We start from the raw sequence: 121,672 nt of genomic DNA, 5'->3' as shown, positions 1-121,672 counted from the left end.
TATTATAAGATTGTACATTATGGCTTTAACAAACTGTATCACCATTTTTGTATACTGACACAAAAACCGCTGCCCCAGGAGGATATCGGAAGCATCGCATAAATACGCATCAGTGCAATCATTGTGTTGCGAGAATATACAGCGTTCATTAACGGTATTGCAAAAAGTGGAAAAACTACAGTGATTGCAACATTGTATACATTGTATACGAGGGGCGCTCAGTATGTAATGAGAGTTAACTTGTAACCCCATATATGGATTATTTTCATGGCATTTCTCTACTATGATCACATAAACACTGTATACTTTTGTCTTTCAAACAATACATGTAAAAATTATGTCACACACTTGATTATGTAACAGCATTAGCGTAAAATCAATGGTGTATAGTCACTGGCTGAAAATGAGTCGTTTTTGTTAAGGGAAATAAGAGGCTGAAATGAGGTATTGTTGTATATTCTAGATTTTCTCGCGAATTAAAGTAGGCCTACCGTATGTAGAGTGCTGCCGTTTGGAATAGTTGTAGAACACAAATCTCCAGCTTATGAAACCATCTTTGTTGGGCTATATAGGTTTTAGTTTATTTATAATGTGTGGTCAAATGTGTGTTATTTTTGACCAAAAAAACCCATGTTTTTATTTCTAGGCCTATAAACATTTTGATATTGCCAACAATAGCAAACGTGGAAATTTACTTTTTTTCTGCCATCCTGTTCTGTTGACTAATCCCCAAACATTTAAACGGGAGTCTCACTAGAAAATATTTGAAACCGCGATTAAAATATAGCTGTTACTATTGTTTCATTTATACAAAAAGAAGTGACACAGGGAGAGAGAATTTTTTTAAATTTCTGTTCATTTGAAGTTGAAATCATCCATAAAAACTCATATGCATTATTAAATTTCTATTTACATGCGATATCTGCGACATTGAAGTTAAACAACATGAGCAATAAAGCAAAGACTCAAATACTTGCTAGATAAATAATTGCCAGATAACCCAGTGTATGAAGTAAACGCACTAACTGAATAGAGCGATTGTTCACTTCGCATATTGGGTTATAATTAGGCTAATTGCTACGGTTATCAAATTTAACATTGAGTACTATACATAGGTAGCCATATATCACATTTAACATATTTTTAGGGTTTTTTTTTCTGAGGCGAGAAGACTAATATTCCTGTCTTCAAGTGCTAGTGACATTGTACATTATAGATGGATGAGGAAATAGAAAAAGGAGCGGAAAAGGGCGAGCCGAAGGAGGGGGGGGGGGACAAACGATTTTTGGCACACATTCTTGGGGCGCCTTTTAAATAAAACGCTATAAAAATGCTTAGGAAAACCGTACGGAAACGCTTAAGTATGCATATTTTCCTGCTCGCTGTGCTCGCAACATGTATATGATCCTGTGTCATATACTGGGGTACCCAAAATGGTGGTTTTGTTACATTTTGATGTGCAGCTTGGACTTCAAAACAGTGTCGCTTGAGTATTCCTCCACTTAGAGATTCAATTAGGTCTTAAATTGAGGCTAATTTATTCTATATTACTCATGTTTTTATCTTGTTTTAAAATAATTTTTAATTATTTTCTTATGACGTTTGGCATGAAATGTACCAAGGGTGGTTGAGGATTAGGAGGAGGAGGATTAGGAGGAGGGATTCGTATCGTAAATTTGATCTAAAACCCCCATTAAAAATTTGAATCTAGTAAAAAAAATGTGTAAATGAACTCCCAGACATCTAAACCAAGTAAATAAATACAGAAGGTCATTTAAAAGACTAATACTTGCTCAGACTGATTGTAAATGTGGAAAAAAGAGTTGGGGTTAAATCCCACCTACTTTGTGATTGTTTTTGCCCGCACTCTCTCATTTTTTAAACCGATTTCCATAAAAAAAAAAAGGTGTCAAAATGCTCAGGAGGATGAACCACTTCAAATGAGATGTGTAGGTAAAATGTTTGAAACATTTCATTTTTTTACTATGTAACACAAAGGTACCCCAGGTTGTGACACAGGACCATATAGACCATTTAAGGTTTGCAAATTGGGATCCCAAAAATTTGGCATGTGCAAGGGGGGGGGGGGAGATTTTTTGAAGGGCCGAGAGGAGGGGCAAGCGATTTTTGGCGGGGCTCATAATTATTGCACAGCCCTAAGTCTTTTGCTACCAGAAGATTTGAAATTGAACTCGCCCTTATGATCACAGCGTGTCTTTCAATTTTCAACAAGAATCCCTTTTGAATGAATCTTGCTCCTTTAAAGCCATAATGTACGACTTCCGTCAAAATTTGTATTTTCTTATTTTTAATTCAAAATGTTGAAATAATATTAGTAATAACTGCCGGGAAGGGTTGCTGTCCATTGTAAGCTGACAAAACAACATTTTGGAGATAATTGATGTCATTTGTAATAACTGCTTTTTCATTTTCGCCATTTTTGCAGAATAATGTTACTTCCCTTCAAGTCCTAAAAATGTTGAAGTTCAAAGACGTCCCATTTCCACCCAAGCTTAATGGCAATTCTCAGATTTTACCAAAGGCAGGCCCAGAACCTAGTGCTTATTCCCAAAGCTATCCATATGCACCCATGTATACTTTTGCGGTTCTCGGACGTTTTAAACACATGCCTTTGCTATAGACGAATCCAACGAGCCATACATGATGCAGTCATGTCTACAGTAGAATTCACCACGACCTTTGCAGGACTTAAACCCCATTAAAAGCTATTAAACCAAGATAACACTCATTGAAAACAGCTCAACTGATTAAATCAGATCTTCTCTGGTTGTGCACATGTGTCTGTTTTATATGTGCGGTATCGCAATGAGCTGGTATTATTATAGCTTCAGTTGGGTAACCGATTATAAAGGAAACGCAAGGAAACAATGGTATGTGGACCTTTGTTCACGAAATGAGACAATGGTCTGCTTTTTGTTAACCAGCATTCTTGAAAATGAGCAACATAATGATTGTTGACTTAAGGGTAGACGAGGTATTGTTGGTCGAAGCAACCTAAAATCGATTTTCATTATCTAGATCAATATATTATTGAAAAATAACACCTTGATGTTTTGCAAAAGTTCATTCTACAAATCTTATACTTTGCAAACTTGCTTAATTTATTGTTGTTAATGAGTTATGTACGTTTTACAAAAGTGTTGTTGTTTCAGCCCTCTTTACAACGTAACTCAAGAACCGCAGCACGTATAAAAGTATATATGTGATATTTTAATTCTTCTACACACTCGCTATGAATTGAGCAATACAGTTTTTGCCAAAGCTCACTACCATTCGTAAGATGATGTGAACTACCAAATCACAACAGTTTAAAATAATTAATAACCTTAACACGGTTTGGAAATAATTTCTTCGTATTTTTTGATGTTATCTGTCGTTTACATATCCTTCCTAAAACACAAAAGTGCGACTATTTCCAAACACCTAAATTAGCTAAAAATTTAGGACATCCTAGCAAACACAAAAACGTTTTAAAAACGTTTTAAATAAGTTATATTTTGGCTTTTGGTTTAGGTAAAAACGTTTTAATAACATTAAAATGTCGGGTTATATAAAGGTCATGATAACGTTTTAAAACGTTTTGTATGAAAACACACTACAACAATATTTTTAATGTTTTCAAAAATGTTATTGTAAACTATTTTTGCAAACATTTTTGCCAAATATTGTGTCAATACTTAAATAACATTATGTTAAAATGTTTGAACCCAGCAAACACAGACATGTTTTTAAAATGGTTTTTTCAAAATCTTTTAATAACATTTCAATGTCGGGTTATATAAAGGTCATGAAAACGTTTTTAAACGTTATTGAAAACATTTTGGGCAAACATTTTTCGCAAAATATTTTATCAACCTCAAAATAACATTCTGTTTAGAATGTTTTGTATCAAGTTTTCAAGAATGTTTTTGGAATGTTATTAAAACGTTTTTATACCCTTTATATAACCCGACATTTAACGTTTTCTGTTAAACATTTTTGTTTGCTGAGCAGTAGATTATCAAAAAATGTTTTTTAAGTTTATGAAAACGTTTTATACTCTTAATATGCCCTTTATATAACCCGACATTTAAACGTTTTCTGACAACCTTATATAACCTTTTGCGAGTGATGTCGAAAACGTTTTGTGTTTGCTGGGATGTTACAAAACTATATTTTCTAGAATTTCATAGAATACTTTAAATGTAGCTTGTACCGTTTTTTGTGGCATCCTTCAGAGCGGTCCGTTACCAATATTTTCGGTCAAATCTCCATTCAATTAACACGGGGAGTTGGCTAGCTATGAGCTAGCTATGCCTTGCCCTCACTCATATTTTACGAAAGTGCGACTATTTCTGAACATCTAACCTAGCTGTAATTTTAGGTCATGTTAGAGAAATATATTTGCTAGAAGTGTGGAGAATACTTTAAATATTGGCCGGTTATTTTTCACACAGTGATGTTAACTAGGCAAATGCATATACTTCTAACATACACTATTTGTAAAGGTCGCGCGTCAATGGTGAGAGCACTGTGTATTGTGTATAGGAAAACGGACAGTAACTGCAGTATGATGTCATGGTCAGGATTTGGTCGGCCATTTTTGGGTCCCCGTAGCACCTAACTGGTGTTGTGACTGCCCAATTGGGTGGATTAAAGCCGCTTAAAAATCGATATTAGATTCTTTTGTGTTGTAAACTGTCATCTTTCTTACAAGCCGACGTCAAACGTCGGCTTGTGCTGTCTCTTCTCAATTCTTTACACAGCCGTGACGTTAGTCACGGCTGTGTCTTTTTTCTTACAGGTTCTTACACAGCCGTGACGTTAGTCACGGCTGTGTCTTTTTTCTTACAGGTTCTTTCTTCTTTCTTTCTTTCTTCTTTCTTCTTCTGCCGACCACTACATTTGCTCTAGCACTTACATGCTTGTACCGATTTTGACCTAACCTGGTCACAACCATCATTGACCATGCCCCTACATGTCATATGAAACTCGTGGGGTCAAAGGTCAAGCAGGGGTCATAGGGGTCAAAAACGTGATTTCAACTCAAAATGCTTCTTCTCTCACAGATTACGTTGGAGAGTGACACCACTTGCACACATGCATTGTTATTATCCAGTGTCTATGGGGTCCTCACAGATTTGGGGTCAAAGGTCATTAAGGGGGCACTTCCGGTATCAAACGAAAAACCTTCAAAATTTTTTATTTGCTAAGAAAAACATAGGACAGTAACGGTATGTTTACAAATAAATTGTAGTTACTCTGTGCATATGTGGTATTTTTTTATTTAGGGTCAAAGGTCATTAAGGGGCTACTTCTGGTATAAAACGAAATTCCTTTAAAATGCTTCTTCTCCCACAAATTACGTATGACAGTGACGCCACTTGCACACATGCATTGTTATTACCCAGTGTCTATGGGGTCCTCACAAATTTGGAATCAAAGGTCATTAAGGGGTCACTTCCGGTATAAAACGAAAAACCTTCAAAATTTTTTTTTTTGCTAAGAAAAACATTGGAGAGTGATGGTATATTCACACGTGAATTGTGTTTACCTATTGTACATGTGGTATTTTTTCATTTGGGGTCAAAGGTCATTAAGGGGTCACTTCCGGTCTGAGACGAAAAACCTTCAAAATGCCCCTTTCTGCCACAAATAACATAGCAAAGTGGTGCCACTTGCACCCATACATTGACATTAGCTAATGTCTATGGGCGTTTTATATATTTTGAGGTCAAATGTCATTAAGGCGTCAAAACACGGCTGTGTTCGTGGTCTTAGACCACAGCTAAGTCTAGTTTCTTCTTCTTCTTCTTCTTCTTCTTCTTCTTTCTTCTGCCGACCACTACATTTGCTCTAGCACTTACATGCTTGTACCGATTTTGACCTAACTTGGTCACAACCATCATTGACCATGCCCCTACATGTCATATGAAATTCGTGGGGTCAAAGGTCAAGCAGGGGTCATAGGGTCAAAAACGTGATTTCAACTCAAAATGCTTCTTCTCTCACAGATTACGTAGGAGAGTGACACCACTTGCACACATGCATTGTTATTATCCAGTGTCTATGGGGTCCTCACAGATTTGGGGTCAAAAGGTCATTAAGGGGTCACTTCCGGTATAAAACGAAAAACCTTCAAAAATGTTTATTTGCTAAGAAAAACATAGGACAGTAACGGTATGTTCACAAATAAATTGTAGTTACTCTGTGCATATGTGGTATTTTTTTATTTAGGGTCAAATGTCATTAAGGGGCTACTTCCGGTATAAAACGAAATTCCTTTAAAATGCTTCTTCTCCCACAAATTACGTATGACAGTGACGCCACTTGCACACATGCATTGTTATTACCCATTGTCTATGGGGTCCTCACAAATTTGGAATCAAAGGTCATTAATGGGTCACTTCCGGTATAAAACGAAAAACCTTCAAAAATTTTTATTTGCTAAGAAAAACATTGGAGGGTGATGGTATATTCACACGTGAATTGTGTTTACCTATTGTACATGTGGTATTTTTTCATTTGGGGTCAAAGGTCATTAAGGGGACACTTCCGGTCTGAGACGAAAAACCTTCAAAATGCCCCCTTCTGCCACAAATAACATAGCAAAGTGGTGCCACTTGGACCCATACATTGACATTAGCCAATGTCTATGGGCGTTTTATATATTTTGAGGTCAAAGGTCATTAAGGCGTCAAAACACGGCTGTGTTCGTGGTCTTAGACCACAGCTAAGTCTAGTTCTTCTTCTTTCTTTCTTCTGGCAACCGCAATCAACTGCATGTAGCTCCGCAAGGATTGACAGATTTCAACCAAAGTTGACCCAAATGACCACTTGGCTAGGCCAAACCTTCCATTTGACTTTGACCTCGCTGTGACCTTTGACCTAGCTATAATGGTCAAAAATGTGATTTCACAAAAAATGCTACTCCTTCCACAAATTACATGCAATGATCATGTGACTCATGCATATGAATCAACATGTGGCAGTGCTTAACATTCCCAAAAAGAATTGAGGTCAAAGGTCATTAAGGGGTCATTTCCGGTAAAAGTCTGAAAAATTTGTAAAAAATATTCAAAAATTCACTGTCTTTACAAATTACATAGCAGAGAGTCGCCATTAGCACACATGCATTGCTACTAGCCAGGGTCTTTAGGATGCCTACAGTTTTGGGCTCAAAGGTCATTAAGGGTTACTTCCGGTCAAAAACGAAAATTATCAAAAATGTTTAAAAAATTTTATCTCAAAATGTAAACAGACCAGAATAATATAACCAACATACATGAATAAGTGTTCCCTGATGTATGCATGGTATTTTTATTTTGGGGGTCAAAGGTCATTAAGGGGTCACTTCCTGTTTTTAGCTGAATAACTTCAAGAATTTTTATCTCAAGAACTAAACATGTTAGAATTTTTTAATTAAAATTGGAACAATGCATTTTGTCGGTGTACACAAGGTTTTTTTTTTCATTGAGGTCAAAGGTCATTAAAGGGGTCAAAAGGTCAATCAAAATTTTCAAAAATCAAAATCCATGTATAAGTTCCGATTAAGCTGAAATTCACCAGGAATATTTCTTATGACCTCCTAAGCACAATGCAAGAGCAGTTGACCCCATCCGTAACCCAGGGGTCAAGTTATAGGGGTCAAATTGCGGCTTGTATCAGCGTCTGTTGACTCTAGTTTTGTCTGACGTGTAACACAGGTGATAGAATGCAGTTTAAAATACCCTCCAAGGCCGCATCATTTCACATTTTAGGTGAAATGGACCCAGCTAATGGCTGCCATTGAGGTGTAGGAATGCATGAAATTGGATTTCGTCTATAATTTAAAAGACCCGCATTTTTGCATGACTTTGTGAAGTTACGATTTTCATAAATATCATTGAATAAATAACTCGGAACCATTTTGCCAATAATATGATTGAGTAATGTTTCATTGCATGTTTATGTGCTACATGATTTATATTGCTTTGTAAAAGCTATAAATAAATCATGGAATTTGGTGAATCATTTTGTTTTTTGATGTATTAAATGCGATATTGAATATTGTAGACATTAAACTTTAATATGGTAGGTAAGATTTATTTTAAAATGAAGTATGTTCATCCTTTCTATTTCTTGATGCGATTTCCTTGAAATTTTAATTTTGTTATTCTTTACCCAAAATGGTGAAATAAGAGTAGTAATAAGTGCCGGGAAGGGTTTCTGTTCATTTTAAGTTGAAATAATAGGGTAAAGTGAAAGAAATCCCACTGGTTTATTTGGCCATTTAACATGGAGTTCTATGGGAGACTTAAAGTCATAATTATGACTTTATGTCGAAATTGTGGTGTGATCAAGCAAAATCAGTCTGAAGTGGGACATATACAATTGCTAGTTTCTTATATATGATTGTAAACAGCATTTGCGAAGCTAAATTTTATAGAAAACTCCATTGAATTTGGACAACCAGTTCAAAAGATACGAGCAGTTAAAGAGTTTCCAAAACATTAGGAAACAAAAGAAAAATCTTCCTGATTTTGTTTGATCGCATCACAATCGCTCTGTTTACCTACAAACACAACAAATCTGGCTGATTCCATTAGGAGCAAGTTGGTACACGTGTATACATTACAATTATGCCAAAAGATCAGACTTGAAGAAAATTAACCAATTTCATATTATAAGATCGTACATTATGGCTTTAACTTTCGACGTATTGCAAAATTATTTAAAATCCCCATCACTCATTTGCCTATGATATTGTTTACGCAGTTAGTTATCCCTGTCCTCGGAGGGTTTTGAGTTTAGATTGGGTAAGGAAGTGTCGCTGGGATTTCAAAGACATAGACCTACCCCCTAAATATACCAAAAAGATTGTAAGTCAACTGTACGAAAATCTGTGCGAACCAAATCTACACCAAAAACCCGGAAAATGTCCCCCAAATCTGTCGTACATGGCCGTACCCACCTTTCCACTAAAAACCTCAACCCCTTGGGTCCTGACATTGTATTGACTTCTTACATTGTATACTGTATAGGAGCGAAGGCATGAAAAACGTGACGTATCACTCTATTGCTATAGAAGGAACTAGAATTTCGCAGTTCTCGACCTGCGCGGTTCTCGACGCAAAGCGTCGGCCGCAATGCCTCCACCTTGACGCCCATCATTTTAACCGGTGCAATTTCACTTGACCCCAAAATGACCTTCACATTCTTTGTCTCACTAAGGTGGCTGTTCCCACCAAATGTCATGAATCTGCAGCAGTCTATGGCGGTTTGACCCCAGATGACCCCGAATGACCCCAAAATGACCTTGACATTTTTGGCTTGTTTCAGTGGTCATCCCCACAAAATTTCATGAACCTGCGACAATCTATGGCAATTTGACCTTGGATGACCCCAAAATGACCTTGACTTTTTTTCTTCCTACAGTAGTCGTTCCCACCAAATTTCATGAACCTGCAACAATATATGGCCATTTGACCCCGGATTACCCCAAATGACCTCACCATGACCTTGCGATTATGCAAATTTTGCGCTGAAAAGCAAATCAGGCCAAGAACCTCTTGCTGTGCTACTCTCTGCCAAGTTTCATCACTGTAACTGTATCTCCAGATAATCTGTGCACAAGGTTATTTTGCTTGATATGCATAAATTATGCAAATTAGGTACTTAGTTACCATATTTTGCGACAAAAACCTGCTAAAATTTGGAGACCCCAATTGCCACCCCTCCACCAAATTGCATCACTATACGCCTTACCAGTTCCGAGAAATTGCACTCACAAGCTCGGACGGACAGACGGACGGCGGACGGACAAACCAGGAAACATAATACCTCCGGTGGAGGCATAAAAATAACATTGTACTCACCCTGTACAGCGTGTCTTTCAATTTGCAAAACGAATCCCTTTTGTGTGAATCTTGCCCCTGTTACGAACTGTATCACTATTTCTTGTCCTGGCACAAGAACCACTGCCCCAGGAGAAATCAGAAGCAAATCGCTTAAATATGCACCAGTGTCATCTCCGTACCTGTACCACAGGCTAAAGGTATCCTCGTTACCATAGGAAGAATAGATGTTAAAAGAATGAAATGTGATGAGATAACTGCCATTGTCCGAAGCAGAAAATCGCCATGTACAGTTTAAATTGTTTCCATAATATTTCGGAAAGTTTGGTGTGGAGATATTTTCATTATTCCCGATTTTGAAATCTGCGTAATTAATTTGACACTCTGTAATTAAAAGATATTAAACACAACAACGTTATAATGTAATTATACAATAACCAAATTGTAATGCTTTTACGGTCAAATTTAGAAACAGAGACAATTAGATATATGATGGCTGATGGACACTGCATAATAAAATAGTGAATATTCTCAGTCATCCAGTCGTTAAAATCACAAGGTTTTTGAATTAAATCAAATACTGGAACTTACATTTTTTTGCAACTTGCTACGGTGCGTCTGAAACCATCAGACTTCATCAGGCAACTGACCCGCTGGGCTGGTCATGTGACACTTTGACCTTGCCTGATGAAGTCTGATGGTTTCAGACGCAACGTAGCAAGTTGCAAAAAATGTAAGTTCCAGTATTTGATTTAATTCAAAAACCTTGTGACACTGCATAATATTTGACGACGAATATTCCATGCAACAAGTATTCGTTATTCAATCTGTTTCAATGAATTTTTAACTTCTAACAAATGTTTGTTGTAGAAGAATCAATTATACATGAATATTATTTGACGCCATGCATGCAGAGGAAATCCAGTAATCACAAGAGCTACTGCAAAGGGTTGAGTCATTCTGTTGGCCTCAAAATGAATGCTTTAAAAACAAAGTTGATGTCTTTCAACTATTGTCAAAAGATATCTATCCAAACAAACAATGGCATTAAACTACACGAGGTGAGCAACGGAAAACTTGCAAAGCAACTGCATGGAGGGCATGTAACAGCCTCAACAAGGTCAATTCAAGGAATTTTCACAATGTCAATTCAAGGAAATTTTAAGTCCGTATACTAGTATTAATTTTGCTACTACCGTTAAATTTAAACGATTGCATTTGGGATTTACATCAAAATCCTTCGATAAGAAGGCGGTTTATTATAACTTAATCAAGACAATGATTACATTTTGAATGGTCCTCATTCCAACCTGATCTCTCAAATAATCAGTCTATGTAGCGCGCACTGAACCCATATTTGTAATCAATCTATATAAGACTGAATATTGATTCGAAATTACCCCTCTGTTGGTCAGTGCTGGTCCTGTGTCACAACCTGGGGTACCTTTGTGTTACATAGTAAAAAAATGAAATGGTTCATACATTTTACCTACACATCTCATTTGAAGTGGTTCATCCTTCTGAGCATTTTGACACCTTTTTTATGGAAATCGGTTAAAAAATGAGAGAGTGCGGGCAAAAACAATCACAAAGTAGGGAGGATGTAACCCCACCTCTTTTTTCCACATTTACAATCATTCTGAGCACGTATTGGTCTTTTAAATGAACTTTTGTATTTATTCACTTGGTTTAGATGTCTGGGAATTCATTTAGACATTTTTTTACTAGATTCAAATTTTTAAAGGGGTTTTAAATCAAATTTACAATATGAATCCTCCCCTAATCCTCCTCCCCTAATCCTCAGCCACCCTTGGCACATTTCATGCCAAACGTCATAAGAAAATAATTGAAAAATATTTGAAAACAGGATAAAAACATGAGTAATAAAGAATAAATTAGCCTCAATTTAAGACCTAATTGAATCTTCTAAGTGAAGGAATACTCAAGAGACAGTGTTTTGAAATCCAAACTGCACATCAAAATGTAACAAAGCCACCTTTTTGTGTACCCCAGTATATGGCACAGGATCTGCTACATTAAGGACAAGGTTACTCTTGCTTAAACTATCCCCTCTGTTGGTCAATTTTACATTAAGGTTACGCTTGCTTTCTTGCCCTACGGGGCCATTATTATTGGAATTCCATTTGTTTCAAGTCGTCAATATGGGAGTTTCCGGCCTCACCAGGCCCTGCGGGGCTTACGGGTTTCCCTTTTTTGTCGATACTGGGAAAATCAAGGCCACAAGCCCGGTAGGGCTGAGGCCGGAAACTCCTATAGTAAGGACTTACAACTAATTTAGAGTTTACGCTTGATATTGTAAGAAATATTGTAACGAAACATCCTTGATATTGCAAACTATTCTTTACTTTACCGTCGAGATCAAAATATGACCTTGAACTTTTTTGCATGTAACAAATTATACTTTTTTAAATCCTTATAACCAGAGGAGAAGTTTGGTGTGGTTTTCAAATTCAGATTTGGACACCTTTGATAGTGTCATAGATGTGATAACATAGCCTGCTTAGTGGTTAAAGCCGAAAGCCGTATATTTAAAAAGACAAAATAAGACATTTTTCGCGAATCTGTAATTTCTCTACCTAAAGGCCCTTTCAGTGATCCCAGCGAAAGTGCAAAAAAATAAATTGTTTATAAATTGCCTAAAAGTGAAGGACAAATCATTAAAATTGCCATGTCATTAGGTATTTTTGAGGAAAAACAGCAGTATTGTCAGAGTTGAGGACACATTCAAATACATGTAGCTAATTTATATAATGCCAGGGATATAATGTCAGTATATAAATTACAAATTTCATGTAAATGCCTTGTTTTGTCTTAAAACACGGCTTTCGGCTGAATCACTAGCAGGCTATGTTAGCACATCTATGACAATAACAAAGGTACCAAAATCTGAATTTTTACGATTGTCCGAATGAGCAAATTACTAAATGGGCCTTTATGTAGAGAATTCAGCTACATGCTGTGTTCATCTTTTTTTGCTATATTTTTCATTTCTAATATACCCAATGACAATTTTAATGACTTATCCGTCACTTTATATCAATTTATACACAATTTATTTACACATTCGCTAGGATCACGGAAACTACTGAAGTTTCTTAAAGTATCTTTATAGCTAGTTGTAAATGTCAAAAATCTAACTTGACATATTCCTGGTTTGGTGTATGGGAACGTAACGTAAATGGACATCACGCCTCAATGGTGTCACATTTAAGAACATCACTAAGGGACTTTAACGGCCCATTCAGTGATTTGCTCATCCGGGCGATCGTAAAAATCATCAAAATTCAGATTTTGGTACCTTTGTCATTGTCATGGATGTGCTAACATAGCCTGCTAGTAGTGCAGCCGGAAGCCGTGTATGATTGACTTGTTTTGCAAGAGGAACAATTTGATACATTTTTGGTTAAAATCTGAGCATTTTGACCGTGCAGTTCAAAATATGACCTTTGACTTTTTTGCTTGTAACAAGTTGCAGTTGTACTTTTTTAAATCCTTATAACCAGAGAAGTTTGGTGTGGTTTTCAAATTCAGATATGGACACCTTTGATAGTGTTATAGATGTGATAACATAGCCTGCTTAGTGGTTAAGCTGAAAGCCGTATATTTAAAAAGACAAAATAAGACATTTTTCGCGAATCTGTAATTTCTCTACCTAAAGGCCCTTTCAGTGATTCCAGCGAAAGTGCAAAAAAAATAAAATTGTTTATAAATTGCCTAAAAGTGAAGGACAAGTCATTAAAATTGTCATGTCATTAGCTATTTTGAAATGAAACATATTGGCAAAAATGAGGAAAACAGCAGTATTGTCAAAGTTGAGGACACATTCAAATACATGTAGCTAATTTATATACTGTCAGTATATAAATTACAGATTTCATGTAAATGCCTTGTTTTGTCTTAAAACGCGGCTTTCGGCTGAATCACTAGCAGGCTATGTTAGCACATCTATGACAATAACAAAGGTACCAAAATCTGAATTTTGATGATTTTTACGATTGTCCGAATGAGCAAATCACTAAATGGGCCTTTAAGTAGAGAATTCAGCTACATGCTGTTTTCATCATTTTTTGCTACATTTTTCATTTCTAATATACCCAATGACAATTTTAATGACTTATCCGTCACTTTAAAGCAATTTATACACAGTTTAAATTTATTTACACATTCGCTAGGATCACGGAAACTACTGAAAGATTCTTATAATATCTTTGTAGCTCATAGTTATAAATATCAAAAATCTAACTTGACATATTCCTGGATTGGTGTTGCCCATTCAGTGATTTACTCATCAGGACGATCGTAAAAATCACCAACATTCAGATTTTGGTACCTTTGTCATTGTCATGGATGTGCTAACATAGCCTGCTAGTAGTACAGCCGAAAGCCGTATATGAGAGACAAAATATGACATTTTACATGAATCTGTAATTTATATACTGACAGTATATAAATTAGCTACATGTATTTCAATGTGGCTTCAACTTTGTCAATAATGTTTTTTACCCAAAATTTCATTTCAGAAATGCCTTTAATGCAATTTTAACGACTTATCCTTCACTATTAAGGGATTTATACACAATTTTAATTTTTTTTTGATACTTTCGCTTAGATTACTGAATGGGACTTTTATGAAACAAAGAGTAAATCCTTACCTTTGATATTGACTTCTCCTGAGATTACAGCGAGGAGGCAAATTATGATCAAGTCGTTGAACATGGTTCCTTGTCGATTTTATCGACTAGTCTTCTATCTGCTCTCCTATGTAATAATAATAATAAAAACGTTAAAGGCTTTCTGCTTGAAGAAACCAATTTCATGCGTATGGATTATGGCAGTTAATAATAGTATATTTTTAGTGACTCAAAACATGTAACAAATCCGTCAAGGAAAGTTGCTCACGATATTTTTTCTACCTGTTATATTTGATGTCACTATCTCATGTACATGTATTGTTTGCTTAAAGAGGAATCTCGATTCAAATTTAAAGATATTATTTTGACGAGATTTGTTATATTAAGCAATGCTGTAGAATTTTTATATAGATAAATGAAATGAATCGACATTATTCATGCTTTTTGTATCCATTTAAAAATTTTTTAATTGGAACAATAAATTAACCACTTACGAATACGGTAATATATGGAACCCCGAAAGTGGTATGTGAAGAAAAAAATCTCGGGCCGGGATGGTAAGTCAGGGTACCGAGATAGCACCCGCATTCTTTAATGTCATTTCCGGGGCTCCGTAGTATAATACGCTTCATAATCATTGCATTAAGATGGTACTACACCCCCTGATCAATTTTGTGACTAATTTTGCATTTTTCTTACAAAAACAACTACACACTGGTAACAAAAGCTATGTATATTATAGCGGCAATGGATCCAATTACTTCACTGAAATTTCAGTAATTCAAGACAAGTGGTTCATATATATGTTAAGAAATGAGGTACATTCTAGCGGTACCTCTTTTCTTATCATAAATAATGTACCGCTTACCTTGAGTCACGGAAATTCCAGTGTAGTAACTGGATTCCTTACCCCTATAACACACATAACTTTTGTTACCAGTGTGTGAGTGTGTGTTATTATTTTTTGAGAAAAATGCAAAAATAGTCACAAATTTATCAAAGGGTCTAGTACCACCTTAAGTAAACATCGTTTTGCTTTTAAAGGACGATTTCGTGATCCTAGCATCCTCTTTTTATGACATTTTTCAGTAGATATCCACGAAAAAATATTTCCAAAATTTCAGTTGATTCCGATGTTGCGTTTGCGAATTATGCATGATTATGTGTATTACACGGCTCCATAGACAATGTGTTGTAAGTTCGGGCTGGTGCACCAGAACGAAATTCAAATTTGGCGATATTTTTGCTAAACGAATTAATCTGCAAGAAATATTTGGTACATAAACATTATGTAGCCAGAGGTATCCAGTGGTGTAAAAATCTCAACTTTTTGGGGAAAAGTGGGGGATGAGGCTGTGGATCACGAAATGCCCCTTTAAATTGTACGTTATATTGAAAAACAAATTCATCCAGTGCTTTTAAAATAATTATCGAATTATACACTCTAAAAGATCCATTGAAATTAAACATGAATAACATACCTGAAACTTGAAAATGAAGGTGATGGGCAAATCCATTCCACACCTCTGAGCAACGTAGTTCAGAAATAATGTGCACTCTTTCCAGACGCGAGTATGTCAACAATAGCTAACAATATCATATGAACGCGAAAGCTATAATCGAGGCGCTGTTTGCATCTTTTTAAACCAGCAACTGACTGGTTATAAGGCGAAATTTCCTATTAAAGACTAAACATCGTTCCGAATTGAAAATTTGACATTTTAATGCTTAAAAGAGGCCCAAATGGACTTCAATTTCATCTAAAACAGATTTTTTGTTCCAGTATTTCGAACCGGGAGACAATTTAGTTCCCAAGTTTTGTGGCGGCTGGTGGAATGATACAAAATGGCGCCCTCCCAATTTCCGATGAAACAATTGCGCGTTGAGTGTGCAAACATTTTCACAAATAATTTGGTTAATTTATCATGATTATATACCGAGTTGAATTTCAGTCTAACGGTCTTCCAACTGTTATTTTGGTTGAAATGCGCGCGAGCCGTAGTGTGAACAAATGTTGACTCACCGTCATCTCATTCCATCGCATGCAGTGTGACCATTGGCCTCAACTTCACCCTCTCAATCTAACATTTTGGTAGCGTCTCTCATGAGACGTGCAGCCAGCCATTCTTGGGCCGGCCGTTCTATACATCACCATCACCATCATCATCATCCTAAGCCATCGTCGACCCACTGCAGGGTGAAGGCATCTCCAAGGTAACGCCACTCTGATTTATTCCACGTCTTTCTCATCCAGGTTACATCAAGAAATTTTGTAATTTCATCTCTCCGTCTAACTTTCTCCATCTAATCTGTCTTCCTGGGTGCCTAGTACCATTTCTAAGTATCCATTCTGTAACCAGTTTGGTCCATCGTCCATCTGATGTTCTAGCTAGGTGACCAGCCCAAGACCACTTCTTTTGTTTCACAGTCGTCTGGATGACATCGGTGACCTGTGTCATGCTTCTAATCCACTCATTTGTTTTTCTGTCTCTTTTTGTGATCCATAGCATGCTCCTTTCCATATACTGTGTTGAGCCACTCTCAACTTCTGCTCCATTCTCTGAGTCATGGCCCAAATTTCTGAGCCATATACCATGGCCATATGTCATAGCTGGGAGGACACACTGGTTGTAGACTTTCTTTTAAAGACATAATGGCATATTGCTCTGTATCACCTCATTCAAGTTTCCAAAGGCACCCCATCCTCTTACTCTTCTTATAACTTCGTCAAAGTGGTTGTAGCTCATTTTGACAACTTGACTCAAGTACACATATTCTTCTACTTCTTCAGTCAACCAGTGCCTGTAGTACAGCTGGAATTTCAATGCTGTCGAAAGCCTTCTCATAGTCTACGAAAACCAAACGCAATGGTTGCTGATATTTATTTGCTTTCTTTATGATTTGGTTAACTACATGTAAGTGATCTGTGGTAGAGAATCCGCTTCTAAATCCGGCTTGTTCTCGGGGCTGGTTGAAGTTCAAGGTAGTAATGAGCCTATTGGTGATGATTTTGGTGAAAAGCTTATAAACATTGGATAGAAGAGTATTTGGACGATATAGTTTCCTAGATCTGTGATATGTTGCCTTTCTTATGAAGAAGAATGATAATGGCATTACTCCAATTGTCTGGTATTTTGCCTTCTCGGATACACTATGTGAAGAGATCAACTAGCTTACTTTCACCAATCTCATCTTCCTCTGGTGCCTTTCTTTTCTTCATATCCTTAAGGGCAGATATTACTTCATCTGCGTTGATGGGTGGTATATTGGGATCGCTGGTTGAGACTAAATGTGGGCCTTCTACTGGGATCTTGCTGTTGTAGAGGTCCTGGTAACAATTCCATCCCTGTCTTGTTTTGTCTTTTTGTAGCTTCTGCCTGCTTCCAAGGTTTGCTGTATATTTTTGACATTGCGTTCTCTTAGCTCTGCCTTCATTCGTTTCCTGATGGTTTTACATACTTCCGAGTACTCTATTTTCTGAATGATGGTTTGCTGTTTCATTCCCCCCTCTTCTTGAGAAGCTTTAGAGTGGTTTCTGGGAGTTTGTCTTCTTTCCTTTTCACTTCCTTTCCAGCTACTTCCCTGGAACAGCTATTGATTGTTTCTGCTATGGCTTTGGATTTTTTCAGTAAGATCACAATCCTTCATTGTATCTTCCAGTGCATCAAACGTGAATATTGATGTAGCTTGTCTGGGTTCAAATTGGCTGTCTTCTTGCGCATTAGCTTGGCTCTTTCCAGTTTCATGTTAATGCGGATCTTCTTAGTTCTTACTAAGCTGTGGTCACTGCCTGTCTGTGTTGAATTTGTTGAGAACAAATACATCTGTAACAATGTGTTGCTTGTCTGAGAGGATGAATTCAATTTCATTTTTGTTTGTGCCATTTGGACTTGTCAACTTCCGAAAGGGTTTCTTCTTAAAGAATGTGTTCATGATTCTAAATCCTTTGTGACAGCAAAGTCTGCAAATTTGTCTCCTCGGTTATTCCTTTCGCCAATGCCAAATTTGCCAACTACCTGCTCTCCAGCTTCCCACCTTGGCATTAAAATATCCCATTATGATTGTATGGCTTGCTTTTTCTTGGTTGAGAAAGCCATTGATTTCTTCATATACTTCAACAACTGCGTCATCTTTATGGCTTGTGGTTGCATGACATATAATATCTGGATGATTCTCAGTTTCTGTTGATTTGATAACTTGATCATCTGTGCCACTCTATCAGATGTGCTCTTATAGCTTAAAACATTAGCTGTGCGGTCTTTTCTACTACTCCACTAGCGCCACCCTTCTCTGTGCCTCTGTAGTATATTGTATTCCCGCTTTGAAGATCATATAAAGATTCTCCTTTTCGTCTTAATTTCATCCCATTTTATGTTGTCTATTTAAGTTCATTCTCTAGTTCGCACAATCGATCATCGCTCAGAAGGGACCTTCCGTTGTATGTTCCTAAGGTCATTATTCCTTTAGGGAGCCTGTCCTAACCCAGAGATTCTTAGCACCCTCTGCTAGCTCTCTCACCTTTCCAGTGGTTGGAGGCTTGAAAGCTGCTGGGGACTGAGGGCCTTGTCCTTAGTTGTGCCGTCATAAACATGGAGGTTGTGACATACTCACCATGCTTGCCACAGATGCATGTTGGTGAGACTTACATTACTTACCTAGGTTCTACCAGCCGTTGTCATAAAAACATGATCCTCCGCCTGCCAGAATGCAGACAATGCCGGTGACCACTTCTGTAGTTCGTACACCACCTTTGCTACTTCGACCTTGCTGGTCAGTCGAAGGAAATGGATGGCCAATGGCTCCCCTGTGACCTCATACGCCATTTGTAGGTGAATCTTATTTTCAATTTCACCAGGGTGTCCAGCCACCCTCCACACCATTGATTTCCTCCAGGAAAACTGGTGAGTGTGACGGTTTAGTCGCCGACGGCTCGACCCTAAACAGGTAGCACTGCACTGGTTACAGGTTATCAGTGGCAGATAATGAGATCTCCTGACCCACAATTAACTGATGTGTTCTATATACATGCCACGTACCTCAAATGACGGTGTGGCTAGATGCTCCTGTTTCCGTCTTATTTATCTTGCCGAACATCTTGGGACGGATTGTTTGTATTACCAGTACCAATCAGTTCGTTTCATATCAATCGGCCTGACCTCAGCCTCTAAGGGCGTGTTCACATTGCTAAGTTTCCGCATCTCGCAACGCAAACGTCTAATCTCCCGGAGGCTCGCATTGACCGCAGAAGAATCACTCACCATCTTCAGATCCCACTTCTGACACCAATTTGTAGCAGAAGGTGTGTTGGAGTTCGGGGAGGGGATGGTGTTCGCTCAAGAAGTGAGTATGTGTCTCGCATAATTTGCATCCATATTTCGAACGATAGATTTTTTTTTAAATAAGAAGGGTACCAGAATAATCTGATTCAAAAGATTTTTGGTAAGGATACAACTCTATTTGGTGATTATTGAACACATGTTGTAAACTTAAAAGAATTCTTGATTTTTGTTTGTGTTTCGTAGTAGTTTATTATACTTTATTTTCCATCTCAGTCTCGTTACTATTCATACATTTGCACTTCATTTTTTACACCAACTTGGGATTGGGATGCTTTCCATATTTATATTTACAGATACATAGCTTACCAATTATAATAAGTTTGATCAAGTTCAAGTTTATTTGTTTTCATCTCAATTCACATCATATAAAAAATGGAAAAATGTAACGTAAACAATAGATAAACAAAGAGTGAAGAGATGTGGATGCTGCAATCGCGAAATTCGCGATATAATACAAAGTTTATGGCAAATTATTAAAATTTTTGCCAACTGTTAAAACAGTCCTCGAAGTAAACTTCATAAATATAATCATATCTACTTTAATAAAGTATACCAAGTATGTAGAAAAAACACCTGAACATTTTAGGTCTTTTGTGCAACAAAATGTGTATCTTAAATACAAAAAGGTACTATTTTCATATGATGGACGGCTTTTCATCCCAGCTACATATACACTAGATATGTACATAAACACTATGTAGCCAGAGGTTTCCAGTGGTATAGTTTTCGATAAAAGTGGGGGATGTGGATCACGAAATGACCCTTTAAAACAATCAAAACCTTAAAAATGTGCACATAGCATAATTACAAACGGCCAAAAACATGTTAAATGTACAAAGCAATACTTACAATCCTAAAATCAATACCAAAATGAAAACAAAAACTTTCTATAATGCACGGTTGTTAAACAAAACGCTAAAACATAATTTTCTAAAAGTTTAGGCAAATACTCATTCAGGATTATCAACAAGGAGGCGGTATATTAGTTTGATGGGTATAAATAAACCTTGAGATGTTTCGTTTCGAAGAAGAGTGTTTATTTCAGACCGAAGATTAGTTCCGACAGGTGAGTAATATGCGAGAGTATTTGTGAGATATGAAGGGCCGAGTCCATTGGCACTTAAAAGTGAGTAACAACACAACTCGTAAACAACTTCTCAACGAGTAGCCAGTGGAGTCTGTCTATAAAAGAGGTGCTGAAGGATGATATATATCAGTCCTGAAGTTGCTGAAGCTTTTCCCGGTTCTTCGAAGAAATACCGAACATAAGAGAATTATGCTAAATGTTCCAGTTTTATGACAAGACTTTCTGGTACAAGTCACAAGGAAAAAAAAAAATAAATGCAGATATTTATATAGCGCTTTATGCCGTAAACAGCCTCAAAACGCTTTACATTTATTCCGCCGTTATTAGAATATGTCGGAACCACGCTTGCTGCCTACAAATGGCGCAGGGTTCATCAGTACAACGACTGTGACTACCCCTAACAGCTTCCCATTGCACCTGGCTGGGGTGAGGCAAGCGAGGCAAAGCGCCTTGCCCAAGGGCGCAACACGGTAGTGGGACGGGGACTCGAACCCACGCACGTCGAGCAAGCTCTCAGATTATGAGTCCAAGGCCGTAACCACTGAGCCACCGTGTCCCTGAAGGAACAACTTGTTCCACACTTTTAAGGGGTTCAATAAACCACAGATCCTGGAATTTCCAGGATCTGTGAATAAACACAATCAATAATCATTTTTATTTCATTGTACACTTGATTTGGTAAGTTAAACACCATGTATGACAATCTGTAACAATAACAGATTTTTAAATAAGCTCATTACCAGGATGTTATTAACGGTTATCAGAGTTGTGTGAGATTTTTTACAAGGTACCTTTTAAATAAAACGCTCTAAAAAGGCTAAGACAAACAGCACGGAAACGTTAAAATATGCAAATATTCCTGCTCTCTACGCTCGCAGTATTATAGGCCAACATGTATATGGTCGAATCCAACCAAAAGTGTCCACGGGTCAAAAATAAAAGTCCGAAATAAAAATGTCTCCACAATTTTTTCCTTTTGCCCATTGATTGATGACATATTGGCCTTATAGGAACCAAAAGTGCCATTACTAATCTTGAAAAATAAATCCAGGACGTGTGATAGTAAATGTGATATCAAAACCCAATGTTACCTACGAATACCACTAGGATTCTTTCACTATCGCAATACTAATCAGCCTAAAACAAATGGAATATTCCCATTAACGCTTTTTTCGTGTAATGTAGACCACAGGGTGTCAGGAAAATGCTAGCTCAACCAGAAAATATTTGTTGTTTTTTTTATAACGCGATCAATATGATCTTAGTCAATTTATGCTAGTTTATTTTTGAAAATGAAGTTTAGGTCAGTTTCTGTATTTTATTTATCAAATGAGTATGAATCAATTTACACATTGTATAAGAACGAGTATGATATATGTTTTCAAGAATATTAGGAATTATACGCATACACCTAACGCTTTATACAATGAAAAGGTGAAGAAACCCGGGTATTCGTAGGTAACATGAGCGATTTAACAATATCTATATTGAGTTTATAGGTTTAAATTTTGCTATTATGGTAATGAATTAATAACATGGTAGTTTTTAGATCTCTTTTAGATGGTACGTCCAAATGAATAAATGCTATTAGCTTAGATCAAAATTTTTTTGATGCTTTTAGCAAGATTTTGACCACTTCATTTTGATATACAAGTAGTTAATCAGCAATTTTACATAATAAATAATTGTTGAATGAATCCGTATATGGGTAATAATAGTGTCATGGGGTACCGCTTAAAGTTTTTGACAATTAATTTCCATTGGTAGGGACACTTCATTACACAGGTCATGTATTATGCTGTATTCGTAAGTAACATTTCAGTATTTGTAGGTAAGAATTAGACTTTTGGTGGATATCGCAATCAAAACTTCATTTTATAAAGCACTTTGAATGTATTATTTTCTTTATGTGCGTTTATTGATACTTTAGACCCTATCATGTATTCATAATGTCGGTTCACAGCGGTTGAAAGAGGATTGAAGTAAGAAACAAAGGCACTAAAGTGACTTTAATTTGCTTAATTGCACACAAATCGCTTAAAACCAATTATTGCAGACTTGTGAAGTCCATCTTGGAGTCAGTTACGTCTTGTGGCCTTTCGTTTGAGAGCAACTACAATTAGTTTTATACTAGGGTCCATCAATGTGTTGTTTAGATCATGAGACAATGAGAACAGTCGTTTTTCCATGGTATTCGTAGGTAACCTTAGCGAAAACGTCAAAAGTTACCTTCGAATAAATCAATTTGGACACAAATTACTCAGAAGCCAGAAGGTCGGTAAACATTTAAAATGAAGCACACATGACAGCTGACAAATCCAAGTATTTATCCCCTTCTAATCTTCTTTGAATCAGATTTTTCTTTCAAATGAGCAGACCGTCGTCTATTTCAGTACATATTTTTCACCAATTAAGCCGTATTCAGTTTTGCATGGTGGGCATGTATGTGAATTCGCAACTTTCATTGACATATGATTTGATAGCAAACATACAGGCCTTCGTTATGTACCAATATGGGCATTGGCATGAATGGCGGTGTTTCACAATACTGTCATGATAAAAGTGTATTCGTAGGTAACATTCGGTTACCGAAATTTACCTACGAATACTTGCTTTTATTGTTGACATCTCAGAAATATTTAAACGCAGGTTATTGAAACTTGGTAGAAATAAAGAGTGTATTACCCTGCACCTATTGCTTAACTATTGTTTACTATTCTCTCATTTTGTGGAAATGGCACAGCTTTTAACATGTATTCGGAGGTAATGCATATTTTTTACCAAACCTACCTTTGTGCCATTTAGAATTTCTGGCAGCTAAACACAATAATAAAGATGTCCGAATGCAATGCATTTCAGTATTGGACATATCAAAGCTTGTATCAATTGCGCATTTATTAGTGATTTCCATTTTTTATAGATATCTCTAGTGCTATGAAAAACTGTATTCGTAGGTAATGTAAAAAATACCACTCAAAAAATTATCACAAAAATTCATAATTATGTACAAATATGTGAAAAATTGAACAGGCAATCTTTGAATACACACCTTTCAGGAAATCAATTTAGATTCAATCCAATGACTTCTTTTCATAACTGATTTAGATGTTTTTAAAAATACTTTAAGAAATATTTTGACAAAATGGGTAAAAATAGCATGTTTTGGGGTCTCTGTGTCTAAGTTTTTCACAGAAGGGGTCTTATTATATATGGCGCGAAGCGTATGATCAAGGCGAATAAACACAATACAAAAACGAATGCCAATTGATTAATACTTTTAAGTTATGGCCCTGAACATGCCGTGTACACTTTTCGTTGGATTCGACCATATCTAAAACATGAGGTTTGCAAATTGGGTTCACAAAAAATTTGGCATGTGCAAAGCAAATCAAGATTTGTTGGCATGCTGAGAGGGCAAGCCTTTTATGAATAACCTTTTCTGTCCATGTTATTATAGATCCTTGCATTAGACGCCTCATTTCTTTTGCAGTCGGGTATTTCTATACATATCCTCAACAAACAAGAAGAAGATACCTAAACATTCAACGCCTCCAAGTACTAGAAATCCGTAGTCGTAATGACCAGTATAATCATATAGCCAACCTAATTCAAATATAAAGAAAGAAAAGACAACAACGTGGAATTATAAGGAGGAATTGCGTGATATAAGTCCATTCGGCCAAACAAAAAGCAATAATTTTTCTTTCGGTAAATATCAGAAGAAAACCATAATACTTGATACTATATTTTTATTTTAAATCCTGTTGTTAAACTTAGGTGTGAAATTTGTCCAGTGAAAGATTTTTGATTTTGATATGCCTGAATTTTGCCCATGAGCTTTTTTGGAGTCAACCTTTTACCTTTTCAAAGTAATTTACTAATGAAAGACATTTCCGAACTTTAAAGCACAATTAGCACATCATACAGGACTATCCCAGCTACGTTCGCTGACGTTGGCCTTAGGTTGTCATTTACGTTGTAAACACGTAAATCTGTGAACTCGTATTCGTGTAGTGACAACGTTATTTTCGACGTTGATTTTTGGACGTTGATATAACGTCATTATTACGTTGTAATGACGTTGTTTCGACGTTGATGCAATGTTTGACCAGACCTGGTGACAACGTTTGAATAATACGTTCAGAAAACGTTACACAAATACGAAAAATAGTTTGGATGTTGACACCATGGAATGTAAATTCTTCCATTCCAAGGAGATGGTCTCCATCGTGTCGTCTGACTCAAAGTAACGACTTATATTCCTGAAGTTCTAAACTTTGATGAATTTTTTGGGATTGAGCATCATTGTTGCCGGATGTTAATATAATGTCATAATCACGTTGTCTCGACGTATAAAACACGTGGTTGAAACGTCGTTTAAAAGTCATGAACTAACCCAGATACAACGTCATCTACGGACGTCGTTAGTATGCAAATTTTTGACGTTGTTTCGACGTATAAAGCACGTTATTACAACGCCGTATAAATGTCATGGTCTGACCCCGATACAACGTAATCTACGGACGTCGTAATTACATTAATTGTAATTTACGGACGTTGATGTAACGTCATAGTGACGTTGTTTCGACGTTCACAACTTGACGTCGAAACAACGTCATAACGACGTTACATTAACGTTCGGGAATAACGTTGTCACAACACGAATACGAGTTCACAGATTTACGTACTTACAACGTCCATATATTACGTTTATATGACTTTATATAACTTTTAGACGACGTTGTAACAACGAAAAATGGTTAGCTGGGATATATCATAGTTTTGTCAGAATTTCGGTTTTGATTGCACTATTTTTCACTTTCGACTGCCAATTCTTTTCAAACTCAACGCGTGAATATACCTATAATATTTACATGTATGAAACAATTGAAATATCGGTTATTTCTGCTGGTTGTATCGAAATGAAATACTGAGTTGGACATTTTGACAGTTGCAAGTGTAAAATGGTGAAATCAAAACGGATATTCTGATAAAACTATATAATATATAGACCTGAATGATGTGCATTTTAGAGTTGGGAAAACTCTTGCTTTAGCGAACTATATTCAGACATTAGTTTGAAACGCTAAAAAGTTTTTTAAAAAACCAAAAAAGCTCATGGGCGAAGTTCAGGTCTGTACAAATCTTACCGTAAAAGACACAATTTTATGCCTAATTCTAACATCAGGATTTTTTTAAAAGGTTCATCCAAGCAATATGTTTTTATCTGACATTACTAAACATTTTATCTGACATTACTAAACATTCTATTTGACCGAGAAAATTAATTTGAAAGGAAAAAGGTGCATCTCTGAATTGTGTTGATTTCAACATGTATCGATCGACTTTTAGCACGACTATGCATAACAATAGAGGATGGTCAGTAGCGTTCTGAATGTCAATGTCCTTTTAAAAACTTTGTCGAACCCACTACCGGGGTTTTTTTAATCAGCATGTCCATGTGTAGTTTGGGCCTTTTCTTGTCGTGGCAATAAAATGATAAATAAATCATCCCCAACAATGAATGAATGAATGAATGAATCGATCGATCGATCGATCGATCAATCAATCAATCAATCAATCAATCAATCAATCAATCAATCAATCAATCAATCAATCAATTAATCAATCAATCAATCAATCAATCAATCAATCAATCAATCAATCAACCAATCAATCAAATAATAAACAATTAAAGTAAAAAGTATATTCCCAGCAAACACAAAACGTTTTCGACATCATTCGCAAAAAGTTATAAAAGGTTGTCAGAAAACGTTTAAATGTCGGGTTATATAAAGGGTATATTAAGGGTATAAAACGTTTTCATAACATTAAAAACATTTTTTTTTTTCAACTGCTCAGCAAACACAAAATGTTTTACAGAAAACGTTTAAAATGTCGGGTTATATAAAGGGTATAAAACGTTTTTATAACATTCCAAAAACATTTTTGAAAACTTGATACAAAACATTCTAAACAGAATGTATATTTTGGGGTTGAAAAAATATTTTGCGACAAATGTTTGCCCAAAATATTTGCAATAACGTTTTCAAAACGTTTTCATGACCTTTATATAACCCGACATTTAAATGTTATTAAAACGTTTTAAAAAATACATTTTAAGAACATTTGGAAAAAAAATTTGCAAAAATAGTCTACAATAACATTTTGAAAACATTTTTAAAATATTGTTGTAGTGTGTTTTCATACCAAACGTTTTAAAACGTTTTCATGACCTTTATATAACCCGACATTTTAATGTTATTAAAACGTTTTTACCTAAACCAAAAGCCAAAATACAACTTACTTAAAACGTTTTTAAAACGTTTTTGTTTTTGCTTGGATTTTATACTCACCAACGACTCCACCGGCAATAAATCTGAATATTCCCCCAATAGCTACACACCAACCGAATCCACTGGCGAAATGCTCGGCTCCTATGTTACCCTTCAGAATTACAAAGAACAAGGATTTAAATACACCTCTCCCTAAAAAATACGCTGATGATGATATTGTAAGTGACCAAAAAGTCTTCATCCATGGATCTACTAACAACGCTACTGCTGACAGTGCGCTTCCTGCATACATTAAACTTCGAATCTTTACAATGTCACGTTCCACCAATGGAAAATAACTGAGTCTGCCGATGATGGAAACGACTGCAGATACCATACTAATGGCAGCTGCTTCGTACGGTTGAAGGCCTTTACTTATAGCATGTGGTACCAAATAGATAAACCAACCAGAAAGAACAAAGGCACTGCAACAAAATACCAGTAAGTGTAAGATGTAAATAGGATCGGTGAAGATAGTCGTTGGAAACAGGAATTCCAACACTTGCTTTGCCGATATTGTTTTCTTTAAGAATGGTGTCCCTTTCTCAGTGTCCTTTCTCCCAGTAGTATCTGCATCTATATAATTTGGTTCAATAGTTGAGTAAGAGGCGTTGACTTGATTAACAGGACGTAAGAGACTACCAGTCACTATCAGATGAGCATTAAGAGCACCAACGAGGAGCAGAGAACTTCGCCAGCCGTAAGTGTCCAAGAATAACTGTAAGGAGAAAATAGGGACACAATAATGATGATTTCTTATGTACATACATTTTACATATTAGTTTAAACTGACTTTCAGCACAAAAGTTCACTAACCTTGAATTTTCGATGTGTGACACCCCAGCAAACACAAAACGTTTTCGACATAATTCGCAAAAGGTTATAAAAGGTTGTCAGAAAACGTTTAAATGTCGGGTTATATAAAGGGTATATTAAGAGAATAAAACGTTTTCATAACCTTAAAAAACATTTTTTGATAATCTACTGCCCAGCAAACAAAATGTTTTACAGAAAACGTTTAAATGTCGGGTTATATAAAGGGTATAAAAACGTTTTAATAACATTCCAAAAACATTCTTGAAAATCTTGATACAAAACATTCTAAACAGAATGTTATTTTGGGGTTGAAAAAATATTTTGAGAAAAACGTTTGCCCAAAATATTTTCAATAACGTTTTAAAAACGTTTCCATGACCTTTATATAACCCGACATTTAAATGTTATTAAAAGGATCTGAAAAAAACATTTTAAGAAAATTTCTCTTATTGCTGGGTTCAAATCTTTTAACATAATGTTATTTAAGTATTGATACAATATTTGGCAAAAATGTTTGCAAAAATAGTTTATAATAACATTTTTTGAAAACATTAAAAAATATTGTTGTAGTGTGTTTTCATACAAAACGTTTTAAAACGTTATCATGACCTTTATATAACCCGACATTTTAATGTTATTAAAACGTTTTTACCTAAACCAAAAGCCAAAATATAACTTATTCAAAACGTTTTTAAAACGTTTTTGTGTTTGCTGGGACACATCTTCATCAGAAGAAGTCCTAAGATGTTGTGATGGACTTGCCCTTTTGTTGACCGGTCGAGGATATTATCACTGAGACTGAATACGCGATAAAGCGTCTTCAATACAACAAGACCACTCGTATTGGCGGCGGAATTACGGGCTCGCATAACAAGTGCATTGAAACCTGCTAAACCACCTAAGAAACACATCTCTAAAGACAAACGTGATGCATTGTACAGGCTAAGGAAGGACCGCAGCATTACCATCTTGCCTGCAGATAAAGGCAGGGCTAGTACTGTTGTACGTGACCCTGAACAGTATGATCAGAAGATCAATGATTTGTTAGACAGTGGGGACACGTATGGTAAGCTTAAGAAAGATCCTACCACAATAAACTTATCAAAATACTGAAAGACTTTATGTCGGAGGGTAATTTGTCGGAATATAAGTACACCAAGTTCTACCCCTCATCATGCTGTGTGCCATCGTTTTATGGGCTACCAACAGTTCATAAAGAGGGAGCACCGCTTCGACCAATTGTCTTAAAGTGAAAGTCCCACTTTTGGTTCAAGTTCCTTAGGGAATTAGTCAAGGTTAAAATTTGTCCATGTGAATTCTGTTCTGTCTGTCATCAAAGTAACAGGTGTAAGTCAGTTCTTCTGTGGAGAACTGGCCAAGCGGGGCTTCCTCTTTAAGCATCAATTCAGTTACATATGAATCCGCTAAGTATCTTGCAGAGATTTTAAACGTATTGATCGGCAAAAATGAACATCATATTAAGAACACTGAATCTTTTGTTAAGCGCATTAAAACCGTGTGTCTCGAGCCGGGTGAAATTCAGATTTCACACGATTAATCCGCTTTGTTTACAAGTATCCCTGTGGAGAACGCGGCATATGTAGCGAAGGATTTATCAGAGAAGGACACCAGCTGGAAAGAAAAGACTGATCTCACGGCTGACCAAGTGATAAAACTTTTGGAATTTTGCCTTAGCACTACCTACTTTGTTTTTCGAGGACAATTCTACCAACACAATGTGCGGGTTGTGCTATTGGGCAGCCCGGTCAGTACGGTTATCGCAAACCTGTACATGGAACATTTTGCCATCACCTGTCAAACCTTCCGTGTGGCTTCGTTATGTGGATGACACCTACGTTATAATTCGCGAAACTGATGTGAAAATTTTCACTAAACATATCAACAGCCAGAATTCACATATCAAATTCACCAGCGAATCGGAAGTGGACGGTTTCCTCGTATTCTTGGACACCAAAGTTTCGTGAAACGCTGACGGATCCGTGAATATCTCCATCTACAGAAAGCCTACATATACGGATCAATACCTCCATTTTTATTCGCATTCGCATTCAAAAATTAAGTGTCATCAGGACATTATTTCACAGAGCTGAAATAGCGGTGACAGACCCCGATGAAACGGTGAAGGAAGCTGAGCAAATCAAGTCTTTGGACTTTCGGTTTAGCCAAAGCTAAGGACAAACGTCAAGAACATTCCTGACCCTCCTACTAACGCCAACCAAGTAGAGGGCAAGAAATCGTCAACCTACACCACCCTACCCTATATAGAGGGGTTGTCAAAGAAACTACAGCGTATTTTTAAATCCTACGGTGTCGCTACAAGCTTCAGACCGCACAATACGCTGGGAAAACTTTTAGTCTCACCTAAAGATCCTACGCCAACTGAGAAATATTAGGTGTGGTTTACGAGATTCCCTGCGGTGAATACAAAACCATACCATCCCTGTTCATACATCGGCCAGACAGGAAGACAACTCGGAGATAGACTGAAGGAGCACAAGTCAACCGCCCCCAGCCGCAAACCCTCTGCTGTCGCCGAGCACAAAACTGAATCTCAATACAACATTGACTGGGAATCCACAAAAGTACCCCTATTTAGTGCGGGAGGCCATCCAGATCAAGAAGAAATCGCCAGAACTAAATCGCGATCATGGACTGGAATTGCCAACCTTATGCAACGCCTTCATTCGACCAAAAGTTGCCAACGGTCAACAAAAGGGCAAGTCCATGCATCACAACATCTTAGGACTTCTTCTGATGAAGATGTGTGTCACACATCGAAAATTCAAGGTTAGTGAATTTTTGTGCTGAAGGTCAGTTTAAACTTTTGGAAATTACAGTTTACACATCTTGGTTAATTTTCGTAAACAAGGTGGTCAGTTTTTTACAAGCATTGGGCCAAAATTAAGAAAAGTAAAAAGTAGTGTTAACTCGTTTTGGTTCAAAATTGATAATTAAAATCTAGTCAACTGGACTTGCTATTTGTGACTGGCGACGTTTCACATTCTATCCTGGATGCTTCCTCAAGCCGTCTGATTTCTCGGCGTAGCGCACTATAAATCACTGCGCACTCTTTCTTTTCACATAAACAACCTCTTTCACACCTCTTTTAAACCAATGCGATTCTCTGTCCAATTTGACAACGTCTTTGTCATCAAATGTGTGGTTGGTACTGTTTAGATGCCAGGACACAGCAGAGTCTCCACAACCGGAGACTCATTTAAACCCACCAACACATTGAGGCAAAAACCAGTCCACCCCAAGGACAAGGTCCCGAAAGACAAACAGAATAACCTCGTCTATGCCATTCCATGTACAGACAATGGGTGCAAGTACTTGTATATATAGAGGAAACTAAACAACCGCAGACCAAGCGCATGTACCAGCACAGAAGAGCGAGCACATCCGGTTGTGGAGACTCTGCTGTGTACTCGCATCTCAACAGTACCAACCACACATTTGATAACAAAGCCGTTGTCATATTGGACAGAGAATCTCGGTGGTTTAAAAGAGGTGTGAAATAGGCTGGTTATGTGAAGCGGGAGGAGCCATCTCTGAACAGAGGAGGAGGTCTGCGCCACAACTGACCAATCGCCGCCGAGAAATCAGACGGCTTGAGGAAGCATCCAGGATATGATGTGAATTGCGCCAGTCACAAATAGTAAGTCCAGTTGACTAGATTTTAATTATCAATTTTGATATTTGATATACCTGGATAACTGAGAATATACACAAATATATCGTTTTGGTTCTGAAAATCATTTTCGTGGCTAAAGAATCTAAACTTTTTTCTGTCCCATGAACCCTTTAAGGGTTCTTTTTTAATGTTTCCTTATATATTCTTCAATCTTAAGGTTCAACAAAGAACCATTTTCATTGGGTTTCCATGCATGAGGTTCTTTGTAGTAAGAACAAAAAAGGTTCTTTCTGACAAAAGCTTGACAGTAGTTTCATAAGGCAAACCTGTAACCACAATATTCGCCTATTGAGCACTTTGCATAAGTACGTCTTAATGAGGACCCGAGCGTGTTACCGCACTACGACAAACAAATTATTAATAAACCTTCTTCCATTCGTACAAAATTACCTGCGTCAACGGAGCAAAAATAATCATTCCAACAGCGGTACCACACGTTACAATACCAGATGCTCGAGGATATAGTTCATCAAAATAACGAGGGACAAGAGTTGTACTCTGTATGAAGGCTAAACCAAGTCCAATTCCTGATTAAGAACAAGTTTGTAAGACTGTAATCAGAGATTATCTAAAGATGATCTATGATATAATAAGGTTTGTTTATTTGTCTGTCTTAACATGCATAATGCTTTTCATGTCTGTACGGTAAATACATTTTGACAGGGTTCAGTCTCGGTCTCAGTGTAATCAATCCATTTGTCATTTGTTTGTGAGTTATATACCATTAAGATATGTTTCCCCGGTAATTTGCCGACAGAAATGATCTATTATGTTATAATAATTATAACATTACAAGCTATTATAACAAACTTGTTCATAATTATTATGTGACTAAACTAACAGTGCATTAAATTTATTGTTAATTAATATCACTTGATTGGGGGTCGGTGCCCCCCGCCTCATGATGGCGTCGGTTCATGAGAGGCCGTCGGTAGACGGAAGGTGTTGGTGAAAAATAATTCTTAGTCAGTGGGAGTGGTCTAGTTCGTAGACACATTTTTGATTGGACAATCGCAAGATATCGGGTGCCGTTTATCAGGCCGTAGACGACCCCAAGATCGTTTGTGCCCTCTATGCACAAAACATCAAGTGGGTGACGAATTTCACTATCTTTTTGAGTGCCCATCGATGTCTAACGAAAGAGATAAATATTTGACAGCACAATTCAGGCATAGACCAAACGTGTTGACAATTGCATCAATTTTGAACTCTCAAAAAGACAGTGAAATGGTCAATCTGGCCAAATTCTGCAAATACATTATGAAAAAATTTGAGTAACCTATTATTATGCATTGCTATTATTTTGAAGTCGTAAAATTGAAATGGTATTATCTTATATGTATTTTATTTTATCTATTTGGATTTGGATTTTGATTATATATTTGGATTTGGTTGTATGTGTATGTATGTATATATAATGACTGTATGGTTGATTATATTCTCTCATACCTTTTTGAAGGTAGTTATAGAGTTTAATAAAACTTGTAAACTTGTAAAACTTGTTTGTCTGGGCCGTAGACGACCCCACGTCATCATGCGTCTTGATAATCCGTAACACGCGTGTAGAGATGCGCGTATGTATCACGCTGGATGCGTAGACTAGTGCGGAATACGCGAACGCGCTAGCAGTACACGCAACAGAATACTTAAAGTTGTAAACAAGTTTCGTTCATTTTATAATGAGGGAGTTTTTATGACGGTAACTTAGTTTTGCTTTAAAAAATTGTTTACAGTTATTAAAATAATATTTAACTGATTAAGAATGAGAATAAACGATAGGAATTTTTATTTTGCTTTCCTCTATTTATGATAGACGACAGGCAGGTCCATATTTTTATCGTAGTGGATACCGGCTGCGCCGGCATCCACTACTCAAAATATTGGACCTGCCTGTCGTCTATCACACGGTAGAGGATAGGCAAAATAAAAATTCCTATCGTTTATTCTCTAATTTGGGTGATCAATGGACTAATATTTTATTTTGCTTATGCACGGTGATGAAAGAAAGAATGGAAAATTGTATATATCCTTTTTTTTTTTTTTTTTTTTTTTTTTTTTTGCTCTTCACTTTTTCAAACCATTGAAAAAAAAAAATTGGGGCAACATTCACAACTTCCGTCGGCAAAAAATATTTCCGTCGGTATATTTACAAGTTGTGCCCCCTCGGTTCCAAAATCCTGGCTACGCCACTGTTGATATCCATCAGTTTGATTGCCATATAGCACAATGCTCCATTAGAGCTATAAGGCTATAAATTAAGTTTCATATTATAGGTATCCCCCATCCCCAATGATATCCTTCACATGCTTAAAGCCAAAATAATTTGCTCACATCGATGCACTCATTTTTTCTCGAAATTCTACTATTTGTACGATTGTAATAGTAATACCCAATGATGTGCTCAGGTATGAGAATACATTTCCATGAAAAACGGGAACATTCTGCAAAGCAGGACTAAGCGCGTAAAATGTGAGCAAAATGCTTCAAAAACAGGCTGGTTTGCCCGGGCTGGTTTGACAGGTTTGGGCGACAAAAAAGCAGGAATGCCTGCTTAATTTGCAGAAAAGGTATCATACATGCCAATGAACGACTAAGCATGAAATGCTTTAATTACAGTAAAATTAAAAGGTATTTTAATAATAAAACCGGGATTCTGGTTTTATTCGCCAATGTATTGATACAAACAGCGGACGATATTAGGTGATCAATGAAGTATCAATGTTCTCTCTTTTACCTCATTTGTTCGGCTAGAAATAAAAAGAGGACATATCAGATAGTGAAAACCTACAATATTTGGGAGAAAATTTTTTTTTTTTTAAATGCAAATCACACATAACCGATTAGATAACTGCACTTAAACCGACAGCCACCCACTTCATGTGAGTATTACCGAGGTAATTAGTAATATCGCGTATAATCTGAAAATACATGTATTTCCGTTTTTGAGTCAATTGTTTTGATTGATGAACCTCTAAATTTCACACCTGCACCATTTCTTTCCACTTTCAATGATTTTTTTATATGCGACAAGTCATACAAGTATGCATGTGCAAATTGATATGATTAAATGGTGTTTCAATTACAACATACATCACAACATAGGCCTATAGCATTCGCTAATAATACAGGGTGTCCCATAAAAAATTACCAGGCGAATGAATTTGGACGTAAGTCGCGTCGAGAAAAATACATCAGAATCCAAAAATCTAAAAATCAGCGTGTAGCATACTGCAGTTACTGTCCGTTTTCCTATACACAATACACAGTGCTCTTTCCCATTGACGCGTGACCTTTACAAATAGCCCTACGTTAACAGTATGGGGATATGACTAGTTAACGTCGCTGTGTGAAAAATAACCGGCCAATATTAAAAGTACTCTTCTAAAGTTCTAGAAAATATAGTTTTTAACATGTCCTAAATTTTTAGCTAATTTAGATGTTTGAAAATATTCGTACTTTGGTGTTTTAGTTAATGTTATAGGTAATAGTACATTGCCTAGTTAACGTCGCTGTGTGAAAAATAACCGGCCAAAATTAAAAGTACTCTTCTAAAATTCTAGACAATATAGTTTTGTAACATGTCCTAAATTTTTAGCAAATTTAGATGTTTGGAAATACTCGTACTTTGGTGTTTTAGGAAGGATATGTAAACGACAGATAACACCAAAAATATGAAGAAATTATTTCTAAACCGTGTTAAGTCAAAAATCATTATGTTGCTCATTTTCAAGAATGCTGGTTTACAAAAAGCACGACATTGTCTGATTTCGTGAACAAAGCCACACATAACATTGTTTCCTTTCGTTTCCTTTATAATCGGTTACCCAACTGAAGCTATGAATACCAGCTTTATTGCGACATCGCACATGAAAACAGTCACTTGTGCACAACCAGAGAAGATCCGATTTAATCAGTTGAGCTGTTTCAATGAGTGTTATCTTGGTTTAATAGCTTTTAATGGGGTTAAGTCCTGCAAAGGTCGAGATGAATTCTACTGCAGACATGACTGCATCATGGCCCGTCTTATTTTACATCTTATACGCTAGCTTTACTGGAATCGGTTGACTGATTGCGAAGAAATGAGCGATTACGTAACACGTGCATCAATTCACTTCATTCCAAGTTTGAAAAAAAGATCAATCAACACAATGCGTACTAGTGGTTAACTGTCAATGGGTTTCATATTTTGTACCGTGAAATCTTTTTCGTTCTTTTTAAATAATCTGTTTCTTGCAAAACATTTAATCATAGGTCATAGTCGGATTATAAAATAGATAATGTGGACTAAATTTAATGAGATACACAAACTTTAGGAAGCGGTGAGCGAGTATGAAAAATCGCCTGTTGATCAAACTTGGAATGAACTGCATTGATACGTGCATTATGTAATCGTTAATTTCTTCGCAACCAGTCAACCGAATCAAATAAAATTTTCGCACGTGATGCACAATAAAACAGGCATTTTTTTAAATCTGATGTCTAGTTCTCGACTTACGTTCAATTTTATTCACTCGGTAATTTTTTCTGGGACACCCTGTATAAGCAACGAAACAAAAATGATTCGAATTACCTCCAATAACAGAAATGAACAGAAACAGTTGCAAAGTACTCGAAGAGAACGACGCAGCCATGAATGCGAACGATGATAAAACACCTCCGGTGACACCTACGTAGCGTGGATCTATGTTGAAGTTTTCGTTAATTGCCCCTATAATTGGAGCTGCAAGCAGTAATAAAATATTAAAGATGTTAGGAAAATATTTAGTAGATAATTGTATTTATGCTAATGAGACACTTTCTTTCCTGGAAGACATCTTCTTTCATTAGCAAAGTTAAGGAAAACATAAATAACCATTCGACACGATAATTACAAGTTTTTGTGTAACAATGAGTTTAATTGGATTCGTAATAATAAAAAAAAGACACAACAACAACAACAAACCCAGCTCTACAACTGAAAGGGAAGGTGAATACCCAAATGCCAAATGTACTGTGCCATAAAGCAGTCGCCTCTGCAGTGGCTTCAACGCAGATGTGTCCCCTTCCAGATGGTTTTTACCCAGGGCTGTCATCTTTTCGGAATTTTGGGCTAAAAAAGTGCGCAAAATTTACAATTTCCGCAGACTTCGCGATTCGGGGCATCGTTTCATGATTACATACCTGTTAACTCGAGTACTGTGCTAAGACCAGCTATAATAATGCCTATTAACCATGTCTGACTGGTAAATTGTTCCTTTAGTGATGGTAGAAGTACGGCTAAAGCTTTCACGTTGCCATCCCATATCAGCATTGCCGAATGAGCGCTGGCAACAATGATCCAACCCCATCCACCCTCCGCTACAGACGAACTCATCACTTGTAACTGGAAGGATGACTGATTCAAGTTCACATCGGCAGTGCAGCTCCGTAATGTTCATGTGCTTATATCTCCAGAGTGGGCCTACGAAAGATAGGAGGCAAACCGATTACGGTATATTATAATGATATTGATGTATATTCATACGTACTTAATGGCGGTAAATATAGGCAATAAGATCATTTAATTCAATTCAATTAGAGCTTAGAATTTCATCGTGATCATCTGAGACTAGCATATAAACGTCCACAAACTCATGTATCTGATTTCCCTGTGCGATATCAGTTCAAATATTACAAAGCAAACACATAGTAACAATACTGTGTGGGATTTGTTTCCGAAATGAGAACAATAGTCTGCATATTGTTATGCAGCATTGTTATGGTAAATAATAGTACAACTTATTGTTGTATGTCAAACTTGTCACACAAGTTTAAACGAGAGCATGATATAATGTCCGCTTCATTTACCTACGTCATCAGCCAAACGGGAAAAAACACGTACGCTTCAAACGGGAGAAGAACACGTACGAGGCTGAACTTTACCCACACAATTTCTCCTTTTTCAGGAGAAATACGCATAAAAAAATTGCAACGAGTGTCAACATGTAATGTAATAATTATTCTCTTCGAATAGAGATAAACTTGTTTTTGCAATAGACCTGACCTTTAAATAAGCACAATATATTATTTCCAAAATAGAACCAGTCTAAAACGAGTCCTGTACGTACGAATGTACGTTGCGATGTAAATCGCATTTTTTTCCTAATTATTATTTCAATGTTAAACATTTTCTCCAGAAAATTAAAAGGAACAGACAAATATCTGAATTTCACTGCAATCCATCAGAGTCTATGAATCCATTGACCATGGTGACAAATAATATTGCAATTGTCGACATGTATACAATATTTTTTAAAGGTTTCCAATGTATACTTGGTTTATGAGAAGAAATATGAATAATATCTTTTGTATTTTTGCAAAGTGATCTAATGATTCTGAACATGGTGAATAAGTTCTATATAGGCCTAATATAGCTAACAGTTAAGTTCATGCAGGTAGGTAGACTTAGAATTATTAAACTATTAAACTAGAGGACTTTTATAAAACTTCATCGAACTTTTGGGTTGGTCCCTAATGTAATAATTATTTTCTTTCAATGGAGTTAAACTTCATTCGGCAATATAAATGTTTCAAGAGTTAAGAGATCAAATAGCCAGATGTACCAAAATTTGCAGTTTCCCTCCCTTTGAATAATTTATTATAGGAAAAACATGTTAGCCGTTTAACAATCCAAGATGGCCTCCCCTAAATTACAAATATCAATGTTACAAAGAATTAAAAGATCATATACAATCACCAACTTTTGCAGTTAAAAACTTCTTTTGAATCCCTTAGGACACTGACATGAGACACTTAAAATATAAGATGGTCGCCATTAAAGTTAATATTTATCATAATTTCAAGTGGCTAATAATAGTATCCTAATAAGTGGTTCAAAGGGAGGTTCAAAAATGACAAAAAATGGTATGAAATTGAGAAAATTGTAACATGAGTAATGGGAAAGTAGTTCCATGACCTCAGATGACTACATTTATATTGAAAGGTGTTTTTTTTAATTCCGGGGGGGTTCTTCAAACAATTTTGTGTGGGTATGAAGTTGAACCACACAGACCTTTGGATGTTGACTTTCTATACAGCCTGTCTCAAAAAAAATTGTGCAAGTGAAAAGCGCCCTCTTTGGCAATTAGAAAATACCGTTGTGACATGATGCTTACATCAACGTCAAGGGCGTAGTCTTAGCTCTCAAATGCCGTTTGTTCTGTTCAATTTGATGTTTTAATCTTGAGATATGAATAAGTTAACGACGAAAGGGTAAAATCACAATTGTGCCACTTTTACTAGGGAAGAGGGCTTTACATGTAAATCAGTGATAGCATCAAGTTTATCAAGAGTTCCTTCGTGAAATCAAAAGAATGCATCAATTACACAATACAATTTTTTTACTGTTTTTACTATTTTATCATGATGCAGGAATAATGATTCTTTTTTTTCCACAGATTAAAAGATAAAGAAATATTTCACATTCTGCTGTAAAATTAAAATTAAAATTGTGTAATTGATGCATTCTTTTGATTTCGCGAAGGAACTCTTGATACACTTGATGCTATCATTGATTTACATGTAAAGCCCTCTTCCCTAGTAAAAGTGGCACAATTGTGATTTTACCCTTTCGTCGTGAACTTATTCATATCTCAAGATTAAAACAAGCAAATTGAACAGAATAAACGGCATTTAAGAGCTAAGACTGCACCCTTGACGTTGATGTAAGCATCATGTCACAACGGTATTTTCTAGTTGCCACAGAGGGCGCTTTTCACTTGCACAATTTTTTTGAGACAGGCTGTATATCTACTTTTTGCTGTGTTTGCAACCCAAATTTGCCCAAATTCGGTACTTTTAAGGACACCTTTGTCCAATTGGGCGCATTACTCTTGAAACCCATCCGTTGATAAACTAACTTCGCTGAAATGGTACCCCAAAACCGTGGCACATTCCTACACCTTCAACCAGGGAGAACCCTCCGTGTGTTGTTTGTTTATATTGTTTGTGTGTATCACACCGCATCCATCCTGTCGTTCATTGAAGTTTAGGTCTATTCCTTTTGTGGACTAATAAAGGCCTCAAATATAAGTACGGTAATGTATCAAAATTTGACACTTAATTAACGATTTCAATATCATGCCATTTTAAGTACGGGTCATTAGGGATGCACGGACCATGAATTGCAGTACTTCAGTTTGGCCTTGATTTAAAACAAGAATTTGCCTTTAGAAAAGACAAGTTCACGGATCAGGTGTATAGTACTTAGAGCTACTTTGGTCTAACATTTAATATCTAACATACTCTGCACTTACGACAATAAATAAGTGATATGAGGCTTAATAATGATACCTGCGTCTTGACTCTGGAATTTTTTTTAAACCTCATTTTACATTTATGTTTTTAAGCCACCTACAGGATCTCATTTTGCATTTAGTTTTTTAAGCCACCTACAGGAATATACTGGCTATATTAACTACGAAGAAAATTGTATCAAAATGTCCACTATTATTGTATGTTGGCAATATCTTAAATTTGTTGAATACAATTTTCTATACATCTGCAAGATGCCTTATCACTAAAGTAAACAAATTACATAGCCATTATGATCAGTCTTGTTAGCTTTTGTCAGGGATATTTGTCTCATAGCCCTGCTTTTATGAGCACCAATTCTTATTTTGTGACAGAAAATATAGTATACAGGTTTATACACACATTGCTGGGTTATTACAAGAGCCAATAAACATTCAATTAACTATATATAATGGACTTAGTTTTGTGCAATGTAGTTTATGAAGTAAATCGCCCATTGTAGCGTGCTGCATACAGATAGGCCTAATCACAAAGTAAACATTCAATATATGAACATGACCTGCCTACCTAGCTTTGATTAACCAATCAATTATGTGTATTGTCAGCATGTGATGGCTATAAGCCAATTGCAAACATGTTTATAAAAAAAAAGGCTAAAATTTTCCTACACGAAGAGACTCACTAAAGAGTACTTGTCATGTGGGGCAGGATTAGATAAAGGCATACAAACTAGGGTATGAGATATTAGGAATTATTTCCTAGCCTCTGAACCACATGGTTGGTGGGCTACAAATAGCTATTCAAGACACAGGATATGTAAGGAATAAACTGTGCATATGAGATGTGGGGTAAAGTGGCATCATTTCACTACCGTGAAAAAAATCACAACTTCACTGTGCATTCTCAGATATGTATTATACTCTGTGTTTTAGGGTTAGGGTTAAGATTGTGGTTAGTGTTAGATCATGTATTGTTAAGGTTATCAGTGTTAGGGTTAAGATCACGGTTAGCGTTTAAGATCATGATTAGCGTTATGATCATGGTTAGCGTAATAGCGTTATGATCATGGTAATAGCGTTATGATCATGGTTAGTGTTATGTGAAGCGTTTATGATCATGGTTAGCGTTATGATCATGGTTAGTGTTATGACCATGGTTAGCGTTATGAACATGGTTAGCGTTAGCCTATGAGGGGCCTATGATCATGGTAAGCGTTATGAGCATGGTTACAGTAGCGTTGTGATCATAGTATTTATGACCATGGTTATATGTGTTATGATCATGGGTCGAGTTAAGATCGTGGTTATAGTTATAGGTTTAGGATTACATATAGGGTTATAATCAGATCATAGATAGGGTTATGATCAACAACAAAAAGCCGGGAAAAAGCGAAGTGATTTATAGTGCACTACGCACAGGCACAACGCCCAGACGTTGATCCACAAGCCTCAGCACACTTTACAGGTTGTCGCTGACCACTACGGCCCCACATCATTCCATAAACCATTTAACAACAAATCAGGGACTTTGCTGCTACAAGAGCGCACACCCTAGACATTCCACAAATAACCTTCGCAACCAGGATCAGCTCCCCGAGTTTCGTACAGGTTATAACGAGACATTAGCAGTGAAATCCTTGTCCAGGGGAATTTCAAGCTAACTCAATTTTTTCCACGAGAGCGTATAGGCACCGCCATGGTTCGAACCCACAACCTCTCGCACCATAGTCGATTTAGGGTTAGTGTGGTATGAGCATAATGAACACATGGAAAAAATGAATGCTCAACTCCAAACGGTTTTAGAGACATATGGCGTATCAAAATTCTACGCAGACATCCACTTTTTGCTCTCTCGAGTTGCATCGTTGAATTAGTCATGTTTTGGGACACTCATATTTTGACTTTGCGAAAAAGATATTAAGCTGAAAAGTATCACCTAGGGTGACTTTTACCCAGAGAAGTAGAATCTTGACTCAGAAACATTGTATCTTATCTACTGAAGATGTTATGGGTCTCTCAAAACCTCGTTTCGTTTCGTTTTTGACAAATAAAATTTTGACAAAACGAAACAAGGTTTTGAGTGAATTTTTACGATTTTTTTTACATGTCTGATTGAGCAAATGCGGGAGCAAATGACTGAATAGGTATTTCAAAGATTTACAGGTCTTACTGTATAACGGGCCATTTCGCGGGGGCTTAATATTTTGAGTATTTTGACAGAATAATAAATCGTGACAATAACAACATAATCAGAACTAGGCCGTGATCGCATCTATCATATCTGTAGCATGTCACGAAAAAAAATCTCAGGACCCTAACACAAAAACGGTGTGTGGACATGGATGGTACATGAGTAAAGGCTGTACGTATCAATAATGTATTATGCGAATGCAACTTACGAGTAACAAAGCAGGTTTTGCATCCCCTAAACAAAATTATAATCTTTTATTATGTAGACCGTAATAAAATGGTTTGGTCTCATTTTAATTTTGAAAATATGAAATAATATTAGTATTAAGAAGGTTTTCTGGTCATTTAAAGCCGAAATAAACGAATTAAAATGAAATCGACTAATATGTTGGTGATTTGCCATAGTCCTAAGGATCATGCCCACAAAGTCCCGGTTCAAAGTACTAGCCCTACTTAAAATCAAAATTATTATACCGTACATACCTGAAACAACCTGAGTCCAAAAGTTGTAGTCTGGTATCCAAGCTCATACACATTCTACACACCCTGACTGAAAAATTATGATCCATACATTTTCCTCATTTCCGTATCTTCAAATGATCATGTGCAGCTATATCCGACTACAGTTACGCTAAGTACACCAAATCATAGTGCTGCAGAATGGTGGATCTATAGTGCAATTTAACGGAAAAGCACAGAAATTGGCACAGATGACATGATTAACAAATTTGGAGTAACGGCCAAAATTAATTTCTTTCCAAGATGGCGAAAAAAGGTCATCAAAGTCTAGTCTACAGGGGTCACATTCCAAAAACTACTCTAGTTATAAGGATTTAGAAAAAGTATAGTTTGACATATCTGTGACGTACGGTTCTAGAGTAATAAGCAAAAAGGTTAAAAGTCATGTTTTGACCTCCACAGGTTTTGAAGATTTGAACCAAAATGGTTTCAAGTTGGTCCTCTTGCAAAAACAAGTCAAATAAAGAATAGTTTGTATCATTTTGGATGTTTCGTTATATAGGTACCATCACAAAATCGGTCACGGTCAATAGAGATCAATGGGGAATTGATAAATTACCATGTTACCGGGTAATAAAACATATTGAGTATGGGAACATTATTCTTTATGTGAATTATTTTTGCAAGATGAACAATTTGAGACCATTTTGATTAGAAATCGGAGCATTTTAAATGATTTGACTCCTGTGGAGGTCAAAATATTACATTAACCTTTTTGCTTTAACTCGAGAACCGTGCATCACAGATGGGTCAAACTATAGGCCTACTTTGTAGATGTATCATATAGAAGTCCCTTATATTTAACTAAGGTTATACAGAGAGTATAGACATCCTTGAGAGGGCACTCTATTCATGTGGTTTCTTTTATTAAACCTCATTTAAATACTTGGGACTTCTATATGATACAGAAATATAGAAATAATTTTTTAATGCGACCCCTGTTTGATTACCTTTTCCGCCATCTTGGAAAGAAATTATGTTTGGCCCTATAGGCCTACTCCAGATTTGTTCAGCACATCAAAAGCTACCACTGAGCCAAATTTGACGCTTTACCTGAAAATTGCACAATACTTCTGATATTTAACTCAATTCTGCAGCACTATTAGCGGAACTCTCGAGTACGTCCCATTCCACTGTGGTCCCATTCAGTTGAAATTAGCAGATCAGGACAGAGTTTGGAACGTAGGTCATATTACGCAAGATTGAACCCCGGGGATTGAACACGATAACGATTGATTTTCTGACTCCAAAAATTCAGCCAATCCGGGAATAAAATTGTACCCACATTCATATCCAAAAATTGCAATTTTGGATAAATCAAAACGACCCATTAGTATAGTCAAGTTGGCAAAAAACCAAACAAAATTACAACTTAGGACCCAAAAGGACAGCACCCTTATCTACTTTATTTTTCAATCCCCAAATGGTTACTTACTATTTTATAATGATGCATCTAGCGGTTACGTGTATTGTGTCATTCACATATCCTTTCATGCTTAATTTAAGGCGAGTGGGATGGCAGGAGGAGCCATAGGCCCTACTCCCGTTTTTGCCGTTAACCAACTGACAGCTACTGACTGCACGATTTCTAATATAATTACTATATAATTTCCAGTTTCTGTCCGAAGTATAACAACATGAACAAGGTGAAATAAACACATCATGGCCATGGCTATTTCTCCCGGGGGGTCACTCCCATTGTGGCCTGTACACCATCCGCGATAATCAACTTTTGAAAAGCACCCTAAACAAGGATTTAACCCTTGGCTAAAACGACACCCTAAACAGGGATTTCATTCCTAACATCAAATTTCATACCCTAAATTTCATTTCCGCGTATTTAGAAATTGCAATTTTGCTACCCTTTCTTCCAATTTTTCATGTTTTTGACACCCTAAACGCGATACGCGCGTATCGTGCCTACCCACGAAAAACGACCCTTTTACGCGTTTTCATTATCGCGGATGGTGTACAGGCCACAATGGGAGTGACCCCCCGGCTATTTCTCGGGGCTATTTTGGCTGTTTAACGTGGAGTTCTATGGGGGACTTGTGTGGATGACATTATGTTTTATAGATTGCTCTCTTGTAGTGACCTGACAAATCCGGGCTGACAAACACACCCAAGTTGGGACATGTATAAATATAACAAATTGGCCTAGGCCCTATGCCAAAAATCATGTTTGAAAAAAATTCACATTATAAGATCGTAAAGTAAATAGCTTTAATGATAAGAAACGAGTCAAGAAGCCAACAATCGCATTTATATTTCCATACATCTTGCGGTTCTTGAGTTAAGGCCAATAATATATCAAATAATGTATAGCAAGCCTTACAGTACCCATACCATTCCTTTTTATCTTGTGTGTGTCGGTATTTGTCACACGAGTACAAACGCCATTACGTCATGCTCCACGCCGACTCGCCTTAAATGATGCGGTATACACTGACCTCTCTATACTGTCTATGACTGAACACTGCAATCACAGCCATTATCAGGCTTGCCATATATCATGATCTGTACAATGTTACAATGTACTGTTTTGACATTGAACATTTAACAATGACTCTGAAGTCATCAAAAAACTCTCTTTTTATGCTGTCTATGCGCTGGAAGGTTATAAATTGTTTGGTCCAACACTCAGTACGCCACTGACCAGCTTCTATTGTTATGCATAGTCGTGCTAAAAGTCGATCGATACATTTTGAAATCAACACAATTCAGAGATGCAAATATAAAGCAATAACTTTTTTTTCCTTCAGTAAAACATAGCGCTTATGTACCTTTAAGAAATCTTAAGTGTTAAAATTAGGCATGATATAGTGAAGCCCTGTCCTTTTTTTCCAGGAAAGCTGTAGTATTAAAAGTTCGCCTTAATCTCATGATACAGTTCATATGTACGTAGATGGCTCAATTTTCAACCTTTTCATGCCAGGCGGCATAGGACATGTAACACGTGACGTTCGAGGCTGGCGAAAATACAAGGCTGACAGCCCCATTCAAATTATACGGTTAGCAGTTATAAATTGAAAAACAACATACTTACAGTGTGGTACATTGTCGTGCCCCAACGGTTTTAGTGTAAGATAATTTTGCTTTGACACCACATAACAAATTTAGAATTGTTTGTGAAGATTTCATGATTAGGCCTATGTGTTAATCCAATGGCGACGTCAAAAATGACGATATCGCATCCACCATCATCTGTTCATGCCATGCAAAAATCCATCATATGAACATTAATGGGAGCTGTCAGATGAAGCTTTCAGTGAAGCTTTGTTTTAACATGTTTAAAAAGCTCTCTCATGAAGCAGTTCATATGTACAGAGGGCTCGGTTTTCAAGTTATGAGCCTTTAAAGTTGACACTTTTACATCAACTTTTTCATGTCAGGAAAGCTGTATTTCAAAGAGATCTACCTCATACTTCCAAATTTATTTTTTATTCATTGGTTCAACAGGTAAATGCGCAGTAATAATAATGCTGAATATGGTAACCGATAATAAGTTGTGATATTGTTCACTTGCTATACCAAGATGCCAATAGAGGTTATCCGTGTTCTATAAGCTGCGTATCCTATCAGCGACTGCTATACCTTGTTTAGGACTTTCAAAAGAAGTACCTGCATGCGCAACCCTGACTGTTTCAAAACAGCCCGCCATAGGCATGCAGGTATAACCGGTAACGTCGAGATCGTGCATTGAATTGGTTTGAATGAGGAATACTACGGGAGCCAGCGCCTTTTGTTAGAAGTCAAACATGAGTAAAGTGGATAACCTCTATAACATATTTTTTTCAATGACACGCCTGTATCCAGAAACAATTGAGCTACAGCACCATTGGTGCTCTAGTTCGCTAAAGAAAGATAATTTCCCACCTCTGTGGGTCTATAGTTTTGTCAGAATATCCGTTTTCATTTTGATTTCACCTTTTTTCACATGCGACTGTCAAAATGTCTTACCAGTAGGCCTACCTCAATTCTAATATAGGCCCCTTACCCGGTACCAGCAGAAATAATCGATATTTGTATTGTGGCTTGCAAAATCATCCATCCATTGGTATAGGCCAACATTCGCGAGTTGATTTTGACAAAATTGGTAGTCGGAATTGCAAAATGATGCAATCAAAACCGAAATTTTGACCAAACTACGACATGTAGCCCTATATGATGTGCTTTAGAAAGTTGGGAAATATCATTCGTTTGCGAATTATTTTACTTTGAATAGCAAAACCGTTGACCCCCAAAAGCTCACGGGGCAAGTTGAAGCCTGTGAAAATCGAAAATCTTACACTAGAAGCCTACATTTCATACCTAAGTTTAACACCAGGGTTTGAAAAAAAATACAATACCAAGCATTTCTTCTGACATTTACCGAAGAAATGAAAATTATTGCTTTTCATTTGACCGAGAAAATTAATTATGAAGTGAAAAGGTGTAACTAATTATTTTGCTAATTTCAATACCGAATTCTCGTTTAACAATAGCCATCGACTGACAAGCGTGCCAAGTCATCAAAGAAAAGTAATAGAACCCCTTCAACCATGTCAACTGTTCAACCCGACGTGATTTATGCTTTTGAAATTCCAGAGTTCAATTTTTGAACAATACTTTTTTCACCCAGGCTTCAGCCTGGTGATATTACATTCAGTTTAGACCTTGTCCTTTGAACCCGAATTGGCTACTTTGAAACGAAGTAGCCAAACTTGAAATGCATTTGCTTCATCCTCATTAAAATTATTTTACAGGATAATGCAGAGTATCTAATGGATCTGCAGGCTACTAAAAAACTAACCTCACTCCCCATGACAAAATTTATAAAACTATATTCAGTAGTGCTTGACTTTACCCAGGGAATGGATAGAATATTAACCTCATTCAAGTCCCCATGACAATTATTCGTACAGCTGTTCTGTAGCCTATGAAGTTATTTTTTGACATATAGGGATGATGTTGCAATATGAAAGTTGACTGGTGAATGGCCATGGCCACTAATTCATGAACTTGGCTAGCTGGCTGGCTGGTCTGAGGTCACACTTCTTAAACATCTATGATTACCTAGCTGGGGGGTTTTCAACCCCCCGAGCTAGTTTGAATTGCATTGTTGTTCTCATCACAGACTGAATTAGAAGGAACCATTAAACTACTACTATTAAAGTCTGCTATTATAATCGGACACTAAATTAATTGTAAAAAATCCCCTGCTCCCATCATGCAAGTTATTCCACTTAGACTGTTTGATATAGGCCTACTTTTATCAAAATAATTAAGCATTGATTAAGCATTTGCCAGTGAAACATTCTCACTCACAAAAATCACAGATACTCAACATGAGAATCTGTGCAATGTTTGACAGAGAAGGTCACTAAATCTGGCCATCTCAAGTTCATAATTAGTTTTGATTGATCTTCATGTACCAAATCATTTACTTTAAATTGATATCCTAGCTGTGACCTCTGAGCCAAATGGTCTACATTTGTATAGCATAGTATTAGTAACACCACATGCATTCATATACATTTATATACAAACATATTGGAATAATGGGGATTGATGTTCTCTGACTGCAGTCAGAGGGCTACATGTAGTAACAGTATGGCTAGTAGTAGCATACAGGTAGTTCATATACTTATTCAGCAATCATAGCTCAGTTGTGGAGTACTACTTGAATCACCACCTTCTTGACTGATCAGAAGACCTGTGTTTTATATAGGCTTACTGCATACACTGCCTACCTCTTTGCAGCTATGTGGAGCCAAGGTGGGGCAGTCCGGGGGGGTTGTGCAGTCATGTGACCTCCGTACGGCCTGGGTATTCCCTTTTAAAGGGATTTTATTTAGATAATATTTTCTTGTACAAGAAAGTTTCAATGATTCAGTATGCAAAGTTCTGGGCAAAACGGCTATAATTGACCTCGCGCTTCGAAAATAAAAAGCCACACAAAGAAATGCTTAAATGACGAAGCTGACTAAAAGTTTAAAACAGCACTTCTATAGCAGAGATTATCAGCAACGTGAAGGAAAAAAAAAAGAAACAGATATGAAAAGCATGACTGATATTTAAAAAAAGATCCCGAAAAAAACAATGACGAATCAGTACTTATACAAGAGCACCAATGGTGCTGTAGCTCATTTTCCCTAATTAAATATGCAAATTAGTTAATTAATATGCTTAACATTTGAGTATTTTTTGTTTATATCAATTACTTTGTACCAAGTTTTAAATTTCTATGATATTCACACAAAATCCGATTACACCTGTCACCTTAATATAAAGCAGGGCCAAATTTTTACGAGCTGCATAGTCAATAAGATAACAATAATGTTAATTGGACCACTAAGTACTTATCTTGGAGACAAACAACTGGGTGAGAAGGAAAACAAGAAACAATTATATTGAGGGTTTAGGACCATACACTGCAAACCCAAAGTGCCTATATTTCAGCAGATCCTCTAAAATTGGTTTGGCAGTAACAATGAGGGATTAATTACTAAATATAGGCACAAATTTAGACCACTATTTTGGGGAGTATACAATCCAGAAGATCAGACCTCAAATGTAGTCTGATAAATAGACTCAAAATTAGACACTATAAGCCCAAAACAGCATAGGGTGCATTTTACACATGGGTGGTTCTGGAATAAGAAGCAAACATGGGTAACATTATGGGCTCTTATAAATCATTGCAAAGGAGCAATTTCCAGTTCAGTGAATTGCTACCAAACAATAAGCATGGATTTCAATAGTGATGTTATTAATAGTATTATTTGAGCAGTAATTTTACATATAGTTGTACAACAATCAACATTGAATAATAGTTAGTGATCTTCAGAAAAAGTGTATAACAAACTAATTGGGAGGGAGCTAGCAGACCATGAATGTGTCTATAATAATTGTTTCCATAAGTAATTTTGTCCAGTATCAGTTTAACAAAGGCTAATACTCTAGATTCATATCTAATCTCCAATACTAGAAGTTTTGCTGAATTTAGACGTTTTGGGTTTGCAGTGATAGCTGCTCCATAGACATTTGTTTAATTTCTGCATTCTATATTGTACACATTTTACACCTGGCAGCTATTGCAGATAGGGTTTTCTTGCCCTAAACCCCTAATGTGTACTTTATCTCTTATATACAAAATTGTAAAAACACATAGATAGGGTTTATGCAATAGCTGTCAAGTGCTTTATTTTTAAGATTATGTATAGGGTATTAGCTATTGCAGATACGACCCTCTCGATATAATTACTTTCACAACATGTTTGCCTGACCTAATTAAGTGTATTTAATTAGCTCTCAGTTTATTTGCTCAGTATTTTATGACTGCTAAGCCTTTATAGTTGTTTACTGGTCCCCAAAAAACCTCCCAATTGGAAAAATTACACATTATTAGCACATAGCAGCACCATTGAGTTATTAGTTAGCCTTGGTGCAATATCTATGGACTTGCAAAATGTATGGCAAGCAACACTGAAAAGCAAACATTGAAGCCACACGGAAGTAACAAAATTCAACATCTCTTTTACAAAATCGCCAGATCAAGGAGTTTGAACAGTGTTTGTAATATGATCAGCACCACAAACAGTCTGCAAAGGAGAATATTCTATGAAATTTGGTAAAAATTTTCGTAACAAAATGCTCCAATAATCACACTTTCCGTCCGAATTTTCCTTGCTAAATCATGAACGATCATGCAAAGATCGCTCCCTCAAATTACCAGATCCATTGCTCAAACGATGTAGCAAGAGAAAGTAAAAAACATACAGAAATCCGGACTATGCCTATAGTTCATTGCTTACGCAATGAGCTAATAAACCCGCCGTAATTGCTATCTTCAGTAGAAAGTCAAAAAAAGAAGAAAAAAATCATTAAATATAAGGGGAAAAATGTATACGAAAAGATGTTTTTAACATATCCCGCAGGAGGTACTAGTATTAATCATTATATTCGTAGGACCTAAATAAAATTTTCAGAAGATATCAAGCAATGCAAAAACGCATGAAAAATAATGTTCCAAAAAACATTGCCTAACAGCCGAATGCAAAGCTATAAAAAAGTGCTAAAATGAGGAAGAAAAAAGATAAGCTGGATTGCGGCAACTACAGAGGGATCAGCCTTCTCAGTCACGCATGTAAAGTCTTAACCCTCATCATCCAAAGGCGTATCATGAATAAAACGGAGCAAATTCTTTCTGAATCACAAGTAGGATTCAGACCTGGGAGATCAACCATCGACCAGCTCTTCACACTTCGACAGATAATGGAAAAGTAGGCCTACCTTGAGAAGAAGAAAGACCTTTACTGCTGCTACATCGATTTCGAGAAAGCCTTCGACTCTGTGTGGCAAGAAGGGCTTTGGAAGGCCCTCGGCTTCTTCGGCTTCTCCAGCAAAATCATAAGACTCTTGAAGGCCCTATATCAGAAATCAACAAGTGCGGTAAGAGTAAATGGCGATCTAACAGATTGGTTCAAGACACTGGTAGGAGTGCGTCAAGGCTGCGTAATATCTCCACAACTATTTAACATCTTGCTAGAACTAGTAATGCAATACGCCCTTCACGAAAGCAACAAAGGGGTTACTGTCCAAGGCCAGATCATCACCAACCTACGATTTGCTGATGACATTGCACTTATTGCGGAGAAGGAAGAAGACCTCCAAACACTTGTCAATCTTGTTCACGACAGCAGTTCAATATTCGGATTAAAAATCAACATAGCCAAAACTGAAGTACAGGTCATTAGCAGAGTACCAAAGCAAATCAACATCAATATAGATGAGAAACAACTTGTCCAGGTTAAAAAGTTCACCTACCTGGGAGGAACAATCAGCTAACAGGGATCCTGCACAGATGACATAAAACTCAGAATAGGGTAAGCAATAGGGGCCGTTCAGAAACTTCAAAACATATGGAATTCCAAGGACATCCAAACACATACCAAGACAGAGCTTTACAAAGTCCTTGTCCTCTCAATATTGCTCTACGGAGCTGAGACCTGGACACTGAAGAAAGTCGATGAGGACAGACTACTCGTCTTTGAGATGATGTGTTTAAGAAAGATACTGGGTGTCACAAGACTGGACAAAATCCGTAACACAGCAATCAGGAAGTGCCTAGGTATCGAGCAATCTGTTGTTGATAGGGTAACTCAAAAAAGACTCTGCTACTTTGGTCACATCCAAAGAATGACACCATCACGTTACCCCAAACTTCTGATCGATGCTCACATCCATGGGGACAGACCCAGAGGTAGACCACCAAAACGATGGCTAGATTGCATCAAGGCTGACTGCACCAAATTAAACCTGAAGTCTGTGGTGGAGGCTAGTCACCAATCCATAAACAGACAGAAATGGAGGACCATCGTGAAACAGATGCCACCACTCAACCCCATGTTGGAGTGAACGGCATAGGTCAAGGTAGGTCAAAATGAGGAAGGTGACCAAAATTAAAGCCATATTAATATTATAGGCTCTTATTATAACATTTGCTGAGGAGAACGCCCTCAAAATTTTTTAAATTCTGGTTTTTACACGATTGTAATGTACTTTAGTCAATACAGATACTCTGCAAAAATCAAGACTTTAGGTGCTGTAGTTTTGTCAAAATCCGAGATTTTGAATAAAACGATGGAACCGGCGTTTGATTATTACGATGGAAATATTAGTCGAACACGTATGCACAGTATGTACACGGCGTGCGGGATACACACACACCCCGGGGATCGTACCGAATTACAACCGCGGGAGTAACATGCATGGGCGCTATAGTAAATTCCAATTTTCTAAGCTTTACCTCACTTTTTCGGCTCAAAATTAAAAGGGGACATATCTGACAATAAAAGCTAACATTTTATGGAAAATAAATACTAATCTATTTTTACAGAAATGTTATAATATGGCTTTAAAACGGGACTTATATAGCAGAGAGTATCAACAACGTGAAGGAACAAGAATTAAGAAACAAAAATGAAAAACAGATTCCGCTGGAGGTATTAATTATTAATCATAAACAATCAAATGTTATCTTCAGAAGATAGCAAGCAAAGCAAAAAACATGAATAATAATGTTCCAAAAAACATTGCCCAAGACGCGTTCTAGATTCAGTACACAATACAGCTATACAAATTGACCGCGCGCTTAGAAAAAATAGCCAATAGGCCAAATGCAAAGCTTTAAAGAAATGCTACAATGACGAAACTGACCAAAATTTATTAAAACGGCACTTATATAGCAGAGATTATCAGCAACGTGAAGGAACATGTCTTCTTTAGGGGGAGTGTCTGTAATTTCTGGAATTGCCGTAGACAGTGGCGTAGATTTCTTTTTTGACATTGGGGGGGGTGGAGTTGGAAAATATTCTTCAAGTATGGTCAATCCAGCACCTTTTGTTGACAGAATAAGTTTATATGATAATTGCGCGCGAATTTTTTTAAAACTATTTTGAAGCTAAACTGATGAAATATGGTGTAAAAGTAGAATAAATGTGCGCGAAGCGTGCAAAAATTTGCACTTCTGGGGCTAAAATGGGGTTAATTTGGTCAGAAACCCGGATCAGGCGTCAACATTGGGGGGATGATTGTATGGACCCTCCCCCTGGCAAAATATTTGGGGAGAACCCCCCCCCCCCCCGGATCTACGCCTATGGCCGTAGAAATCTAATTCTGTGGGAATAGCCCATTCAAGATAAAAATGTTCAAGATCATTTTCTGTATTAGGGGGCCTATTTTATTGTGCCTTAAAGCACTTTATTTCCTAGCACTCGTAGCTGGAGATGAGATGGTGCAGGCCGTATACGGGCTATAATAGCAATTGGCCGATTAAAATGCTAAATGTATGAATTAACTTATACAACCACTACGCCGTAAATGCTATCTTCAGTAGATAGCGGGAAAACATATATTAACATAGACATCACCGCAGTCCACTTGCCCATTGTGCATATTACTCTGGCTATTATGCATAAAAGTTAAAACTCTGATTTGTATTAATTTGTGTACAATCGATAGATTTTTCATATTTCACACCCAATTTTTGCAATCCCCCATGTACACTTTTAATATACACACAATAGTTACAAGAATTGGTTCAAGTTATCATCAGTAGACAGCACCACACAATTAGGCCTATATGATCCTAAATGTGCAATCTTGGAAATCTTCCACCACAGTACTGCTACAAGTCATGCAAAATAACGGAAAGTAGGCCTAACTGTGTCAGCACGTGTACAAAAAAAAATTCAAAAAATTATCATGCTCAAATACACCAAAAGACTAAAGGGTATCACCACTGTACCCAACGAAAGTAACTGTTTCAACACATATAAAAAAATAATAAAATAAAACAAGTTATCATGCTCAAATACACCAAAAGACTAAACAGTATCACCCCTGTGCCCATTTACTTTCAGTAAAACAATTTGGCATTTGTTGGGAAACATAATACCATTTGCCCTAGGCAACAAATATTAATCAAATCATCATAACTATATTTTGTACAAATTTTATTTACCAATTCATGGCATTTACCGTACAATATACAATAATTAATATTACAATATATTTGTGTTATTTTTTACTGTTTGTGCATTTTAAGTTTCAAACTATTAACAAGTAAAACCTACTCTTGGACAGACATGACAAAGAGACTTTAACCGTCAAAAGAGTACTACTCCTGGGGGAAGCATACTTCTGGATTATTTTGCCCTGTGCCTGGCAAACTATTCAAGCATGATGCATGAATGTTTGAGATCAGTGTGTAATGTGTTAACTGTGTCTATATAAACTACCAAGGCTGTGCATGTATATAAATTATGCAAACCTCTGTAATAATCATACTAATTAACTGATTTGGGCCTTTTCAAAAGAATACAGGAGGTATCCAACATGGCAGTTTCTCATAGCTTTTGATACAGGGCTGCATAATATATAACCACAGGGTCAGAATTTCGTTTGACAGTGCAAGAATCAATCTTGATTCTTGCAGAATAAATTTGCGGGAATCATTTGATTCTCGCAAATCAACTTCTGTGTAAACTACAAACGTTTGCGAGAATCAACGTTGATTCACGCAAATCTGTTTACGAGAATCTTTGCGAGAATCGATTCTCTGATTCACGACGAAATTCTGACCCTGTAACCAGAGCCAGCACAGCAGCCGTACTCCGGGAGCAGTACATCTGGTACAGACCTTTTCACACAGGGTCATGGAGTCAACACTCTCCTATAGTCCATATATCTACATTGAGTCACCAGCACTAGCTTTGAAGTTTAGCGTGTTCTGCGTTAGTTTAGCGTTACTTGGTGTGTGTACATACTTTTACGTGCGCGATCAACGTGCCGCATATGTACAGGCAAGAAACCACGCCAAGCTAACGCAGCACACGCTGAACTTCAAAGCTAGTGCCGGTGACTCGAGGTAGATATACAGACTTTTGTCTTTGGTATAACCTGAGCCAGCCCAGTAGCTCTCAACCCTCGGATCTTTACTAAAACCTGTTTGCAATCTGCATCTTTCACAGTATAAATTAATAACATTTTAAAACTTCTGAATTTCAAATATCTTCAGCATACCGTAAAGATTTGCCTAATGGTGCACATGGGCTTCTTTGCCTTACGGTACAAATAGAGAGCTCCCCTGTGCATGCCCTATTTGCTGGTGGGATTTTTATGAGAGGCCACTTTAAGTTTGTGCCTACAATACTAGTTATGTCAAGGGAGCCCACATGCATCATTAGGAGAATCTTAAATACTCTTAATGGTATTTTAACAATGTCATACAGGGGAGAGTTTACTATCCAGTGGGTGGCAACTGAGAAACTCAATTACTGGGCCCCCCCCCCCTCCTTGGAACAATTGGAATACATTTATGTACATGTACAAAATACAATGTGGATTGAATCAGATTATGAAATATCTCCATAAACCCTATCAAATAAACTCAACCAGAACGGTATATGTGATGCGATCAAGCAAAATCAGTCGAAACTCAGAAATATTGATTTTGAGATATAGCCAAACAAAGGAAATATTTTCACTTTCAATGGGGTTTTCTGCAAAATGCAGCTTTGTAAATGATTTTTACTATTCTATAAGAAACTGAAAATTTAATATTTCCGAGTTCCGACTGATTTTGCTTGATCGCATCACATATTACAATTGAAATGGTAGACATGTTGGTTGACAGTTCTAAGTGCCAAAGAGACAGGTCTCTAGTTCGATTCCACAACCACTCATACATTATCACCTGTTTTAATGTATTATCATGCAAATTGCCCTGTAGAGGCCTCTTGGTGGACAGAATTTTATTTAAATGAGGACGAGGTACAAAATTACATAAAACACCTTTCTAATAGCATTGGCATTGCTAACATAGCAAAATAATTGGCACATTTGGATAATTTGTCACATAAATAATCTACAACCTGATGGTGTTTATACGTGATAAATATATGCGAAGTGTTTAATCCAATCACAGATAATAAATTTTAAATACTTGGACACAAATGCAGGTTACACAGGCGCTGGCATGGCATTTAGACATTGCATAATTGCATGCTAGTGTGATTGGTCTCTTGCAGTACTTCCTTAATCAGTTATTCAATTTTTTACATGGAGAATGAAAGATAAAGTTATATGGTCAATATCCCAAGGTGTCATCACCACAATGCATCTAAGTCTGCCTGTTACCTAAACTTTAAATATCCAGCAGAGTGATGTATGATATATCATCCCTTGAAGTCATTTTCTTTCAGCATTTGCTAAAACATTAGTTTTTGGTCCTTAATCATGCTGAAAAAATCTGATGTACCAGTTCCCTTCTAACTTCTTTGGTAAAGCGTACAGTAGTTTTGTGGTTTTTGCTGTTGTTGTATTGTAAAGCATTTTTCTCAATGATTTCTGCTGGTGTAGTCTGTCTTAAGTTACTATACCTTACTACCTTAGACCAGGGAAGTGCAAAACTTCCCTGTACACCACAGCACCACTACAAGTCATGTAAAATAATGGACAGTAACTGTTTCTGGATATCTTACTACCGTATTCATTCCAATAAGCGCCCAGGGCACTTACAAAGTCATTTTGGGTGGGCGCTTATTTTTTACATTGTTTTAGTCATCAATCACCGTCTGAAAGTATTTAGTTACTCACAGTTAGTGCACCCTCACAAAATGTTTCCATATATTATATTGACACCATTTTTTTGAGGGCGCACTAACTGTGAGTAAAGATGGCAACCGCCGGCCAAAAATTACGATTTTGAGTCAGAATCACCTCAAACTTGGCCTTAGGCATTTGCAGGTGGTTATTGTAAAGTATTTTTAATATCTATACATCTGCCCACTATGAAATAGCGTCATAATTTAATTTTGGTGCATATTTTGGATACTTTTGATGCTCAATTTCCCACATGCATGCATGTAAAGTCACTCGACAGGTAAGCTTACTGGAAGTATTTTGACAACATTGGATGGGCGGTTAATAATTTCATATTGTATTTGTTGCAAAGTCACTGGGTGGGCGCTTATAGGGGCATGGGTGGTTATTGGAACGAATACGGTACGGTACCTTACACCAGGGAAGTGCAAAACTTCACCAGTATTGTACCAGATGAAAAGGCCATTATATACCGGCCCAGTGCTGGACCAGGGATGGGCCCGATAAAGTGAGCATCAGCCCTGGACTAGACAGAGTTGGTCACAACTGGTCCAATATGGTGTGGCACTTATGTACTTCATATTGCAGTGAGAGCTAGCCCAGGTCTGGTGGGACCTAAGTGTTGCCCAGTGCTGGTGCTCACTTTATCTTTAAGTGGCTTGATGTGGCCCATTACAAAGCGCCTACTCATATGATACAGTTAGTGTCACTTTGGCTGAACTATGCGAAAGCTTTTTTGCCTGGTGTCTTCCATGCCACCATATATTGCCCAGCACTGGGCTACATCGGTGACGTTCCCTGTGTGCACACAGGTATTTTTCCTAAATTCTATCGATGGTGTAATCTTTGATTACACTGTCATACTATTACCTCTTCATTGGTATACTAAGTAGTTTTTCTAAGTGTTCTATTTCTTCTTTCAGTTCTCCTTCTGTTTCAATTTTCTTGAGCTGTGAATAATAAAAACATAACAAATCAATATTAGTCCAGCAGGACGGAGACTAAGACTGAGACCAAGACCAGGCTTAGCTGGTCTCGACCGATCTCAAGACTGAGGTCGGTCTCAAGACCTACAACACTGAAAAGGACCTGTCTTGGTCATCAGAAATGGTATATTTCAATGAATTATACATTTATAATATCACAAACACTCATGCGATAGGTTCATCACTCAGACCAACAAACAGATCATTGTGATAATGATGATAAATAAACAAAAACAAATTTATAACATAAACTGATCAAATGACCACAAGTTTTATAGTGGATGCTTCCCGACTTGATCAAGCGATATCCTAATTTGTTACCTCTTACTTTATAAACACCTTTGCTTACACAAGTTCGGTTTCAATAAAGAGCTCAAGGAAACATACGGGACAGTTAATGATGAATCAGGTACATAACAACATGGGTCATTCCAATGGAGCAAAATCCCAATATTTGAGAAATTAGTCTGTTGGAGAAATATTTCTGTCCCAATAACACCCACAAATATTTTTCTGATTGGGCACTCTGCCCCCTGCTGATTATGCCCCTGTGATAAATATGCCTCCAATCACTCCAATGGGGTTTATTTAAAACATCTTCATTTACCTGATTCTGTTCCAACTTCTCTCCTTGCTCTATTCTTTTCTTAAGAGCTTCAATTTGAGCTAATTTCTTCTTCAATGATTTCAATTTCTTCTCCTCAGCAGGGTTTCCTATCACCTCCACTGATACCGTTGACACAGTTGTTGTTGTGGATGCGGGAGATGACAGTTGGGATGGTGTTTTCCCCTGTACTGATTGGAGGAGTGCTTGACCCTTTTCATCTTCTGCATCTATTTGAGGTCTAAAATACAAACAAATATCAAGCTGGTTATTTACTTATACTAACACATCTAATACATTTGGAAAATTGGTAACATTTGATTTTATACAATGTTGTCTACCTTTAAATTTAAATATAAACTGGCTAGTGTATAGTGATATTTTCATTTTTTGTTTCCAATCAAGGACAAAGTTTTTCTCATTCTCTCTGATTTCATAATCTTACTCGTATGCATTTGTTCCATGAATGGCAAAAGTTTCCTATATCACAAGAAACACACTTACACACATGCACCATGCTACAGAAAAGTTATATAAATCCTGGATGTCTGAGGTTTCTATGCACCTGCCGTTATACAGAGATTTCTTGTGTGTATGTCCTTGACTCCTTGTTACCAGTGTTTACAAATTATCCCTACGTGTAAACACCAACAACCATAGACATTGATCCACCTATTGAGCCAATGGTTATACAACTTGATCTTCAAACACCCTTCCTTAATGTACAGTAACTGACATGATGGAAATATAACTCTAATTTTTTTTCACCAAGGCCCGTTGTTTACGGGCAGTCCTTGATGAATGGGGGTACCCCCTGGGTATAGTTGTGACAGTCTACTTACTTATAACCTGCAGCCAAATCTTGTGCTATCCATAATTGTTGTCGAAGTTGATTAGCTAGTGCATGATCCTGCAAGGAGCAAGTAAAAAAAAGTTAACTAAACAATAAAATATACAGGCTGTATGATGTATCAAAATGTTTGGTACCCATCTGTTTTTGTGTATTGACAAGCCTGCTTCTTCAATATACAACATAGGAATTAGGATCCTCTTGAAATTCCCAGGATTTATACTTATTTTCAAATTTCACGATATCTTTGCTAAACGAAATAATCTGCAAGAAATTTTTTGTACATAAACATTATGTAGCCAGAGGTTTCCAGTGATATAACAATCTCAACTTTTTTTGAGAAAAGTGGCAGACGATGGTGGCCGACATCCATTCAATGCCGGCAACAGCCAATAGCGTAAACAAAACAGACAATATGACGGCAACACCGCCTGGACGCAATTATTTTTCCCTGAGCTTTATTGGCCCCGTTACAGAAAAAAAATGCACAAAATATATTTCCCAGTGCAATGTATACATTTTCACATGAAAATAAATAATTTTGGATTCAAAATGAATGTCACAAGAAAAATATTTTCTCTGCCGGGACCGAGATTGAACCCAGACCACCTGCGTGACAGGTAACAATGCTGACCATTACACCACGGAGATATTGTTACACAGAGGGGAAATTTTAATATATATCATAACACGTCGTGCGTTCTTCATACAAAAAATTCAAAAAACAGTACTTACAATGAATGAGGTTCATTGTCGAACCTCAACGGATTTAGACTGATAAAATATTGCTTGATAATATATATGTGGCACGATCTGGTCCATGGGGGCCAAAGGCGGCAAATTTGAAACTGAGATATAGGTAAAAATAAGGAGTAAAAAACAATAAAATACATAAGAAAATAGACATCAAAAAACTTCATAATTTCATAACCAAGTATGCTAGGCCTTTGGTGTTTTCAGTAAATGAAAGCCATTTGCAAGTATAATGTAATAATTATAGTAACTCAATTTTCAAAAATGCCTCCTTTGGCCCCCATGGACCAGATCGTGTCACATATACACTTTTGGAATTATTTGAGACATTTTCGTGTTTACGTGTAAAACCAATGACGACGTCCAAATTTAGTCGATCTTGGCCGGCCCCCCTGAAAAGTGGGGGGATGATGCTGGATGATGGATCACGAAATGCCCTTTTAATATATTTGTAGACGGAACACAGTCATTGACGGAATAAATTGCATATTTGGTATAAGTGTTTGCGATTCTATTATGTCATTGTAAAAATCATGTGTGAAGTAGTATTGGCATCTATTTTCTCTGCTATTACCCCAGGGCTATTACCTTGTTAGCTTTTGCTTCAGCTAATTGTTCTCGTATATCTGCAATGGGATCCACTGAAATGTCCCCAGTTTCGTTCGGATGTTTCTTAGTTTTTCTTTGGAGATTCTTTTTCTGCGATTTTGATACACCACTGTCACTGGAGTCTAGGGAAAGTAAAGAAACAGTTGTTAGACATTAGACCCACATCAATTCGGATTTTCATTGAAAACATTGGCTTTGAAAAATGAAACAAAGAACACAACTTACCTGCCATGTTTGTTCTGCGACCTTCTTCTGGCTTATGGAAACTAACAAATAATGGGATACACAGAAGAAGAGTTACAAAATCGGGAGATAATGAAAGTTGAACGAGTTTTAATGTGAGTTCATTTTTAGTTCGATTTGACAAAACAAAGGTCCACTGATCACAGAGTATGCCTATGTTCACCGGGGTAGGGGATACAGGGCAATTTGGTCCACATAAGCTTAGTTCTTTTGTTGCATGGGCAAAATGTGACTATTTTAAGGTACAAAAGTATTTCCGAAATCACTGTCCCAAACCCGGGTCCCAAACTATGATGTCCCAATTTGCCCCAAGTTACCCCCCTATGACGTACCCCAAAAGGTGTAGATTACAAAAAAAAAGTTAGTGGAGTTAAGTCCACTTTTTGGATGTAAGCGAAATTTGTTTTGTTTTTTTGGGGGGGGGGGGTTCACATCACAGGCCTATAAAGATTTTAAAAAGTAATCATGTAGCAGCTGAGACGAATATTAGCAGGGTTGACTTTTTTTTTCGGTTTATTTGATTTAAATCAGATTTTTTAAAATATATAAATCGATTTAAAAAATTTCCACGAACTGCTATACCCCATGATAAAGTCAAAAGAGACCAGTGGAATGCTAGACAAATATGCACAATCATATCAGGTATTTACAAAAAATCAAAATATGTTTTTACAGGTAAAATTTCAAAAAAATAATTGGGTAAAATCATGGGAAAAAGCCCGACTTCTGCACCTTGAAAATGAATTTTTAGCAATAGATGACATCATGGAGGTATTTTACTTCTATCCAAAAGTTTCACGTATTGAATGAAATTAAGTTACATTCATCAAAAATGGTTTAAAAAAATGAAAAAGTTTATTTTTATCAGTGATTAAAAAACACAACAACATTTGATCAAATCGTAATTGATTTAAATCAATTGATTTAAATCGTGCCAACCCTGTCGAGTAGGATCCTATGCGGTAGGTATACAAATTCCAAATATGACGCGCTTGAAATTGGTTGCCCCTTGGCCTGCCAAAATTGCTTTCCCCCTCCCCCAGTTACATGAAGTAGTCCTAGGCCTAATTCTTATTCCAGAAAACACAGCAAATTTCAAAGTAAAATGTACAAAAACTCAGGGTGTAAATTGCCGTTGCCATGGAAACTGTCTAAGACCAAACATCCATAAGTTGATACACTTTCCATGACGCATTAGTAATTTTCAAAACTGCACACAATTCACCAAGGCATTTTCACTGATGATTTAGTATGAAATCAATTGTATTAAATTTAAAGTCCCATTCAGTGATCCCAGCGAAAGTGTAAAAAAATAAAATTTAAATTATTTATAAATTGCTTAAAACTGAAGGATAAGTAATTCAAAGTGTCATTTGATATTTTTGAAATGAAAAATTTTCACGGGCAAAAAACAAAAGTGAGCAGTATTATGACGAAGCACCATTCAAATGATGTGGCTAATTTATATGCATTTGAATGGCAATTCAACTTCGTCAATACTGCTGTTTTCTTTGTTTTTGCCAAAACAGATTCATGTAAAATGCCTTATTTTGTCTTAACCACATGACTTTCGGCTGAACTACTATAGCAGGCTATGTTAGCACATCTATATGACAATGACAAAAGTACACTAAAATCTGTGTTCTGCACGCCAAATATAAAGTTTCTAGCTTCATTTACTTTTAAAGAAATAGATCATAATATGACATACGCGTGGGTAGCATCTCTCCTACGAAACCGTATGAGCAGCCTTATTTCGGGACATTTTATTATTTATGCGCACTGGTTTATACGTTCAGCGATTGCCAAATCGGGACAATTGCGGAAAACTGTCCAATCAACTATGAGTGATGGAATTTATTACAGCTGTGTCGGGTAGACAAGGAGAGCCAAAATTGATGTACACTGAAAATAATCAAAATATCCCCCAAAATTGGCTTTATTTTCGTAGTTTGTAATTTACTTCACGGCAAAAAATCGTACAGAAGTGCCGGAGTGATGGCGGACAGTGAAGAGAAAGCAACAAATGAAGAGAAACCCATTGAACCTGTGGCCGAAAACACATACACGATACGACCGAATTTCATGCACAAGTAAGCTTATTTTTTTCAGCGGGTCCTTCTATTTTTCTATTTCTAATTTCTATAGCCAGGGGAGCCACTCACAAACTTGTGTGTGCGCCTGAGCGAGGTCGGACGTGTTTTTTCTGTCTGCTACATCTCAGAAAAACTTCGCCTTATTTCAACCATCTAGAGGAATAAATTTCCATCATTTCCTCGTGTGGACTGTATACTTAACATCTGAGCTTCTTTTGGAGTGATTTTTGTTCCGCTTTGGGTCTGAACTTTTGCACATTTTTCCAAGTAAAATTCTACTCGTGTGACGCTGATTTTACCAATACCAAGATGGCGTCCAGCATGGAGGAGTAACGGCAGACGGTTGGGGCGGAAGTAGTATTTAGTAGTACTGGCGGGCGCTGGGGGACCCTCTCTTTTTGGCTTATTTCTTCGTCTTTATCATCATGATGAAGTATAAAACATCTGTGAGTATGTTCCTTGTCGTTTTGTGTATTACTGTGGGACTTATTCATGCAACGATGGAGTTTGATCATCAAGAATTTGATCACGTGGAAAGAGTCTTGTCATCGATGGCATTGACGCCCATCGTGGATGTCGCTGATGATTATCATGATATCTATCATGTATACGATGATGATGATTTGTTTAATATATGCATTGAACACATTTATTCTGAAAATATTAATATGGACTCATACTGTTATTATTCATTATGTAATCTGAACCAAGTTGCCCTACATGTAGAGGTACCTGTTGATGTCGCTGATATCTATTGTATAGCTGTTGATGTCGCTGATATTTATTGTATCGCAGATGTAGGAGTTGATGATTTTGATATTTATATTGATGACTGGTTTAATATATACATGTACATGATATTCATTGAACATACTTGTTACGTAAACATGGAATCATTTTGTTGTAATTTATTATGTAACCTGAACCAAACTGCCCTAGAGATGGTACCCTCGGGACCATTTCAGTTTGGTTCGCACCCTGCTGATAGTCTACTTACTGGATTGTGTGGTAAGGAAAATTTACTGAAACCAATCTCGAGCAGTAGCAAAAGTAAGAGACTGACTTTGCTCTATCTATGCTTGTTATGTATTAGGCTAAGTAAAAAATAAAACATGTTTCACGTCCGGGTTTTCAAAAAAAGGAGGAAGAGGGGCTTTTATTTTCTATTTTTATCGCAAAATTGGTGTAAATACCCATACTTAGAGCTGTTTTAGCGTACAATCCGTACATACAATAATGCCTGGAAAAAGGAGGAGGCCCTTTTTTATTTGTTGTTCTGAGAGTTACACCCCCTCTAATGATCACAAAACCTTCCTAAAATGTTTCTTGTTTCTTAACAAGGCTATAGAAAGCATCCCAACTTCCTAGACATGATTTTTGAAAAGTTATAACTGAATTTCAAAAAATAAAAATTTATTTGAGAAAACCTCAAAAAAGGAAGCGGGAGGGGACGTGAAACATGTTTATTTTTTTTATTTGGCCTTATGCAATCCGGAGACACTGAGGTAAACCCAGGTCCTGATTTTCCATGTCCTATTTGTGCACTGGAATGTGACTGGGGACAGCCCGCTGTCCAGTGCGACAACTGTGATTGTTGGTATCACACAGAATGTATGCACATAAACTCAGTTGTGTACAAAGCACTTGAACACAGTAACGTGAGTTGGATTTGTTGCCAGTCTTGGGATGCCTAGTTTCTCAAGCTCGCTTTTTAGCTCTCGTTAACGGTGTCCTTGTCAAATAGCTTTAGCACCTTAGCTTCACTTAGCGAAAGTGAGGAGCTGTTATCCCCGCTGGCTCAATCCTCTCCAAAAACCTTTGATAAGAGTAAATCTAAAAAAGATAGTATGCATACTGGTGAGAAAACTAAAAAGAAAACTCAAAGACAACCTCGTAACCAGACTCGTCAGCAAATCAAGGTTATGGTGATCAATTTTCAAAGCATCTGGGGCAAAGTTGCTGAGCTAGCAGTTTGCCTTGAAAATCATCAGCCAGATGTATTGATTGGTACTGAATCTTGGTTGGATGATGGTGTTAGTAATTCTGAGATTGTACCCCCAAACTACTCTGTAGTTAGGAAAGATCGTGTGGGTACTTATGGCAAAGACGGTTATGGCGGGGTTTTTATCGCGTACAAAACCGATCTTGTTGTTGCCCATCGTGTGGATTTAGACTCAGATACTGAGATTCTTTGGATCCAGCTGGAGCTTTTTGGCAGTAAGCCAGTTTTGATTGGAGCTTATTACAGACACCCAAGCTCCAAAGGAGAAGTTTTAGAACAACTTGATTTCTCCTTATCAAAAATTGATTCCTCAAAATGCCCAAATGTGTGGCTTGCGGGGGATTTTAACCTCGCTGGCATTGATTGGGAAACCCAGTCAACCCTTCCACTTTGTCCTAAACCTGGTCTATGTAGACAATTGATAAGCATAGCCAACGATTACGGGTTGGAGCAAGTTGTCAGAAAACCCACAAGAAGAAATAATATACTGGACCTCTTCTTCACCAACAACAACACACTGGTGGATAAGGTAACTGTCATACCTGGCATCAGTGATCATGATGGTATACCGGTGGTGACTATCAACATCAGACCAAAAATACTCAAATCAAAACCGAGGAAGGTTTATATGTACCACAAGGCCAATCATGATAAACTTGACAGTGATCTTACTGAACTGTGTTCAGTTTTTGAGTGTAAGGACTTAGGTCAGTGTTCTGTTGAACAATTATGGTCAGAATTTTCTGATAACATCAAACTGACCATGGATGAAAATATACCATCCAAATACGTGACCAGTGGTAAGACATCACCCTGGATTAACCACAGAACCAAACGCCAATTGAAACAAAAACAAAGGGCGATAATCATGCCAAAAGTACTGGTGATGATGATGACTGGCAAAATTTCGCTCAATAAGGAGGAATATAACCAGAGAGACTAGAAGACTTTATAGAACGCATACAAGGGAAGTATGCATACAGGGAACAAACAATTTTGGTCGTTTATCAAGAGCCTGAAAAAAGACAGTTCAGGTATCCCAGCACTAAAAGATGAAAATAACATGCTTGTGACAGATAACATCAAAAAAGCAAATCTGTTAAACAGTCAATTTGAGTCTGTCTTTACACAAGATGATTCATCTTCCCTACCCACCATAAACTCACCCAAATTTCCTAGTATGCCTGACATACATGTTGATGTGCACGGCGTTGAGAAGCTTCTCAACCAACTCAACATTCACAAGGCCCCTGGCCCGGATGAAATACCATCCTACATCCTGAAAGTCTATGCATCCAGGATTGCCCCATTCTTACAATTATTTTCAACAAATCCCTCACATCTGGTATTCTACCAGAGAGCTGGCGTCAGGCTAACATAACCCCAATTTTTAAGAAAGGTGAACGCACAAAACCATCAAATTACAGGCCCGTTTCTTTAACATCTATAAGTTGCAAAATTCTTGAACACATTTTACATTCTAACATCATGTCCCACTTAGATAATTACAACATCCTCACAGATAAACAACACGGTTTTAGATCCAAGCACTCATGCAATACCCAACTCATACAGACAGTCCATGATTTTGCTCAGTCCTTAGACCATCGTAAACAAACTGATGCCGTAATCATGGACTTCTCAAGGCTTTGATGTTGTTTCCCATCCTCGTTTACTTTTGAAACTTGATCACTTTGGTATAAATAACACCACTCATCGTTGGATTTCAAATTTCCTGTCCCAAAGAAAACAAAGAGTCGTCGTGGGTGGCGACCACTCTGAATGGGTCCCTGTGCGCTCAGGTGTTCCCCAAGGGACGGTCTTAGGCCCCCTTTTATTTTTAATTTTCATAAATGACCTCCTGAAAACTTGTCATCCCAAGTGCGTTTATTCGCAGATGATTGTGTGATTTATAGGGAAATAGTAAATGACCTCGATGCAGAAGCCTTGCAGAAAGACCTTGATACCTTGTCAGTATGGGAGAGGACTTGGCAGATGAGATTTAACACAGCAAAATGTTTCACTTTGAAAATTACCCATGCTCGTAAACACATTTTCACACACAAATACAACTTAGGAGGTTCAATATTACAGGAAACTGACTCACATCAATATTTAGGAGTAGAAATTACAAAGGATTTGAAATGGAAAAAACACATAAACCAGATATCAGCGAAAGGTAATAGGGCACTTGGTTTTATAAAACGCAATCTCAGTTCTTGTACTGAAGACATCAAACACACAGCTTTTAAGACATTCATCAGACCAACCATCGAATACTGCTCCGCTGTATGGGATCCTTATACCCAAGATCAAATTTACCAACTGGAAGCGATCCAGCGTCGAGCAGTAAGATTCATCAAGAGCGACTACAGTAAGCGCACAAGTGTTACCAAATTAATGAAAGACTTAGAAATGGAGACACTTGCTGACAGGAGGAAGATAGATAGACTTTCCATACTACAGAAAGCCAGAGAGGGTCATCTGGCCCTGCCAGTACAAAACATACTACAACCAACCCACCGTCTTACTAAACGAAGCCACGCAAATTCATACCAAGAACTACAAGTCAACAAGGACGTTTTCAAATACTCCTTCTACCCAAGAACCATCAAAGAGTGGAATTCTCTACCAGCAACACTTACTCAGCAACCAGACCCATTAGCATTTAAGAAAAGCATACAAGATCACATCCTAAAACGCATCTAAGCAGTCTTCACTAGTGCGCACACACTAGATTCCTTCCCGCTTGACTCCACTTGGAGTGTTGGAAAGTATTAAAGCAGAAGCAGAAACTATAATAATTTATGGATGCTCCCATGATGCTCCTGTCTTGGCTTGAAAAATCCATTCATGCATTGCTTTTCCATAATATTTTGCAGATTTAATTTGGCAAATTCATGATTGATTAGGCATACTGTATACTGCGTACTGTACTGGTACTGTCCAGCGCATATTATTTTCCAAGTGACAAGATCCTATGCACACACTTGATATCGCGTGCATATACGCAATGGTTAAACGCATAAAAGGAAGCTTTTTAGCAACAGATTATATACTATATATAGGCAAAATATCTATTTACTCGATCATGATTGAGAGGATGTGCATCAGCATACTTTTTGTGGAATAACATGATCGTGCTATCTACAATAAGCCCTTTCGCAAATTCGGAAAGTTGCACATGCGCATGCTCAGACATCGTCACACATTCTTCAACAAGAGATAAACACGAGGAGGCTGCAGTGCATTTGCAATGGTGGCGAACTTTGCACTTCCTTCAAAAACATATTTTTGTAAAACATATTTTATTCTTTCCTAAATATGTTAATATTTCCTGTGAAATACAAATATTGTGAAGGAATGAAGACCAAACTGTCAGCGAAATTCCAGGACAAAACATTTTTATGCAAACGGCAAAGTTCACCCCATTGAAAATGTACAATAGCCTCATCGTGTTTATCTCCAATTTTATCGGCAAATATTACCCATGATGCACCATGATCTGAATTTGCGAAAGGGCTTATAGACTACATGACCGAATCTTGACCTTGCTTAGCGACGACCATATTTGAAACTGTGATTGGTTAAATTCTCAAATGCTGTGTTTGCACTGTAGTGTGTGGTCTTTGCATAGTTGCTCAATGCAAAAATCTGTGCGTACACAAGTTAGTCTCATGATCGAGAAATTTTTTTGTATAGTACTGTACTTTGTTCTCAATTTGACTTTTATCATTCTAGGTATGACTGATTTACCATAAAATTTGTGTAAACTCCTCCCTATGTCATGTGCCACTTTTATGACTTGTTTTCTCGAGAACCACTATATAATAGTGGTAGTCAGCTAAATACAGTTTCTGATCATTTTTTGTGATCGCTGTCTTGCATGCTTGACCGAAAGAACATGCCAGTGAATATTTACTGATTGTGTAAAGATCTCTGGTAAAGATTAGGCCAAGTAAAATAAATAACATACATTACATAGGCCTATAATCTTCCGGACTTTCTCATAATTTAGTGAAGGAGGCCCTTGCTATTTGTTAATTTGTTACAAATGTACATTTGTACTATTTTTGGTATTTCCCCATTGAAGCCCTACCCCTAGCTTGAAGAAAGAAAGTGTCTTTAAAACATGTCTTTTCATCACAACAATTTTAGAAAAAAGTAAGGGAGCAAATAACAAAAATATTTGAGAATCTCTAAAATTGGTTAGGGCGGGGACGATATGCATGTTATTTATTTTATTTGGCCTTTTAATACAAATAATTAATGTAATTTCAAGCAACTATTAACCATAGGTAAGAAGTGGAAGAAACAGGCAATTATTTTGTGTGTTAAATGTTCCTGACTAGTAGTAACTCTGTATTCAACATAGGCTTACATGTATTTTCATCGTAAATTTCCTTTGGTGCAGAAATTGATTCCATATGAACAAAATCAACATATAGGTTCCTGTACTAAAACTATTGAAACCTACATGTCAAAGGATACTGCCTCACAACGAAAATATATTAATTACTTCCTAACTCAAAATTGCTGACATTGGTCTGGATGAAGCAGATTTTCACATCATTAATTGTGAAACTCGCTATCACATGCTTCAACATTTTCACTTGACAAATGTCACTCTCAATTTTGATTGAGCCATGCAGATAAAACAACTACATGTAATATTATTGATAACAAATAGTCACAGTACAACACTGAGAAAAATATTTCAGATTTTTATTATTGACAATGTTATGTTATTAATAACATTGTATGGTTGTTTATTGTTTTTATGTGTACTGGGTTATTTGCTATCATATTTCTAGATTTCGGCCAGCAGCAGTCAAAGAGGTTATCCATTCAGTGTTAAATGAGGAACTTGGGGAAAAGGATTACAGTGCAGAGGAGACTACAGAATGGTGCAAACAAATCGGTAACCAGATAACTAGCAAGTTAAAAGGTAAATGGTCTTCCAAATCACAGACATATTGAGGTGACCACAAAGGTCTAAATGTATGTCAAACTCAAAGGTGCTTTTTTGTGTGTTTTGCATTGGGTAGGCCCTACATACATTGTACACCCCCGGGTGTACACCATCAAACCTTTGCCAATAGTGGAACAGTGGTGACTTGCAAGTTGTCTACAATGCATTATTAAAGACCAATAACAAACAATTGTGTTGTAATGCATAAGTTGCAGACCAGAGCAGAAGATTTTGTATTATTCACTGAATTAGAAATAAGCGCAATTATTGGTTTCTGGCTCAGTATTTTAATTGGGCGCAACCCCAGGAACAAACTAATGAAGCCCTATAGGCTATCTCAATGTCAGCTCCAGGCCTCAAATTTTATTTTTGGGGGGCATCCATTTTCAAGGCCACTGGGCATTGGGCAAAGACAAAGAAGGGCATCAAGGCCAACAAGTGATGAAGTTGACAAAGATCTGGGGTACCAAGACCAAATCTGAAAAGGGGCAGGTAATGGTCAGCTCCCTTCCTCCCTGAACAAAACTTGCATCAATGACATGCATGAGATGTGGCAGCCGTGATCTTCTGGTTTGTTCCCTTATAAAATTATGTTTGGAGTAGTACTAGAGACAATAAGTTGCATAATGTACTAAGCACAATCAAATTTTATTTCATTATCCTAACTGTATCTTGATTCTTTTGTTTTACTTATTTACAAGCTTGTTTGTTTTTCCCTGGATATGTAGACACTGGTCTGGATAGATACAAGTTTGTTGTACAGGTGGTCATTGGAGAACAAAGAGGCGAAGGAGTCAAGTAAGTTGCTCCCTAAATTATTTACAAAGTCTGTTAGTTTCGTAGGTGTAGATCTCGGGAGGGGATAAATCACCCCAAAAATTTGCTGGGGGTAGTCCATACAATCATCCCCCAATGTTGATGTGTGTATGTGGGTTTCTGACCAAATTAACCTCATATTTGGCCATTTTAGCCCCAAAGTGCAAATTTTTGTGTGCTTCGTGCAAATTTATTCCACTTTTGCATCATATTTCATCAGTTTAGCTTCAATGTGGCAAAAATGTTCATGCGCTTTGTGCGCATTTTTACCATAAACTTATTCTGTCATCAAGAGGTGGTGGATTCACTATGCTTCAAGAATTATTTTCAAACCCCATCCCCCCAATGTCAAAAAGAAATCTATGCCACTGGTTTGTTTTCATTGTGTAGCTCAGTGTCAGGCTCACGCCTTACAACAAACATGATGCGATCAAGCAAAATCATTCGGAACTCGGAAATATTGATTTTGAGATATAGCCAAACAAAGGAAATATTTCCTTTTGTTTTCTATTGTTTTGGAAACTCTTTAGTTCCTCATATCTTTGGAACTTGTTGTTCAATTTGAATGGGGTTTTCTGAAAAATGCAGCTTTGTAAATGCTTTTCACTATCCTGTAAGAAATTGAGAAAAATTTAATATTTCTGAGTTCCGACTGATTTAGCTTGATCGCATCACAAATGAGTGACCCTTTGTATAGATGGTACCAAAATAAGCTTCTCTATAATGCATGGGCAATTTATAGTTCACCTTTTTTCTACACTTTTCTTATTATAAACATGATTTTATAAGGTGTATGTGCTGATAAAGTCTTGCGTTTGAAAGGTTTTCAGAAAGAACGCAAACTTTGCATAATGACTGAAAGGGTTCAATTACTATTATGGGATTGTATTCACTACAAATGTTTTGTGTAAAAAAGAAGTTACAAGTAGTGTTCTTTATCATTGCATGAGTTTTCATTTTCTTTTCTTCTTTCAGAATGGGTTGTAGATGTTTCTGGGACTCCGATACAGATAACTATGCCCAAGATATGTACATAAATGTAAGTACAAATTGATATTATACAAATAACCTTGCTGTACTTTTGTTTAACCTCAAGATTGGAAGTGACATTGGTGTTTTAACATTTTGTGCTTGTCGCGTGTGGAACAATGTATGTGTATATGCTCTGCGGCATTAGGTTGGCGTACCAGATTTAATATACGCATAATGTCACTACCAAAATCTAGGTGAATATGATGGGAAGTACAAGCACACCCTGAAAGATCTCAATTTGTGTATTCTTTAAGTCTGCATCAGTCAGTGGAATATTCATTCACTGTCTGTGATATTTATATAGATTATGATATTTACAGCAATTTTCTTCTTTGTTTATTTGGTAAGGGTGTAAATAAGTCTTTCAAAACTCAATTTTTATATATTGGTTTAATTATATTTCAAAATTTTAATTATCATTTACTTCAATTGTGTACTAAATCTGTGAAAACACCATTGTTTGTAGCAATTCTGGTGAGTATGATACCAGCAGTACTGCATATTTTGCTAAATCTTTAAAAATCCTCAAAGTGTTTATTTATTTATTTAAATATATTTTCAAAGTTTTGGGGGCCTGAGCTTTCGATCCTAGCAGGATCTTTATCAAAGGCAGAGATAAAGATCCTGCTCGGATCAAAGCTCTAACCCCAAAACTTTGAAAATTTACCTAACAGGCTATTTTTGTGGATAATCAGTTTACAACAGCTCACTTTTTAACGTTAAATATATTTTGCTAAATCTTTAAAAATCCTCAAACTGTTTATATTTTGTATTTCCATATTTACTTTTGTCTTACAGGGAAGTTTGTTTTGTGTAGCAGCTGTGTTTGGCATCTACTACTACTAAGAAACATCAGAATGTTTCAGTTTCAAGCAACTAGTAATGAACAACAGATTTCTTTAAAACGTAATGCATAGTACACAATAAATATGGACAAGCACGGGATGCAGAAATCAAAAATTAAGATTTCTGTCATGTTTATCCATATTTTTGTGAATTGATAATAACAGTGGCAGCACCCATAGGGGTTTGGAAGGGGGACATTTCTCCCAGTCAAAACAAAAGTCACTCAAAATTCCACTATTTGGGAAAACATGACCAAATTTTAGGCATATTTGTAAGATTTTTGCCTCTGGTGCCACCACTGAATAACAACCACTTAGAATTGGTTCATTTATTATGCTGGATGGTAGGAAGAAATGTCATTGGAGACCACAGATATAAATAAAGGAGAATCATGACTCCCCACCATTATTTTTTTCATTTTGCCCTGAGCATGCTGAGTGCATTTGCAACTAATCACTGCTTGTGTGTGACTTGCAGCCCGTACAGGGTGTATCAAAATGATTGGTACCCACCAGCTTTGTTGTATAATGAAACAACTGCTTCTTTCAAATTCAACATTATATCCTCTTGAAATGACTACAATTTATAGCTTTATGACCTTTCATAACATTAATCTACAAATAAGATGGATATTTTACTGAGTCTTGGCCCACTCACTTGATATTGATAGGTACCAATCATTTTGATACACCCTGTACATGTGCAATTTGATTGCATCAAAGGAGTGACACAAAGTCATATTTATCATAAGATTTGATGCAGAATTTTTTTAGTTTGTTATGTCTGCGTGCTCTGTGTTGGTAAGGTCCTGAATACCCACAAATTTTCCTCCAGATCCGATACTGTCAATATACAAGGTGGCATATGGGAGTCGAGATTCTCCTTTCTATGTTAGACACACAAATTTCAACCACAGAAAACAAATCAAAATCTAAGTTGGTCATATACCAGGAGGGGTACGGTATAGTTTTCATTGATGTGGAATCTGATGAAAGTTGCAAATTGCGAGCTATGTGGCTCATATCTCTGTTCACCTTGATCGACTCTCGAGAGGATGTAGAGTCTTGTAAATAAAATGTGCTAGGCTTTTTGTACATTAATAATGAATTTGTATATCTGAGAGTAAATACTACTATTATAAATTATAGAATGAGAATGAATTGTACAAAGAACATTATGTATATTTAATAGAAACTTAAAATTAGACACAGAATGAAACCACAGAAACATACACACTCTCAACCTATGTGTAAAACCCTGCAAATGAGGACTTTGGGATTTTCAACTGAGGACCTACACTAAACAAGGACATTATACACTATGCCTAACCATAGACCCCCTATTAAAGGTTTACAATCTAGCGGAGTACTTTCCCTGTATCATTGTACGATTCAGGGTCTTATATGCATTTTTATGTTGTTTGCAACATGTTGATGGGGGAAAGACACTGAGGATGTCCTCGGTTGGAGGGTGTCCTCTGTTATCACCTGTGTATCCAGGATGGTTTCCTTGTTTGCAGGTAAATACCAATGCACCCACCTCCACACACACCTTTAATACAACAACAACAGTGAAATTCTTGCATGAATTGCACTTTGTTACAATCTCCAAAAGAAAGAAAATAAAACAAGGTCTAATTGACAGTGAAATATATTTATATTGTATGATTTATTGATTGGTTTATTTTTGACCAGTGGGAGCTTGGGCACTCCGTATTACAGTGTACACATGTGTTCCCAAAACAAAGAGTAAAAAGGGCTGCACTTTCAAAATGGGTACATCTTGTGGGGTCAAAAAATTATAATTTATTTATGGTATTTTTTTCCAACTTTTTGTAAATGTGACGCAAGTCTAAAAAGGGTATGTTTTTGGAAAAAAATTAGATGGCACCATTATGTTATAATTTCTTATTTAGGGATACTCTTGCTGGACAAGTCCAAGCTTAAATTCAAAATTCTTAAGGGATCTAAAATGAGCGTTTATTGCGTTTCGACAGTATTTTTTGTGGGACATGAGAGCACCTCAGACCTATCGAATTGCATTCTGAATACGAAGCATGTCTTTCTGATATCAAATAATTTTCATTTTTGAAAATCACAATATAATACAAATTTTATGACAAATTATAAAAATTTGATATTTTTCAAATTTTGATATATAACAGTCCTCGAAGTAAATTACATAAATCTAATGACATATTCTTAAAGTGTATGTAGCAGGGAGGAAAAGCCGACGGTCAATTGAAAATTTTGACCTTTCATATTGAAGATATGGATTTTTTCCCCAAAAGACCTAATTTTTTTGGTGTTTTGGGAAAAAAATCCATATCTTCAATACGAAAGGTCAAAATTTTCAATTGATCGTCGGCTTTTCATCCCACCTACATACACTTTAAGTATAAATCATCAGATTTATAAAGTTTACTTCAAGTACTGTTAAATATCAAAATATCAATTTTAATGATTTGCCATAAAATGTGTATTAAATTGCGAATTTCAAAAATCAAAATTATTTGATATCAGAATGACATTCTTCGTATTCAGAATGCAATTCGATATGTCTGATGTGCTCTAATGTCCCACAATAAATACTGTCCAAACGTTCATACCCCAGCCCTTAACCAAGTAGATTAAAATTGATCATGAAATAGGGACCTATCACCATTTTTTCATCTTTTATATTGAAATTCAAATTCATGAGATTGACGTTTTAAATCTTATTTATAACTTGGATTACTCTTGCAATAAGATTGACATAAAACCAAATTAAGAATGAAAATTCGATCTTATGGATTTAAATTTCAATCTATTAGATTAGAAATGAGAATATAATTCTTAATTTTAATCTTAGGAATCTGCCGAACATCATGATCCCAAGAAGTCAAATATTAATAATATTATTATTATAGTCCTGAATGCAGGGTGCATATCACAGATCCGGGCCAGGATTTGAAAAATAATCAAATTATACCTCATTAGGCTGAAAATAAAATTTTGAAAACTCAGAAACGGGCTATTTTTACCTGAATTATGCCGGGAAGGTTTTATAATAGTTCCCCTTGGAAGAACTGTTTTGTCACGTTCACTGAGTGTTTGTTTTTGATTTTTTTTGGTTTTTGCTTTAAATCATTTTCATTGGCTTAGGAAGATTTTCAACATAGAGGGGCTGAAAATTTGGGGGGAAATGGGTTTTGGTGGTCTACCCTGGGTGGTGCCCAAGTCTTCTTTGTATGCCTTAAATGCTATCTACAGAAGATAGCAAACAAAGCAAAAAACATTCAAAATAATAATGTTCCAAAAAACATTGCCTAACACGCGTTCTATATGACGATGATTCGGTACGCAAAATGTGAGGATTCAGTACACAAAATCACGCGCTTGGTAAACAAATAGCCAATAGGCCGAATGCACTAGCTATAAAGAAATTTTAAAATGAAGAAGCTGGGCCCTAAATGCTATCTACAGAAAATAGCGAGCAAAGCAAAAAACATGCAAAATAATAATGTTAAAAAAAACATTGCCTAACACGCGTTCTATTGATGCTGATGATTCAGTACACAAGATGTGAGGATTCAGTACGCAAAATCCCGGGGCAAAACGGCTATAATTGGCTGCGCGTTTAGAAAAAAAATAGCCAATAGGCCGAATGCAAAACTATAAAGAAATGTTAAAATGAAGAAGCTGACCAAAATTTAAAACGGCACTTATATAGCAAATTTTCAGGAACGCGAAGGGAAAAAATAAGAAACAAAACAAAAAAGCAAATCAAAAACAAAACAATGATGATTCAGTACGCAAAAAGTTACCCTTTTTACATATAAACCCACCGTAATTGCTATCTTCGGTAGATAGTCAAAATGATAATCATTAAAAAAACCCATTAAACATAATGAAACAAATAGAGGTATTAATTATTTTCTTTGTAAGCCCTAAATGCTATCTACAGACGATAAGCAAGCAAAGCGAAAAACATGCAAAATAATAATTGTCCAAAAAACATTGCCTAACACGCGTTCTAAATGATGATGATTTAGTACACAAAATGTGAGGATTCAGTACGCAAAATCCCGAAGCAAAACGATAGCTGACCGCGCGCTTCGGAAAAAAAATAGCCAATAGGCCGAATGCAAAGCTATAAAGAAATGTTAAAATGAAGAAGCTGACCAAAATTAAAAATGACACTTATATAGCAGAGACTATCAGGAACATGAAGGGAAAAAATAAGAAACAAAACAAAAAGAGCAAAACAAAAACAAAACAAAAAACAATGATGATTCATTACGTAAACAAATGACCTTTTGTCGAGTCTTAGGCCTATATAAACCCGCCGTAATTGCTATCTTCGGTAGATAGTCAAAATGATAATCATTCAAAAAATCATTAAACATAAAGAAAAAATTATTTTCTTTGTAGGCCCTAAAAGCTATCTACAGAATATAGCATGCAAAGCAAAAAACATGCAAAATAATAATGTTCCAAAAAACATTGCCTAACACGCGTTCTAGATGCTGATGATTCAGTACGCAAAATGTGAGGATTCAGTACGCAAAATCCCGAAGCAAAACGGCTATAAATCCCGAAGCCAATAGGCCCGGACAATAGGCCGAATGCAAAGCTATAAAGAAATGTTAAAATGAAGAAACTGACAAATAGCAGAGATTATCAGGAACATGAAGGGAAAAATAAGAAACAAAACAAAAAGGTAAAAAAGGTAAAACAAAAAGGCAAAACACAAACAAAACAAAACAAAAAACAATGACGCAATAAATTACCTTTTGTCATACCTGTATTATAAACCCGCCGTAATTGCTATCTTCGGTATAGTCAAAATGATAATTATTCAAAAATCATTAAACATAAAGAAAAAAATAGAGGTATGAATTATTTTCTTTGAAGGCCCTAAATGCTATCTACAGAATATAGCAAGCAAAGCAAAAAGTATGCAAAATAATAATGTTCCAACACGCGTTCTACATGTAGATGATGATGATGATTCAGTACGCAAAATCCCTGGTATTTTTCCGTCTTGTAAAATACCCTTTTCATCCCGGCAGGTTTTTGTCTTAACCAACCAAAAATCTTGATTTTTTTAAATGAGGATAATAAGCCATGTTTCTTATCATATGCAAATTCCTGAATGGAATGTTAAAATGAAGAAGCTAAGCCCTAAATGCTATCTACAGAAGATAGCAGCAAAGCAATAAAACATGCAAAATAATAATGTTTCAAAAAACATTGCCTAACACGCGTTCTAGATGATGATGATTCAGCACGCAAAATGTGAGGATTCAGTACGCAAAATCCCGGGGCAAAACAGCTAGGCCTATAATTGGCCGCGCGCTTAGAAAAATAGCCAATATGCCGAATACAAAGCTATCATGAAGAAGCTGACCAAAAGTTAAAATGGCATTGATATATCATAGATTATCAGGAACAGAAAGGAAAAAATATAAAACAAAACAAAATGCAAAACTATAAAGAAATGTTAAAAGGAAGAAGCTGACCAAAATTTAAAACGGCACTAACATAGCAGAGATTATGCAGGAACGTGAAGGGAAAAAATAAGAAACAAAACAAAAACAAAACAAAAAAACAATGATGATTTAGTACGCAAAAAGTTACATTTTTTCTTATATAACCCGCCGTTAGTTGATATCTTGAGATAGTCAAAATAATAATAATTAATAAAATCATTAAACACTAAAGAAAAAAATAGAGGGGTCAGTCCATGTCGAAACAGACTGAGTGTACACCCACCCTCTTGGATTATGCTCTCCTTTGGCTCAGGGGTACCTTTCATGGACCCCTAGGTGAGGTCACAAGAAAAAATTCAAATTCAATTTCGTTTCCGAAAGGCGGGCCATCTAAGTTTGGCGACCTTGACCAAAATTGGGAATTTAAGGTGTCCAAATGACAAAGCGCTCTCTTTGAGAGGCATTTTCTTCTTAATTAAATCAGTTGTGACCCTCTTTTTGAATGTGGTCACTCACTGGCTGTGTCTGAAATGCCTAATGCCAAAAAAGATTGATTTCGGAATTTCGTTGGGATTTCAGAGGGGGACAAAATCAGCACTTCATACTGTTCAATCAAATTATCTTTGATTTTGAAGGACCCATGATAATGCCACAGTGCACTTATAGGTCCTAATTATGTTCAGAATGGATTAACCATGTGCCAATGTCTATGAGCAATTAAAAAAAAGAAATTTCTAGACCCCCTACAGACTATTAGACCCCCCTAAAGTGGTTCAGCCACAAATGGCGCTTAAAATCTGCAATTTTGACACCAAATAACTTTAGGTGTACACCAGATATGAATTTCTAGTCTTTTGCATCTGAAAGAATGTAGTCTAATGTTACTAGGAACATAAGATTTGTTTTGTATTTTTGTGTTTTGATACTTTCAAAAGGTCGTTGACCTATGAACATTTTTCGTCATAGCGCCTCCTGAAAGGTCTGACACATAACAAACTATACATTTTTGGAATCCTCATGACCATACGAGTAATTTGATATATTACTTGACATAATTGGGAGCATTCTGAAAATTTGACCCCCATAACCTGTACTTTGCATGTGCATCGTTGCCGGTAAGTGCATTTTTGACCCCCTTAAAAATCCATACAGAGGATTAAAAAGTAGTTTTTTCTTATTACTTGACTCAAGAGCAACTTGAAATATCAGGATAAATAATACAAATGGCTATAAAGTGATCAAAAATATAAAAAAATATCATACTAAAATTGGCATTTTGTACCGTATCCTGTATGCATGGTATGTTAGGCAAAAATGACTATTTTTGAAAGCGTCAACTTAATACTAAAACACAAAAAATACAAAACAAATCTTATGTTCCTAGTAACATTAAACTACATTCTTTCAGATGCAAAAGACTAGACATAGGGCCTGCACTTTGGCTCGTTTTTTGCAGGTTTACATGGTCCAATAATCACAAGATGACTGACATGTGGTAACAAAGGAAGCAGTCACTGCAATTTGATTATGTCCCATATGATTGGCCATTCAAGACACCCATGTGAATATACTATAGCGGCCTTTTCAAAATATAATACCTGTTTGCTTGATTGCATTGACAATACCCGGGAACAATAGGCCTACACACAGTCCCGGTCCCCGCACTCCGTGCATCCGCGGGTATTCATGCTTGTCGGTGAACTTTAAAAGCACCCCCTTTTGCATCTCATTTCGCGAAGTTTTTAGGGGAAAAACACCCCTTTTTTAGCGATTTCGCGAATTACTTGCCCTTCGACAATACCCCTTTTTTCTCTAAAAACGCGAACGATATATCTAATATACCCTTTCTGGCAGAAACGCGTAGGCTGTTCGATGAAGATATCCTTCTTTTTCAATTTCGCGAACACGTGGTTTGAATAAACTCCCCTTTTTTGTGTGTTTCGCGAATCGCGTTTCTTCATCTGAAAACACCCATTATTTCGCGAAATTTTCGACGAGCATGAATACCCGCGGATGCACGGAGTGAGCACGGTGAAGTTGGCTCGAGATTCGAGATTAGAGATTAGACATTCGTTATTACATTGAATATTACACTTTCAATCATTTTTATGCATCAATCAAGTGTACGGGAGTAAATTCTGACAATTTCAGACCAGTTTTGGACTTTCAAAATTTTTGGCCCAACTATCAAAAATTTTGGCCCAGAAATTTTAAAATGTCAAAACATCGTTATTTGACCGAATTTCGGCCTATAAACAACTTTCATGTGCAGATCAAGTGTTCTAGAGTATTTTGACACCATTTTGGACCCTCAAAAATTTTGGCCCAGAAATTTCAAAACTACGTTATTTAACCAAATTTCGGCCTAAAAATAACTTTCATGTACAGATCAAATGTTCTAGAGTATTTTGACAACCTTTTGGACTTTTAAAAATGTTGGCCCAACTATCAAACATTTTGGCCCAGAAATTTTAAAATGTCAAAACATCGTTATTTGACCGAATTTCGGCCTAAAAATAACTTTCATGTACAGATCAAGTGTTCTAGAGTATTTTGACACCCTTTTGGACTTTCAAAAATTTTGGCCCAGAAATTTCAAAATTTCAAAACTACGTTATTTAACCGAATTTGAGCCTAAATATAACTTTCATGTACATATCAAGTGTTCTAGAGTATTTTGACACCCTTTTGGACTTTCAAAAATTTTGGCCCAGAAATTTCAAAATTTCAAAACTACGTTATTTAACCGAATGTCGGCCTAAAAATAACTTTCATGTACATATCAAGTGTTCTATAGTATTTTGACACCCTTTTGAACTTTCAAAAATGTTGGCCCAGAAATTTCAAAACTACGTTATTTAACCGAATTTCGGCCTATAAACAACTTCCATGTACAGATCAAATGTTCTAGAGTATTTTGACACCATTTTGGACTTTCAAAAATTTTGGCCCAGAAATTTCAAAATTTCAAAACTACGTTATTTAACCGAATTTCGGCCTAAAAATAACTTTCATGTACAGATCAAGTGTTCTAGAGTATTCTGACACCCTTTTGGACTTTCAAAAATTTTGGCCCAGAAATGTCAAAACTACGTTATTTCACCGAATTTCGGCCTAAAAACAACTTTCATGTACGTCATTTTTAGACATTCGACACCACTTTAGACATTCGAAAAATTTTGACCAAAAGATCTCAATTTTTAGACATTTCGCAGAATTTCGATCTAAAAACCACTTTTCTACACAGATCACGTGTCTTGGAGTAATATGACACCATTTTTGACCTTCCCGAAAATATCTGACAAAAAAATGCATTTTTAGACATTCGAGATTAGAAATTAGACATTCGTGATTTCCGAAAACTGTCATATATAAACCACTTTTTGACATCAAAATATTTTTGACCCAAAAAATTGCATTTTTAGACATTCGAGATTAGAAATTAAACATTCGTTATTCCGCAGAATTTCGATCTAAAAACCACTTTTCTACACAGATCACGTGTCCTGGAGTAATATGACACCATTTTTGACCTTTCCGAAAATATCTGACCCAAAAATTGCATTTTTAGACATTCGAGATTAGAAATTAGACATTCGTGATTTCCGAAAATTGTCATATAAAAACTACTTTTCGATCAAGTGCCATGGAGTCATCTGACACCACTTTTTGACATCAAAAAATGTTTGACCCAAAAAATTTCATTTTTAAGACATTCGAGATTAGAAATTAGACATTCGTTATTCCGCAGAATTTTGATCTAAAATCCACTTCTCTACACCGATCACGTATCATGGAATCATTTGACATCATTTTTAGACATTCGACACCACTTTAGACATTAGACAAATTTTGACCAAAAAAATTTCAATTTTAGACATTCGTGATTTCGCAGAATTTCGATCTAAAACCACTTTTCTACACAGATCACGTGTCCTGGAGTAATATGACACCATTTTGACCTTCCGAAAATATCTGACCCAAAAATTGCATTTTAGACATTCGAGATTAGAAATTAGACATTCGTGATTTCCGAAAATTGTCATATAAAAACCACTTTTCTACATCGATCAAGTGCCATGGAGTCATCTGACACCACTTTTGACATCAAAAATGTTTGACCCAAAAATTTCATTTTAAGACATTCGAGATTAGAAATTAGACATTCGTTATTCCGCAGAATTTTGATCTAAAATCCACTTCTCTACACCGATCACGTATCATGGAATCATTTGACATCATTTTTAGACATTCGACACCACTTTAGACATTAGACAAATTTTGACCAAAAAAATTTCAATTTTTAGACATTCGTGATTTCGCAGAATTTCGATCTAAAAACCACTTTTCTACACAGATCACGTGTCCTGGAGTAATATGACACCATTTTGACCTTCCTGAAAATATCTGACCCAAAAATTGCATTTTTAGACATTCGAGATTAGAAATTAGACATTCGTGATTTCCGAAAATTGTCATATAAAAACCACTTTTCTACATCGATCAAGTGCCATGGAGTCATCTGACACCACTTTTTGACATCAAAAAATTGTTTGACCCAAAAAAATTAAGACTTTGATATTAGAAATTAGACATTCGTTATTCCGCAGAAGTTTCGATCTAAAAACCACTTTTCTACACAGATCACGTGTCCTTGAGTAATATGACACCATTTTTGACCTTCCCGAAAATATCTGACCCAAAAAATTGCATTTTTAAGACATTCGAGATTAGAAATTAGACATTCGTTATTCCGCAGAATTTTGATCTAAAATCCACTTCTCTACACCGATCACGTATCATGGAATCATTTGACATCATTTTTAGACATTCGACACCACTTTAGACATTAGACAAATTTTGACCAAAAAAATTTCAATTTTTAGACATTCGTGATTTCGCAGAATTTCGATCTAAAAACCACTTTTCTACACAGATCACGTGTCCTGGAGTAATATGACACCATTTTTGACCTTCCCGAAAATATCTGACCCAAAAAATTGCATTTTTAGACATTCGAGATTAGAAATTAGACATTCGTGATTTCCGAAAATTGTCATATAGAGAAAAACCACTTTTCTACATCGATCAAGTGCCATGGAGTCATCTGACACCACTTTTTGACATCAAAAAATTTTGACCCAAAAAAACACATTTTTAGACATTCGAGATTAGAAATTAGACATTCGTTATTCCGCAGAATTTCGATCTAAAAACCACTTTTCTACACAGATCACGTGTCCTTGAGTAATATGACACCATTTTTGACCTTCCCGAAAATTTTTGACCCAAAAATTGCATTTTTAGACATTCGAGATTAGAAATTAGACATTCGTTATTCCGCAGAATTTTGATCTAAAATCCACTTTTCTACACCGATCACGTATCATGGAATCATTTGAAATCATTTTTAGACATTCGACACCACTTTAGACATTCGAAAAATTTTGACCAAAATATTTCAATTTTTAGACATTCGTGATTTCGCAGAATTTCGATCTAAAAACCACTTTCCTACACAGATCACGTGTCCTGGAGTAATATAACACCATTTTTGACCTTCCCGAAAATATCTGACCCAAAAAACGAATTTCGAGATTAAAAATTAGACATTCGTTATTCCGCAGAATTTCGATCTGAAAACCACTTTTCTACTCCGATATAAGCCACCGTGTTCTCTACTCCGAAAACGAAAAAAGGTTCTCTATTCCGAATATGAAAAAAGGTTCTCCATTCCGAAATCTGGGCCCGTGACTTTGACCTCTGGGGCCAAGATGGGCAAAGGATAAATCTACGGGGTAGGGCCCGTTAGTATACCACATATGGGCTCTGGGGCCTTCGTAGTTTTAGCGCTAGCCATGACAGAATGATGTGTTTGATGACAGATGGGCCTGAGAGCACATTAGACACAGCAAATTGCATTTTGAAAACGAGGAATGTCCTTCTGATGTCAAATAATTTTGATTTAAAAAAAAAAAAAAATCGCAATATAATAAAAATTGTATGGCAAATTATTAAAAATTTATATTTTTGATATTTAACAGTCCTTGAAGTGAACGTTAAAAAACTAATGACATATACTCGAATGTCTAAAAAAAACTCTACAAAAGTTGTTTTTAGGTCGAAATTCTGTGCAATAACGAATGTCTAAAAATCTATTTTTTTCTCAAAAATGTTCGAGTGTCTAAAAATGGGATCAAATAACTCCAGGACACATGATCGGTGTAGAAAAGTCGTTTTTATATGACAATTTTCGGAAATCACGTCTAATCAATGTCTAATTTCTAATTTTTTTGGGTCAACGTTTTTTGATGTCAAAAAGTGGTGTCAGATGACTCCATGGCACTTGATCGGTGTAGAAAAGTGGTTTTTATATGACAATTTTCGGAAATCACGAATGTCTAATTTCTAATCTCGAATGTCTAAAAATGCACTTTTTTGGGTCAAAAATTTTCGGGAAGGTCAAAAATGGTGTCATATTACTCCAGGACACGTGATCTGTGTAGAAAAGTCGTTTTAGATCAAAATTCTGCGAAATAACGAATGTCTAAAAATTGAGATTTTTTGGAATGTCTAAAGTGGTGTCGAATGTCTAAAAATGATGTCAAATGACTCCATGGCACGTGATCGGTGTAGAAAAGTGGATTTTAGATCGAAATTCTGCGGAATAACGAATGTCTAATTTCTAATATCAAATGTCTTAATTTTTTGGGTCAAAAATTTTTTGATGTCAAAAAGTGGTGTCAGATGACTCCATGGCACTTTATCGGTGTAGAAAAGTGGTTTTTATATGACAATTTTCAGAAATCACGAATGTCTAATTTCTAATCTCGAATGTCTAAAATGCAATTTTTTGGGTCAAAAATTTTCGGGAAGGTCAAAAATGGTGTCATATTACTCCAGGACACGTGATCTGCGTAGAAAAGTGGTTTTTAGATCGAAATTCTGCGACATAACGAATGTCTAAAAATTGAGATTTTTTGGTCAAAATTTTTGGAATGTCTAGTGGTGTCGCATGTCTAAAAATGATATCAAATGACTCCATGACACGTGATCGGTGTAGAAAAGTGGATTTTAGATCGAAATTCTGCGGAATAACGAATGTCTAATTTCTAATCTCGAATGTCTAAAATGAAATATTTTGGGTCAAAATATTTTTGATGTCAAAAAGTAGTGTCAGATGACTCCATGGCACTTGATCGATGTAGAAAAGTGGTTTTTATATGACAATTTTCAGAAATCACGAATGTCTAATTTCGAGTCTCGAATGTCTAAAATGCAATTTTTGGGTCAAACATTTTCGGAAGGTCAAAATTGTGTCATATTACTCCAGGACACGTGATCTGTGTAGAAAAGTGGTTTTTCGATCAAAATTCTGTGAAATAACGAATGTCTAAAAATTGAGATGTTTTGGTCAAAATTTTTGGAATGTCTAAAGTGGTGTCGAATGTCTAAAAATGATGTCAAATGACTCCATGACACGTGATCGGTGTAGAAAAGTGGATTTTAGATCGACATTCTGCGGAATAACGAATGTCTAATTTCTAATCTCGAATGTCTAAAAATGAAATTTGTTGGGTCAAAAAATTTTTGAATGACCAGAAATGGTGTCAAAATACTCTAGAATACTTGATAGGTACATAAGAGTCGTTTTATGTCTAAATTCATCTAAATAAGCAAGTTGAAACATTTTGAAATTTCTGGGCCAAAAGTTTTGAAGGACCAAAAATGGTGTCAAAATGCTCTAGAAAACTCGATCGGTACATTGAAGTTGTTTTTAGGTCTAAATTCACCTAGATAAGAAAGTTGAAACATTTTGAAATTTCTGGGCCAAAATTTTTGGCCCAAAATGGTGTCAAAATGCTCTAGAAAACTCAATTGGTACATTAAAGTTGTTTTTAGGTCTAAATTCACCTAGATAAGAAAGTTGAAACATTTTGAAATTTCTGGGCCAAAATTTTTGAAGGACCAAAATGGTGTCAAAATGCTCTAGAATACTCGATCGGTACATTTAAGTTTTAGGTCTAAATTCACCTAGATAAGAAAGTTGAAACATTTTGAAATTTCTGGGCCAAAATTTTTGAAGGACCAAAATGGTGTCAAAATGCTCCAGAAAACTCGATCGGTACATTGAAGTTGTTTTTAGGTCTAAATTCACCTAGATAAGCAAGTTGAAACATTTTGAAATTTCTGGGCCAACATTTTTGAAGGCCCAAAAATGGTGTCAAAATGCTCTAGAAAACTCGATTGGTACATTAAAGTTGTTTTTAGGTCTAAATTCACCTAGCTAAGAAAGTTGACACATTTTGAAATTTCTGGGCCAACATTTTTGAAGGACCAAAAATGGTGTCAAAATGCTCTAGAATACTTGATAGCTACATTTAAGTTGTTTTAGGTCTAAATTCACCTAGATAAGAAAGTTGAAACTTTTTGAAATTTCTGGGCCAACATTTTTGCAAGACCAAAATCGGTGTCAAAATACTCTAGAATACTCGATCGGTACATAAAAGTTGTATTTAGGTCAAATTCGGCCAAAATAACGAAGTTCAAAAAATTCAAATTTTGGGCCAAAATTGGGCCAAAAATTTTGAATGTCTAAAATATGTCTGATATTACTCCCGTACACTTGATTGATGCATAACAACGATTGAAAGTGTAATATTCAATGTAATAACGAATGTCTAATCTCTAATCTCTAATCTCGAGCCAACTTCACCGTGCTACGGAGCGCGGGGACCGGGCACACAGTATATGCATTGGACAAACTTTTTACAATAAGCATGATAAGTGATGATGTGACCTCCAGATTTATACATCGTTCGTCTCGCACACTGACAACATTTGATTGAATGGACTGTAGGCTACTGCGCCGTGATTACGGTGAAGGACACTTTTCAAATCCTTTGTTTGGAGCCAATCAATAAAAGCATGCAGGGCCTCTATACCCACGTACAGTTTATCCCTTACATAACCTATGTCTTGAATACGCTGGCAAAGTTATGTAATAATCGGATTAATACTATATATATAGCAGTAGGTAAAAACAAGTTTTGAATAATCCGCGCTACAAAGTCCCATTCAGTGATCCCAGCGAAAGTGAAAAAAAAAATCAAATTGTTACGTTTATAAATTTTTTTAATGAAAAACAAATGGCAAAAAAACAAAACAGGAAAACGACAGTATTGACGAAGTTGAAGCCCCATTCAAATACATGTAGCTAATTTATATACTGTCAGTACCTGTATATAAATTACAGACTCACGTAAATGCATTATTTTTTGCCTTAGACACACGGCTTTCGGCTGAACCACTGCACTAGCAAGCTTTGTTAGCACATCTATGACAATGACGAAAGGTATAAAATCAGCCATATAAGGCCTTTAGATAGCAGAAGACACCAAATGACCAAATTGGTGTTTTATGACCTTTGACATTCTTTTGTGGCGAGTGACATGGTCTTTCAATTCACGCCGAGTTCAAAGAATTCAAAAGATAACCTCTGCCCCAATAATCCCAAGCAATTGTCTGAAACTGCTCCTCGGATCATAAGAACTCAGTCCTCAAGTGATAGTCATATCAGAATGGAAACCTATCTTTATCTAATCTCAGTACCAGTGAATCAAGTTCAGGCTCCTTACGTGCTCAGAATGGGATGTCATGCTTGTTTCTTAATACTCGTAGCCTCAAAAACAAACTCTTGGACTTTCAAGCTCATGTTTATAATTTCAACTTCAAAATTATAGGCGTGGCTGAAACCTGGCTGGCAGATCACGTCCCCAGTAGTTGCATTCTGCAAGATTTTACCATATTAAGAAATGATCGGAACACACATGGTGGTGGTGTCTTACTGGCTTTTGCCCCAGAACTCCAGCCAATTCATGTTGTTCCAAATCATAACTTTCAAAACAGATTCTCAATCCGTTTGGGCCTCAGTAGTTATTGGTAAGCAAAGATGGCTATGTGGAGTGTTCTATCGTCCTCGTAGGAATGACATGGAATCACTAGACTGCCTTGAAGAAACCCTGTACAGCTTACACCCTGAACGCTATGCTGGCACACTCCTTATGGGAGATTTCAATGTCGATCAATCTCAATCAAACCACAATAGTATATATGTTACTCGCCTATCTGATATTGCTGACTCTTTTGGATTACACCAACATGTAAACGAAATCACCCGAAATAATCCAGATTCAATCCTGGACCTTGTTTTCAACACCAACGTCAACCCTGATCATATAGCAGATGTTGCCGCCTCTGAAAAGTTGGCCACATCTGATCATTACATGGTGACATTCAATATTAAAATCAATACCAAGAAACTTGTCGCCCTTACCGCAAGGTTTATCAATATGCTAAAGCCGATTGCAACTTGCTTAATGCTCTTATTCTGGAAACCAACTGGGACAATATCATCATTGACAATGATATTGATAATACTTGGAATGGTTTTGTTGAAACCTTTTTTCTTTGTGTCAATAGAGCTATACCTAGTACAGTTAGGCGTTCTAGAGCCAAACCTTGGGTTACTCCTGACATTAAAAAGTTAATCTCTAAGAAACACAAGGCTTTCAACAAAGCTAAAAAGTCTGACAGCAATCTACTGTGGAACAAATATAAATCTCTCCGAAACCAGGTAAAATACGCTCTCAAAAGATCGTATCAAGATCACTGGCTCAACATGGTCAACAAAATGACAATATGAAAAGATTTTGGAGTTTTGTTAAGTCATCTCGCTCTCAACCTGAAAATATCTCTTTTAATATTGATAACCTACCATGTACTGCTCCAGACTTAATCGCTCAGAGATTCAATGATCTTTTTGCTAGTTTCTTCACACATACTGATGATACTGTGGAAATTACATCTCCAGAACTCATAGTTGAACCCTTTTCCAACATCAAGTTTAATTCTGAAATGGTTCTAAACAGAATTAAAAAATTGGCTGCTGATAAAGCCGTCGGGCCTGATAACATCTCGGGCCGTATGTTAAAGATGTGTGCTCATAGCATAGCCCCAGTTCTTGTGCGTATATTTAGTATGTCTGCTGCATTAGGCAAATTGCCCATGGGTTGGAAAATAGCCCATGTAGTCCCTGTGTACAAGAAGGGGGATCGTTCTACTTTGTCTAACTATAGACCTATAGCCTTAACGTCCGTGGTTGGTAAAATGCTTGAGGCTCTCGTTTGCGATGAGCTGAGAAGTCACCTGCTCACAAATGGTCTCATGTTTGAAAATCAGCATGGGTTTTCTCCTGGCAAATCATGCACCACGGCCCTTTGTGAAGCCACCACAGAATGGCTTGGTGCCCTTGATCGTCGGACTAATCCAACTGCGCGTATCGATCTTATATCCGTGGATTACAGCCGCGCATTTGATTCTATTTCACACCATGTGCTCATTAAAAAGCTTCATAAGACCTACGGCATTCGCGGACCTTTATTGCAATGGATAACATCATTCCTTACTTGCCGTCGACAACGTGTCATGTTTCGCGGTGCTAGTTCTGAGTGGACCAATGTATTATCTGGGGTCCCTCAGGGATCTGTTTTGGGCCCACTTTTGTTTAATATATACGTTAACGATCTTCATCTTCATCTTCAGTCTCCCATGTACGCTTATGCTGATGACACGTTCATTTTTAGGATCATTAAAGATGACACGGATATTACTATATTGCAATCTGATCTGGACAAATTAAACTGGTGGTCAAACAATAACGCTCTTCAATTAAACCCATCTAAATGCCAAGTCATGTGCATAAGCAGGCGCAAAAACAAACCTGTTCCTGTCTACCACGTCAATAACACTAGTCTTGCTACTACTGATAACCTTCGTCTCCTAGGTGTAACAGTCTCCAGTGATCTTTCGTGGAATTGTCACGTCAACAACATTGTCAAAAAGTGCAATAAATTACTTGGTTTTACCAGAATTGTCGCGGGAAGTAAGAACTCCTATGTTCTACTCAAACTTTACCAGTCGCTCATTTTGCCAATACTAGATTACTGCTCGCCTGTTTGGAATGTTTACAAGAAATGTAATATTGATAAATTGGAACAAATACAGCATCGTGCTACTAGGTCAATTCTTTGTCAACGTAGGGGGGATCAATCATACGAGGACAGACTCAGAACTCTAAATCTCACAACTTTGAAAACTAGAAGGACTTATTTGTCTGTTTCATTCGCTTGTTCTTGTCTTACTAATGCCAATCCCTTTCTTTTTTCCAGGTGGTGTGTTAATACGAGACATGAAGCTTTAATTTTTAAACAATCAATCACTCCTAAAACAGATGCTTACAAAAACTGTCTTTTAGTTAATTTCCCAGTGTTATGGTCTTCAATTCCATCCGATGTCAGAGACTCATATCTCACCTGTAGCAAGTCTACTTTTAAATCTCAACTCAAATCTCACTATATGGAGCATGATGATTAATTTGTATTGATGCCTTTTGTATTTTTTTTTAATATGATAAGTATGTGTGTGGTCTGCTGAGTTGGGAGCGCTGCGCCTTATGGTGACAGTGCTCTTTTTTGCTTTCAGTGTTCCCCGGCAGCTCAGTAGACCCAATTTGTTGTTTTGTCTCAATTTTGTTGTTAATTGCCAGATGAATAAAATAAAAATAAATAAAATAAAATAATGTCCAAAATATAAAAATTACTGACTATCATTGAAGACCGAGTTCCGCAGTCTAGTATCCAAAATCTGAATTTTGATGATTTTTACGATCGTCGGATGAAAAAAAATCAAAAATCACTGAATATTCCTTTAGTTCCTCCTCTCCTTACCCTGGCAACATAAATCAAAGAAAAATAAATAAAACAAGAAAAGAAAAAAAAGAGAAAAAGAAAATTAACCAAATTAAAGACTTAATGTACATGTACGATCATTATATACTCAAAATAATTACTCGTAATAATTATCGGGAATGGTTTCTGTTAATTTTGAGCTGAAATAATAAGGTAAAGTGAAAGAAACACTGCTTGTTATTTTGGCCGTTTAACACGCAGTTCTATGGGAGGACATTATGACTTTATGTCGAACTTTGCTCTATTTACCTACAAACACAAGCAATTTGGCTGATTCCATTTAGGTGCAAGTTGTAAACATTACAAATATGCTAAAAAATCAGGTTTGAAAAAAATTAACCAAATTCATATTATAAGATCGTACATTATGACTTTAAGGGATCTGGAATGAGCGTTTTGAGTTTTTCGATAGTATTTTTTGTGGGACATGAGAGCACATCAGACATATCGAATTGCATTCTGAATACGAAGAATGTCTTTCTGATATCAAATAAATTTCATTGAAATTTATGATATAATACAAATTTTATGACAAATTATTAAAATTTGATATTTTTCACATTTTGATATTATAACAGTCCTCGAAGTAAATATCATAAATCTAATGATATATTCTTAAACAGTCCCTGGTATACCATACATGTACCTATGTATAGTAATTTTGCTTTATCTGTTTTGTGCTGTTTAAACAAATAGTTAAACATAATTTCCATAAAATGTAAGCTTTTACTGTCAGATATGTCCCTTTTAATTTTGAGCAGAACAAGTGAGGTAAAGCAAAGAAAATTGGAATTTACTACTACTACTACTAGCGCCAAAGAATGTTATACGATTGTAAAACGGTACGATCCTTTGGGTGGGGTGTGTAGGTGTGCGTATGTGTGTCCTGCACGCGTATTTTTTCTGAACTATAATGGGACGCAATACGATACCGGTATGTTATAAGAATCAAACTTACAAGAAAAATGGCTCTTGTCAAATCCTACAATTCTGTCAGAGAAAATATGCATATTTGCATTACATTTTTAATTAATTGACATAATTGATTAATTAATAAATATTTTATTTAATGATTTACCATAATTCCAAACATGTCAAACAATGTGTCAAATTAAAGCTAATGAAATGCTTTATAAATTGGTCAGATAGAGCACATTTTGCAGAATGCATTTAGTATTTTAGTTACATGACTCCAAACATTCTATTCCAATTTTTTGCTATACACGCATAGGAGCTGTACTTTTAAAATCCGCGCCTAATCAATAATAATAGTCTTTCACTCCATTGTCAAACCTAGAGTGTGATGGTTTTGTAGCAGATGACAGTGCTCATTCAAGCCTGTCAAGGTCAGTTAGTAGCCACTTGCTGAATGGATGGCCATTATCAGCTATCAAAGAGATGCCTTGTGCAGCTGCCAATCACAGTAGAGGTTTGATAACATTTTGAAAAAAAAAAAAAAATGATATAAGGACAAAGCTGTGCATGTTGGTACTTAATTGTTTGGATTCTTATGTTGAAATGCCCTTGTATTAGTATTTTTATGTGTAGTGTATGTTGTTCATAAATTATATAGCATAAATTATGGGCATTTTTGCTCTGTTGCACTGTACCATTATGGAATATGAGCAAATCAATTACCGACACAAGCAAGTATACAGTGCATTATTTTATTTTTATTTCGTATCTCAGGAGCACAGCTCACTTGGTAAGGCATCAGAATTTTGTTCACGAGCGCTTCGAACCTTAAATCGAAAGGTGGTGAGTTCGAGCCTCATCACGGTCACATTAATTTTATAAACCAAATATTGTTCGAACTGTTCATATTTGTTTTTCTTTTATTGTTTCTTTTCTTTGTCTTTTTTTTTTTTCTTGTTTTTTTTTTTTTTTATTTATTTTTTTATTTGATTCATATTGCCAAGGTAAGGAGAGGAGGGAACTAACGGCCCATTCAGTGATTTTTTTTTTTTTTTTTTCGTAAAAATCATCAAAATTCAGATTTTGTACTGCGGTGCTCAGTCTTCAATGATATAGTAGTCAGTAATAATCTTTTGGTCATTATATGACTATCATCATTTGACGACTGAGTTCTTATGATACATCATCCGAAAAGCAGTTTCAGACAATTGCTTGGGATTGTTGGGGCAGAGGTTATCTTTTGAATTCTTTCATGACCACTGAAGCAGAGTCAAACCTGTCAAGGACACTCGGCGTGAATTGAACTGACCATGTCACTCGCCACAAAAGAATGTCAAAGGTCATAAAACATCAATTTGGTGTCTTCTGCTAGTGGTTCAGCCAAAAGCCGTGTAGGCCTATTTAAGACAAATGCATTTACGTGAATCTGTAATTACAGACAGTATATAAATTAGCTACAGGGTTGTCAAAACCCGAACAAATCAAATCAAATCAAACATGTAGTCCTATTTGAATGGGGCTTCAACTTCGTCGATACTGCCGGTTTCTTGGTTTTTTGCCAATTTTTTCATTAAATTTTTTATAAAAAGTAACAATTTGATTTTTTTTTTTTTTTCGCTGGGATCACTGAATTGGGCTTTGCAACGCGATAGGCCTATATTCAATACTTGTATTCACCTACTGTTATAGCATTAGTCCGATTATTACACAACTTCGCCAGCGTATTCAAGACATCCAATGCAAATAATCACCTAGATTATGACGTAGCATACCGTAAATATGGCGGAGTACTCAAATTCATTCAACAAAAGCATGATTACAAGCTATTGCAATCTACCGCGACAGCTCGTCTCACACACATAACAAATGCACTATACGATCAAATAGGTTGACGACAACGTTTGATTGAATGCACTGCGTTGCGCCATGATTACGGTGAAGGACACCGGTTCAAATCCTTTGTATGGAGCCAATCAATAATTCACGCACATCCTCTATTATTGCCAAATTATTGCCCGGGATGATTGCACACTGTAAAAGAGCTATTGTTATAATGTTTGATGAAATCGTGTTTAACTATTTGCTTAAGAACGGCACAATACAGATAAAGCAGACAGATTAACTACATGTGGTACATGTATATACATAATAGGGAATGTGTGTGAGTCGAGTATTACCTAATTATAATAGGGGCGTATCCAAAAATGAATTCACGCCCCTTTCAAATGTCGAGCCAAAGTGCAGGCCCTATGAATTCATATCTGGTGTAGGCCTACACCTAAAGTTATTAGGGGTCAAAATTTGCCGACTTTAAGTGCCATTTGTGGCTGAACCACTTTAGGGGTGGCCTAAAATTCTGTAGGGGTCTAGAAATTTCTCTTTTTTTTTAATTGCTCATAGACATTGGCATATGGTTAATCCATTCTGAACATAATTAGGACCTATAAGTGCACTGTGACATTATCATGGGTCCTTCAAAATCAAGATAATTTGATTGAACAGTACGAAGTGCTGATTTTGACCCCTCTGAAATCCCAACGAAATTCCGAAATCTATCTTTTTTGGCATTAGGTATTTCAGACACAGCCAGTGAGTGACCACATTCAAAAAGAGGATCACAACTGATTCAATTAAGAAGAAAGTGCCCCTCAAAGAGAGCACGTTGTCATTTGGACCCCTTAAATTCACATTTTTGGTCGAGGTCGCCAAACTTTGATTGCCCGCCATTCGCAAACGAAATGGAATTTGAATTTTTTCTTGTGACCTCACCTAGGGATCCATGAAAGGTACCCTGAGCCAAAGGAGAGCAAAATCCAAGAGGGTGGGTGTACACTCAATCTGTTTCGACATGGACTGACCCAGAGGTATTAATTATTTTCTTTGGGCCCTAAATACTATCTACAGAATATAGCAAGCAAAGCAAAAAACATGCACAATAATAATGTTTCAGTACGCAAAATGTGAGGATTCAGTACGCAAAATTCCTGGGCAAAACCGCTATAATTGGCCACGCGCTTAGTAAAAAATAACCAATAGGCCGAATGCAAAGCTATAAAGAAGTTTAAAAATGAAGAAGCTAGGCCCTAAATGCTATCTACAGATAAGATAGCGAGCAAAGCAAATAACACACAATTAGAATTCAGTACGCAAAATCCCGGGGCAAAACGGCTATAATTGGCAGCGCGCTTAGAAAAAAAGCCAATAGGCCGAATGTAAAGCTATAAAGAAAGTTAAAATGAAGAAGCTAACCAAAATTTAAAACGGCATTTATATAGCATAGATAATCAGGGACAGGAAGAGAAAAAAATAAGAAAACAAAACAACAAAATAAAAACAACAAAAAACAAACCCCAAAATAATGATGATTCAGTGCACAAGAAATAACCATCTATCTTAGGTGTGTAATTGCAATACATATTTCCTCTCTACATCGAACAGCCTTCGAACTATGGATGCTGGTGGTTCGCAATACTGAATATACAAATCTGGTTAAAACTATGGGCCCGAGATGAGATAAATTGTATCATTTTATCAAAATGATACAATTCTTAGTCAGTGGGAGTGGTCTAGTTCGTAGACACATTTCTGATTGGACAATCGCATAATTTCGGGTGCCGTCTATCAGGCCGTAGACGACCCCACGTCATCATGTGTCTAGATAATGCGTAACACGCATGTAGAGGTCATAGCATGGTTTTGAGTAGTCTCCTAAATTCAATTCATGGTGTACAACCATTCAACAGATGTTGAAATCCAAACCGAGGATGGCAGCTTCCTGGAAGAAGTAAAAGACTTCAAGTACTTGGGGTCGTGGGTCAGAAGTACTGAGCAAGACATCAGAGTAAGAAAGGCAATGGCATGGAAAGCTTGTAACAAGCTCAATAATATTTGGAAATCATCTCTACCCAGACACCTCAAAACACACCTATTCCAAGCTACTGTAGAAAGCGTCCTGCTGTATGGTTGTGAAACCTGGACCATTACCAAGAAAATTGGCAAAGCAATGGATGGCTGCTATATATACAAGAATGTTAAGATCAGCACTAAATGTGAGCTGGAAAATGCATATGACCAATAAGGAATTGTACGGGGACATTCCACCTGTGACCTCAAAAATCAGCACAAGACGGCTACGGTTTGCGGGACACTGTAAGAGAGCCAAAGGGAGGATTACATCTGATCTGGTTACATGGAAGCCCACCCAAGGAAAACGAACCAAAGGACGTCCCAAGAAGACCTATGTGGACCTGCTTCAACAAGACACAGGATACACAGTTGCAGAAATTGAGACCAGCATGCAGGACAGGCGGTTATGGCGAGCCATCATTGATGCCCGACAGCAAGAGTCGACGGAGTAAGAGTAAGTAAGTAAGAGTAGTCTCCTACACAGCCAGTTTGCGTCGGTCTGACACTCGTCGATCCTCCTACATACAGTCTGGCCGCGAGACTAGGTTTTGAGACTGAGACTAGGTTTTGAGATCACCTTGGGCCTATAATTTTAACCATGCCCCTCATAGCAGTCAATATTTGTATACTATTTTCCTGAGGGGCGCAGCCCCGAAGGAAAATAGTATTAATTGATCTCAACGAGGGACCATAGTTTTAACCAGAACATAGCATAGATTATCAGGAACAGGAAGGAAAAAAATAAGAAAATTAAAAACAAAACAAAAACAAAACAAAACAAAACAAAAAACAATGATGATTCAGTACGCAAGAAATTACCTTTCATCTTAGGCCTATAATATAAACCCGCCGTCATTGTCAACTTCAGTAGACATAGGGCCTGCACTTTGGCTCGTTTTTTTGCAGGTTTACATGGTCCAATAATCACAAGATGACTGACATGTGGTAACAAAGGAAGCAGTCACTGCAATTTGATTATGTCCCATATGATTGGCCATTCAAGACACCCCTGTGAATATACTATAGCGGCCTTTTCAAAATATAATACCTGTTTGCTTGACTGCATTGACAATACCGGGAACAATACACACAGTATATGCATTGGACAAACTTTTTACAATAAGCATGATAAGTGATGATGTGACCTCCAGATTTATACATCGTTCGTCTCGCACACTGACGACATTTGATTGAATGGACTGCGCCGTGATTACGGTGAAGGACACCGGTTCAAATCCTTTGTTTGGAGCCAATCGATAAAAGCATGCAGGGCCTCTATACCCTATACCCATGTACAGTTTATCCCTTACATAACCTATGTCTTGAATACGCTGGCAAAGTTATGTAATAATCGGATTAATACTATATAGCAGTAGGTAAAAACAAGTTTTGAATAATCCGCGCTACAAAGTCACATTCAGTGATCCCAGCGAAAGTGAAAAAAAAAATCAAATTGTTACGTGTATAAATTTTTTTAATGAAAAACAAATGGCAAAAAAAAACAAAACAGGAAAACGACAGTATTGACGAAGTTGAAGCCCCATTCAAATACATGTAGCTAATTTATATACTGTCAGTACCGGTATATAAATTACAGACTCACGTAAATGCATTATTTTTTTTGTCTTAGACACACGGCTTTCGGCTGAACCACTACACTAGCAAGCTATGTTAGCACATCTATGACAATGACGAAACGTACAAAATCAGCCATAGGCCTTTTATGACCTTTGACATTCTTTTGTTGCGAGTGACATGGTCTTTCAATTCACGCCGAGTGTCCTTGACAGGTTCGACTATGCTTCAGTGGTCATGAAAGAATTCAAAAGATAACCTCTGCCCCAATAATCCCAGGCAATTATCTGAAACTGCTCCTCGGATCATAAGAACTCAGTCCTCAAATGATAGTCATAATAATGTCCAAAATATAAAAATTACTGACTATCATTGAAGACTGAGTTCCGCAATCTAGTATCCAAAATCTGAATTTTGATGATTTTTACGATCGTCGGGATGAAAAAAAAAAAAAAAAAAAATCACTGAATGGGCCTTTAGTTCCCTACTCTCCTTACCCTGGCAATATAAATCAAAGAAAAATAAAGCAAAAAAAATAAAACAAGAAAAAAGAAAAAAAAAGAAAACGCATTCTGAATACGAAGAATGTCTTTCTGATATCAAATAAATTTCATTGTTTGGAATTCACGATATAATACAAATTTTATGACAAATTATTAATAAAATTTGATATTTTTCACATTTTTGATATATAACAGTCCTCGAAGTAAATATCATAAATCTAATGATATATTCTTAAACAGTCCTAGGCATACCATACATGTATAGGCCTATGTATAGTACATTAGTCTGCTTTATCTGTTTTGTGCTGTTTAAGCAAATTTAAACATAATTTCCATAAAATGTAAGTTTTTACTGTCAGATATGTCCCCTTTTAATTTTGAGCAGAACAAGTGAGGTAAAGCAAAGAAAATTGGAATTTACTACTTCTAGCGCCAATGAATGTTATACGATTGTAAAGCGGTACGATCCTCTGGGTGTGTGTGTGTGGGGGGGGGGTGCGTATGTGTGTCCTGCACGCGTATTTTTCTGCAACTATAACGGGACGCAATACGATACCGGTATGTTATAAGAATCAAACTTACAAGAAAGATGGCTCTTGTCAAATCCTACAATTCTGTCAGAGAAAATATGCATATTTGCATTAAATTTTTTATTAATTGACATAATTGATTAATTAATAAATATTTTATTTAATGATTTACCACAATTCCAAACATGTCAAACAATATGTCAAATTAAAGCTAATGAAATGCTTTATAAATTGGTAAGAGCACATTTTGCAGAATGCATTTAGTATTAGAGTCACGCGGTAGCATGACCAGCAAGTTTTTAAAAAAACGACTGATAAAGAAGAATAAGAAGATGCACCGCGGGACTATATTTACATTAGAGTCACGCGGTAGCATGACCAGCAAGTTTTAAAAAACGACTGATAAAGAAGAATAAGAAGATGCACCGCGGGACTATATTTACACGAAACAAAACGCTATTGTTCTATGATATTTTTCGCTGGGTACAAAATATATCTAAAACCATGCTAAATCGTTTTTACTATCCAAAGTGTAATATTTTAATAACTCATTAATTCAAAAAGTTACACCAATCATACAGTCAATCCGATTGTTTGATAATAAATAAACATTCTTGCTCTATTTCACGCGGTATTTCATAGCCAAAATTAGTGGAAAATCATAGCTAATCATACTGATATCCACAATCTTTCGTCACTGCTACAGCCATACATGGCTGTCACTGTCGCACTACCTTTTGAGATTCACTTTCAAATATACCCTAGTATATTCCTGGATACCCTACATACAAATTCTGGATCCCATTCGCCAAAAAATCAAGTTTATCGCAATTCTTTTATTCTTTCCGGACCACAGCATACATTCATATTAATAAATACTCCACTTTCACACGTCGTTATATCGGGTCGTCCCCGTGGCGAAGCGGTTAAGGTCCTGGACTTCTAAACCATTTATGAATTTTTGCTCAAGTTCGAAACTTCCCACCACTTTTTTTTCTTAATGTTTTATTAACCAATTTATTGTCATAAATCAAGAATAACACAATCTCGAACATCCATTGCTATTATGATATTATTTTTTTTCATCAAACAAACATGTTTGATTTTTTATTCTCATTTAGGCCTAGGCCTACTTTCACCATCCAGATGCTTTCACCATGCCTGACTATCATGACATCTTCGTCATTTAAAACACATTTATCATTGGCTCTGTTCACAGTTCAATCTGAAATTATATTTGCAATAAATATTATAAATTGTGACAAATTAAAATCACAAACCGCGAAAGATCGCCAACAACTGCCGCTGAATATTGATATCCAACTAGATTTCACTGCAGGGCTGTAAAGAACCACAAACCGCGACATTTGGATATCCAACTAGATAGCCCAGCAGGGCTACAAAGAATCACACACCACGAAATATGGATATCCAACAGGCTTAAACTATAAATTAGCTCCCGATAGAGGGCAGGGCCTGATAAGGGAAATTAAAATCACAAACCGCGAAAGATCGCTGACAACCGCCGCTTAATAGGGATATCCAACTAGATTGCAAAGAACCACAAACCGCGAAATTTGCACATCCAACAAGATTGCCCGCAGGCTTATCGATTATAAAGAACCACAAACCGCAAACCGCGAAAGATCGCCAACAACTGCCGTTAAATTTGGATATCCAACTAGATTGCCTCGCAGGGCTATAAAGAACCACAAACCGCGAAATTTGGATATCCAACAAGCTTAAACTATAAATTAACTGCCGATAGAGGGCTTGATAAGGGAAATTAAAATCACAAACCGCGAAAGATCGCCGACAACCTCCGCTTAATAGGGATATCCAACTAGATTGCCCGCAGGGCTACAAGAACCAAAAACCGCGAAATATGGATATCCAACAAATTAAGACCACAAACCGCGATAAAATGAAATGAAATGAAATGAAGAGCCACAAACCGCGAAATTTGGATATGCAACTAGATTGCCCCACAGGGCTACAAAGAACCACAAACCACGAAATATGGATATCCAACAAACTTAAACTATAAATTAGCTCCCGATAGAGGGCAGGCTTGATAAGGGAAATTAAAACCACAAACCACGAAAGATCGCAGATAACCGCCGCTTACTAGGCATATCCAACTAGGTTGGCCTGCAGGGCTACAAAAAACCACAAACCGCGAAATTTGGATATCCAACTAGATTGCCCACAGGCCTATAGATTATAAAGAACCACAAACCGCGAAATATGGATATCCAACAAATTAAGACCACAAACCGCGATAAAATGAAATGAAATGAAATGAAGAGCCACAAACCGCGAAATTTGTATTTGCAACTAGATTGCCCCACAGGGCTACAAAGAACCACAAACCACGAAATATGGATATCCAACAAGCTTAAACTATGAATTAGCTCCCGATAGATGGCAGTGCTTGATAAGGGAAATTAAAACCACAAACCACGAAAGATCACAGATAACCGCCGCTTAATAGGCATATCCAACTAGGTTGGCCCGCAGGGCTACAAAGAACCACAAACCGCGAAATTTGGATAGCCAAGTAGATTGCCCCGCAAATGGCTATAAAGAACCACAAACATTCAAACACGATTATCTTGCCCAGTCGGGGCATTTAGACGCTTCCGTAGTATAGGCTTAAATATATGCGCATTTACCAGTTCCAACTTGGAAGTAAATCCGTATCTCTGTGGCATTGTCAACATTGGGTGTGTGTTGTTCATATTTACATTTTCTGTACATATTTACGTTGCCTTGAATAATTAAAGTATATTAAAATATATATTGATCATTGTGTACGCCTCAGTCACGCGTGACGAGCAAGTTTTAAAAATAAACGACTGATAAAGTTTTGTTTAATTATTTATTGTCATAAATCATGAACAGCAACTTCAAACATCTATTTTTCGTTTTATGGAGCACTTTGTAACCTGATGACTTTCCAAGCTTGGAGCTGCTTGGTTACATTCATAAAAAAAAAAGAAATCTACCAAAAAACGTTGACAACGTAAAGAAATCAGCAAGTTTAAAAAACCCACCTCGGCTCACTTTTTGAAACTTGGTCCCATTTTGAATACCAACAGCAAATCAGTGTTTTTATTTTATTTCAACATAATACAGCGTTTCCTACAAGATTACAAGCCTACTACACTTCTGGAAATGTTTTAAATTTATATAAATATGATGAAATTTAAATCAATACCTTTTACAAATGGGACCAAGTTTCAAAAAGTGAGCCGAGGTGGGTTTTTTAAAACTTGCTGATTTCTTTACGTTGTCAACGTTTTTTTGGTAGATTTTAGTTACATGATTCCAAACATTCTATTCCAATTTTTTGCTACACACGCATAGGAGCTGTACTTTTAGAATCCGCATCTAATCAATAATAATAGTCTTTCACTCCATTGTCAAAGTACTGTGCTCCCTGTAGCATTATAGTGACCAGGTCGCGATATTTTTTTTCCTAGTCAACATTTGCATCACATAATACATTTAGGGATCAAATCAAAACTCGACCGCCGGTTGCCCGCCGGTTCCGGGCGGTTCCGTCCGGTTGGCAGAGGTCATTGGTATATGAATATTCAAGAATGCATGAGTAGCAACCGCCGGTTGGTTTAAGCACATAACCGGAGAGATTAACAAAATGTCGATATGTTTATTTCGAGATCACAATAGCGCATACTTGAAATTTCACGGTCACAATAGCCATGATAGCCCATACTTTAAAGTACTGCACGATGATCGATCTTTCTTAGTCGCGTGTCTATTGACTTGTCACCAAAGCAAATTAATTTTGGAAATGATTTCTTGTTTATGGTTAAAATTGCTTGAATATATCACTACTGTTTTAATCAGTTAATTTAAGTTCAGAACAGTGTTTCAATGATTTCTATAGGTTAAGTAATTTAGAAGTTGTGAATTTATTATTTTGTGAATCACATAGGCCTGTATTGGTGATGGACAATTAGGTCATTAGTTCAAAACTGCCTCCAGAAGATATGATGCGTGCATAAATCACAAAAGAAAATCCCCAGTTGAAGTGATATTGATTGACTAATTTGCTTTGTACTTCATAACTGGGGATTTTGTTTGTGATTTATGCAAAAAAATGTAACTTCAATACTAAAATGAACAAAATTGAGGACAACTTGCCAAAGGAAGATGCATAGGCCTTTTACAACTATTGGTTTTATTTTAGTCCCGGTAGGCTTATTTTGATCCACCTAAAGAGTATTATATCAGAGGAGCTGATCTAACACTCCCGACACACCCCTAACCAGGCAAAAATTGTATTGAAATCAGTTTTTATGACCCCCCCCCCATTTTTCTTTCCAAACATTTATGACCCCTCCCCCCTCTCGTATATTTGGGACACCTCTCCCCCCTTCCGAAGAAAATGATAGCCCAAAATTGTACAAAATGGGATTGATTTTGGGTCTAAAATAGACCAAAAGGAAGATTTTGTAACAACATTTCTGACGACTGAGCAGGAGAGGGAATGACTTGCCACCCTGCCCCATGGCTAATCTCCATTGGTGCTGATGACGGGCGCGGTGCCGAGGGGTGATGGGATTCGCATATATTTTGTCGATCTTGCAAAATCATTAGTTCTTCTTGCACATCACCTCAACGAGCCTGGCCAACATCATTGTAGGCCCAATATACCAGCCTAATGGCCTAGGCCTATATTACGAACTTAGTGTAGTTTTTATCCCCCCCTCTCTCATGTGATTTGAGAGACACGTCTCATACTCTCACCCCTTTTCCACCTCTTGCCATCCTCCATCTCCCTGTTCCTCTCCCCTCTCTTCCCCTTCTTTCTCCCTTTCTGTCTTGTTTTTTCTCTCTTTTCCCTTTCTTAGTGTGTTACCCTTGCGTTTTAAAACATGCAGAATTTCGTGATCGCGATTATCCCCTCGGAAATGAAACCTGTCAAGATGTAAAATAATTAGAAATAAATAGACCAGGTCTCTGTTTATATTTTATCAAAATAAAAAGCTAAAAGTAGCTATATTGATTGAGATGAACTCCGAGAAGGAAAATCGATTATTCCTATTGTACTAAATTTGAAAAGAAACCACTTGAAATCACTCCACTCATTCACTCGATGATACTAACCGGCCATATGAGCCAGAGTGTGACGACTGACCTCATTACTGTGTATAATTTAGAACCGGACGGAACCGCCCGGAACCGGCGGGCAACCGGCGGTCGAGTTTTGATTTGATCCCTTACATGATACAGGCCTATATGAGGCTGGATTGAGCTGTGTTCAGTTTTATACGGCGGATTTATTGCCATAATTATTACCTCTTACTTAAGGGATCTAAAATGAGCGTTTATTGCGTTTCGACAGTATTTTTTGTAGGACATGAGAGCACCTCAGACCTATCGAATTGCATTCTGAATACGAAGCATGTCTTTCTGATATCAAATAATTTTCATTTTTTGAAAATCACAATATAATACAAATTTTATGACAAATTATAAAAATTGATATTTTTCAAATTTTTGATATATAACAGTCCTCGAAGTAAATTATATAAATCTAATGATATATTCTTAAAGTGTATGTAGCAGGGAGGAAAAGCCGACGGTCAATTGAAAATTTTGACCTTTCATATTGAAGATATGGATTTTTTTTCCCAAAAAGACCTATTTTTTTTGGTGTTTTGGGAAAAAAAATCCATATCTTCAATACGAAAGGTCAAAATTTTCAATTGATCGTCGAATCCCACCTACATACACTTTAAGTATAAATCATCAGATTTATAAAGTTTACTTCAAGTACTGTTAAATATCAAAATATCAATTTTAATGATTTGCCATAAAATGTGTATTAAATGCAATTTCAAAAATCAAAATTATTTGATATCAGAATGACATTCTTCGTATTCAGAATGCAATCGATATGTCTGATGTGCTCTAATGTCCCACAATAAATACTGTCCAAACGTTCATACCCCAGCCCTTAACAAAAGAAAAACAAATTTATTCCAATTAAAATTCTACCAGGGTTCGAACCCACAACCTTCTATTTAATAGTCGAGATCGAATACCACTACGCTGTGAGTGCTTCTGCCAGAAATGCGTTTGTTCATCATACTTATTGATTACGGAATAAATCGCAAACACACGATATATATTATACATTTAAAATAGACTTGGTGGTTTATTAAAGCATTATTTACAATATTGTTTCATGCAAGCCAGCCGAAGCCGACCTACACTCGTCAGAATATGCTTATCACTGGAAACTGATTTCTATTTCTAGCGCGGAATGCTCACGCCGCGAAGTGGCGACGGCGAGCGCGAAGCGCGATCACCGAGCGTAATTTACTAGTCATTTACTAGTAATTTACTAGTCAACATTTGCATAGGAACCGCATAGTCGGAGGCAAGGTTCATTATTGATTGGAGATTATATACGTATTTATTACTAATAGACAAGTAATATAATTGAATATAAATAAATCCAAGTAAGGTAAATCATCCACAGTAAAGTGCTCAACCAAGAAGGGAGCTGGAATACATTTAAAATAGACTTGTGGCGTGTTTCACTAAGATGTACGTAAGTAGAGTTCTTACGTGCAGTATTTGGCGTTACTTACGAACGGTCTCTTACGACTGATCGTAGCCACGTACTGTACGTAAAACTGTTTCACTAAACTGTACGTGGCTACGTTGAGTCGTAAGTCTGATTGTACGTAAACTCCGCGTGTAAACATGTTTTAAACACTGCGTTGAACCCTATACGCGCACATGCACGCTTATAATTGCGGATTTTAAAATTGTGATTTTTATTATGTAGGCCCTATTTAGCAATGTTTATAGGTCTATATTTCCTTCTTTTTCTTTCTTTCTTTCTTTCTTTATCTCTTTCTTTCTTTCTTTCTTTCTTTATCTCTTTCTATCTTTCTTTCTTTTTGTCTTTCTTTCTTTATCTCTTTCTTTCTTTATCTCTTTCTATCTTTCTTTCTTTCTGTCTTTCTTTCTTTATCTCTTTATCTCTTTCTTTCTTTATCTCTTTCTTTCTCATCTCTTTCTATCTTTCTTTCTTTCTGTCTTTCTTTCTTTATCTCTTTCTTTCTTTATCTCTTTCTTTCTTTCTGTCTTTCTTTCTGTCTGTCTTTCTTTCTTTATCTCTTTATCTCTTTCTTTCTTTATCTCTTTTTTTCTTTATCTCTTTCTATCTTTCTTTCTGTCTTTCTTTCTTTGCGTTTTTATCACGTTTCTTTCTTTCTTTCTTTATCTCTTTCTTTCTTTCTGTCTTTCTTTCTTTATCTCTTTCTTTCTTTATCTCTTTCTATCTTTCTTTCTTTCTGTCTTTCTTTCTTTATCTCTTTATCTCTTTCTTTCTTTATCTCTTTCTTTCTTATCTCTTTCTATCTTTCTTTCTTTCTGTCTTTCTGTCTTTCTTTCTTTATCTCTTTCTTTCTTTATCTCTTTCTTTCTTTCTGTCTTTCTTTCTGTCTGTCTTTCTTTCTTTATCTCTTTATCTCTTTCTTTCTTTATCTCTTTTTTTCTTTATCTCTTTCTATCTTTCTTTCTGTCTTTCTTTCTTTGCGTTTTTATCACGTTTCTTTCTTCCACCTCATAATATACATTCTGACTTTCTCTTTCTCTTTTTTACTTCTTTCTGTTTTCTTTGTTTCTTTCCCTTTTTTTAAATTATTATTTCATGAATCTCTCTTCTTTTAAAACTTCGGGTTCCTCACCTTTCCACTTTATAAACAGGCTCCCTTTTTGTTCTTTCTTGTCACTTTTTTTTTATAAGTTGAACTATTCTGGTTTCATATATTTGTCATTCCATCATTTCCTTCTGTTCTTTGCACTTTTACTTCTCCCTTTCGTTTCTATCCACTTTCTTGTCATTTTTATTGTTGATATTTCTTTGTTCTAAATTAATATAACGTTCTTCTTCATTCTTATTTCTATCAATCAATCAATCAATCAATCAATCAATCAATCAATCAATCAATCAATCAATCAATCAGCTAACTTTATTTTCAAATCACAACAACAATATATTTATTTTCCCTACTTTGTTTCTTCTTTCCCCCTTTTTCTTCCATTCTGTATTACATCTACAGGGTGTCACAAAAGTTCCTTTACCATTTTGCTACATCTCGTATATACATTAGATTATGAACAATATGAAAATAGATTTTCGCAAAGAGGAAACTTGAATTGTTTTGATATCTAACATGACCAGTTTTTGGTCAATGTTATATGCAAAACATTTCATCGAATATAAAGAAAAGCATACTAGGCCTATATAAAAGAAATTATAGCACGACAGTGACGGTGAAACATTAATACTGGTTCGCTCAAAAAACACTACGGATACTTTAGCCTCCTCTCTGTTACAATAAAAGCATGTGTCTACAATTAATAATAGCTTATTATTGGTCACAAAATGATGAATACATAATGTTTTGTGATATAGGCCTACAATCAAATTAAAAAATGTTTGTGATATAGGCCTACAATCAAATTAAAAAAGATGTGTACGAAAATTGGCCACAGGTGAAACATTTTCTTAATTTTATGTTGGGGTTGCTATTTTTAATATCGCAAGATTATTTAAATTGGCTGGGCAGCATTTAATTATATCAAACTGAGTAATTTTAATTAAAAAGGGGAAAACATACCTTATACTGAGTAAAATGAAATCATTTACTTTGATAGATTATTAGATGACTTTTCCTTGCAAAGTCTCAAATGAAATTATATAAAGTATATTAAAATATAAAGGCTAATGGCAGTACCTAAACGTTGATGTGAGGGTGCAATCAAAGTTGATGTGAAGGTGCAATCAAGCCCATTATATGAGAGGTGCTTGGCATTGAAGCAATTGAATATATGAATACAAAACCCACCCAAGTCCATACTGTGGCCAAATTGAGTTAAGCATGGGAATTTGTTGCTATGCATGCCTGTCATATGTATGAAAAAACAACTCAAATTCATCCACTGTGTCTATTGAACATGTGAAAAATAGCATGTATGAAATAACCACCCAAGTCCATGATTTAAGTCTTGTAACACATTGATTGAAATCCAGTATGTATAAAAGTCCGCTTGTAACACATTCATTGCTTCGGAGTGACGTTTGAAAAAAAAATGGGTTTAATAAAGGAAAGTGTGTGGTTTATATTACATGGCAGAATGCTTATCAACATTATACATACCTGTGTGCTTTATTTTGTATTATCTTATTACTAGTGGTAATCTCATTCAAACATTGTTGTCTTTGTATATGATTCAAAAAACCACCCAAGTCCAAAATTTAAAATGAACCCCACGGAGTCCCTGAAATGCTAATCGTCATACTTAATACAGTTTAACCCACTCATTTGCACGTAAAACTTACCATATTGACCTCTCAAAATCACTTCCCATGGACTTGGGTGGGTTTTGTATTCATGTATTCAATTTTTGACAACATCATGGTCGTTGAAGCTGAAACTTAATTGAGTATTTTCTTGTTTTGCGTAGTGACAGAATTTTTAAAACTTCAGAAGTCCAAAATTCAAATATTCAAAGTTGGTAAAATTCATGAGCAAACTTACCTGACATGGATTATAAAAGTTGATATCCTTGGTTTAAAAAGGGCAATTGAGCTGCATATGAACTCTGACATGCCCACTGGAATACCCATATATTTGAGTAGTTTATAGGTTTTAATGCTTTCAAAGAAAAGTAAATTATGCTAAGTTTGGTATCGGAGTAATTGTACAAGTTTGCTCTTTTCAAACTATGTATTTGAATTATCCTTACGATTATACTTGTGAGAGACATAGGCCTAGTGGTTCAAAATGGTAAAGAGACTTTTGGGATAGGCCTACCCTGAATTTATAATTTCTTTAGTTTCGGGCTTTCTTACTTCTTTGTATTTTCGCTTTTAATTCTTTTCCTTTCCTTTCCTTTCCTTTCCTTTCCTTTCCTTTCCTTTCCTCATTATCATTTCATTTTTCCATTACATGCCTTCTTTTGTTGAATTTCTGTTAACTCTACTTTCTTTCACTCCCTCATCTGCTCATGCCTGTTTTCCCTTTGTCATTTTCTTTCTTGCTCTCTTTCATTCATCCTGCCATTATTTCTATTGTGTATTCGTGACTTCTTTCTTCGGTCTGTATCTTATTTCTTCCCTTTTCTTCCTTGGTTTTTGTATTTACTTTCTGGCTTTTTTGCTGTATGCTCCAAAACGTTTTTCCCTACTTGCTTCCGTACCGATTTATCTTTTTTACTTGTATATAGTATTATGAAGTGTTTGTTATTGTTACATTGTTTTTTCTCTTTGCATTCGTGATATTACATTTTGAGACATGCTCAAACATAAAACAAATCATTTATCACTCTTTAGTTCTTTCTTTCATGATTTTATACAATCAATCGTTCATTCATTCTCATTTCTAACTTCATTTTATTAGTTTCACATCCTTCTTTCATCTTTCATTTTCTTAGCATGTTTTACTCTTTCGTTTTGTTTTATTTTGATTCTCATTTTTCCCTTCTCTTTCTGACTTCTTGCTTTCAAGTTTCATTTATTCTTTCTCTCTATTATCTTTCAATCTTACTTTCATATCATATATTCATTCTTACACTGTAAAAACAGTGTTTAGAAAGTGATGGCAAGAATGTGTTTAGAAACGTTATGTTTAGAATATGGATGTCAGATGTTTAGAAATCAGTAAACACCACATGATGTTTAGCTTCTAAACTTGTTTGCAAAGTGAAGGCAAAATTGTGTTTAGAAAACTGTTTAATTTCTAAACACTGTTTTTTCAGTGTACTTTTGTGCTTTACATCATTTACTTTACATATCTTTCTTCTTTACTTTTCCCGTCATTTCATTCCTTCGTAAGGTTAATTTTCTTCTTTCTTAATTGCCCTGGAATATACTGTTCCTTTGTACTGTCTTACTTTTCTTCAAGTTCATCATTATTTACTTTTCATGCTTTCACTTTCATCCTGTTTTTATCTTAAGAATTCCCTTCTCTTTTCATCACTCTCTCTCTCCCTTTCCTATATCTTTACTTCTTTTATGAAACAGTAATCATGCAGATGACTAATGAACTTAGCAGAGAATTAAAACAGTTTTTTAGTAAATAAATAATCATTTTCTTCCAACATTAACTTTAAAGATGGTTATACATAATCGACTCGAGTCAAGATTCTCTTTTTCAAAAGGGTCACATTGACTAAAAGTGCCTTTATTTATTCGTTTATTTTTGATGCACTCGGGAGTTATCATTAGCCTTCTCAAGTTTACAAAACAATCATAAAAACATAGGCCTATATAATAGAAATTTCAATAAAACTTAATGAAAATCAGATATTAGATAAGTATAGTAACAAAAGATAATTTTAAATTGATAGACCTAAGTATCTAACGTATATGAAAGAATAAATTCATGAATGAATTAATTAACTAACAAAAAAATAAATAAATAAATAAATAAATATATAAATAGACCCTATAAGTGAATAAGTAGGCCATATAATATAAAGTAAAATAAAAGTAAATAATATATATAAATCGAGAAATGCTCAAACATTAAACAACTCGTTTTTTTCTCTCTTTCATGCTTTCATTCATTAATTCATTCATTCATTCATTTGTTCCTTCGTTTATTCTCATTTCTAACTTCCTTTCTTTTGGTTTAACATTCTCTCCTTTTAAAATTTTTTTGCACGTTTTATTTCTTTATCTTTCGTTTTATTTTATTTCGATTCTCATTTTTACCTTTTCCCTTTCTGACGTTTTGCTTTCATTTATTCTTTCTCTCAATTTTCTTTCTGTCTTACTTTCATATAATGGATTCATTCTTACTTTTACTTTACATTATATATGTGTATCTTTCTTCTTTAAGGTTTTCTTTCTTCTTCCCGTCATTTGATTCCTTCGTTTTCGTAAGGTTTTCTTCCTTCTTGATATGCCTGGCCTATATACTGTTCCTTTGTACCGTCTTTATACGTTTCTTCATTCATCCTTTTACTTTTCATTCTTTCACTTTCATCCTATTTTTATCTTTATATTTTCCCTTTTGTTTTTATCACTCTTGTAATTCTGATTTACCCTTTCTGCACATTTTGTCTACCTGTTTTCACTTAACTTCCTAAGTTTCTCTCTCGTTTTAGTTGTTTCTTTGTCTCTACACTGCAAAAAGTGTGTTTAGGAATTAAACACTTTTCTAAACACTATCTTGCACCATGTTTTTAAACATGTTTAAATGCTACACATGTTTAGGAATTTGATGGGCTGTGTTTAGGAAATTTGACATTGGTGTTTAGGAATCAAACATGTTTAGAAACGTGGTGCAAGAAAAGTGATTTATTCCTAAAAACCAATTTCAAATTCCAAAACATCATGTGTTAAATTCCTAAACACATACCCATCAAATTCCTAAACATGTGTAGCATTTAAACATGTTTAAAAACATGGTGCAAGATAGTGTTTAGAAAAGTGTTTAATTCCTAAACACACTTTTTGCAGTGCGCTGTCTGCACACCCCCATCACGTCAAGTGCCCCCGAGACTGAGCGGTTAGTAGCTATATATCAGGGCTGGCTGCCACTATAGGGTTTAGGAATCAAGCATGTTTAGAATGTGGTGCAAGAAAAGTGTTTAATTCCTAAACACGCTTTTTGCAGTGTATCTTTTACATTCTTTGGCTGAATTCCTTTTTTTATTTTGTCCTTTTCTTTCTTTTTTTCCTTTTTTGTTAGCGTTTTTTCTTCTTTCTTTGCCTTTTCTTTACTTCTTGTTCTTTATTTTTTCCGATGTTCTGAAGGAGGGTGGGGACGACGGGAAAGTGAATTGTTCCTTTGCTTGGTTTTGTTTTGTTTGAATTTTGTTTTTCTGAGCTCTATAACATTTATAGCTTAAACCGTCATTATTTCGTTTAATAATATATAGATAAGAAAGAAAGAAAGAAATTAGACCTATTAGTGAATAAGTAGGCCAAAATAAAAATTAATGAATAAATGAATAAATCAAAGTAAATAATATAAAATAGGCCTAAATCGAGATACATTTTCAATTTCAATTGAGCGGGATCCGCGCCATGCATGCATGGCATTGGTGCGCTGTATGCAAATTAGGCAACAAAATGTGCTTAACCGTACTTACGAACACCCCTTGAGGTGCTCATAAAGTTACGATGCGTTTGCCTCATTTACGTACTGTTTACGAGTCGCAAACTGTTTGTGAAACAAGTTTACGTACTGTTCGTAACTTACGAACGGTTCACGGAGTTTACGTACGGTTGACACCCCTTACGACGAGTCGTAACGCTTAGTGAAACACGCCACAGGTCCTAGAGTGTGATGGTTTTGTAGCAGATGACAGTGCTCATTCAAGCCTGTCAAGGTCAGTTAGTAGCCACTTGCTGAATGGATGGCCATTATCAGCTATCAAAGAGATGCCTTGTGCAGCTGCCAATCACAGTAGAGGTTTGATAACATTTTGTTAAAAACCCAAATGTGATATAAGGACAAAGCTGTGCATGTTGGTACTTAATTGTTTGGATTCTTATGTTGAAATTCCCTTGTATTAGTATTTTTATGTGTAGTGTATATTGTTCATATCATAAATTATATAGCTTTTAAATTTTGGGCATTTTTGCTGTGTTGCACTGTACCATTATGGAATTTGAGCAAATCAATTACCGACACAAGCAGGTATACAGTGTATTATTTTATTTTCATTTCGTATCTCAGGAGCACAGCTCACTTGGTAAGGCGTCAGAATTTGGTACACGAGCGCTTCGAACTTTAAATCGGAAGGTGGTGAGTTCGAGCCTCATCACGGTCACATTAATTTTATAAACCAAATATTGTTCGAACTTTTCATATTTGTTTTTCTTTTATTGTTTCTTTTTCTTTGTCTTTTTTTTTCTTCTTGTTTTATTTAATTTTTTCTTTATTTTTCTTTGATTCATATTGCCAGGGTAAGGAGTGGAGGGAACTAACGGCCCATTCAGTGATTTTTTCATCTGGACGATCGTAAAAATCATCAAAATTCAGATTTTGTACAATGATATAGTCAGTAATAATCTTTTGATCATTATATGACTATCATCATCCGAAGAGCAGTTTCAGACAATTGCTTGGGATTGTTGGGGCAGAGGTTATCTTTTGAATTCTTTCATGACCGCTGAAGCAGAGTCAAACCAGTCAAGGACACTCGGCGTGAATTGAACTGATTTAATTTATATACTGACAGTATATATAAATTAGCTACATGTAGGCCTATTTGAATGGGGCTTCAACTTCGTCGATACTGCCGTTTTCTTGGGTTTTTTGCCATTTTTTTCATTAAAATTTTTTATAAAAGTAACAATTTGATTTTTTTTTTCCACTTTCGCTGGGATCACTGAATGGGGCTTTGCAACGCGATATATTCAAAACTTGTATTCACCTACTGTTATAGCATTAATCCGATTATTACACAACTTCGCCAGCGTATTCAAGACATCCAATGCACATAATCACCTAGATTATGACGTTCATACCGTAAATATGGCGGAGTACTCAAATTCATTCAACAAAAGCATGATTACAAGCTATTGCAATCTACCGCGACAGCTCGTCTCACACACATAACAAATGCACTATAGGATCAAATAGGTTGACGACAACGTTTGATTGAATGCACTGCATTGCGCCATGATTACGGTGAAGGACACCGGTTCAAATTCTTTGTATGGATCTAATCAATAATTGCACGCACATCCTCTATTATTGCCCAATTATTGCCCGGGATGATTGCACACTGTAAAAGAGCTATTGTTATAATGTTTGATGAAATCGTGTTTAACTATTTGCTTAAGAAAGGCACAATACAGATAAAGCAGACAGATTTACTACATGTGGTACATGTATATACATATAGGGAATGTGTTCGAGTATTACCTAATTATAATAGGGGCGTATCCAAAAATGAATTCACACCCCTTTCAAATGTCGAGCCAAAGTGCAGGCCCTATGTAGTCAAAATAATAATCATATGAATACCTGAGTGGAAGAAGGGCCCAACTCCATCAAAACTGTTTTTGAGATATTAAGAAAAAACTTAATATTTTGAAAAGTTTTATAGACAGAATGTTTTCATCTTCAGGGGACCTTCAATACATGAACATACAATATTACATACATTGGAAATTATAGATAATGTTTCCATGCCAACGGTACAGGTCTTAATACGAGCTGGAGTTGGGCCCTTCTTCCACTAATATACTGCAAGTACCAGTTCCGTAAGCAGATGTGTTATAAATAGCTACAGAAATCCATTAATTGCACAAGTAGATGCATGTAATATGTTAGCAAGAAAGTTTATTGTAGTGAAAAGCAGATTTCATGGATGAACAAAATTCCTCTTTAACCCAATATTTGTGGAAGAAGGGCCCAAATCCATGGAGTTGGGCCTATCTTCCATGAAAACCATGATTAAGTTTACATGGAAGACCATTTAGATCGTGGATTTTGGCTCATCTGTCACACACAAGGAAGAACAGTCTGCTGGCAATAAAATGATGGGTCTAACTCATTTTTGTAAAAAATTGGAGTTGGGCCCTTCTTCCACTCAGGTATTCATATAAAATAAAAAAATCATTAAACATAAAGAAAGAAAAAAATAGAGGTAGTAATTATTTTCTTTGTATACCCTAAATAGCAAGCAATGAGTCAAATGTCACAAAAAACAACAACTTGCCCATATACAGTGAAGATCATTTTTTTTCCTTCATGGAATGTAATACTGTGACCAAAGTTGCCCCAAAGCCCGGCCCCAAAGGCGGGGTAACTTTGGTCAGGACTTCTTTTTTTTCACATTCTGTGCACGTCTAATGAAAATAACATGCATGGGAAACTTGTCCTTTTGTCTGTTTCCTTGTTGTCTGTGTTCGTTTTGTTCTGTCTTTTCTGATGTTAAAAAAATTGTATATCATAAAATCAGCCATCATTTATATTTTGTAATTTGTTAATAAATCATAGACAGTAACACTATATGGCTGTCCAAAGATAAAAAAACACTTTGGTCAGGATATTTTTAACCCTAAGGCCTATAGGGCACCCTTACAAAATTATTAAAAAATCTTTTTCAACTTCAAGGTGTAGAAGGGAACCCTAATGTCACAAAAAAGAGTTAATTAGAAATATAATTGGTTTTGTTTGGAAGCAGTGGTTTAAAAACTCTGAAAAGTGCCCAAAGTTACCCCATTTTACGGTAGATAATCAAAATAATAATCATTAGAAAAATCATTAAAGATAAAGATAAAAAAATAGAGGTATTTTCTTTGTAGGCCCTAAGTGCTATCTACAGAAGATAGCAAGCAAAGCAAAAAACATGCAAAATAATAATGTTCCAAAAAACATTGCTATAACACGCGTTCTAGATGATGATTCAGTACGGGAATCTGACTGAGAATTAAGAACGGAAATCTGAGAATTCAGAACGTAAAATCCCGGGGCAAAACGGCTATAATCATGATAATAGCAATCTGTTCTTCCGATCCCTGATAATACTAGGCTGCGCGCTCAGAATACAAAATCCAATAGGCCGAATGCAAAGCTATAAAGAAATGTTAAAATGACGAAGCTGGCCTAAATTTAAAACGGCATTGATATAGCATAAATTATTAGGAACAGGAAGGAAAAAATAAGAAACAAAACAAAACAAAACAACAAAATAAAAACAAAACAAAAACAAAACAAAACAAAAATCAATGATGATTCAGTACGCAAGAAATTACCTTTTATCTTAGGCCTAGGCCTATACAGCCTGTCTCAAAAAAAATTGTGCAAGTGAAAAGCGTCCTCTTTGGCAATTAGAAAATACTGCTGTGACATAATGCTTACATCAATGTCACGGGCGCAGTCTTAGCTCTCAAATGCCATTTGTTCTGTTCAATTTGCTTGTTCCAATTTCGAGATATGTTTATTTAACAACGAAAGGGTAAAATCACAATTGTGCCACTTTTACTAGGGAAGAGAGCTGTACATGTAAATCAATGATAGCTGATGTTGATGCGTCTAATGCACTCCCCCTTTCGGGGCGCACGCATTAGACGCATCAACATCAGCACGCGTGCATTATTTTGTCTAATATCTCTCCCAACAAGCTCCCAACAAGTAATATGCGTTCATTAACCTATAACATGCATAAGTCCGCAATATTTGCTTGTCTTTTAACATGTCTTAAGTGACTAAGAGAACAGTATTTACCATGATAAAATCATTGACATGCACATGCAAAACAGCTAAATGTGAAATCCATTTTTACAACAGAATGTGAAATATTTATTTATCTTTTAATCTCTTTTAAGTGGAAAAAGAGAATCATCATTCCTGCATCATGATAAAACAGTAAAAACAGTCTTTTGTATTGTGTATTATTTTGATTTCATGAAGGACCTCTTGATAAACTTGATGCTATCACTGTTACATGTAAAGCCCTCTTCCATAGTAAAAGTGGCACAATTGTGATTTTACCCTTTCGTCTTTTACTAAACATATCTCGAGATTAAAACAAGCAAATTGAACAGAACAAACGGCAATTGAGTCTTGAGAGCTAAGACTATACCCTTGACGTTGATGTAAGCATTATATCACAATGGTATTTTCTAATTGCCAGAGTGGGCGCTTTTCACTTGCACAATTTTTTTTGAGACAGGCTGTATAAACCCGCCGTCATTGTTAACTACAGTATGATAGTCAAAATAATAGTCATTAAAAAAATCATTAAACATAAAGAAAAAAAATAGAGGTATTAATTATTTTCTTTGTAGGCCCTAAATGCTATTTACAGAAGATAGCAAGCAAAGCAAAAAAGCTCAAAAAACATGCAAAATAATAATGTTAATCCAACACTAAAGTGCCTAACACGCGTAGTCCTTTTCTCAGTGATAGCTGTGTCTCTTACCCACACCCCTTAAGTCCATTTCTTCATTTTTTAATTTCATTTTTCAATTCTAACTTATTCTCGTGACGGTTTTTTTCCTTTCCTTTCTTTTGGGGTTTTCTTTCTTTCCTTCCTGCTTTTTTGCTTCACTTTTATAGCGGTGAGCGCACACTGGCAGGTCATAAATTTGAATACCGATACCGCCCAACACTTAATTGACGAGGCGAAGAAAACATGGCGACTGATTGAAGTGCGAGTGGAAAAATAAAGCTGTTTTGTTCCAATTTTCACTGAAATGTGTGTGTTATAAATTTGTTCTTCAACCTCATCGACTAGGTAATATAAATTTGCAACAAGATGCCGCGTTCACGTAGTCGAAGTAGCTCTCCGAAGCATAAAAAGAGTAAAAAAAGCAAACGATCTAGAACTCGTAGTCGATCAAGATCCAAATCGAGAGACAGAGATAGAGAAAAAGCGAGGTCTAGAGAACACAAAGAACGTAAGAGAGAACGTGAAAGGGAGCGAGCTCTGGAACGAGAGAAAAGAGAGAGATCAAAATCACCAGCAAAAGAAAAAAGAAGAAAAAGATCACGGTCCAGATCTAATAGATCCAGTCCCGAAGCTCCTCCTCAGGTTGATATATTTGGCAGGGACATCAGTCGTAGAAATGCAGCAAAGAGCTGAAAAGGAAAGAGGAAGAAGAAAGGCGTATAGAAATGGAAAGGCAAAGGAAAATGTAAGTACCATTAACAAAAAATTGGTGCAAGTATTTCATAATAAATTTGAAATAAACATGCAAATCTAACCGGATTTTTGTGCATTTTTAGGTGCGATGTAGTTCCAGTAACTGTAACTCGTCATGCAGGTCCGTAGATGTCATTATGATAAAGACTGAAGTCTTGCTGGCAGGACTAGGTGCGATGGCGATGAGCACCTCATCATTAACATGTTAACCCAGCCTGTCCCTCAGTTTGTAATGTCAGACGGATACACTCAAGGCTGGCGATAAGAGTCTGAAAATACACAAAATGTATGTAAATAAAACCGTCAGTGACCGTAGGCAACACGTCGTCGCGTGACATTTGTCTTTTTAACACAATCATGAATTAGCCAAATCGGCATTCCATTGGCATTGCGCTTTTGCAATGCATGTTGGACAGTTTGTTGCAGTTTTGGGACACTTTGCCCTATGTGCTCTGACCTATTGGGAAAATTGGTTTTTGTGCGTATAAATTATTATTTAAAATGTTTTCCAAACACAAAGGACTGGAATGTAATTCCACAAAACATTGTCAGCATTGTTGTGAAGAAACCAAACAATTCAAACAAGAGATCCTGAAACACTACCAAAGTCACTAAGCACAACATCTACTCGTCGCATCACGCACTAATCTCTCCTCGCATAAAAAAGTTTGCATAAAAATGTGTATGTTGTCAGTGTATGTAATGGGATGCTCGCTTCAGGCCTCTTGGCCTTTTGAGCATCTCCTCATTCAAATTTTGTGTCTTTTTATATGAAATAAATGATGATGTTTACGTATACATGTATCATGTGTAGTTCCAGATAAGTTGTTTCCATGTCCAGAGTTATTACCACTTTGCTTGGAAATGCCCATTTCATGGATTGCCCATTTTTGTTGAATGTTATTTTGAAAATATAAGTCACCCGGTGTGTAATTTGAAATTGATATCTTGGTAAATCAGGAATCCTGATTTTTCTTACATTTGCAGCCGCCAACAAGAACTAGAAGCCAAACTCATCGAAGAAGAGGTTGCTAAAAGAGTGGAAGAAATGGTTGCCAAAAGAGTGGAAGAAGAACTTGAGAAACGCAAAGATGATATCGAAGCTGAAGTGTTACGACGTGTTGAGGAGGCAAAACAAATCATGGAGAAACAGATGTTGGAAGAGATGGAGAGAAAGAGAGAAGAAGAACTCACAGCACGCAAAGCTAAGGAGGTAGGCATACAGTGGTTACTGACCAGACTGAGGCGGATGCAACCTTGACAAACTAGTGGAGCCTTGTCACATTATTTATTTATTTTCAATTTTGGGAGGGGCGCAAACTGCACAAACATAAAAGAATGCCATTTTCAAAATTCAATGTATGGTTCAATTGTCATATTTTGTGTAATTTTAAACATTTTTGTCACAGAAAATGGGCAATGAAACAAATTGTATCCCTTGCTAGTTACTCTTGGGAACTAAGACGGTTTAAAAAAAGACCAGTGGGAACTTTTTAATATTTTGTAGGCGAAGTGCTACTGCTCATACTATATTGTGTATATTTGGTGACAAATTGTTGTCCTCCATCTTTGAATTTAAATAAGTCAGTGAAATTGTTCTGGGATGGTAAAATCTTTAAAAAACTGATTTTTGGATAGTGAATAAGATTTGAAAGTATTAAACTGAGTGGGAAGGGAAAGGGGATACTCATTAGAATCTCATCTCTGATATTTTTCTTTTGCTCAATTCAATGCAATGTCTTCATTAATTTAATTGAATTGAATATAAAAGTTAGAATCCAATTTGGTTTGAAAATTATACCCACCATTTAAAAGTAGATGATGGGTACGGTACTAGTTTGTCAAGGTTGCTGTCAACAACTTAACACTTTGACAATTTCTTTTCACTGTAGCCTTGTTTGTTAAATTTCAATTCTTGAATTATAATCTGCAGCCAGTGCCTCTATATATGTTTGATTTTCATTAAGCTGTCATTTATTGCTACTATCCAGTATACAATGTAAATGTATTAATTTTCGATAATTTATTGTAAATTTAATCTGACGATAAATGTTCTTGTAAGTCAACAATCAAATTGCCAACCTGCAACTATTTATTCTTAGTTTAACTTTTCTTTTCAAAAAAATATTATATAAAGGAAAAAAAGAAAGGAAACCATTGATAACAACAATTTAATGAATTTTAAAATTACAATTAAACATGATTTTGATCTTAACTGATATACCATATTTATACAGAATAGTACCATTTATATTGAAGGTTCTTCTGTATACATGACCAGTTACATAATTAATTACAAATGAATGTAGGTTTAAATAGGTCAAGCATCTCATCTGAGTCAAAAATACCACATCCCCTAAATTTATTGAGAGGGAAAACATGCACACCTGAACCAGTTTTTCTTGAATATCCTAATAATACTAAACATGGTGTCAGTTAAAGTTACTGTTTTAAAACTTGAATTTGCAAATTAGTTCATGAAACAGGTTTAAAATGCAAAATTCATTATCATGTTACCATTTATATAGTTTTCTTAAACATCCAAAGTGCATGATTTATGCATAGTATTAAAATCACTTAACTGCTTAAAATTATATGACCAGACACATTGTCAAGTTGTTTGTGTCAAGGATCAAACTCTTCATAATGTACATTTTGTACAGTGGAGAAGTTTGGCTCCCTTATTTTCATTGAGAATTAGTAAATAACAGAACAAAGATCCGAAGGTTGTTGAGTCCTTGGGGAGGCAAATGTAGGCAAATTATGGGGTTACTGTCAACTGGGTTTCTCTAAAAATTACCTCACTTGGAAAAAATGGAAACTGGGTTAAAGCTTTGAATAGCAAAGGAATATTGATGAGAAAGCTGTAGCAGCAGCTAGCGGCCGGTTGGATGTTGCAGGTGATTTGCATTGGCCATGCATCGCAACATATCAAGCTGAACATCTATAGTAGATCTGTGCACAGATGACGGAAGCTATCAAGTAGGTATATCTCAAACAAGGTATGTAATATGTAAGAACAAGTCGGTTACGTAAGTCAAATGTGTTATTTCTTTTCAGACTGAGCTGAGCATCTGCTACAACAAATGGAATTTCTTACACATGCTTGCTGTTTGTTTGTTTGTTGTTTAAAACACTTTTCTCCACAGAATTTTGTCCTGTAAATCACATGATTTGTAATTTGCTTTGATTAATGTGTACATGTATAATAATCAAATGATGTTTGTTGTAAAGTACTCTTGCATGCACATAATGATGATGTTATAATTGTGACAAATGAGGTGAATGCACTTGTGATTAATATGATAAACATGGGGCTGGTTTCTTGTAGGAGGAAGAGAAAAAGAAGAGGGAAGAACTGGAAAAAATTATGGAGGAGAATAGGTTGAAGATAGAGGAAGCTCAAAGAAAATTGGTAAGATTCGTACAGGAGTGTGTGGGGGGAATTGACAATGCTAGGTTATTTATTGAAAAGCTGCTTTATGAGCCGATTTGATTTGATCATTCATGCTGTACAACTCTCTAGTCCGACACAATGCTAGTGTGTACCCTCATTTTGCACCTTAAAAGCTTAAAATTGGGCCACTTTGGAAACCAATTTGATATGTTCTTTACTATTTTATTCAAAATTATCGTTTAGTTGGAAAACAGGGTTCCCTGGATCACTAAAAGAATAAGGCTCACACTTTCAAAAGCAAACTTTCGCACTACATGATGTCGGACTAGGGGTTGTTATGCATTGTCACTTTGCTTTTTTGCAGGAATAATTTGGTTACATGAATCAGTATTTGGATGTTAATTATATTTCCTTTGAGTTCAGAAACTAATTGAGTTTGGAGACAGCATGCGTTTGGCAAAAGAACATTTTTTTAAAACTAAAATTCAATCTAAATTATTGCATTATGCATACAATTTGCACATTGTGTTAACCTCCTTGTGATTTTACTTTCCTGAACACGGTTTCTGCTGTTTTATTTTTTAATTTTTAATTAATAAACTGAAATTTTGGACTTTTTATGATAAACTTTTTAATTCCAAATTAGGAAACACAATTATTACTTTGATAGTGTACCATTTACAGTAAACCATGGTGGCTAGAAATCTCAATATGATTTGATAAAACTGCCAGTCATTGACTGAATTGTATTTTTGTTAATCAATACAATTGACATTAATTTTGAAGTACTGCGAAGATGTAATTCTCTTACTTTACTCTCAGAAAGTAAAAAGTCACAAGGAGTTGGGGTTTATTTATCATCACAAAGTGTTCCAATACTAACAAATTTAACTATAATTTTTTTCCTAATAAGTATCATAATGCCTCTGCCTACTAGGTCGGAGGCATTTTGTGTTGTGTTGTGTGTTCATGTTTGCCCTAAGTATTAGGTTATACCACTACAGTTACTACCAAGGTTTTGCTTCAGTTTGTTAATGACGTTTGTGCATATTTCACTTGTCAAAGTATTGAATTATTCACATTGGCCTAATTCAGCAGAACTTGTGCATACAAGGCTAGTTTATCGGCATGCTTGTTTGCGCAACAGCGTAAAAGCACTGAAATCGCCACTTAAACCTG

At 36.1% G+C, this 121,672-nt stretch overlaps 4 protein-coding genes across 4 annotated transcripts in view; 2 read left to right on the top strand and 2 right to left on the bottom strand.

Moving 5' to 3' along the window:
• Positions 1 to 24,244: 24,244 nt before the first annotated feature.
• Positions 24,245 to 42,842, bottom strand: LOC140155609 (monocarboxylate transporter 12-like). Its single transcript, XM_072178523.1, has 6 exons — positions 42,724 to 42,842; positions 36,941 to 37,220; positions 36,351 to 36,500; positions 32,171 to 32,307; positions 27,271 to 27,967; positions 24,245 to 24,517 (listed from the first exon to the last, which is right to left on the bottom strand). The coding sequence occupies exons 2-6, from the start codon at positions 37,131 to 37,133 to the stop codon at positions 24,390 to 24,392; spliced, it is 1,305 nt and encodes a 434-aa protein (XP_072034624.1). The 5' UTR covers positions 37,134 to 37,220; positions 42,724 to 42,842; the 3' UTR covers positions 24,245 to 24,389.
• A 13,776-nt stretch (positions 42,843 to 56,618) lies between these two features.
• Positions 56,619 to 61,021, bottom strand: LOC140155608 (uncharacterized). The gene is made up of 5 exons (XM_072178521.1): positions 60,935 to 61,021; positions 60,689 to 60,831; positions 59,340 to 59,407; positions 58,501 to 58,738; positions 56,619 to 57,857 (listed from the first exon to the last, which is right to left on the bottom strand). Exons 1-5 carry the CDS (start codon positions 60,939 to 60,941, stop codon positions 57,774 to 57,776), a joined length of 540 nt encoding a protein of 179 aa, XP_072034622.1. The 5' UTR covers positions 60,942 to 61,021; the 3' UTR covers positions 56,619 to 57,773.
• A 1,781-nt stretch (positions 61,022 to 62,802) lies between these two features.
• Positions 62,803 to 74,369, top strand: LOC140155607 (dynein light chain Tctex-type protein 2B-like). Its single transcript, XM_072178520.1, has 5 exons — positions 62,803 to 63,045; positions 69,865 to 69,998; positions 70,751 to 70,820; positions 71,814 to 71,877; positions 72,669 to 74,369. Exons 1-5 carry the CDS (start codon positions 62,951 to 62,953, stop codon positions 72,714 to 72,716), a joined length of 411 nt encoding a protein of 136 aa, XP_072034621.1. The 5' UTR covers positions 62,803 to 62,950; the 3' UTR covers positions 72,717 to 74,369.
• A 42,186-nt stretch (positions 74,370 to 116,555) lies between these two features.
• The window catches only part of LOC140155606 (arginine and glutamate-rich protein 1-like), a 10,829-nt gene continuing 5,712 nt past the window's right edge, over positions 116,556 to 121,672 (top strand). The window contains 4 exon segments of the mRNA XM_072178519.1: positions 116,556 to 117,025; positions 117,028 to 117,088; positions 118,084 to 118,309; positions 120,428 to 120,511. Coding sequence (XP_072034620.1) covers positions 116,710 to 117,025; positions 117,028 to 117,088; positions 118,084 to 118,309; positions 120,428 to 120,511 — 687 coding nt within the window. The 5' untranslated portion in view covers positions 116,556 to 116,709.

The sequence above is a fragment of the Amphiura filiformis genome, chromosome 6 (genome assembly GCF_039555335.1).
Source record: "Amphiura filiformis chromosome 6, Afil_fr2py, whole genome shotgun sequence".
Taxonomy (NCBI): Eukaryota; Metazoa; Echinodermata; class Ophiuroidea; order Amphilepidida; family Amphiuridae; genus Amphiura; species Amphiura filiformis.
Note: the sequence above shows the minus strand (reverse complement) of the source record. Positions and strands in the feature narration are given on the sequence as shown.

Bases quoted from the DNA above. Each gene is read 5' to 3' on its own strand.
- LOC140155608 (XM_072178521.1), bottom strand. The intron at 59,408-60,688 runs GTAATAGCCCTG...TGCTCCTTGCAG, and splicing joins CTGAAGCAAAAGCTAACAAG to GATCATGCACTAGCTAATCA. The intron at 58,739-59,339 runs GTAAGTAGACTG...TTTGTATTTTAG, and splicing joins GATTTGGCTGCAGGTTATAA to ACCTCAAATAGATGCAGAAG.
- LOC140155609 (XM_072178523.1), bottom strand. From the start codon at position 37,133: ATGAGTTCGTCTGTAGCGGAGGGTGGATGGGGTTGGATCATTGTTGCC. The intron at 32,308-36,350 runs GTAATTCGAATC...GTTCTTAATCAG, and splicing joins GTTCATTTCTGTTATTGGAG to GAATTGGACTTGGTTTAGCC. The intron at 24,518-27,270 runs GTGAGTATAAAA...TATTTGAATTAG, and splicing joins TATTGCCGGTGGAGTCGTTG to GTTGGCTATATGATTATACT.
- LOC140155607 (XM_072178520.1), top strand. From the start codon at position 62,951: ATGGCGGACAGTGAAGAGAAAGCAACAAATGAAGAGAAACCCATTGAA. The intron at 69,999-70,750 runs GTAAATGGTCTT...CTGGATATGTAG, and splicing joins GATAACTAGCAAGTTAAAAG to ACACTGGTCTGGATAGATAC. The intron at 71,878-72,668 runs GTAAGTACAAAT...TTTGTCTTACAG, and splicing joins CCCAAGATATGTACATAAAT to GGAAGTTTGTTTTGTGTAGC.